The sequence below is a fragment of the Agelaius phoeniceus genome, chromosome 2 (genome assembly GCF_051311805.1).
Source record: "Agelaius phoeniceus isolate bAgePho1 chromosome 2, bAgePho1.hap1, whole genome shotgun sequence".
NCBI lineage: Eukaryota > Metazoa > Chordata > Aves > Passeriformes > Icteridae > Agelaius > Agelaius phoeniceus.
This window is the reverse complement of record NC_135266.1, coordinates 64,123,508-64,243,935: the sequence shown is the minus strand read 5'-3', so window position 1 is coordinate 64,243,935 and position 120,428 is coordinate 64,123,508. Positions and strand designations below refer to the sequence as shown.

At 38.6% G+C, this 120,428-nt stretch overlaps 4 protein-coding genes and 1 long non-coding RNA gene across 22 annotated transcripts; 2 read left to right on the top strand and 3 right to left on the bottom strand.

The window, feature by feature from the left end:
* Positions 1-14,905: 14,905 nt before the first annotated feature.
* On the bottom strand, positions 14,906-49,636 carry LOC129134785 (uncharacterized). 15 transcript variants are annotated; one of them, XR_013180924.1, is made up of 10 exons: positions 47,643-47,804; positions 46,175-46,307; positions 42,906-42,980; positions 40,263-40,333; positions 39,590-39,771; positions 37,380-37,606; positions 36,973-37,264; positions 26,356-34,164; positions 24,813-24,917; positions 14,906-23,601 (listed from the first exon to the last, which is right to left on the bottom strand). XR_013180924.1 is itself a non-coding variant. In XM_077173710.1 (9 exons), exons 1-4 carry the CDS (start codon positions 49,148-49,150, stop codon positions 40,268-40,270), a joined length of 432 nt encoding a protein of 143 aa, XP_077029825.1. In that variant the 5' UTR covers positions 49,151-49,633; the 3' UTR covers positions 14,906-23,601; positions 24,813-34,164; positions 36,973-37,264; positions 37,380-37,606; positions 39,590-39,771; positions 40,263-40,267. The 15 variants fall into 15 exon arrangements, 2 of the variants coding, with proteins under 2 accessions (XP_077029825.1, XP_077029826.1); XR_013180925.1 differs by having other exon boundaries at positions 27,004-34,164; XR_013180919.1 differs by having other exon boundaries at positions 24,813-34,164; positions 36,973-37,016; positions 37,183-37,264.
* Positions 48,062-75,417, top strand: LOC129134783 (uncharacterized). 3 transcript variants are annotated; one of them, XR_013180932.1, is made up of 7 exons: positions 48,062-48,230; positions 55,033-55,123; positions 57,343-57,412; positions 68,555-68,778; positions 69,729-69,820; positions 71,875-71,984; positions 75,219-75,417. It is a non-coding gene; the product is annotated as an uncharacterized LOC129134783 (long non-coding RNA). The 3 variants fall into 3 exon arrangements; XR_013180933.1 differs by lacking the exons at positions 57,343-57,412; positions 68,555-68,778; XR_013180931.1 differs by lacking the exons at positions 48,062-48,230; positions 55,033-55,123; positions 57,343-57,412; positions 68,555-68,778; positions 69,729-69,820 and having other exon boundaries at positions 71,562-71,984.
* A 9,604-nt stretch (positions 75,418-85,021) lies between these two features.
* Positions 85,022-94,216, bottom strand: KCNRG (potassium channel regulator). Its single transcript, XM_054654453.2, has 2 exons — positions 93,575-94,216; positions 85,022-91,727 (listed from the first exon to the last, which is right to left on the bottom strand). Exons 1-2 carry the CDS (start codon positions 94,150-94,152, stop codon positions 91,475-91,477), a joined length of 831 nt encoding a protein of 276 aa, XP_054510428.2. The 5' UTR covers positions 94,153-94,216; the 3' UTR covers positions 85,022-91,474.
* Positions 94,217-94,367: 151 nt separating this feature from the next.
* On the bottom strand, positions 94,368-102,285 carry TRIM13 (tripartite motif containing 13). 2 transcript variants are annotated; one of them, XM_054654452.2, is made up of 2 exons: positions 101,978-102,285; positions 94,368-96,989 (listed from the first exon to the last, which is right to left on the bottom strand). In XM_054654452.2, the coding sequence occupies exon 2, from the start codon at positions 96,984-96,986 to the stop codon at positions 95,757-95,759; it is 1,230 nt and encodes a 409-aa protein (XP_054510427.2). In that variant the 5' UTR covers positions 96,987-96,989; positions 101,978-102,285; the 3' UTR covers positions 94,368-95,756. The 2 variants fall into 2 exon arrangements, with proteins under 2 accessions (XP_054510427.2, XP_054510426.2); XM_054654451.2 differs by lacking the exon at positions 101,978-102,285 and adding an exon at positions 101,817-101,950.
* A 7,024-nt stretch (positions 102,286-109,309) lies between these two features.
* SPRYD7 (SPRY domain containing 7) lies at positions 109,310-119,364 on the top strand. The gene is made up of 5 exons (XM_054654551.2): positions 109,310-109,467; positions 110,689-110,805; positions 113,741-113,907; positions 115,522-115,624; positions 118,129-119,364. The coding sequence occupies exons 1-5, from the start codon at positions 109,362-109,364 to the stop codon at positions 118,224-118,226; spliced, it is 591 nt and encodes a 196-aa protein (XP_054510526.1). The 5' UTR covers positions 109,310-109,361; the 3' UTR covers positions 118,227-119,364.
* Positions 119,365-120,428: the final 1,064 nt, after the last annotated feature.

The following is a 120,428-nucleotide window of genomic DNA, read 5'->3' as shown; positions in this document are numbered from 1 at the left end:
ACACTAAAACCAACAAAAAATGCTTTACAAATTGATATTTGTCAAGAATTGTCTGCCAGAATGCAGCAGTGTAAAAATTACTACCAAAACACCAGCATCTACTTCGTGCAAAATTCAAGTAACCATGAAGCCTTGTTTAATAGTACACACGGTTTTTAATGTGTTAATGGTTTGGGGTTCTTCAAAGCATATTACTTTTTGAAGTCTGGGTGTTTCTATTTGTGCAGAAAAGAGACTGAGAAGCTTTGAGCTCCTACTGTTACAAAAGTTAAAAGGAAACAAAGTTGAGCTGCTAAGTCGGCAGTCTGGAATGAGTCAATAGTATCTCCTTTGTCCTGCTAGCTTTCTCTGCTGTGGTGTATCTTTGCTCTATTTCTTCTGCAAAAGCAAATGAGCATTTCTACCCTCAGCACATTAAATAGACTTAGTAGAACTCCTGGCTTCTAAATATTCTAAACTACCAGTAATATTCCAATGTGTCTGCCTTTCCCAGCTGTGTACAACAGTTGCGCTACCATCAATGACAGTATGCTCACTTCTTTAACCACAGAGATGCTGCCACATTTTCCATTATCTATAATTAATAGAGTAAATTATTATTGCTTTTTGTAGTATGCCTTCATAAGGGAACAAATATGCCTTTTTAAAGTACTCCATTATCTCTTGGGGTTTTGGTTGGTTTTGGTTTGTTTTGTTTTTAAGAAAAAAAAAAGATTGGTCTGGAGACATGAAGGAGATGTAAATAACTCCCCTCTTCATTTACTTGGGGATTCCCTGGGAGTCTCAGAGGGCAAGGAGGTAACATAGCTGGCTTTTACAACAGGATGACAGGTCCTGACACAGGGTCACAGAGAATCTATGCTTGGCTAGCCCTGTGCTCCAGTTTTGTTTAGCTGGTAGCTAGTCCCTTGAGGGATCAATGTCAACTTAAGCATGCTAACTTCTAACAAGCAATGGGCTGGCCAGTGACCGAGAGCTGTGACTGGCTCCTCCAGGGCTCCCTACTCCTGCTGCACTTGGAGCTCGAGTGCTGCTGCCAGCCTGCTCCTGTGGCTCTGCAGCTTGACACAGAGAGAATTAAAGTGGCAACAGTACAAAGCAAGCCCCAACACTGCCTGTTCTCTGAAAACAAAAGGTGGCTAGATGTATTAGGTGGATAGGAAAAGCAGCTTGGGTAGGGACATGGCTTCATGACTGAGGCACAGGAACTGGAGCCAACTCCCACCACCATGAGCTAAGTTTCTGTGTACCCCAAACCGACTTTCCCCTTAAATTCTGGCCTTGAATAGGTATTAGTTGTTCCACAGATCTGTCACACTCCCAGAGATAATAAACAAATGTCAATTCAATATCCCACACATAAAGGTACTAGGTATCAACCTACTTTCTCTTTTATCTTAAATTTATCGATTAGGTAACAAGGTATATGTGTGCATGTGTTTATGCACACACACATACACACTTCCTCACACTGTCAGTCCTTTCTGGTTTAACTTTCAAAACTCCTTGGAGATTAGAGTTGGGTTACTAGAGTTCAAAGAAGAGTGAATTTATATTAAGTCACTGGGGTTGAAATCTGTATTTTAATATGTACTGTATGTAGTTTTTATTCAGTTTAATGTTACAGTAGGAAGGCTTTTTTAAGTCTGCAAGATCAAGATAATTTTTTGTGTTTATAAAAATAAGGCTTGTTTGTTATTAATTTATCTAACTCTGCTTTTCTTTTGATACTTAAAGTACATGAGTACTTTAGCACATTATTAGCTGAATGACCCTTCCTTTCCTTTTTTCACACTTGAAAAAGATTATTGGTCAACTACTGCTGTATTACTGTATATGTGACCAGTCTGTCTGTACCATTTGATGTCTGATACTTTTAATTTTTTTTTTGTAGTTTTATTCTGCACATAGGATCCCAGGGTTTTTTTGTCTGTTTGTTTGTTTTTAATGCCCTATAATTCCTAATGATAACAAGCAGTTTTCTCTGATCACCATAAAGGCCTATGATATGGATTTCTACAGCTTTCGTTTAAAACTCTAGACACATTTCCATCTTTTCATTTGTAAATGGTGTTACTAACTTACATTTGGAAATTTGACTGATTCAGACAGCACAGTCTTCCTGGTTCTGCAAGCAGGCAGTTCCAGTGTTTCAGCTTTTGCACAGTAGCACTTTAACAAGCAGCAGCCATGCATAACTAACAAGATTGCAAGTCCAGTTACTGCTTTTTAGAAGCCTCTACCCAGCTCTTATGGTATCCAAAATGTCCATTTTATGTTGCTGCAGCCATATGACAGTACTACTTACAGCAGGAAAGTGTAGTGGTTATTTACAATGGATAAAATACAGGGGGAGAAAAAGAAGTTTTAAAAAATGGAGCCTGAGGTGCAGGAAGAAAGAAGAATAGATCCAACTATCCTTTTATAGTAACTGGTGTTTTGTGGAAAGTAGTTAAGAAAGGAAGACTCTTGCTTCCTTCCAGCAGTTGGCCAGTGATGGCATGATACTTCTAACTGAAGGCTGAGAGCATTCTTCAATAAACCCTTATGCAGGTTTCATATCTAGTATCTCATATTGCTCAGCTCCTTCTCTTGAACCTACTTCTAGATTCGGGGTCTTACCCTCTAACTATATTGATGGATGTCTAATAGAGCAGTTTTCAAATTTGGCATTAATGCTTCATAAAAAGTAACATTTTAAAGTACCATTTTAGTTCTCATTAGTATTTTTTTGCCTGTACAGTTAGCATTGTGAATACCACACATGTATAGATAATATTAGCTACACAGGGCATCATTTCAAATGTGTCCATAATGTGTTACACAAGATAACACCTAGCACAGACTCAAAAAAGTGTTCTTAGCATGGATTACAGGTACAAATGAATACTTTGATGAATGGAAACTAGGAAGTCAGTAGTAGTTCACCAGATGAGAAATATGCCTTTAGACTCCAGGAAGAAGTAAAAAATAAATATGCTGAAAACTAGTCAACACTAGCTAGAAAAACAGATTATTGAGATCACTGTACTTTTTAAGGACTCTAAGTATCCTCGTTTCTGTCTGCATGTATTATTTGCATGAACATAATTTTCCATAAAACAATGAAATTCACAAAGATTCCACTATACCACACTATTGGCTGTCACAACTACTGACTAAATATTAATTTTGGTAATCTTTCTAAGTTAAATCTATAAACTCCTATATTTGGATACTTTTAAAACCCTACACACAAGTGAAACACTCAACAAAACAATTTCCTGACTTACACATTGTCCATCCTTGTTTTTAAAGATTTGGTAGTAATTTAAATTAGTTTGTCAATTTTACTTTTATTAGTTAGATAGAGAAAAATTAGATGGCCTCTTTTGTTTTGAAGTGTGTTTCTTCTCAGTTTTATTACACTAAGGAGAGGGATAAACACTGCAGGCTAACTAGGAGTTCCACATTGGTGCAATCACTTTGGTTTCATAACTCCTACAGATTTTTATCCCTTACAAGCAATGATTTACATACCATTGAGGGAAAATAAAAATGAGGGGGAATCTCATTATGACACTGCAAAGTGTTCTTAGTTTCTCCTAACATGGATGAGATTAAACCTGGCCTATGTCACAAGAAATGTGAAGGGTGAGAGCAAAGGGTCCTTTCTCATAATAGTCAGGCACAATTAATGCTCTCTTCATTCAATAAAGAAAACCAGACCCAAAATGAGGAGGAGGAGAATATGGACTCCTTTTCTTTCACCTTCACTCCCCACCCCCATCCTCTGAGCTGTAAAGAAAGGATCAGGTTGCACTATTTTAAAAGCTGGTGCAGTACGCACACTTCCTCACTACACTGGCAAGCACTGGGAGAAAATATCTGTCAGAGCTCCCTGCAGGAGTTCCTACTGCTTTATAACACCCTTTACTCAGGATTGTGAGTCTTCTCAACAGAGCTGAGTCTTAATAAAGTGATGAGAACTTCTCCCATAAACATACAATATTTTTAGGGACATATACAAATATCAGTATTATTGAAATAACTTACCTTTGAAACATGGCTTTGAAAGCTTCACACTTGATGCAAATCATAAAAATCAAACTATCACAATAGCTCAGCACTACAGGCAAAGTAGACCTGCAAATAAATTAAAAGATAAGTTAAACAACTTATTATAATTTCCTGAATATGCTTAAATAAACAGGATTGATTAACACATTAAAGAATAGAATTGCTCTGACTTTCATCCTACTGTCTGAGCACCAGTTTCTGGTTACTGCTCCTATAGACACTTCCAGTTAAATCACACTGCTGATGTTAAATCTATATCAAGGTGGAAGATGGATGGTGCTTTGGCCAAAGTTTGGAATGGGAGGCTAAACAAGGGCCATAATCCTGTCCTTGACTCAGAATTTCACCAATGGCTTTTCCATTCTAAGATAGGGACAGTTAAAACTGTCCTACATCTCACTGAATCTAAGAGATAAAATAATGCTTACAGGATGTGCCCATGCTACACGTACCAGGGCTATAAAAGTCAAAAACATTCCAAGCTCTGAAATAAGTGTTAAGCAACATTTTGTTTACCTGTACATTTGTCTTTTTCAAAATATAAAACTCACAGTTCCCAAGGCAAGGTGCCTAGTTAGCAATGCCTAACAGATGTCAAGAGGCCAATCCAACTCTGAAGGTCTCTCTTAAGGGGAGTTCCCATGCCATATCATATCTCCACATAAAAAAAGAAACCCAAAATTACAGTGATTGAAATTCTCACCAGTCTTCCACTCTCTTCACATTAGAAATTAAGACCTGACTGGGAAAGGGCACTAAAAGCCTCATATCTCACCCAGGGATCCTCCTGCAGGAGCTGTGGAAGGAAGCCATAAGCCACCTCCTGTGGGAATAGGGCAATTCCTCCTGTGGGAATAGGGCAAGTTTCGCACTGGGAGAAGGAGTCTGCACAAAGCACTGCATAAATGCTGTGCTGAGCCTGTGGCACTCAGGGGCTAGAAGAGCTGTATCAATCTGTCAAATGGCCTAACAGTGAGAAGGAATAAATCCTGTTTAGTCTTGCCTCAGCCACTATTACCTGAGCTCTGAAAGTTTTAAAGGAACAAAATCTCTTTCCAGGCTTCAAAGAAGCTTGAGGTCTGCAGATAAAAAGTTGTATACTACATCTAGGTACTACAATTGTAGTTGCAAATAATACACAATTTCAACATACAGACTGGGAGATATTTCATTTGAAAGCAAGAAGGAAAATAATGACAAGTTGTGTCATATGACAACAAATTTACAAGTAATAGCAAAACTGTCTTTTTCTTATGCATAAGAGTCATCATTCTAGAGGGAGAGCCTGTTGGAAACAGGAAAGAGGCACACGAAAATGGAAGGAAAGATAAGAAGTTTAATGGAAGATGCAGATCTGAGTGACTGAAGTCTTCATCAAATAAGAAAGCAGCCTCCTATTTACTTTCTGATGCTGTGTAAATGAGTGAATCAAAGCCCACACATTCTCTTGCAAATCATGTCACAAGGATTCTACGTCTCTATGCCCCTGAGGTCATGAGTGACCATGTACTGACCCCTGACAGACTCCTGCTGCCTTTCTTTAATACACCTCCCTAACCACTTGAGCTCCTGTGAGTGCTATACATTGCATGCTTCCTACCCTTCCTTTCCTTTATTTTAGCAATCTATACCCCACAAAAATTTTCAATAATCTTGTGCATTTCTCTACACCTTTCTTGTACTTGTGAAGTTTCTCAATACTTAAGCAGACATGTTAAGGTGTAAGGAAAAACATAAAAAGATAAGATCATTTCAGGGAGAGACTCAGCAAGTTTTCAGAAAAAGGAATACTGTATTTCAAATAAAATAAGATTGTTTTCAACTGGAAGAGGCTCGCATTTATATTTCCAGTGAAACTTCTGCCAAAATGGGAGGAAACAGTAACTGTAGACAGTAGTTCAAAAGGAAGTTCCGTTACAGTACAGACCAAAAAAAAAAACTTCTTCTTATCAAGTATATTTCATTAATGCTGAAGTTCTGTATATGCCTTAAATACTGAGCCGTGAGTATAGGTTACTCTTTAATGTGTCCAACAGCCTTAATGCTGAAACCTATACAGGGAAATAACTATGACAATAGCATTCACCAAACACAAAACTGAGATATTCTTTCATTGAAACTCCTCCAGCTCTAACAAAGACAGCATTCAAAAACAACAACAACAACAAAAAAAGCAAACAAACCACAAAACAAAACAAAACAAAAAACCAAAAGAAAACAAAAAGGCAACCCAGCATTCAAAAGAACACTGTAGATGCTGGACATACTGGACATAGACTGATTCTTGAGTTAAAGACAGACATCCTCTAGCCAAAAGGAGTAACTCAAACAAAGAAGAGACCTTCAAGTTTAAGACTTTCAAGTTTCAGACCTCTAGTTTGAACTTATCTATGTTTTCACACATCAGTAGCTTCAGTGGAGTTAGAAATATCCAGTATGTGTAATGAAAACAATCTCTATCAGTAGATACAGCACGAACACGATAACGTATGTTTCCCAAGCCTAGAGCAATTGTCAAGCAATTACTGTTTGTCAAGACAACACACTTAATAGTCAGGGTCACCTAACCCCAGGTCATCTCCTTCTACCTTACTGTGAGGCAGCTCTCAGTAACTCAGCTGCCCAGCTTTCTTTCGTTTGCTCTGAAGCCAAGCTGCAGACGCAGGTTCCCCATCGCACGCAGCCAGAGAGCTGAGGCAGGCGCGGTGACAGGGGCTCAGCTCCGCACCGCGATGGCTCCAACAGGCAACAGATGCTGGGGTTTTGTTCCCTGGGAAGGAGGGCCCGCACGGGTCAGAGGCGACTCCTGACAACTGATTATTAACCAGGCCTTTCTAAAGCACTTGCAAGGCCCATATTGTGTTTGTTTAGGACCCAGAACTACAAGTGCATGTTATCGGCAGACTGGGTGAATTGCTTGGTGTCTCTGAGTTCAATTACCAATTCTAGCTACCTTTTAAAACAGAAAAGAGAATAGCCTTGTCTTACGCAGTCTATTTTGGCCCAGTTCTATATTTCCTTTTTTCCCCTTTCATTTTAAAGACCCTTATTCAATTAAATATATCCTCTTTATAAAGTGTTATTCTTTTTGCTATCTAGATTGTGATGTCATGCCGGCACAATTTTTATTTAATCATTTATATAAGGGAGTTCTTATTCTTAATTTTTACATCTTGTGATAGAAAATTTAATGGCTTCTCTTAACCATGACTTTGTCTTCCAATTATAATTTATAGAAGTGTGTATGTAGATGGAAAATTGAATTAAATTTAAATGTAGCAAAAGAGCCCTTAATTTTTTCATAGTTAAATTAAACAGCTATAACTGTACACAACATGTAAGAATAAAAAACTTATCAGAACATACTGTATTGAAAACTGATTTATTTAACAAGGATGAATCACTGCTAGTTGGGGAACTTAGGTGATTGTTGCTGGCTAGCATGACCTTCAAGACTGTACAACTAGTACATCTCATCCTCTTTCAGATTTCATTCACGCACCTAATAAGAAAAAATGAATTACCTGCTTTTTCATCTCCCAGTAGATTTTTCAATTTTGAACATACTAGTCATTAATATAAAGTAGATGAGTACATTAAAAGAGAAAAAGAAAAGCCATCAGAAGCTGGTTCCACATTCTGCAGGTTATAATTCCAAATGCTCTGCCAGTGACTTCCACCCCTTCAGTGGTTTGACTTTATCTAAAACTTTGGCATAAAAAATGTGTGGCACAGTATTTTTATTTTGTTATTTTAAAATACTATAGTAAATTTAACCTTAATACTGGCTGCCCTAATTTCATAATTAATTTTAAGTGATCTTGTTAAAGAAATAAACTTTTAATTTAAAGAAAGCATACATATAGAACTCATTAAACACATATTAATCATTCCAGAAGACCACACAAGTAACAGAAAACATGATTTCCCTCCTTTCTCTTATAGCCATTTATACTATAATATGTTGAAACCAGCATGGGTCCCTACTGTGCCTGCTGGTGCACATACAAAGTTAAAGAGACACAGCCCTGGCACAGAGGTTTGCCTTCATCTCCTCAATACCTGAGGCACTAGAAGTAAGAAGCCAAAGAGGAAAGGCTGTTTCTTTAATGCACTGGCTGTTCAGGGGCAGATTTACCAGCAGCAGGCGGGAAAGGGTGAAAGGATGCATTGAAGAGCTCTAGATCCTTCCCTGTTCCTCCACCCATTCTTCTCCTCAAGTTATAGCTGCACCTATGCCTATCTACTGAAAACTGAACAGGCTTCGGGTTAACCAGGGAACTGAACATAAGAATTCACCATCTTAATCTCTGCTAAAAATAGAGACTTATCATAAAACTTCCTTGTCCTTGCAGAGTGACTTAGAAGGATAAACCTACTGTCAGGACACCTTCCCAAGTTTAAAGGGGAAGGAAAGTTATTTCTGAGAATTTCCTATAGTTGTGATTCTGGCTTGCTGCATTTTGGAATATGACTTATAGATTTGGTATTGCAGATCTGTGGATTTGATATATTCACTTAAGATGGATGAGAACGAAATTCCTCCTCCTCCCAAATTACTGTGATGGAAAAAACACTATCCCATGGATTTTCTATTATTTTTTTTTGCTCTTTTCATTGCCAGGCTCAAAGATTTCTGTAATAAAGAGAACCTGAAAGCTAGTATAAGGAACAAGAAAAGTCACTACTTAGAATTACAACGGTAGCAACAAGACTCGAGAGAGAAAGATGAGTAAAGTTTGATTTAAGGAAGAGCAAGATTAGGTGAGGAAAAAAAAGAGGTAGAGGCATTTCATCAACATATGTCAAAAAATCTTTGAAATACTACAGATTGGGAAGTTGAGGGCGCAGTAAAAGGAATAAGAATGACTAAGGTTGACTCTTGTTGATTGAATTCAAAGAAGGGACAGTCCTGAAAGTATTTTGTTTCATTTTTGCAAAGACTGGGAGTAGGTCATGATTCCTAAACAAACTTTGTTTTAAGAATACTAGAGAGGTCAGACTGGTTCAGGCCAGGCATACACTTGGCCCATTTACCCATGTCCAACAGCTGACAAAAGCCACTTCTTATCCAAATATTCCCTCAGTGAACAGCAGGACCAGGACAAGCACATTTGATAATGCCCATACATTCCAGCATCCAACTTTGTTTTAGCTTGGAAGGTTTCCTGTACCTGATGTGGTTTGTCCAGTCAGTGACTTTCACTAGATCTCTCTTCAAGGGCCTTATGCAGTCTCTCCTTAGATTGTTGTGAACTTTGTTTATCTACACTGGCTTTATTAAAGGAATGCTGTGAGTATAATACCCATGAGCATATAAAGTAATATAATTTATTGTATTATTTACTTTGAACAGACCTACTGCTGTCCTCTGATGCACCCTTATTTTTTCATTGATAGAGAAGGTGGAAAGTTAATCTCTGTCCATCCTTTCTGTTTGTGACTTTAAAACATTTACTGCTGTTTTGAAAACGCAAATTTTGCTGTTTGTTAGAGGGGTGCTGTAGTTACAGTGTCTGAAGAGGACTGCATTGCCCCGGGGCTGGATATCTATTTCTTCTTAGCTCTGCCAATCCACCACCAGTCTGCCTGCTATCTGTGGCAGATGCTGAAGCTGCTATTGCAAAGAAGTCCTTCCAAGATCCTGGGGAACTGGAAGCCTAGATGAGCAAATTCTGAGAGAGCCATTCTTTTCCACTGTTAGGAAAGATGCATTAGAGGAAAAGATGCAGTCATGCATATTGTGCTCTTAAAACCCTGCTGGTCTTTCTGCAAGCAGAATCTAAAAGAATCATGGGGAGTGGAAATAAAAGGAAGAAAATTTGCCACTGTACAGAAATCAGCCCCATTCCAAGAAAATTACTTGCTAATAACTAAAGCTCCAGGAATAAATGTAAACTTTATCTAAAATTGGAAGCAGAAAACTGAAGCTAAAGTAATTCAAGCCTCCTCTAAAGGAGGAGGACATTGTTTCTAGAGTAGACCTTAAGTGGGCACAGTTAACATCATAATGAAAAACGCAGAAGCTTGTGAGAGTTTCCTATTATTTCACTAGGAGATTCTTAACTCATGCAGTATTCTCCCATTTTCCCTGCCATGTGTTTTACAAGACACAAAAATATTTCTCAGGCAGACAGGAAAACACAGTTTCTATTAGTAAAAAATTATACAGACAGGTAAGACAGGTCTCCATTGTTAGGTAAAAATATAAACAAAAGCTTTTCCTAAATCTTACTACAAGTTAAGGTATATTGTATCATTGAACAGAAGAAGATAAGCAGCTATTACTGAAAAATGCACTTTAGAGAAATTACATAAACTCCACTTAGTGTTAAAATTATTTAACAGTCCTGTACTATTGAAGTCAAAGAGGCTAAGGGAGACTGACCATGCCAGGATACTCAAACAGAAAGTCTTTTCATTCAGGTTTGTGAGTAACTCTAGTTAAAGTGACTCTATTTGACACAAAATGATCTGCACTGTTGCAAAATAGTTTCTGTCAGCAGATTTCACTTAGGCAACGCCCTGTCTATCAGCTATAATCAAACCAGATTTGGCTGCAGGATCTGATTATTATTTCAGAAGGGGATGTCTGGCTAAGCAGGCAAAGAGAACGTACTGAAAGTTTCACAAGACACAAAGAAAGATTAAAAAAAGGCAAAAAGCCCATGTTATAAACAAGTAAACAAAACATTTTGTCAGGAGTTCTCAGCATCCCTCCAGTTAGAACAGGACGCCTATTTGTATCTGTTATGAACAAGCACACATTTCGAAGTCCTCATTTGAAAAATGTGACTCTGGAAGAGAGGTCAGTGCCACTGACTCCCGGCTATGATGGCTAGATATGCTGAAGGTTAGAAAGGCTCAAGGCTCTGACATTTTCAGCTCTAATCCCAAATGTTTCCTCATTCTGACTGCCTTAACTTAGAGCTGTATGTCACATAAAAGCTCCTGAGGATGGTCTTGCCCCTTACTGGCTTGTTGACAAAAATATGTGATTATCATGTCGACTATTGGCACTTGTTTGGGAAGTCCCTGAAAAACAACCCCAAATTTATTTATTGTTCAAGGCAGAGAGTACTGACTGAAATATTTATATGGAGAGCAGGCATCTCCTGAACATCACAAAGATTTTGAATGTGAGCAAATCCCTGTCTCTGAATAGATCTGTCTGTCCCCCAGACCCTTGGTACTTCAAGGTAAGAAGGCAACACTGTAATGAGTATAATTCATTCAAAGTTTAACGAGGAGAGGACTCCTTTGTGTACCCCAGACACCTGATGCAGCAAGTACCAGATCATTGCAAGGCTGTGCTTTCAGAATGTAGCTCAAGTACAAAATGTTTTGGGAGAGACTATAAATGCTGAGAGGTTTTTACTGATCTTGAAAGATGACCTAGAGGCTGATTTAATTGACCTGTTGCTGTCTACAACCTCTCCTCTGGGAAGTAAAACCTCTTGATAATATGATGTCTAACAGTAAAACCATAACAAAATGTTTTAAATTGATGTTGTTTCTGTAAGTCTGAGAATTGTTGATGATATAGTTTTAGACTTGTGTGAACTGAATCAATGATCTGTTGTGGTACTGCACCTCAATGCTTTATCTTCTGAAGCAGGCTGTGGTGATAGCTACTTTTTCTGGGAGGAGGCAGGGTGAACACCAAGTCAGCAGAAAATTCCTGTTTGGTTCACAAGAAAGACTCAAGGGTAGCACTCTGTAATGTAATCCAGAGTTCCTATGAGGAATCTAATGTCTTTTCTCTGCTGCATGCATCCCTATGTAAAAATAGACATCTTGCAGGCTGGCAGTTCAAAATCCCTGAGGATTAGTGATTGGTTAGGAGATTATGGATACTACTCCAATTGGAATTTGAAATAGCAAGTGAAATTGCTGAGGCACTGATAGTTGACACTGAACTGTTAGCCCCCTCACCCTTCCTGTAGAGACAGAAGGTTCTGTCACTGATTTGGAATGGTATATTTGCTTCTGCAATCAGTTATAGAAGACACCATGTTTCTGGTGTTAGTTGTTTCTAATAAGCTGGACAGCTTGTTAGAGAATGAGAGAGGAAAGCTACGAGGCCAACAAGTCACTCAGCACTATGTATGACACCACAGGCTGAAATACTAAGACAATCACTGCTATTGGGGCTATAAATACATAAGGCACTTAACACAAAGCCAGCCACTATCAAGGTCCCTGGAGAGAGTATGGAAGTAATAAAATTAGTCTTTTCAGGACCTGAACTTTAAAATACATGAACCAAAGACACGTCATATTGCTGAGGAGTATTTTATCCCTTCTACATGCATGGGCAGCAGCTTGTACTGAGATTCACATTCCTCTTGCCTCCATCAGACTTCCCTGCCAATACAAGTGGATCCTGATAATGGATGTGCCCCAGAAGATCAGAATCCCAGCTCTTAGGGCACTGACCAAGAGACAATATCTTTAATCATAACTGTAGCTTTACTTGTAGAATTTAGAAATAAATTGATCTCTATTCAAGGGAAGTCTTCCTCACTCTCTCCCTCCCTTCCCTGCTCTCTGTTTCATCTCAGAAAGAGGAAATGTTACTATGGGATATGTTGCTCCCTGAAGAATCATGCTAGAGAAAATGTTAAACACCAGTAACCTATGACTCCATTATCCATATACAAAGAGGTATATCTAGTATGTTAACTCAAACTGTATTTCCCTAAAGGTCATTAGAGGACTTAATTTATAGTATGAAATTAATTATACTATTACAACTAAAGTTAAGTAAATCACACAGTACATGTACTGCATGATTTCCATCTCTGTGGTATGATGGAAATAATTAAATCATCCACATTTGTATTCACATGGCTATTTAATGCCCTGAGGTCAGTGGACATGAGGGTGCTTCAAGTATCTGCTGATACCATTTAATGGACCTTTTTGTTCAAATAACTTGTCCTTACACTCATGGGGCACATGCACACCAGCAATGAAACTCTTCTACACAACCACTCAAAGAGGCATCCAAGGGCATCCCAGAAAAGTTATTCATGTTCTTTATAAAAACTGGGCAATTAAAGTACCTGTCTGTGTTTTGGCCAACTTAGATGGAAAACTGGGTTATATAAATTAACACACACAGAAACTGAATTAATAAAGTAATTATCTCTTTATGCTGTTGCTGTACCTCACACTATTAGTCTGGAGAGCCCAAAACTGCATAGAAATGCAATTTCTAGTTCTTCAAATAAAATATTTTTATTAATTCTGACATTTTCTTATTTATTTCTCAAAACTGGCCAAAAAACCTTAACACTCCTAAATATTAACACTTTCCAACCTATATCTTTCTGATGTGCAGTTTGTGCTACTTCATTCAGTCCAACTGCACTTATGTTAAAAAAGGTGATTACATTACATAATTAAATCTGCTAAAATAGAATAACTCAGAATAACTGCACACCATGTTCTACCAATTCTACTCCAATCATATATTCTTCTGCCAACTTAAATAAATATTATATCATTCCAGTTTCCTTGCATGTGGCTGTTTACCTCACTTCATATATTTTTTTCTTCCTAACCACTTTTTAATTATTCTGGTTTTGGATGTCCATATTTAATCTATAAGTAATATTTTCAAAATTATTTAATGATAATTTCATTAACACCCTTCAAAAGGGGGGTCATATCCATATTAACTGTATGTTTCTGAGTACCATACTACTCAAAATAGATACAGTCATCTTGCTGGGAATTGATTTCTGTAGTAGTTGCGCTGGACCTCATGCAGGAAAACTAAATTTCTCATCCTAATAAAACCCCTCTGGTTACAGAAATACTTTCTTTAGTCAGCATTTTTTTAACTGTTCAATAAAATATTACATGGGAAAGCTTAAAAAATATAGTTTGCATTTGCAACTTCAAACTGTAAAAGTGAATGTCCCATTACAAAAATTCTTAAATTAATATACATGTTGAGAAGCAAGTTCTTACAAGTAAAATCAGACAACTGTAGTTTTCAATTGTAAGTAAAAGAAGCTTCAGTATTTTTTCTCAATTTGTTTAACTGATTAAGGCATCTTGCAATTTAAAACCATTATTCTCTCTTCAGGAAACACCTTGGATCAGAAATTACATTTCTGACTTACATGAGAAGTCAAGTCACACAACTTTCAGAAGCCTCTCAAAAGCAGTATTCACTTCTATCCAGGAATTATATTTTCCCATCCTTGTAAAAAACTACAACTTAAGCATTCTAAAGTTATTTGCTAGACATTTTCCTCTAAAAACTTCTCTGACCTACACTGATTTCCTTCTAAATAGACTGAACTAATATAAAGATGCAGTGTTATGTGAGTCATATTTTTGAATAATTCTATTCAAGCTGACAACAATCTTTCTTCAAACAGGCTTGCATCTTAAAGGTTTTAAGACTTTGGTGGTCTCTTTCTAAGTTAATTCTCAAATAACATAAGAAGATGCCTCCTACTTCAAAAAGAAACAACAAAGAAACCAACCAACAAACCATAAACTAAAGCCAGGTAAATCTAAATGGTTCAGGTGCAGTATCAAACAAAAAAGTAGTACTGGAACCCCTTGGTTCCTTATCAAGATAACAAGATAAAATGAGCCATGAAGGTGAAGGGGTGCTACTTTTCTTTTTTCCTCTCTGAGGTATTAGCTGAGTGAAAGCTATTCGATTCTCTTTACAATACTCACATTTTTAATACAGCTGCATCTAATAATTGGAACTTTTCAAACACAATTGGAGGGAAGAAGGTAGAATAAAATGTCCATTTGCAAATGTTCACAGCCTTTCCTGTTGCAGAACCAATATAAGAAAAACCACTGGAAGATGAACACTTTAATTTGAAGACTTTAATTACTGTTTGATATAAACACATAAGTCCTCAAACATCTAACAGAGTACAACAGATACTTTATACTTAAACTTTATACTTTAAACTTAATACTTTTCTCATCAGAAACAGAATACAACAGCAACAATAATTATTAATACTTTTCTCATCATCCTTCAAGTTGAATTTCTAAGAGAGAGCAGACATGATAGCCAGTTTTTTGAATAGACTGAAGTCTGTCGGTATTCTGAATAGTCAAATGATCTTTACTTCTTCAATATTCTTGTTCTTATGTTATATATTTTATGCTCTAACAAAAGCATATACATGGATTATTCCCATTTTAATCAAGGCTATGAATGTTGGTAACATGAACCATACATTTTCTTTAATATTGTTTTTGAGTACAGGAAAATAAAATAACTTGAGGTTTGGAGCAGAAATAGAAGTGATTCTTTCTAATATCACTAACTAATTTCACTTTAGGGTTCCATTATCACAGCATAGATACTAGGTTTCATTTTTATTACTAACAGACTTTATTTGTCACTGTAAAAATAGCCTGTTAACCACAGAAAGTAAAATTCACCATCAAAGTTCTGGTTTTGTTTAGGAATCAGACTTTTTCAGATATTCTGTCAAGTAGCAAACCCTACTTATCTATATGTGACTTAAAAGAAACTACATGTGTTTTGAATTCAGAGTATTTCCCTGTAATACCTACAAAGCCATACATACCTGAAGAGCATGTGCTAGAGAGAATTAGAATTCAAGAAAAAAGTGCATTGGCAATGCTGAAATTAGCTTCCTGACCAGAAAACCAAGCAGTTCAAGCAGAATAATAGCACTGCTTGCATGAACAGGTAGCATGCTTTATTCTTACTGATGATCTGTAAATAGAAATTATACATAAATAAACTTTAAATTTAAATAAGTGAAAATTAAAATACACAAAGGCATGCAAAATTCAAGAATACATCTATTAGAAGAAAAAGAAACCTGCATTTATGATGATTGGTCATGTGTTCAGACTATGCAAATTTATGTCCACATTCCAAATTTATTTTTCAAGTTACAACTTAATATTTTGGGTTATCTATTGTGTGGAGCCAACAATTATGGAAGAAAATAGATATAAGAGCATTATTATAACAGAAACATTTTGTCTAATCTGTTCTAAATTGTCAATGAGGAAGATGCTGCAGCATCACCAGATAACTTCGTTGCAGTCTTTAACTGTCCTTGTACTTAAAAGGACTTTACAAATATGTAGCCTATTGTTTTCAGCTGTAAATTAAGATATTTTTTCTTGTCCTTCTGCAATTGGGTACAAAAGACCATTGGTGACCATCTTCTTCACAATAATCTTCAGATATCCTATTATTTTCCCCAGTCTTCTCTTCTCTAGACTAAACGAATACAACTTTTTTGAAATATGCCTTATAAATATTGCTTTCCAAAAACATTTTCACTCATATGTTCTCCTATGGATTCCCCTTCACTTGAAAATTGAAATAATTTTCCTTTTGTAGACTTTATGACACAGAGATCAAATAATTTTATTCACTGATTTTTATTCTGGCAATTTTGCATGGATGTTCCTTGATTTTGCTTCATCTGTAAAACTAGGTAGTATCCATACTACTTGAAATTTTATGGAACTGTAGAGCAGTAGGTCCCACAGACCCTTGAAACAAAATACACCTCCACATCTCTTCAGTAACTTTTTTTGGAAATCAGTAGTGACAATTTTCTTTGCATACAAAGTAAGTCACTTTTTCTTTTTTTTTTTCCTTTACTTCAAAAAACTGGACACACCAAGGATTTTGTCTATCATCTTAGTTTTACATTTAACAGCTGAAACAAGAACTTTAATATTCTTAATAAATAAGCAGACAGAAAGATGGACAGACAGACGGATGGACAGACAGACAGGCATAAATCCAGTTTTTCTTTGAGAATCAAGTATAATAGAAAGGAGATTTGACTCTCAGGCCATATTTCTACTGTCTCAATATAGGTAATGTCTGCTGAAACACAGAAGGATGTTGGTAGTTGAAGTACACTAGGAATCTCTTTTTGATGATTACACAACTACTAGTTTGTGGTAAAAATATGTCCTATTTTGCATTATTTTCAATGAGTTTTGCATGAATGAAGAAGAAATATTGTGGACCAAGAAAAGTAAAATAGAGGATTTAAGATAATAACAGATCAATTCTGCAGCAACTATCTGTATTCATATTTACTCCCAAATGTCTGCCATTAGAGACCCCGGTCTCTTTACTTTTTTTCTAACCACAGATGATTTATTCCAGGAATCTTTGAATTATTTCCTTGAAAAGAAGGTGGCAGGGGTGGTGGGGGAGGTGACGGGGAGAAGTGATAAACTGCAGAGCAGTTTATGACATTTAGCCCAGATTTTCCATTTCTTTGCTCTACTTCTCTTGCTAAGACTATACCATAATCACATATGAAAGTTCTCAGAAGTGGTTTCTACAGTTTGGTTTGGTTTTTTATTATTCATATAGTTTATTCATAGAGTACTTTCATAATGAATTTCTGAAATGCAGTAGTTGTTCTTTGTAATCTAGTTAATCTATCAATGGGCAAAATATCCCTAAGTGTGCTTTGAACAGGCTAAATAAGTAAAGAGGCTGAAGGACTCCTCCCAGCACTACACTCCTGCTCAGAGCCACCCGATCTCAATCTCCAGAAAAGCCTCTACCCTTCAGCCAAACTTAATGCAGTTATCTCCTCCCTCCCATACTTCCAGCAGCTCCTAAAAACTATGTCCCCCCACTTCCTCAGGAAACATAGACAGGCAATCCTTCAACAAGTGATTATTTAAGCAGGAGTGATGGGCACCAAATGCAATCACAATGAACAGAGAAGCAGTCTATGAAGACTTATTTAGCACACTCATCCTATTTGCTGTAAGATTTTTCAGAATCTCTTTTTGCAGAAGTCTTGAAGCAACTCTTTACCTCAAAACAGGAACTACCAGTTCTGGCAGTTCAGACATTAGGTTTAGCATATATAATGTACTCCAGAGAGAAGTGGGTAACTTCAAATATTTTGTTTGGCTGTTTCATATAATTTTCTAAAACTATACTTAAGGGCATCACAGTATTGTAATTTTATATAATTCACCTGCTTTTTCAAAATACAAGGTCATTATAAGAAAGAAAATTTCTTTATATGCAGCTAGGTATGTAATATGTGTGACAGATTTGCTTTATGTTATTCTCTATCTATGTGCCTCTAATTCCAGTTCCTTATATTATTCATTGATACTCTCTTCCTTCTTTTAAAGTAGTTTCTAGTATTGGCAAAAGCATAATCCTACTGATGTAAAGCAAGCCGAATGTACAGATTCGTACATTCATACTACAAAAGGGATTTTTCATAATGCAGTTCCCTACTGTGTTGCACATCTGGTCCATGGCAATATGGTAAAACCAGATCAGCCCGTTTGTTCCTCCAGAAAAGCTGCCTGCATTTCTGCAGAACAGCTTCTCCAAATGCTAAATCTACAGGCAAATTTATGCTGAATCGTTGTTATGATGGTCTATTTTCTTACCAGTATTTCATTAAGAATAATTTAATATGAAGAACTGTTTCCAAATCCCTACTCCTAATCTTACATCTCAAACTCTTGGCTATTTTCCTTTGATCTATAGTATCCTACAATTTTGCCCAATTTCTTTCATTTATTTACTTTATGACCTCAGCACACACCAGAGTAGCTGACTGCTTTCAGAATATGTATTTGTTTTTATTTGAGCAGTTTATTTCCTGTCTTTACCTCTAAGTGACTTAAAAGACAATACTCAACTGAATGCTAATTGATCATGGTCCAGCATTGTCTGATGTGCCACATTTTCATTTCCTTTTTTATTTTCTGTCTTCAGACTTAAGCGCTTAATCCCAGGTCACAAAGAAATCTATGAAAGTAATTGCATTTTCCCTTTTTGTGCAGTTTTTCCTGCACATAGTTTTCTACAACCTGTAAAATTAGAAATTACTATGGAAATAACTGGTGACCTCACAGGTCAAAAGGTGACCTGGAACCTAATGGTAATTATATCACATACTGAACACCTGTCCAAGTAATACAGAGATTGCACTCATTCCAAGACATTACTGCATATCGGTTTGTTTGAAAGATGTATAAATATTCAGTAGAGCCCTTATCCCATCTTGTGCATGATGAGGTAACTATTTTATATTGAAGCATGCCCACTTCAGCACCAGCTCCTTCTCAAATGTCTCAGAATAAAATACTACAAGCATATTTCAGGCTTTTATCCTACAAGGTAGATGGGACCCAAACTGCATTTTAATAGTGAACAAAATCTATTTACCCAAATGGTCCTGTGCTGAGTTCTTTATTGTAACCTTGCTTATCTTGAAAAGAATATTCAGTCATCTGACTGGCTTTCAAGTTTCCATGTTAAAATACTTCCACATCAGATAAGTACTGTTTTCCCTTCTATTGTCCTCTGACTTTCTTAAATTACCAATTTTTCAGATTTCTGGTCAAGAAACAGTAGTCTGTAAGATTACTGGTTTTCATGCCATTGCATTTTTGATTTAAAACAAGCTAGTACAGCTGTAATTATTGCCAAGTGGATGTAGTTCCTAAGGTTACATCCATGTTACTGAGCTGAAGAGGGCTCAGGCACATACTTGAGCTCTACCATGTGATAATCCACACACTTTAACTGTTAGCCTGCTCTTTGGTGTGCTTTTGGCTGAGGCCAACAACCACTCAGGTAAAACACTACAGGATTTGAGGAATAGCATGGGTTAGGGATTCTTGTAATAGGGAGTACAAATGAGGCTACCCTGGCTCAGGAGAGCAGGTGGGTTAGCCAGGCACACGTGAGCTGTAGTTTGCTACTGGCTCTTGACTGGGCTGTGGTGCATTTTCTTTTTTATGTGACCTAAGAAATTAAATGCAGCCAAAAACTGGTAGAGAGACACCTTCATATGATGCCAATCTCAAACCTTCACAGAGGACTGAGCTGTTGGTATGGGTGAAGGAGCGACCAGTGTTAGGCTGACTGTGACTTCCCCAGAGCAGGCAAATTCTCAGACTGTGAGTAGGAAAGGATCTTAGCTATCTTGTGCTACCTCCATTGAGCAGAACAAGGGTACAGAATCTGGAACCCTTCATATTATCAGACACTTTTCTACATTCTCAATTACCATTACTGTTCACTGTTTCTTCAACTATCTTTTCAAATAAATGATCCAATTCATAGACAGTGGTCTTAAGGCTGCCTTTTATTCAGTATTATTCTGTGGGGGAAAAAAAAAGAAAAAATTAACTGCTCAAGAAACTTGAAAAAAATCTGCTTTCTTGTATTCTTTTAAGATTTTCACATACTTTCAGACTATATTAGCAAAATTATACTAATTAAGTGGATAATTAGGCTTTCTTAGATAGCATCACATGGTCTGAGCTCTCTTTCTGTTCTTCCTTTGCATGATGGCAAGTTTAAAGTTCTCCTTTCTAGTTCCACTTCCTTTTCTCCAACTTTATACTTCACTAAACATTTTTTACAGTGGATTCTCTCTTATTCTATTGTAATGTTACTCTGAACCAGCTTTTTGCTATTACTCTTCAAAATCATTCTGTCAGTCTTTCTGTCAGTGATTTTCACAGTATGTTTACACTTTTTCTGGTCTTTTTATTTTATTGTACAGTCATAAGGTCTTAATGTTAGATCTAGTATCTCCTTTTTTCCTGATCACTATCAGATTCAGTACTGAATTAACTCTCATTATTTCTTCCAGTTGTTTTAAGTACTGTACAAAAATCCTGTAACCTGTTTTGAAGCACCTCTTGCACAGAATTCTTTTTTTACAGCTTTTTATACATTTCCATATATATAGCAATATATGTATGTATAACATGAATATAATACATCTGTATATATATATATATATATATGATAATCATGGAGACCCTCATAGGCCTAGAGAAAGTCAAACGAATCAAACCTTCAATACAATCTTCATGGATTTTGCTTCTTCCATTTTCCTTTGTGAAATTATTTCTGTGTCTGCCAGCCATGTGATCTGCAGAATCTGCAAGCAGGGTGATTGTTTTATAAATGCTATTTATGTTTCCCTCACCTTATATTCTTTATATAACTTCAGATAGTTATATTCTATTTATGTCTTAGCCAGGCCTGTTTCTAATGCAATCAAAGAACAATTCTTGGAATTTGTAATGGTATTACATCTCTCAAGACCATCAGTACCTAAGCTGTATTTATGAACAGAAAGACCTATTTTTTCATTATTATTTTCTGCAGGACTTTATAGATTATGTTTTCACATCTTGATGTAGCAATTCACTCAAATTTATTCTCCTCTGGCAAATATTTCCCTAAAGTTACACTTACTCACTTGCTGAAATATCTTTCCTGTTGTGTTAGTATTTTCAGCTATGTTTTCCTTGCTGTTCCTAATAGATTTAAAAACAATGACATTTTAACTGATTTTTAAAGTGAGATTTTATCACTCAAAAATCTCAAATCAAAAATACACAAAGTTGAGTGTAGAAATAATCTTATCATCAAACTACAAGTCTGAATTTTAGATTAGCAGTATTATCAAAAAAGCAATAGTTTTGTGACTTATGCTACACCAATACAGTACTCTCAAAACCAGTTTTCTAAAACTGTGCTAAGTCAGTTTGATGTACTTCCTTCTAACAATAACATGCCATTGTTAAAATTGTATTATTTTTCATGATGAGCAAGGCCTTAGTCCATAGTAACTCTGCTGTAAAATGAATAGTATTAAGTCACAGATTATTTCAGGATCTGTGTTGCCTTATATTGTTAATAGAAAGGACAGATCTTCAGCAACCAGTAGTGACTTAAATGTATGCTGCCAATGTGCATCATTTGAGGGTATACTGCAGAAAGCCCCATCAGGTTTTACATGGGTTTTAATATTCTTTTGCTTTCTATGGATAATTTTCATATAGTTTTTCTTTATAAACTTAGTTGCAGTCAATGCAACTTAATTTTAGCAAAAACTTACTGCTTCTACTGTTCAACACAAACTCCTCATTGGTGTAACTATTTTAGAGATTCTGAATTCCCTCTGCTTTCTAATCATTGTCTGTAATGTCATGCTCATGCTCAGTACACACATCTGGCAAAGGTGTTTTGTTAATGGCCTCCAAATTATGCAAAGTCCTGCAGGTAACTACACTAGTTAAAAACTTCTGGGCACCATAATGACTCTCACTCACACCTCCAATAATTTTCTAGTGTATTGCTATTTTTAGTGCCATTATTTTTGCCTATATTTTACACATATAAAGTGTATATGTGGACATATACATAAACAAAGTTCTGAACATCGTTTTTTATGTTTTATCATGGCATTCATTTTACTGCAATCCAAATAATTTAGATTATCTAAAGAACATTTAGTATACCTAGTAAAATAGGTAGGTATCTATCCCATAAAAACATTAACTATTATTCAGTATTTCTGCTACAGCAGAGCATGATTTTCAAAAATTCTTCTGATTTTATGCATGTATACATTTTAGTTGTCTTTTTAAAAAAATTCTATCTCCTTACATTGCTATCAGTACAAAGCACTCTTTTCCAAGTGCATTTTTCTTTATATGCAAACAAAACTGAAAACGTTTGCCATACCATTTATGAACACAGCATGGTTTCATTCATGCTCTTTTTAAGTTAGCATTCCTATATTGAACAAGTACCATAAGTCTTTATTTTTACAGGAATGTTTATCTCTGTCTATAGTTACTATTCCATTGATGTTGGAAGCAAGGTACTTTGATCCTCTGAAGGCATATGTATCATAAAAAAACCCTAAAACACTGTCATGAACTGTTAAATTTCTTTTCTGCTTTACTGGAAGTCCTAAAATAGCAGATCCATCCAGCATTTAGAAGTAAATATATTCTTAGGTATATATGATCATGCTCAAGGCAATATTCTAGGCAAATGGATGCAAACATATGAGAAAAAAGGGATCAGTATTGGACCAAAGAGTTAGGAGAGACCAAGGTAGAAAGGAACCACAAACTTAGGTTAACAAAAGAAACAAAAAAAAAAGAGAGAAGACAGAACTCACGAGAAGGAGAGATCTTTAACAGGTATAACAAGAAAATATTACCAGAGGGAGAAAGAAAATAAGTTGACCTTTTAAAAATTACTAAACAGAAAAAGAAATTTCACCTTTTAGTAAGTCAGACTTTACCAGTACGCAACTTTGTAAGTCTACCCCACATTTTGCAAGTGAGCCATGTAGGACTCAGTTGTTAAAATAAAGACTAATGCTGTATTTTATTAAATTTTTATGTCTTTAATATGGATTTTATACTCTTCACATTTAATTTTACATTTCTACAAACATTTTTAAGTTACAATTACATTGGGAAACCAACACATTGTATATGAAGGCAGAAGAACAATATTTTTTGACTACTCAAACCATAAAAAAATCAGTGAGTGCCATAGTCTTCTTTTTCTATGTCTTCATTACAATATTATCAGTCAAGAAAATACTGGTATCAGCATCAAAGGAAGAGCCAGCAATCTTCCACATCACAAGTTAGGACAATATTTTCAACATGGAAAGTAGGATTGTCAGAGAGGTAGCAAGTGAAAAGCTTCAGAAAGGGTGGCAGCTGTAAAGAGTCAGAAAAAAAATAAAAAAAACAGGAAAGATAAGATAACAAGATGAAAAGGACAGGAAAAAACAATACATAGGAAATGGCAACAGCAACAATTGTGTTTATTCATATTAGAAACAGTAAAAGAACACTGACAGAAAAGTTGAGGAATAAGGCAGCCATTCTTAGAGAGGTCTAATGACAAGATCTACTGTGGTATGCCATGCTCAGTTATTTCTCAATGAAGGTGACAGGCCAGTCACTTAACTTTTAGTTTGAACTAGTCATTTCAGAGCAGGATTACTGTGAATTCAGCAAACTAAAATGGGCACCTCCAGAGGGCGATTCATCCCATCCTAAGATCTGAATCTTAGACTCTGAATCACATATTTGAAATGTAATCAATGTTCACTAGGTATTTATGAAGCTAGCATTTTATCTCCAAGATGAATATTTATGGATAATAACATCTGGATTAAAATAATAAGTGATTCAGCATATTTTCAACTTCCTTTAATGTGAACAAAGAAAATTTACTAATGACTTTCATCTGCACAGAACATGTAATAGGTTTGTGCTGCAAAATATTTTTTACGACTGAACAATACTTGTGTGAACTACACTGAGCACAAAAATGAAATCTGAACTACACTGAGCACAAAAATGAAATCTGACCCCATAAAAGAAAGTTTACTTTTCTGTTAGAACTAATTATATACTACTGGGCTTTAAGTTTATCTGCTGTAAATAAAAAATTAGGCTTAATATCACTGGGATTCTCTATTCCAAAATTTAAGACACAATTAATTAAATATCACATTTAACTGATACTTAAAATAGCATAGCTGATATTTCAGTAATTTGTTACTAAAGACAGTAAATACTGCTGTGAAAAAATGCTAAAATCCAATGTCATGGTAATGGTGACATATTATAATGGTTATTTTAAACTAACTATAATTAAATAAAAGAGTCATGGGTGAAGGGCTGGTTTTAAAGTTGGTATACAGCCCAGTCTGTGGAGAAAACTTCATTGTGGAACTGGTCTGTGGAAACAACCTCTTCATACCACCTTCACCAGCTTGCCAGGCCAGATGCAAAGCCAAGACTGTGTGCTTACAGAACAGCAGTACCAAAGCATAAATAATCAGAGAATGGGATGGGAAAGTGAGCTTTCCTCCTGGGCAGTGATCTGGGGGCTGGAAGACACCAAAGGGACAGCTCACCGTTGGCACTTCCTTGTCCATATGGAAAGTCTGAGAGACATAGTCCTGGGACTGGAGTGGTCTTCCACTAATAACTATTTCAGAATACAGTCATCTTGATACTGCCTATTACATGAAGACAACACAGAGTTGCCAGTTACAATGCAATTAAAAGACATCTTTAGAATCTAAATATACTTGAAATGGGATTTTGTACTGAACAATTTATATGACCTAAACCATTTTAGAATCACAAAACATTAAATAATGTAACATCAATGCAAAACAATATAACAGCAAGGGCTTAACCATAAAACAGACCAAAAAGTCTCTTATTTAGAACTTCTAAAATTTTATCTGCATTTAATTTCATTTTTTTTTAGAACGAAGAGTACAGTTATGTTAGTTTTTCTGTATTCATATCTTTACTTGGTGCCCTTAAAAAGTGCTGCCCAGTGACACAGACATGGCATAGGAATGGGAACCCTATCACACAGCAATTTATAGCATAGTTCTGATGCTGACCTATCTCTATCAGCAGAAATTAATACACTACATTCCAAAAAGTAGATGTTACCATTCCAAAATAAATTGTGAAGTGGCACCATAAGGCCTCTCCCTGCCCCACCCATTTTCACTCTCTGTCCCCCTTTAGAGGGGGTGTTATTCTGCCATATATCAGCTCAGGGCTCAGTTACACTGAAGTGTTGCTCAGGTGAACAGTTAAAATGTTTTATGCTTACCATTGAGTGAATGCACAAAAATGGGAGATCCTTATCCCTGTCATTAAATGGTTCTTTGCATGGTAATTATGAAGACCAGTTACAGTCACTATGAATATTTGTTAATTGCTGAGTTTTAAAAGTATAAGATTTCCCTAAACATATACTCTTGGTATAGTACTATATATACTTATGTGAATCATGCAGAAACCAAGTACATCCATAAACAGATTACTGAATGAAACTTTTTTTTGCAATTTCCTAATTTATTTTATTTTATTACAGCTTACAGATGAAATCCACACTGGTGTCTAACCTGTAATGAGTGCCAATGTAAGTAACCCATTGTTCTACAGCTACATTTGGTTATGAATTGATTGACTTTGCTTAATCCTACTGAGTAACAGCTAATAAGCAGGTTTTATTTTCAATTTCAGTATTATTACAATTAGGTTTTACACAGAAATTCTGACACTCTTTACTGTTACTGCATGCCTGCTTTTGCCTTTTCCCAAATGCTAGTGACTAGAATTAACAGAAACATATATTTTAAAAATGGTTTTGATTTTCTTCATGTCTACAAGTGGGGTTTTTAAGACTAACTTGGGAAGACAAACATTGGGGTAGTCATCATTTCAGCATGAATTTTCTGATTCAGGTTGGCCCTGAAAGTCAATTTAAAGCCTTCCTTAGAAGTGACTGTGCTAAAATTAAAATGCACAGGTAGTAAAGTACAGCTCAGAACAGCAGTTAGAAAGCTGAACTCTCACTCTGTTTTCCATGTAAGCACAAAGCATAACATATCTGAGCACTATATAAAAAATATTACTGGAAATACTCACCTGACTCCTCTCTTTCATCCTATTATTTCTCCTACGCTTATTAAGTTTTTTTCATCTTTCCTTTTGTAAAGGAGAATAAGTTCCTTCTCCCCGTTTCAGTTTCTTCCTTTGCTTTTTCCTGCTCACCTTCACAGTTTCTGGAATTCCAGAATTTAAAAGAGCTATGGATCCAATCCTGGGGTTAAATACCAAATTCTGAAAGTTGTAGCATGGATGAAGATCAATAACTTAAATTTCAAGTGTTTGTGTTCTCTTACTTCCAGCAAAGATATAAAAGCACTGGAATAAAGTTCAGCAATGAATCTATTTAGATAACTGTAACCTTTGGATGAGATCATTCTGTAAAGAGCTATGCTCATACAGCAAAACATAACGATTTCTATAAATTTGAATAATATCATTATCTCTGCTACCTTCTTCTCATGTTTAGCTGTTATGAGAAGGGCATGTCCATTTCTCTCCTTTAGTGCCATTCTAAATGATGCACACAATGCTTCAACAAATTAAATGATTAATATCTTTAAATATTTATAACCACCTTATTATTAGATATTTAGGAGATAAAAATAGCGAGAGCTAAGACTACCATCTTGTACACAAATATAAGTATTTTCTATCCTGTAACAATTAATAAACAACATTTATTACCTGCATCCATGACATAGATTTTTAAATGCCAGGTCTTGTAAACACAAAATCCATCTGTATAGTATTTTTTCAAAAAGCTTAAAGCCATAATATCAAATGTTGTTTCACACACAGTATCAACATTTGATGTTTCATTGACACAGTAACAGGAAGCCAGCTCAGTGTAAGTTACTTTGTAGAAGATAGTGCCAGAACTTCAAGGTGTAACTTCTCAGGAACCATGAACTCCGGCAGTCTTTAAAGATAAAATGACATATGACAAACAGTAAAAGTAAAGCAAATTTTAGGGACCAATGTTGACTAACTAAAAGAATGATCTCTATATCCAGTATCCGATCAAGAGAGAAACACAAAAATAGTTTCCTTTTAAAATAACATACCCTCTTAGAAAAAAAAAACAAACCAACCAACACCCCCCACCCCAAAAGTGCTTTTTTTTTTTACTATTGTTATGGTGATCTTGGTACATAATCTATTTGTATAGTCATGTGCTGACAGGATTATTAATTACTGAGTTCCAAGCTTGAGCAGAAATCATGTATTTTGTTAGCTAAGTTTAGTCATAGATGTAAGTGTGCAATCATAATCAATATTGAGAAGGAAAACTTTTAAATAAAAGCTGAAGGCTTATGAAAAGATCAGTGCCAAAAAAACCCCACTCCATTTAAAAAACCCTTTTCATTTAAGGGGGTGTTCTATGACATTACTTTCAGTCTTTCTGCAGACTCTTTAGTCTTCATAAACAACTTTTTAGGGATTTGTGAAAAATAATTATGAAAAGCAATCCCACTGTCCATAAACTTCAATTTAACACCAGTAGGTGTAATAATCCAGTGGATTAATTTATTGTTAGAAAGATCATAGATCTCAGAAAAATGCAAATCAAAGAGACCAGGCTTTAGAAATCCAAGACTTTTTTCCTGACATTTAGTAAGACAAACATTATCTAAAAGTCATAACTCATCATGTGGAAAAACTCCATCACGTTCTTATGAGTTACATAGGAAGGGAGAAAAGGAATAAATGAATCAGCAGATTTCGAATGATGGGACATATCCCACTTGGAGAAGATGCCAGCTGTACATTGTAAAGGAGAGAAGAATTACCATTGTGCAGCCAGCTTTCCACAGCAGCTCATTTGAATCCTTTTGTATTCACTGGTGAGACCATGCTGCCAGTACTGTGCTCCTTGCTACAAGGACATGGATGTGCTGGAGCATCAGAGAAGGGCAATGGAGCTGGGGAAGGGTCTGGGTCTCAAGTCCTATGGGGAGCAGCTGAGGGAGCTGAGGTTGTTTAGTCTGGAGAAAAGGAGGTTCAGGGGAGACATTATCACTCTGTACAACTGCCTGAAAGAAGAGTGGAGCCAGGTGGGGGTCAGTCTCTTCTCCCAGGTAGTAAGCAGTGACAGGATAAGAGGAAATGGCCTCAAGTTGTTCCAGAGAAGGTTTAGATTGGATATTAGGAAACATTTCTTCACTGAGAGGGTTGTTAAGCACCAGAGCATTTAAAAGACACGTGAATACAGACAGCACTTAGGGACACAGTTTAGTGGTGGACTTTTACTGTTAGATTTATAGTTGACTTGATGATCTTAAGGGCCTTTTCCAATCTAAATAATTCTATTTTGTGATTCCTTTGTCCATCTACATCTGCAGTGCAGAACTCCGCAGATAGGAGGCTGAAGAAAGTATAGTGGGACAGAAGACTAGCTTTAGATGTAAAAGATTTACAGGACCATTTGTACCTTTGCATGTAATTGTTCCTGGTGTAAGCAGGAAAGTAGGTTTTCCACTTAAAAGGGTCATGAGCAGAAACTGGAGAAGAAGCTGAGATTCCAGAAGACAGGTAAGGGTGTAGCTAGGACAAGTGTGGCATGAGCTAGAGTCAGACAGAGAGCTGTAGCCATGTTCTCTAGTAATGTGGCTTTCAACTGACCCCAGTGTATTTATCCAACTGTGATCTTTCCAACTCTTATTGAAACCCCTTCTCTGATACCTATTCCAAATTCTTCATTCTTATGCACTTATCCTCAGACCTAACAATACACCCCATCACTGCTTCTATGCCCATATGCCTTGCCGTCATAAATTCCTCTCTCCTGTTGCTCACAGGTAAATTCAGGAAACCACCTTTTCCCACAGTATAGCAGAAGTCACTCTCTCCTTCCTTACAAGTTGCTTTCTCAAACAAGGCAAAGATTCCCCTCAATCTCATATTCAGCTTGTAGCTCAAGCCTGACCAAAGACAACAGCAGAATCATGTAAGCTAGCAACAGGTATTTAGCGAGATAATATAAAAACAAGCACAGCCCTCCTTATTTCCACATTTATATCAAAAGACATGAGTAAGAAAAACAGAACATAAAAAGGTTAAACAGAGCACCTGTCAACTTGCTTTATCCTTTTAAAAAAGTTATTGGCAGTATTTGTTTCTAGTATCTTGTTTAAATTTCACATAATGCATTACAGTGATTTTAGATCAGACAAATTATTTCTTTAAGATATTTTTTTAAGATATTTATATGACTTGAATACAGCTTATAGTTTAGTGTGCCTCAAATTTGACACCACCACAATTCCTAACAAAAATACGCACAGAAGGTTGGAAAAGCTAACATCTCTGCAAATTACTTATGGATGTGCTTGTATGGTACTCAGGACAATGGGAAGAAAACTCTGTCAAGGGCAACTAAAAGCACTGATAATATAAATATTTTATGATGCTGGAAAATTTTCAATAGTAAGAAAAAAGTAATAAGACACATGACATGAGGTCAAAGAAGCTTTTTACAACGTAAAATTATCATTCAGGGAAATAAAAGAAGTTGGTCAAATACAATTGGGATTTTGAAAAAGTAACAAATGGGTAATAAGACACGCTAATAATTGTAAGGAAAGTTTATGCCCATTAATAATGACAGAATGGAAAATTCTAAAATCTGTTTTTCTGGCAATGAGAAATTAGGCTTTAATTCAAAGAAAGATATATATTGTAGTAGAGGAGTTGACAAGTTTGTTTTTGTCAGATAAGGACCCAAGACTTGAAAAATCATACTTACTTACCAGAAAACGAAATCTACTAGTTGGGAATATATATGAAAAGCAGGACCATTGAAGAATTTCAGGGATACTCAAGGACAATACAATGATTCAGAACCCTATACTTCTGTTACTGGGGAAGGCATGATGGGACAGAAGGATTAATGCTGCCAGACTACTTTTCCTGGCTCCTTTCTGGGCACCTTTTACTTCTTGTGAAGAGAACAAAACATACCTAAAACTGAGAAGGTAGGGAGTGCTCTCTCCTTTTTCATACACTCCAGAACATCAGTTCCCACTTTGTTTTGAGCAACAGATCATTATCAGCCCTCAGCAATTTTCAAAAGCCACCACGCACCCATCTTATCAAACTTTTAATTGGAAACACTATTTAAAGCACAGTTATGGTTTAGCCAAACAGATGTTCAATTCACCATAGCCTTGGAGTCCACTAGGGATTTGCAGACAACAGCTTGGAAACCATTCCAGCTGTTGCAAAGGTACAATATCTTCTATTCCATTCCTCCCCCAGACCTTCTGGTTGCTGCATGAAATATTTCTGCTTTTTTATCTGATTTCCCCTGGAATTAATTTTAGGGCCTGCAACTGCATTTAGCTTCTGAAGTAGCAGCAAACTGGTATTTGCCATTGCCCACAGGTTAGTGAATGGTAGAAGTAAAACTGATCTGCACATCCATAATATTGGTACAGCTAGAAAAAGGAACAGTAAAAAAACATCTACAGATTTAAGAAAATGGGAATAGTATACGCTTGATTCATGTGTAAAAATTTATCATCAATCAATGAGGACAACAAACTTATTTACAGATCCAGATCAATTTTAAGAAATTAATAGAAGCTGCTAAAAATCCATGCAAACACCAGTAAAATATCTTGAGAGCCCTGGCTTCTCAGAGCAGCAGCAAGACATTACCTATCACTTTAACAGTGATATTCCAGCCCTGTAGCAGGCAGGAACTCCAAGTTCAAATCACATACTTTAAGCTTGCTGGAGTTATAAAACTCTGAGAAAACAGGGAGAAAGAATCTTCTCTTCATTTTGCAGCCCCTGCTGTTAAAAAGAACAGCTACAAGTCCCTGCCTTCCTAAGTGGCAGGACTGGCCACAGCCTCCTGAGCTCATGGTTTATGGGCTGATGGCTGCTGTAATCCAACAGCCACTGCCTCTCTCTGATGATGGATTCAGCTGAACAGTGGGGTCAGCGATATCTGGCCACTGTGACAGACACAGCTCCTGGATCACCACAGGTCCTGCTGTGAGATCCTTCTGCAGCTCTTCAGGGTCAGCATTAGGTCTGCCTCCAACTGTGAATATTTTCCTTTTATCATCTGCAATATTTACAATTGCACCTTTCCAGACTGTTTAAGAACAGATGGACCAGCAAAGGTACCAGTACAAATCTCCATGAGGGCGTAGTGTTAAAACTGCCCATTAGTCTCTATACTGTTCCTTATCTTCTAACCCTTTACTAATCCACAAAGAATTTTAAGCGATTCCCTACTTCTTTTTGTTAACAGTCTTCAGTTACAGAACTTCTAAAAACTTTTGGGTCACTTTTTCCTGTGCATCTGGAAATGACTCTTTCAAATAACTGGCAAAACTCTAAGACAAAACTACTTGTACAAAAGGCATGATGGTTGCTATTACACCTATCCATGTTCCTATAAACAGTATGCTACATCACAATCACTGGCATTTTGTCTGTCATGGTAGCCTGACTTTTTAGTCCATTTGTCCATGACCATCCCTAAAACCCTTTTCAAAACTAGGGTCACATTTGTTACTTTCCATTCGTCTGTTATCAAGGCTAATTTAAATACCAGATTATACAAAACAGTTCATGATTTGCTCACCAATTTAATTTCTGAATTGTTCTAGGCCTACTGAATGAACAGCATGTTATTGGGTAATTTATTAATGTGTATTCAATCAATTTCTTAAAAAACCTTTTATTGAGATATCAAATCTGAACTACTCCCTATAAAAACAACTCCTATTTGGGGATGTCCCTAATCATCCTGTCATAAACCTTGCCAGCACAATGAGTTCAATTTCTTTCAATTTCTTTTTGTAATGGCTTTGTCTTTCTCCTTAACCACAACTATCTATTAACCTCACCTCTCATCTAGCAAAATTTACACTGGAAAAATGTGGGGTTTGGCTTTTAGAATTTTAGCCCATTGCATTTCAAAATCTTTTTGTTCTGCCTGATACTAGGTCTACACTTGCTAGAATTGTGCTCTTTTCTGCTTTGCTTGCTTGGATTTTGCTTTTTTTAAAAATCTCTATTTATTTCTAGTAGCTTCTTTTACTGCTGAATTATGTTGGAAAAGGCTTATTTAATTGGGTTAGAATCAGAAAACAAAGCCCCTGTGTATTTTGAATATTTATTTAAACTGTGTCTTCATTAGTATACAATTTTTTTTTTAAACAAGACTGGACTTTTAAAAATTTTATCTTAAGCTTTTTTTTCTCCGACAAGTACAACAAACTTGAGTATGATGTCTCACTACTGAATGGTTCTTCCACAGTCACTTGTTGCATGTCGATCTAGACTAAATCAAGGGCAGTCTTTCTCCTTCTGGATTCTCTATCTTGTTTGCTCAAAAATTAGTGCTCAATGGTATCTAAATAGCAGCCTGTGCATGATGGCCTAATGAGGCCTAACATTCAGTTTATCCAGTCTATACATATATAACCAAGAACTGTTGCTAGGATCAAGCTTTTGCGTTGTACAGACTCCCCAGGCTCCCACAGTATTTCACAGCAATTTCACCTCCATCCCTCCAGCTAGCTGAGCTCTTACTAAAGTTCTCCTACTCAGCCATAGAACCATACAGAACTACAATTTGTGGTTTATTCTGATAAAATTAGACTATTGGGCTATATTTTCTTTGGTACATACTGCACCATTTGTCTGCACAGTCCAATCTACCATCTCTGTAATCAGCCAGGCACTCAACATTCCATCATCTCTGTACAATCTAAACACTGACATTTCAGGGTGCCTTTAAAAGAAAGGCTTACGTGCAGACCCACTTACAGAAAGAGGGTGACATGCCTGGGGAATTCCCAATTGCATTAATCCTTACCACTTCTCTGAAGGCTCATTACTTTTGAAGCACAATGGAAGCAGAGCATTATGAGATAGGGACATACCAAGATACCCAAGATCCCAACAGAGACCAAATGGCACTTGAAAAAAGGACTGATGAATGGCACAATTATGGTTATTAAAGATTTCTGTACCATAAGATGCTGTGTTAGGAATTAAATGAAGTTTGCTACAAAAGTAAGAAGACCTTCTGCATACACTGCAGACCATTGTGATATTTGCATTTACTTCCTTATACGGGAAGGGGAGGGGAGGGAGAGGGAGAGGGAGAGAGAGAGAGGGAGAGGGAGAGGGAGAGGGAGAGGGAGAGGAGAGCATTCAGGACACAATGGCAGTAGCTATAGACTTGAGTTTGACAGCTGAGAAGGCCTCTGGGGCTAGCATTTTTTTCTATTGGCTGCAACTCACTCATTTTCCTTTTGTGAGGCCTCTGGTTGGAGCACCTTCTTTCTGCATTAAATTATGATGTGGCATTAGGGACAACAGAATCCAACAGCTATGCTGCAGCATCCAGTGTATATTCATTATTATTTATCTGTAATACCATAAATCTTGGAAGGCCTCACCATGGGCCACTTTGTATTACACTGGGCCATGAATAAACACACAACAAAATATAGATATGCTTAAATTCTACATAAAGAGGCAACAGAAGGGTTATGGCAGAGTCCAAATGCAATGACACAGTACTACTGTGATAGCCATTGGCACCTATATACCCGCAGTATAACTGTTGTCTAGTTGGACTGCTTAAAGCTTCACAGTGCATAAAACTTTCAAGAAAAAATTAGAGGGAAGATAACGAACACTTCTGTTTATGAAGAATTCAACCAGTACATGAGAGGCAGCTGAGGAGAAAATATTCAGTGTGGTCTGAAAATTCAATGATTGAATGAAGGAAGTTGGCATCATATGTTGATCAAAACCAGACTCAACCTCTTGGTACTGAAGGAGAGGTATCAGGTAGAAGTAGTCCTGATGAGCCTTGAAAATAAAGACAGATAGCTTATATTTATTGCTTTAAAATGAAGCAGGAAATTGAAAATAGCAAAGGAGTAGGTTTGGAAAATGGTATTTACAGTAGAGCAGCACTTTGACAGCTAATGAGCAAGGCAAGGCTGCATTTTGTCAAGGCAAAGTAAAAGATTTTCTAATAAAGACTTGATCGATGAAAAACCTGCTGACAGAGAATAATGATCATCCTTTATGGATTGGGAAAAGATTCCTAAAATGCAAGTTTACACTAGATTTTATGATAAAACAAATGACAGCATGATGGTGTCATTCATGAAGGGTTCAGAGAAGTTTTGTGAAGGCATCAACCTAGACTAAAAAAAACTAACTAACTAAAGAGTAATAGTTCTAACTGCAAATAAGGAACTGAGGGCATTGCTGAAGAAAATTTTTATGCATTAATTCTGCTTAGGATTGGAAAAGAAAAGGTATTTGAAACACATAAAACATTGTTTTTCCTATAAATACTGTGAAATAAGAAAATTCTTTCATGTCACTTTTATTCCTAACTTGTTACAGCTATCTATGCTACCATGTTTTGACTTTCAAGGGTTGAAGAAAAACAATGTTCCTGATGTTACAATGTGAGGAGTGCCTCATTCGATACAAATAAAGACATGCTACATTTAGGACAGTCACCATACAAGCAGAGTGCAAACAGCAGTAGGGGAAGAGATCTCAAAGACTTACAATTAACATGCTGAATGTTCAGGCACATTCCTTTGCTCTTCCTTCTCAGTGCACAGAAGGAAGCTTACTCTGTTGCTGTAGTTTGGCATCCCAGCTCTTGAGGTATTCTCAAGAGCTGACAAAGTGTAGCTGTGCAGCAAAAGCCCACCCCCTACATTCCAAAACATCATCTCCTTCTCTTGATATCTGTTTCCTTGCTTTGGTCCTTGTTTCAGTCATTTATAGCATCATGGCATGAGTTAAATGAAAGGGACCATCAGATCAGGTACTTAACAGCAGGGCTAAGCAGCAGTGAGTATTGGAGAGCTGGTTACAGCAGGAGATAATTCAGAGTTTCTTCTCTTCCAAACATTAGTAGCAGTGCTGCTGCAGGCAGAACAGAGCTATGTCCCACCATTATCTCCCTCAAAGTACTGGAAAGTTGCAATCACAGGAAGGGGAAGCAGTCACACCCAGGTGATCTGCCTCTCAGTGGTGATGAGAGAAAAAATCAGACAGAGATGAAAGATGCAGAGGATTCCCCATACCCACTCACTGGCATGTCACTTTCCTTCCTTTCCTCCTCTGAAATTAGATCTGTTCTGAGGCCCTTCTGATGTAGAGGCTCAGCTAGAAGGCTGTGTTTAGGGGTTTTTTGCAATCACCTAATCTAATTCTGCTTTCCTTTCTTTCACCCAACTTACTGCAAGTAAAATATATATATGGCCAGTAGGATTAAAGGTGAAAATGGCAAACATTTAGGTCTACACATTTTAAAAAGAAAATACACTCATCAGGATTCTTTATGCAAAATGAAACATTCACTGTTCTGAAACATTTCAGTTTCTGAAATGAAATCATGATTTCGTTTCATACTGAAAAATCTCAATTTCATTTTATATTGCAAAATCTCAAAAGAATAAATGTTCAGGTTTTTAAATGAGAACTCTGAAAATACCCATCCTGTAATTAACATAATAAAATTGTGGTTTGAGTGCTGTTGAAGGTGATACATTTCAAAATCATTAAGTTTTGTGTTTGAACATGAAATTATGGCTTCTGCTTGGCACTAATTTTATATAGCAACCCATTGTCTTCTCTTCTTAATTGTAACTGTCATCTTGAATCCCCAACTCATACTGTAATTCACAAGTAGTCACTGAGTCTTCTTTAACACTTCGAAGTTCTTCTACTCCTCTCCAGCAGAAGAAAACCAAAAACTTTAAGAAAAGCATTTACTGAAAATCTTAAACTTAAATCTATCATATATTCAGTGCAATGAAAAATATCGGTAGCTATTTTTCTTTGGTCTTGCTCTTTCTTCAAATTACTTTCATTTCATGCTGCTCTTGTGCCAAGCAATAAAAATAATCCTGTGCTCCTTAACCTTTATTCATCAATTATTATCTGTGTCCTTGCTTCATAAGAAAGAATCTCTAATTGTCCCTACACACAATTCCTCCAGACCTTTACAGCCCCTTGGTAATTATCCACAAATTCAGTAACATTTCCAGTTCTTCCTTTTTTTTTTTTTTTTGGATTAAGACACAGCTGAAAACATCCTTGAATTTAAATACCAGAAAGGAAATACAGCATCATAAAAAAGGGCACAGAGTTTACAATGCCCCTTTTGTTATACAGGGAAAGCACCTACATGTAGTTTTTGCTCATTTGTATATAAAAACAGGAGTCAAAGCAATGACTGTACCCATAACTACAGGAAAAGAACTTCCTCCTTAACCCAAGCATAGATATTTATAGCTATTTTTGGGTGAATCCACTGACATATGATATGGGTAATATGTAGTCCCTGCTTAAGACTATAGCTAATCAGCATGTACGATCAAATTCACTCATAATGCCAGCTCAGTTTAATTTAACCAAGGTACACTGACACAAATATAAGTGTATATTTATTAACATTTCAGTATTCAACCCAGCAAGACAATTACGTTAGTAAATCAGTTTGCAATATCTGTACAAATATTAGTGGTATAAACAGGTTTTATAGATCTATAAATTTCAAAAAGTTTATCCATCAAAACACAGAGCAAGTCAGAGACACACCATTCTGAAAATAAAGAAAACAAACAACTCTCAACTCCCTACCTAATTGCAGTAGGGAAGAACTTCAGGGTCCCATGGTGAATTACCTAAGAATAATAAGATCCTTAATGGGTATACTCTATATATTTTCTAAAAAGAATTGAAGTAATTTGACATAAGTCAAACCTCTTGATTCACATTTTTATCACTATTAGTTTGCCAACATCAGTAAAGACTAACTATTGAAAAAGTCAATCATTTTAATGTACTTACAGCTGAATTTTCTCATCATGTGACCAACTATCCACAAAGCCTCAGTGCCATTAAGAAGTTTTGAGGAATATAGTATTTGGTACTGCCAAAAAAAACATAATTAAAAGAATGTATGTAAATTATACTAATTTTCTAATTAGAAATGTTTTATGGTTAATTCACATCTAAAGTACAAGAGGGGGAAAAGCAGGACTTACATTATCCCAACAGGCAGGTTCCAGTACAATCAATGAGACAGTGACAGAATGCACAGTAAGGAGTCACAGTAGGGTCCTGATCTTGCAACTGAACTCTCACAAAAAGAACCCCGCACTACTGCAGAATCTCCTGAATTTCAATAGGGCCCTACCCACACATAATCAATTACAGAGTCTGCCTATGTGGGAGTAACAACAGCGAGAACAGGACCTGTTCTTCCACACACCTGCAAAAATACCAAGATTAAAAAAAAAATAAAATTAGTAACATGCAGCAAAACCTACTGATAGCCTGTTTTATTACAGCATTTAGCACATAATAAAGGAGTTCCATACATCTTTAAGTTGCATATTTTTAATAGGAATTTTTAGCTCCTTCTTTAAAGAATGTTGGCTTAAAATTGCTTATGAATTTTACATGTAGTGACAGCACATTATGGAAGCTTTTACTGATATTAATTGAAATATAATTTTTTAATTATCACTTTCTAAAAATTAATTATGCTAGTTTCCTTGGTCTATTGTGCAAGTCACTTTTTAGTGCTTCAACCCTCTTAAAGTCTGTCCCACAACATCCACTTTAGGGATGCAGCATAGGTCTGTGAATTTATTGAGGTCTTCATGACTGTGAAAGTATCTGACCACATACAGTAGCATCCATGACTGAAGTCTTCAAAAATACATAATGAAAAGCAGTTTAGAATTAGTAATTTTTAGACCAAAAAGTGGTATCTTTTTAAAACAAACAATCCTTATGAAAACCTTTATTAAGTTTAGGGACTTTGTGAACACCATTTAAAACACAGGAAGCACACAACATAGTTAAACAACACACCACCACTTTGCTGTTCACACAAAACTTAACATCCGTTATTTGACCTTACTCTTCTTATTAAAAACACATCTAGATTGATCTTTAAAAGGAAAATGTTATAAATTACAATATGTTTATATGTTATAACCATTTCAAAAACAGATAGCCATAGGTTCCATTAAGTAATATTTAACTGGTGATACTAGGCAAGACTACTAGTGATAAAGGTTTTAAGAACAAACAGGTCCTAGAAACATGCAAAAAAACATTTCTTCATTCCTTTAATACAGATAGCTCTGCAGAAGAAACAACAATACTTAAAAACAAATAAACAAAAAAGCTGGGACCAAATGAAAGGATTTGAGAATCTGACAACCCAAAAGTTACATAAAATTGAATGCAGTTTGTTCAAGGGTTTTTTTTGTAATGACTAATTGTTCTCTTCTTAGCTTTGATTTTGTGAAAAAAACCCCATGAAAATTAGCAGAAAATGGAAAAGAGTATCACAAGCTTTTGTTCCTTGTTGCGAGGTTGATGGTTTTCAACTGGGCAAACAAAATTTGACATTTGAAGACAGTTACCTTATGATACTGAACTGGAAGTGTTTCTTCTCATGTTACTTCTTTCAAATTTTACATTTCATATGCATGACTCTTGGGCTTGTTATTCTGAGAAATTCAACTGCTTTTAAATATGCTACACTAAATTTTGTTTAAAGAGTGTTGTATCTTGACCCCCGTCTAACACAACACAGAAAATTTTTAAATATCAGGCATATGCCAAGTTAGTGTGCCTACCTGAGCCTGTACAGTGAGTGACCCAGCACCTCTGGCAATTGTAATCTGCCCATTTCTCACTGACTCAGATGAATGGGCAGACAAGACCTTTCAGAATGATTTTGGTGACGAAATCACACAGCTGTGATTTTGCATTTCTCAAGTTGCAATGCAGTGTGGTAACTTGATGAAGCCTGACCCTAATACTGTTTTCTCTCTCTGTATCTAGCTCCACATCTTTCTTCACAAATGAAGTATATTGGAATACAATGCATATTTTCTGCACTGTTCCAAAAGAGTAGGTTGTAGGATGGGTCAGGGACACGTAGCTGCAGTCTAAATTACAGTCAGTTTCTGGAGAGACCTGAAAACACAGTTTTACAATTTTGACAGCCTAAGAAATAGCTCAGAGCTAACATACAAACAGCCAAAGAAATTAAATACTGAAGCTGTCTCAACAGTTCCCTTCTCTGACATGGACAAGAAAAACATTTTTCTAATTCAGGTATAGAAAACACCATATCATGGAATGATTCACAAGTGTTTTGGAAGACTAGAAGGCCCTGGCAAAACCAAGGCTTTTTCATGACTCGCAGAAATAATGAAGTGTAGTTACCTACCTACATGCTTACAGATGCCACCAACACACTTGTACCAAGCTAGCCTGGCTGTTTACCCAGTCTCTTCTAAACAGATTTCTCTAGATTTCAGCTTCTGATGTTTAGAGGAACAGGAAGCAGCTCACATTGTGGCCAGGTCTGAGCTACACGTGTTGAGTGGCAGACCAACCAAGCATGCTGACCTGCAAGGCAACAGGTTGAAGAGAATAGAAAATTTCTGAGTCCATGCTGCAGCTTTTTCTACCCCAGGGGCACTAACTTGAGTCCCTTCTCCACTCACAGCTGCTAAATTTCATTCAAATTGCAGAAACTTGACTTTGTGACCTCTACCTCTATATCAAATGCAGCTGAAATTAAGCAGTGGATTTCAAAGTTATTAGGAGATAACACAATCCTATAATATATCTTGTTTTGCTCAGAACCTAGGCATGAAAACACTGTAGCATAATCACTGTGATAATAATGATTTTTATGTCACTTACTGTTTTCATTCAGGAGTTACACCACAAAGTCAGATACAACAGAACACAATTGTTACACAGTGATAGCATAAATGAATGTAGAGGCTTTCAATAAAACTAGATTCATTTTGCAATGTGAACAGGGTCCTGAATACAGGTTGCTTCATAAAGGTAATAATTTAACAGAAATACAGTAGGTTTTTTTAACTTACCATGACTACAACTGATTGCCCTTCATGGAGATCCATGCTTCTCTTCCAACTCCATACTGTCTTTCCTTAGGCTTAAAAAAATTTCAATGACAGACAGTTCAATAAAAGAGCCACATCAAGTCTAATCAGTCCATTCAGTATAATTGTACTTTTGTGTTTGTTGTTTTGTTTTTGGGTTTTTTTGTGTTAGGTTGGTTATTTTTTGGTTTTTAGGGTTTTTTTTAGAATAAGCATAGTGATTTTTAAAGCATCATTTTAAGGCGATCTTACTGCATCACTTTAAGGTGATCCTGATCTTACTGCCTAGATCCTGGTATCCAAAATTAGGTAATAGTTTTTAATAATATGCAAAACCCAGTTCCTTTTCTAGAAATGGCATCGACAATTCTCTGTTTACCCTTTCTATTGATATAGCACTACATTTTTAACTTGTGTATTTCTCACTGAAAAGGCAAACTTGAAATCAGAGGGGTTTATATGTTGCTGGATTACAGAAGAAGGAAGGAAAGAAATTGAAGAAGTATAATGACCTCTCTAAAACTCCAGTAAAAAAAAGAAGAGAGACAAAGAATAATCAGTGTGGAAAAGTTAATAGAAAACTGAACATTAGAGGAAAGGTTAGCAGGATGCAACAGGTATTAGAAGAGTCAGGGAAGTGAAAGTGATTCAGCCAAATGGGGATGGAACAAAAGAAACAAAGTTACATTCTAAGCAGGGTAATGAAAACAAGCCTTTCAAAACAGTTTGACATTGGCCTACCTCTTCTTCCGTCAAAGTGAAAGAGTTATATCAATTCAAAAAATGCCTCATGAAAACCTTAAAACCATTTAACTTTAAGCATTTGGAGTTACTAAACTCTGCTCAGCTAAGCAACTAAAGAAGGCCTTAAAGCTGGAAATCAATTTACATCCTATTGTTATTTTTCACTAGGTCTGTAGTATCAAAAACACATCCAAAACTGAGCCTCAGCTCCTTACCCTATAAACAGACTCACACTTTGGTGCTATTTGGGATCCAGCCCATTGATTACCAGATAGGCTAAGTCAATACAAGATGCAAGGGACTAATGTGGGTTCAGACTCTTCTCTCCCACACTCATGCAAGTATTTTTACTTAAGTGCAAGATTAACTGATGAAGAGAATGCAGATAGTTAAATGCTCAAAATTAATTCAAGAATCAGCTCTCTAAAAGAAAACCAAAGAAAAAATGGCTGAGAAGGAACAAAGAAACCGATTGTTGAATCTGTATTAAAAATAAATGACCTCTGGGTTACATATCAATGCACTGTGCCTGAAAACTGCTGCTTCTTTCTGGTTTAAGTATTAAACCTTGTTTTTAAAACATGAAATGGTAAAGAACCTTGGCAGAGGTCAAGCAAGTTTAGTGGTTGATAACAGTACAAAAGTAATTCTTAACACAGGGTGTAGCTCAGATGTTGGCAAAAAGGGCTCAGCATCTCTCTTGGCCATTTAAACACATTTGTGCTTCCAAACCCAGTTTGGAAAACAGCTGAAACAGGGTAAATATCCCATATTCCAAGAGGATAAACTGTGGAAATCATAAGCTGCTAATAGGGTTCTGTCCCTTTTACTCCTTACTCTACAATACAGTTACTAAAGGAAAACAAAAATTGATTTGTTGAGATACCAAAAATGTCTGGGGCATCTCTCAGCATTCTTTGAACTTCTGGTCACTGTGATCCATCTCCTGAGCTATGGATCATTCTGTGCACCATTATTTTAAACTGTCACCTACCTGAATTATCAGGAAGTCAACAACAACAGTTAAGAACTATATTCTTACACAAGCAAGCCCCTGCTACCATCCTTTATTTATATCTCTAAAAGAAAGGAAACTCCTCATTTTAAGATCCATGCTTAATAAACCCATACATATAAAAATGATTACCGAGTGATTCTTATGACTAGGCTTAAAGACCTGATTAAGGAGAAAGAGAAATAGTTCCTCTATATTCAGTCACCTTTTCACAAAATGGCTAAACAAAATAATGTTTTGTTCTTCCCAGAATTATGAACACTACTAAAATTTTATAAATGTTGTGAAGTTCAGAGTTCAAAACTTCCTAGAAACTGGGAAAATAGAGAAGCAAATTAACATCTTGCATCTTTCAGTCTTAAAAGAAACAAATTGTATGCAAAAGAGCAAACAAACTAATACTAGCTAAAAGCACTTTCAGATTCCCCACTCCTGCAGTCATTTCAGCAGCATTTCATTTAGTTGCAGGCACTCACATCTGTAAAATTTAAACTTCAGTCTTTCAAACAGCTTCATATATTCTGAACTTTACTCTTCTGAGTAGTGCTATTGAGTATTCATTTGAGTGCTAAAAGTATTCATTTGAACAGGACTAAGGCTAAAGAAAGTAATAAAGAAATTAACTAATGAATTCAGTGTATCACTAACAATTATTTTTGAAGTTAAGGACAGCAAGGAATAAAGCAAAGCTTGAAAAATTAACAGCTGAAATATGGGGTGTGGAGGAAAAATTATGTTATGGTCCCAGAAATTACCCCACAAAAACTAACTTCAATACCTATTAAATAAAAGAATCAGTGCTAAACAGGAAAAAATAATAGAGCCTCCCTAACTTAAAAGTCATGACAACCACACTCTTTTCTCACCATTTGATGAGTCTTCTTCGGTTCAAGATTGAAGTTCATGGCTGCTGTGGAGAAGATCACTTGGCCACTGTTCTGCTGTAAATAATCCATCAATAAAAGAGTGGGCTTCAGTTTTCACAGATACCAAGACAGAACTTTTCATAACCATTAAATTCACAAAAATATTAAAATGTTTAGAAGTTACAGTTAGACCATTTAAGCAAAACTTTACCACAGAACCTAAGTTTAATACCAACTCCTTATTAAATCCTCAGGAATAGGTTTGTTATTATGAGTCAGGCCTATAGATATGTAGGAGTCAATACTATAAGATGCTAACAAAACATAGAAATCCAACCTTTTGATGACTACACCACTAGTGTTTATGCCATATTGAGTATTTTAGTGGTTTAAAAAAATATAAATTGAAGGTTTGCTCTTGAAAGATCAGGAGGTAAAAAAAAAAAGCTACTTTTATTTTTCACATGGAAGTATATAGGAAATCTAATAAAGCATATGCATGTCCTAAGCCAGCACATACTTCTTGCAGTCCTTACAGTCTATAGAAGTATCCTTAGACCAGATTTATTCTGGCAAATTCAAAACTCTGTTTTCATTGTACTGCGGTAAATGCTGTCCACTTCAGTCCTTTCTAGATTATAACTGCTATCATTGCAAGCAGACTAAAATTGCAAAGCAATGAATTCCAAATTTCAGGGTATTTATCAGGGTAAAATAGAGACTGAATGGCTACAGCAGAAAGCAAAATACACATGAAGGAGGATGCCCAACTACAGTTACTAGGTTATTAAACTGAAACTTTAAACTTCAAGTGATACGAAATGTACAGGGGAGGCCTGAAGGGAGGCTTAGATGAACCTATAACAAGGATCTAGAAGGCTGGATGAGCATCAGGGGCAAGGCAGGGCTCAAATTAGAAAAATAAGTAGGAAAAAAAATTCAAATTTCCACTGGCTATATGTCCAGATACAGTACAAACACTGAATACCAAAACAATATGTAGGTGTGCAATTATTATAATCATGTGGGTGTACCTTAGTGCCCCCCAATTGGTCTAAATTACCTAGGAACTTTCCAGATGAAATAGAAAAACATGCAAGAACCCAGGCAAGCCAAATGATCTAACTAAAAAGTTACAGAGTAATGACACAATGCCAGTTTTCATTACAACAAATTCCTCTAATCCTCACAGTTGTAAAATAAATCTTAAAAACACATAGCAAGGTAATTTGTAAAGTAATGCATGCCTGAGCCAGAAGACAGCCTCCAGCTTTCTAACCATCCCTAGCTATGAGTTTCTGTGTCATTTCAGCAGACAAGTGCCTTGCTTTGGTTTTGCCACCTCTCAACTGGATCTAAGCAATCCAGTATATCCAAGCACAAAGCCTGTGCATATAGGAAACTCCAAGTACAGGAAGCTGGGGGGGATGTCATCTTAGCAATGTAGGTTATTATAAGCCCTTATTTACACTGATTTTCTCTAGACTTTTAATTTACAAATTTGGAGGCTCAGGATTCTCCAGGGCATAAAACCAGGATTCCTAAAGAAGAGCTTTCTAGGTCTCTAGACTGGATCCAGTTGGCAACAGTTTCCCACTCCTGACATAAGAGCATCTAGGCAAGAAGTGGGAAAAAATGCTGAAAGTTCTACAGACAGAACTTTCAGTCTAATGAATGAAACTGCCCAAGAACTAAGGGCCATCAGAAATCTAACTGCACCTTGCTTGAAGAACAAAACATATTACTTCAGCCTTATCTCACTAACATAAAGACATAATGTGTATGGAAGAAAAGGCAGATACAATAAACTGAACACATTCAATTGCACATGCTCCTTCCCTTGGCAAGAAAAGAGCAGATAATATGACAAATGCTGGTCATGTCACTTCTTACTGTATGAGGAGATTCTCTGACAATTTAATGGCACTCTCTGAGGAGAAGGACCTGTAATGCAGGACAGGCACTATGAGGAGGTGTTCAGAATGAGAACTGCATGAAGAAATGATTATAGAAACTGCAGCTTATCTGCAGTTTCTATATCTCCTTCTACAGCAGATAAGACAACCACCACTCTGATGAGTCCAATTTGTTTGGGATGGAAATTTGATCTAAAAGATTTACATTATTTTTGGTGAGGCTCAAAATCCCTTTCTTTCCTTCTGTCCTCAGCTGTGTTCCTGCTGTGACTTTTTGGCTTGGCTAGTCACTGAGGAAACACACTGATGATCTTCTCCCAGACGCTACAGCTAAAGAATGCAATAGCCACCTCCTCTTACATGGATTTTTACACTACAGCAATTGCTTTTCTAAATTGTTCTGATATTCTTCTAAATATTCTCAGTTAAATATTTACCCATTCTGATCCACAAATTATTGCAATTGTGCATTATTTAAGAGATATGGATGGAAGGTGTAAACTAAGACTATCACATTAGGTTTAAGCTTTATGCAGTCTTAAGTAATTCTGAGAATAATGATTGTGTAATGTCACTGTTAGCTTTGTAAGTCCGAAACACAAGAGCATAATAATAAAGAGAACTTCTCAGTGTGCTTACACATAATAATATACATTTCAGTCTGTGCAGAACAGGGCCTGTGTGCATTACGAATGGAACCTGAGAGCAAGTACTAGATATTAGGGGATGTAAAAATTTCACTTTCATTAAAAATCTTAATGAAATCTTAGGAATGATATCTGAAAGTAGCATCCTGTTCATATAAAAGAATACCATGCATCACAGAAACAGTATATCACAGAATATTGACACACTATTTTCTACATCTTATTTTTATATTAGGGTTGGAAAAATGGGTGGAAAATAATAACTAGAATTATTTTAGGGCAAAACTATACAAAATATAAGTACAGATAAGTGGTATCAGCAAGACCATAATTTTATATTTTTCTTTACTCTTTTCACTGCTATTTCTACTGCAAAGTTTTTTTTTTCACAGGCACATAACCTTCAGGGAAAAAAAAATTAGAAAATATGTACTACCATTCTTTTCAGTTGAAAGGCATACTTTTCAAAAATTTTGCTCAGAGTAATTTTAATAAAAGAGCAAAGAAGTAAAGATACTGCAAATAATTTATATTTCCTCCTTCTTAATAGAATGGCTTTACGATCTGAAGTTTTGTCATCTGGCTCATTTTCATTGAGAACTTGGTTTTAGAAAATTAGGAATCAGTTTCTTTAGCAGCACCAAACTTCAGTTCAGAGGAAAATATAATAATATAAATGCATAATATTTGCTATGTGATTACTTACATGTTGCATCACACTACTTTTTTCCTTAAGGAGCTCCAGAATTACATACTCTCTGAGCAGCAGCAGTTTTTGTAGCCATGATGGTCTAGGCTTTTTGAGCCCAAAAGCTTGGTGTTTTGTACTGTAGCGGTGGCTAAAAAAAAAAAAAAAGAGAGCGAGAGAAATTACCTCTCCCTTTCAAAACTTGTTCTGCTTATATTTTGTCAGTGCAGCTCTAGCAGGGAGCAGTGGAATCATGAAAAGCATTAGGCCCTGAGCCTTCTAGCGCTCGTCTGCCAGCAGTCCAACCGAGTTCAAGAGGACTTGCTCACAGACGTGAAGGGAAGATTTTGAAAGTCAGTGGGAGCAGAGCTCCCAGACGCCCATTATGTACTTTTGAAAAATCTTCCCCTAAGTCATGAGAACAACAGTTTGCAGGTCTGAGGCCCCTGCTTTCCTTTCCCTTTCTAAAAAGTGCATCAGATTAGTAAAAAAACCCCGAAACCCTGAAGGCAGAAAGCTCGAGGAGCGGCTGGCAGGGATGCGCTGGGTCTCCCAGCCGAGGCAGGGTCTGCGGAACTCCCAGGGAAGGACCCTTCATGAGGCACAAGTCAAGTGCAGGCAGAGAGTGGCTCGGGTAGCACTGTAGCCTGCCTTCCCCCCGCGGCTTTCGGCAGCTCGCTAACCTCCATCTCGGCTTCCCCATCCCTGAAACGCGGGTGGGAGCACTAACCCGGCCATCAGGTATGTTACGATCAGTCACAGCTTGGGAGGGGAGGATGCGGCGTGAAAATGAAAGTTCGCCTTCTCTCCGAGCGCTCGCGCGCAACCGAGGCGGGAGCGCTGCCCGAGTTGAACCTCGCTGTGTGAAGTTCCTCCGAGAGGGCTTTTTGCCTTTTTTTTTTCTTTTTTTTTTTTTTTTTTGTGTGTGTGGGGGGTATTTTAGTTGGTTTGGGGTTTGTTTTGGTTTGGTTTTCTTTTTGGTTTTTTTTTTGGTTTTTTTTTTTTTTTTTGCAATGACCAGTGTAGTCCGCTCCGGGCCCGCTCTGCCCTGGGATGAGCCCACACAGCTCCGCTCCGCCGCTCAGGGGCTGCTCGCAAGCCCGGCCGGGGGGCGCCCCGGGGCGCTGCCGCCCGGAGCCGGTGCGGCGGCAGGAGGGGGATGGGGAGCGGCGGCTGCCAGTCGGGATCGGGATCGGGCCCGCGCGCTGCGGGCAAGAGCCGAGCGCTCCGAACGCTCCTCTGGCTGCGGCGGGGTGCGCGGCCATGGTGGGGGACAAGGGGGGTCAGGCTGCAACCTGAGCGCAGCGGGAGCCGCGGGGGTCCTTGGAGGCGCGGGGGGGCGCGGGGGGGGAGGCGCTGTTCATATTTTCCTCAGGTCCTCTTGGCGCACATCCCCCTCCCCCAGCCAGGCTTCCTTTCCCTACCTTCCCAAAATCCGCTGTCGTGCCCCCCTATCCACCCCCCTCCCTTCCACCGGCGCCTTTACCTTGACAAGTTCGCGGGGCCAGCGGAGGTCTCGCTCCCCCTCTCTCTCTCTCTCTCGCTCCCTCTCTCCCACACACATCTCTAACGCGCCACCTCTCCCCCGCGGGCCCGGGCTCCGGGTGACATTTCCCTCTCTCTTTCTCTCTCCCTCCCTCCTTCCCTCTCTTCCCCCCCCACCCCCCCCTTTCCCCATTAGCGGCGGTTGGGTCGGGAGCGCGCGGTGAGCGGGGAGGGCGTGGAGCGCGCGCGCGGGCGGCGGGAGCGGGGGGGGAGGGGCGGCATTGACAGCGAGCGCCGTGTCCGTGCGGCGCTGCCGCCTCAGCCCCCGCGCGCCCCCCCCCGTTCCCGGCATGCCCCGGGGCGGCGGGGCTGGCGCTAACGAATTTGAATGAAGAGCCCTCCGCTCTTTCGGCGCCATTTTCGAGTGATGCCCGATCGCATCGCTGCTACCGCCGCCGCGGGGGAGGCGCGGGGGCCGCCCGCCCTCCCGCCCCGCGAAACTCACCTCCCTTCCCCTCCGCTACCCCGCTTCCACCCTCGCCGTTGCGCTTCGGAGCGGGTGCCGCCGCTGCCGCCGCCGGCACAGGCGGTAAGAGCCGGAGGGACCGGGCGCGGCTGGGGCAGAGGGAGCTGGGCGGGCGGGCGGGCGGGGGAAGAGCGTCTTTGGAAAACGGGGGCGACCTGCACCCCGCTGCCGGGAAAAGTGACCCCGGGAGCCCGGCGGGCAGCGGGCCGGGAGGCTCCGGGAGGCGGCGGCAGGTCCTGGGTGGATCTGTCACTCGCTTGCCTCAGCGGTCGGGAGCGGCCGTCTCCTCCGGCAGGTAACCCTGCTTGCTCCCCGGGGCGGCACCGCGCCCCGGCGGCGATCCCGGGAGCGCCGCTTACACCCGGCCCGGGAGAGCGGTGCGGGGGGGCGGGCGGGAGCCGCGGGACAGCCGGAGCTCCAGAGGGTCCCGGTGCCCCGCGCTCCCGGGACATGATAGGACAGGCTTCCCCTCATCTCCCCTCCGGTCCCTACCACCCCCCGCCAGCGGATCCCTCCCTCCCGCGTTCTCCCCCCACCCCCCCCCACCTCCCCGCTCTCCGCCGTGGAAATTTCGGGGCAGCGCCCGGGACACGGAGGCTCCTGCTTCCCGGCTCTGCAGCAGCAGCCGCCAGGATGACTTCCACACTTACATGCACATCTCCCTTTCTCGCCCGCCGCCCCCAACCCCCCCCCACCCCCCCCGCCTCCTCCTTCCTCTCTCCCCATGTTTTCGTAAGCTGGATTAATGCCCCTTCGTTCTTTCTCTTCCCTTTCCCTTCTCCCCCCGCACCCCCACCCTCCCAAAAAAAATATATAGAGGACAACCTTCGGGTTTTTTTTCTCCGTTTGTTTCCTCTCCATGTTAGCAGATTAACTTCTCCGTTTAAGCGCTTTCTCCACCTCCCACTCAATCGCTTAATTTCCCGTGTCGCGATACGGAGCCGCCTTTTGCAGGAGCCCGGGTGACGGTCGTGCTGCCACATGCTGTCACATTTATCATCTCTGCCCCTTTGGGTATTAACGAATGACCAAAATGCTCTTCATCCCCTATTGCACAGAGCTATTTTTTCCCCCTCGTAGCGTTAAAACGCGAGTTTCCTTCCTGGACTGGAGGGGGGGAAACATAATCCGAGACCATTTGAATCGTGCCAGCTATTTGTAGGTGTTTTTCCTCTCCTCCCACACACCCCGAAACCGAGTAAATACCCTCCCCATAGATAGCCCAGCCTAATACTGTGATCAGAGCTGGCCATTCACCTCCTCTTCTCCGCCTACAAAATTCTCTGTCTCTGTCACCCGGGTCGCTATTTGTCATTGGCTTAGCTATTTTTTGGTGGTTGTTTCTATGTCATTTCTCGGTGGCCAGCAGCTCTCGCTCTCTCGTAGCTGGATGAACGCGATCGTGCTTATTGTGATAGGCGCCGAGATCTCTCGCAGCCTGTGCGCTGGGCGATTCCCCCTCCGCGCACACACACACACACATACACACATAATATGTGACACGGTGCCTTTTTCTCCACGACGCCGTTTAACCCCCTCGGGGCCGGCTCTGGCGTGGGCGCTCGCGTTTCGGAGTGGCGCACACAGGCTCAACAAGGCATCTTTTTGTGGCGGGAGCGCCGGCGGGGACAGCACCGTGCGGCGGGGCCGGGAGGGAGCTCGGGCGCTGCCAGGCCAGCGGGCTCCTTCCCAACCACAATTTCTAAGCCTTACTTTTTATTCTTCTTCCTACTTCCCTTTTGACTTTCGGCCGCCCGACCTTTTTTTTTTTTTTAATCGTTATTATTTCAATATTTTTTTTCTGGAGGCAGGAAGGCGTATGGATATTTTCCCCGATGCCGTGTGAGCGGCGGGCGCCCGGGGCTGCCGTCGAGCTGGCGGGCGCGCAGGATGCGCAGCGAATGCAGCATCGGGCCCCCCGTTAAGGCGCCCGTTCAGCCGAGGCTGGACCGGCTGCTGCCCCCCCTGGTTGCCCGCAGGGACGCGGGGCTGGGAGGTTGGACCGGGTCACAGCCTTTCCCCGCTCCTCTTCCTCCCCCCACGCTGCCCCCCCGCGCATCCCTCCGCCGCGTTCAAAGCCAGAAGCGGCCGCCTTGCGCTTAAGCACCCCGGGCACCGAAAATAACGAGTTAACCGAGGGACGTAGGAGGGACGTAGAGAAGAGTTGGGGTGCAGAAGTGCTGTACAAAAGATTTCTGTGTACATGGCTGAGAGCGTGTAGTCTTAAAGTGAAATGCAAAACTTAGCGTTTCCAGCATGGCAACTGGATTGTGATTCAAGGTATTTTCTGTGTAATGCAGAAATCCAACAGTTCAAGGAGATTTTTCTGTCTCAAATCCCTAGTTTCCCTGGATTCTTTTAATCCAGTACATAAATTACACTTTTTCAGTTATTTTTTTCCTGGGAATAGCTGCTTAGTTTGTCTCCGCAATTCATACCTTTGTGCCCTGATAAGAAAATTCCACTTAATCCTTGAAATTGAGATACTAGTAAGATCCTATTGAGGTTTAGTACTCATTTCTTTAGCTCTGCATCATTACTTTCAGAGTGTTTTCAGAAATGTTTTTGACAGTCAGTATGGGAATGTGCACAAAGCTGTTTCACTGTAGCTGTGTATACTTTGAAATATCAGAATTTGAAGAGATTTACACTACTCCGCTGTGGAAGTGCACTCACAAATACTGACTTTCACTTTCAATGAAATAACTGTCCTGACTCATAGCTAATTTACAAAAAAAAACCCCTATAAATCAGTATTGTACAGGTGCGTGTGCATTTTTCCCCACTAGTCGTGTTCAATAGCATGCAATTTATACCTGTTTTTCATTTTAATTAAAATCTGTGCTTAGCACATATTTGACTACATGAAACAACTGTTCTTTTAAGCTTTCTTATTTCTCAGCTGCACTGTTCTCATATTTTACAATTACATAAAGGTGGGTGTGGCTAAAATGAAAGCAGTAAGCAATCTAATATGAATATATAGCATATTTTAAGTTACTTTTCCTTTCTTATATTTGATGTACTCCTTATTTTGAGATATTTAGGGGGGAAAAATCACGTAGTTTAAATAGACCCTTGTAGTGCTGCTTGCATTTTTTACCTCAGTTAAAATGTCAAACATTAACAGGGATTACTTGGCCCTGGAAAAGTTGCATTTGGAGGAAATATCAATTGAACTTGAATATCTAAATGTATATATTTATATTTTATCAATAAGTGAAAGCTAAAGTTCTATGCTCAATTAAACCTTGCTTAGGTATAACATGTAGCATAGTGTGTGGGGGTTTTTTTAAATTTTTTTTTTTTCCTTAGTTTCTTTTGAGTTTAGTCCTTTATCTTGATTCTTAGGAAAAACATCCAAATAAGCTTCATTTGGTTCGGGATTGTTTTTTTTTTTTTTTCTTTTTCTCCTCTAAAGTTTTACTGAAAGTTTTGAAGAGGTACCCTGTAGATATAAATCTACTGAAGATGAAAGTGGCTCTTGAGAATTTTTAATTTTCAGAAATAACAGTAATTTGAAAGTATGACTGTGTATCTGTGTGACCTTTTAATGTGTTAGGCTAATAGTTCATAGCAAGCTTATTGTAGTAACATTTTAAAGGCAGACTACGTATACGATACCAAGGTATCATGGGGTTCTTTTTCTGTTTAGTTCATTGTCTGGGGTTTTTTTATCCTTAGCTTCTGGAATTCTGAACCTGTTACTATTCCATCAAAAATGTAATGTCATGGAAAGAAAAATAAATTGGAGTCTTTAATTCCTTAATTATTTTATGACTAATAAGTCAAATTCTGCAGTGAATTACAACTGGAACTGCATACAAACTACCTGGCTCTGTATACCCTGCCTGTGAACACTGTGTGAAGATGCACATCTCACCTATCTTGACTGTCAGAAGCATCCTAACAGGTGTATCACTGCTTTTCTGATACACTTTTACACGTGTAAAAGCAGATGAGCTTTCTTTACAGGAAAAGTCACCACAGATCAGCTAGTGGTCCTCTTATAGGGCCTTGCTGAGCTCTGTTATTTGCTCTGGGGAGCAATTAACTCCTGAATATGTAAGGGAGAACCAAGAAGCTTATCACTGTATTCTACAAATATGCTGCAGGTATTCTGCTTTGTAGATGCAGTCATCCACCCACACCCAAAGGCCCATTGCAAGCTATTTAAGTAATTCACATTCATTACAAACTGTCAAGGGTGTAGAGCGCATCTTGGACTAGTTTTGACTGTCTGGGAAAGAAATAGAGGATGAAATTGTAGGCTTTTGTGTAGAAATAAAAATATTTTTGTCAGAAAGTTTTTAAAACTAAAAATAACTTCATGTACACCAGTAAGTGTTCTCCATGTTGGTTTTTTCTTTTCACCTATATATTATTATAAGTTCTAAACACTTAATATCTAACACTGGAACCTGATCTCAAAAAATTGTGTTTTCTATTATCAGTAGTACTTGAAAGATTTTGTTTGAACAGGCTGCCCAAATTGTTTTTGAACTTAGTCCCTTGTGACTCTTCTCACAGCCATCTATTTTTTTAATAGCACTAGTAATGTATTTTAAAGATAGGGAAAAAAGTTGATATGCCCCTCAAATAGAAAGGGGACATCAGGCAGAGTAGAGAGGTGTAGCCACAGATTTCCAGTAACCTCTTTTAGTCAGTGAAAATGTTGCTTTGCAGGGGTTTTTTGTGCATTATTGGCAGGAGTTATGTCGAATTTTTAGGTTACTGGTGTATTAATACATAAGTTGGATTTCAAAAGGAATCTCTTTTTTTAAAAATGTCTTCATTGTGGATACTGGACAATTTCAGAAATATTCAGAGTAAGCTAGGTATAAAAATTTCTGCCCATAAGGGTGTAAGGCAATTTCTATACTGATTATTTTTTTAACCCTTTCCTGTAAGTTTTAAAAATACTTATTCTAATAACAGAACTTTGGGATACAGTTGATATTACCACAATTGAGGAATAGTTCTCATCTTAGCTTTGAATGCTGTGTGAGAACTTTAGGATATTTGGATGAGTGTTAAAGGAGGGAGGACAACTTGAGCTCTAGTCCAGCTAACACTTAAAGTTGGTTAATTTTTTCTTCTAATATTTGCATGTAATAATATTTTTAGTGTACCATTAAAAACAAAAAAAAGTTCTTTTTACAGAGAATATTAAATTTTTAAAGCTTATCTAATTCTTAACACTTTTCCAGAGCTCGATAATAAACAGTTGCTAGTGTGTAAGGATGACATCACATACACACATTTATTACCATATGCACACAACAGTAGCAAATGTAAATTATGTACATTTAGCTTTTATTTTGTTAAAGGTTTCCCAAGATGTCTTCTAAAACTGAAGGCGATATTGTTATATTGCTTAAAACTGAAAGATAGGAGTGACTTTCAGTGCTCGTTATTAATGTCTAAAGGAAACCACTGTTAGAAATAGGACCCCCCCACCCCGTGACTATTTAGTTTGTTTTCAGACACTGTAGTGAGTGAATCTGCTGTAAATAGATTATTAATAAACTTTTCAGCATTGAATATTGTTACAACTAATTATTTTATTTAGCATGAACTGAAATTTTCTTGAAGATTTGGTCTGAGAAAAAGATAATTACACATCGTATAGGGCTTAGGCATGTATTTTCATTTTAAATAGCTTTATGTAAGTCCAGTTTCAATATAATCTTCAAGTATGTTAAATCTCAATATAAGCACAGAGGGGAACTACAACTTTGGTGTGTTTGGTTAAAGAACAAAAACTTTTTTTTAAAAGGTGAAATACATGATGTGTGGAATACACGAAAATACAAACTCCTTTTTCTTGTTAAAGCAGGGTGATTATTATAAGTCCATAGCTGTGAGAGGGGTTGTAGTATTTTCTGGAATACTCTTAAAGAATAAAGAACAAATTTATGGAAGTATTTATGAGCAGGTGACGTGATCTAGGCATCAGCTATTCATTTATTAGACATAGGATGTGTCTTGTTATGGCGTCTACAATGAAAAGTTCAAATAAAGTCAAAACAGATTTAAGATTTTGTCTCTGTGAATGCAGTATTTCCTCCAGTAGCTATTTGGCTATTTTTACTGCATCTGTCAAGTTATACTTTGTTCTTACCTGATCAGGGCTGCTGCTTTTCTTGTAATTTTTTTCTCTTTTTTTTTTAATTTTTTTCTTTTTTTTTAATTCTTAAAATTTTATTTCCTCTCTCAGAAAGTATTATATGACTGTAGTTTTTCCATTATATGCTTTAAAGTAGCTAATATTTGTAGGCCAAATTTTAATAAAGGCAATAATGGTACTGCCTTGAAGAGCAAAAAAAAAAAATTCAAATTCCTTAAAGTGAAACACTAGAATTTAAATACTTAACAGTCAATAGCATATCTTAGGAAATATGACAGCAGTAATCACACATTCATTAAGTACTTTGCTCACTAAAAAAACTTACCAGTTTGCTTGTTTGAGGGTGGAGAGAGGGATTGGTAGTGGGTAGGAAGGGAGAACAACACCCCTTACTCCTTTTTTTTCTTTTTTCTCTTTTTTTCCTTTTTTTTTTCTCTTTTTTTTTTTTTTTCTTCCTCCTTCCTCTTACTTTCATCTTAAAATGCTGTGGGTAGAATGAAAGCAGAAACATGCTAATCTGATTTGTTTCAGGAGGCTTCTGATAATAAAGAGGCATATCACAGGTGTTCCTAATCAAGTCAGTTTGGTTTAAAAAAAAAGTATTTTTAAAATTAGGATTTCCTGTAACACAGACAATGCGAGGGTCAAGCTGATGACCTACATCTATGTTTGGGGATCAACCATGAAACTGTGGGTGTTGGAAATATGTTATAATACATGACATTTTTATTGCAGGTTTTGACCTTTCAATAGAGAGCTGATTTTGGAGAATGGCTTACTCCTGTGATTGAAAAACTCTCTGGAAGGTTGATGGAGCATGAGCATGGTATATATTATATTAACATTTCTCTTATTACATATGTTCTTTATTTTAAAAAATGTGCACAGTAGTATAACTTATTCAGAGTATTCAAAATAGGCCGGTTCTAATGGGATTGTTCAAGAATTTATTATTTGTTAAAATAATTCTTCTTTACACTCCTGTAAAATTATAAACACTAAGTAAAAGTATTAACACAGGCTGTGCTCAGAAGGAAATGAAGTGGCCAAAAATATATATAAAAAGCTGAGTTTGCAACAGCCTTGATCCATTTGAGCTATATGAATTCTCTATATAGTATTGTTCTCATATTCCTGTCTTGGGAATTACTCCAACTGAAATGTTGCTAATCCAAAAACAAAGTATGGATGATATAAAAAAATTATTTTTCAATAACTTTATTTTTTTTTGTTGGGAGGGTGTGTTAAGAATAGAACAGAATAGAGAGCTAGCTGAGTGTATTTCCATGTAGTGTGTAAAATTTGGTTTTAAAGGCATTAATAAACTAGCTACCTGACAAGCAAAGAAGCAGAAAACAGAAAAAAAGAACAAGTTTTCAGAGCCTTGCATCTGTACCAGAATATTCAGAAATTTTATTTATTTTATTTGTTGGCAAACAGATATTATATAGCAAAACACTGAACAATTTAGAGGAATTTATATGGACTGTGCTACACTCATATTGCAAGTCCTGCTTTGCACTAAAAGTACTCATTTGGCTGAAACTGAGAAATCCATTCAGAGTAATCATAACCTATCTACTCATATACGAACAGTCCTAACTAACCATTTACACAGACAATTGAAATTAAAATAGTAACTGGTCTTGGGTTGAGTAAATTTGTTTAAATACAAAATGGAATAGTAAAATCTGCAAGACTTTATCTTCAGCAGAACATATTGCTGTACAACAAATTTTATGAACATGTTGTGACTTTAGCAATTCCAACTTTCAGCTGGAATTCAGTTTTTATCCTTAATCAAATCTGTCTGTCTTCAAGAGCACTTCTTCTTTGTAGGAAGTAATTGTACCTTAAAATCAGAGGAGTTTTAAAAACCCAAAATTTCAGTTTATCCCAGTAACTCCTAATTTCTACCAAGCAAATCCAGTGAGGTGTAAATTTCATATTTCCTCATTGTTGTAAGTAATGGCTGGTAGAACTGAAGAATTACTGGAATTTACCAGCAGTACACCTCCTGTTACAGAAATATTTGAGGCAGATGGGTTCTGAATATATTTTTTATACAATAATATGATTTTAGGGTGGTTAAGGCCTCCTAGAGAAAATTCTTAATTGAGTAAGAAAATTTTGAATACAGAAAGTATAGGAAGTAAACCTTAACTTTATATAAGCTTTGAAGTTTGTGATTAGTGAGTAGGTAATTCTTTCAATTTTAATCCTTTCTTTATGTGATTAAACACACAGTGAAAGTACTTCTATTAATGCTGTAACTGTGTTTGGGTAACATGCCTAATATGCTCCCAAATAAATAAATATTTCGGTCTGTCCAGAAACTGCTTTGGAGGTACTACAGTGCTGTTTTTTCTTTCTTATTTTCTTTTTTTCCTTTTTTTTTTTTTTCCTTTTTTTCTACTGGCTTTCCTAGGAAAATAAGGATTTTAGGATTTCACTGAACGGTTTGAGTTTGTTCATTTTTTTTTTCCTGTACAAAAGCAGTTACATTCTTGTTAATGAAAATCAGGATTATATTGCAAGGCAAAGGTATCTAAGGCTCCCTTGTGAGATATTTAAAAGGTGAAAGTTTGATGGAGTGTTCCTTGGTCTGACACAGGTTCAGAGTATTTCTCATAGATTCTTATTCAGCAAAAAAGGTGGTTTCTGGTTCACAACTGTAAATCAAAGGGATTTTACATTTAGGGTCTAATCCTACAAACTTTAATATACACAAGTAGTTCTAATGACTCACAACCATGAATAAGGATTTGCAGAATGGTATTCTCATTAGATGCACACTTTCTTTCCTTTTACAAATTTAGTATATATTGAAGTATTTAAAACTTTAAGACAAGTCTAAATGTTTTTTTAGAAAGTGCAAAGAGTTTTGCAGTAATGTAGTAATTGAGTCCCATTTACAAGCTCTAGTATCTTTTAAGAGTGCTGCAGTTGTCAGTTATGATTAGAGTGCACTTAAGGTGTTGATTTGCTCTAGAATATTTTTGTGCTGAATTTTGGCCCATATTAATTTTTAATTTTTTTTTCTAGAGCAATTTTGTACTCGGTAGTCAACATGAATGTTTCTTGACCTGAAGAGTAGATGAAACTTGCAAAAAAGGTGGTGGGGTGTGTTTGTTTTATTTTCCTACTCTTAGCTTCTCCTATTGTAGTTCTTATTTAGCAAAACAACTACTGATTTTGTTGCAAGTTCAGCCTGAATTAAGGGTCTGCAGTGCTTGCCCCTTAAAAATTGCTGGTGTGGCTATTGCAAGCTGTGTGCTTGACTTTGTAAACTGTTTTGCAATATCTGATTGTAATGAGGTTGAAAAGATAAAAATGTGCAGACTTCTTTACTGAAGTGCTTCAGATGTGGGACTTTTCATGGCCACTTCTGCTGTTCCTACTATAGGTAGAACACTTGAGGCTCTACAAGTCTTGTTAACTAAATCATAATTTGAAAGCTGACAATGCAAGCTTATTACTCATCCACAAGGAGCTGTTGCAGATTACTTTTACAATTCGTTTATGATTTCTTTAAGGACTTCTCTTGCTTTGCAAAGGCAACTGAAATAATTTTCCTGAAAGAGATCTGTAGCTATAAATGCAACCCATTTCTAGTTACTTCAATACATGTAAAATCAACCATTGTTTGATATCTTAGGCATGACTATTTTAAGTTTTAAATCTGAAGCAATTGAATGTTCTGGATTTTCTTAGTTTAAACTAAATCCAGCCCTACATTATTTTAAAGTGGAGTTTTGTAGACTATTAGATTTAAATAGACATTAATTTTTATTGTTACTTCAGACAGTGAATGAAACATGTATATAGGAAGAATTTAAGACTGGCATACTTACACATCATTTTTCCTTGTCTGTTGATAAAATGATCTTGCTAGGCAATAGGAAAAGAAAAGCAAATGGCATGAAAATTCTTTAGGAAAAATAGTTAAAATATGCTAACTGGGATATTTAAACACTCTTCTCACTCAAATGTAAATATATATAAGTAACACATTGCCCCCTTTTTATTGTTATTTTTGTTTATTTTCAACAGAAGTCTAAGGAAGAATTTATGTAGACCCATACATTGAAGGTTTCAGTGGGGAAATGAAAAATGTAATCAAAATTGTTAAGTGTTCATATGGTGTATTGATGGCTTCTTAATACACCTTGGTTTAGACTGCTGTTTGCACAATAAAAACAGGGCATATATGGAGATGCAATTGCTAATTGAGTAGTGTATTTGAATAAACAATTGCTTCTAGCTTTGTTAATTTTGTATTTCTTTCAAACACATGGATATTCATGGTAATTTTTTTTTCTGCATTTGTTTGGGGCAGGACTTTTTTTTATTCTAAATTTTTAGACCAGTATTATAAGAGAATTAGTTCTTTTTATTGAAATACATTATCAAGACAATCTAGTCAAAGCAAGATTATCAGCAATATCTGTTTTTAATTTGTGAGGTACTTAAAAATCTTAGTAATGTTCAAATACCTCTGAAGTATTTATACCTTTTCTTTAACCCACTAAACTTTAAGAGCTTCGTTTTTACTTCCTGTAAGTGTCCTATAGGTTTGTTTGTTTTTTTTTTAATTTTGTGGATGGTTTGGTTTGTTGGTGTGGTTTTTTTTAAAGCCTTTAGTCAAAGATTTTTATGATTTTATATTTCCACTTCCTAGTTGACATGAAGAACAATTTAAATATTTTTTAATTTTTTTTAACTGTCCCTTCTCCCCACAGAAGGAAATGCATTTTCATATTCATATGGAAATTAACTTAAAAATTTAGAAAGTATTGTAATTATGAACATGATTATGATCTTCCCAAATTTAACTGATCATTTCCTGCTTCAAAATAGATATCTAAGTCACTTCTAGACATGCAAGTCACTTCTAGATTTAGCAGGACTTCCAGTGGGTGAAGACATTTGCTTTATAATTTCTGTATTCTTTTGGAGCACAATTTTCTCTTGGTAGAATGGGTAGATCCTGTGGTCTTATGAATGTTATTACTTTATTCTGAAAATGCCTTGCTTTCTCTTGTTGCAAGTTAGTCCATATTTTAGACAAGCTCAGAAATTAGACAAAGAAGATGCTCCATCTGTTGTGAAACATTGCAATGGCTCTTATAAGAAAGTCCTTCTCTAAGTGAAAATATATTGAAAAGTTTTTTGTGGAACAGAGTTCCCTTTCGATACTGTAACACTTATTGTCAGCATTTTCCACAGGCAAAAAGAACTCCTGATCAACAAGAATGATTATGTACTGGTTACCCTGTCCCTCTCCTCCCTAAAACCAAAAGATTTTTTCCAGGTTCTCAGGAGAAGGGAAAATGCTGCTTTTAATGCCAAGCACAGGAGTTACAAAAGCAGTACTCAAATCTGTACTTTTCTTCATTGAGTTAACACCTAATTCTAAAAATATTTTTTCAACTCTGTCAGAGTGAAGGATTGTAGTTCTGTAGGACCAGAGTATTTTTTAAACAAAGGGTCATAAGCTCATCTTTAATTCTATGTGTGTGGAAATCCATAGCTTGTATGACATGCAAGTGTTACTAATATATTCTCCATACTTTTTTAAGTCCTAGATTCATGACCTCTCTAAACAATTTGAGGGCAGATAAAACATGGTTTGAAATAAAATCAGGGAAAAATGCTTGCCTTCTCTTCCTAGTATTACCAGGTTTAAAATCTGGATCTTCATGGTGCCTATTTTGCCTGTGGGTTTAGGGTGGTAACAGGGAGACTCTTGAATTAGCAGGGAGACAATAATTCCTTCCAGGGCATTGGTACTGCTAAACTCTGTTCTGTTGACACCAGCAACTCCTCTGTTTTTTTGGTGTTTTGATCCCACCATCATGACAATGATTTTGGCTGTGAATATTGAGTATTTGCTCCAGAAATTGATATTTTTGTGAAACTGCATAAGAAACTCACTGAAATGCAAAATACAGTGTTCATAAGTTCTTTAATAAATCTGTTGTCCTTGATTTTTTTTTTTGGGGGGGGGGCTATTTAGGTATATAGACTTCTTGTATTTTTGGTTTTTGGTGTGTAGTACTTATTTGTCAACCTCACAGTCTTCTGACCTGAAAATGAGTTTGGAACACCGTTCAAATTTTTTGTTTAATTTTTTTAGCTTAACATAACTTATGTTGCTGACCCACTTTCTGTTATTAAAAACCTGAACAGCATTTGTCATCGAGGTAGGAATTAATGAAGGCTAACACTAGAGGGCAATTCAAAGCAACAGCCTACCCCAGAACAGTTATGGGTGCCTGTGGCCCTGAGATGAAAAAGAGGGAGCCAATGGCGACTTTCCCAGGGTCTCCCCAGACAAAAGCTGCTCTTTGTGATTACTCTCCTAAATGGTTTGTTTAACTCACTTTTCATATCTTGGAGTGCTCCACTGAATGAGAAAGAAGTTAAGACAGTTGTTATGCTTTGCTGAATTACAAGTTAAGAAACATCTTCCACAGTGTCTTAACGCGTTCACTCTTGCTATTGTCAAAAAGGCACAACTTTCTCGGTGGTGGGTTTTGTTTGGTTTTTATTTGCTGTCATGTGCTGCATGAAGCTCTTGGAAAGATACTGGGTTTTGGGGGGGTAAGGTAACATTGCAGAAAAGCTTAAATGTCTTTTGTTAAGTAGCAAGGAAAATGGAATATATGGTGAGTAAAATATTTTCTTACAAAATACTATAAAGTTTGTCAAATTAAGATGACAGTATGAATAATTAATTTCATATTAAAAAATACACACAAAGCAAACTACAGAATAAGGCATTAGAGAGGTATTTTGTGTCTCTAATTTTATCAAGTAAAATATATAGAATGGGAGAAAAATTTAGTTGAAGATGAGCAATAAAGTGCTGTATTTAATATTTAACCAAGTAGAAGCGATCGTCTGTGTATATTGTACACAATTTAAACAATTTATATAACAACGCATTACATAATAAATTACAGTTTTCACTGTTGCAATGTTCATTATAGATTTACAGAACATCTTAAATACTTGTAAATAATAACCTGTAATGCAAATGATGGTGTCGTGGTTCTTGAAAAGCACTCTAGTATTCTTATTTTAGCAATGCAAATTTTCTCATTATATTGAAATGTATGCACCCAGCCGTGTAAATGCTAGTGGCACAGTACAAATTTGAAAACAAAGGGCATTTTATATAAGAGTGTATGTGTGAGTTTATACCTGTCTTTCTATCTAACTTTATGTGCATATATATATAATCTCTTACATATTTTGTGTATTTGTATATAAAAAAGCTGATCTATTATTAAAGTGGCATGTTTGTTTCTACACTCTGGACCAGTTAGTCAAGTTGTATTTTCTTTGAATTCTTTTGCACAACTTACTATTAATGTCTAAAATTTGCTTTAGCTGCAGCAGCTTTTCAAGTTGTTTTTCTATAGAGAATATTTACTTGCAATCACTCTGGCAGTGCCACAGATCAATATAAATACTGCAGTGCATTGTTGCAGTAAACATTTACACCTGTTTTCAGCAGGTCTGATCAGCAACTGTAATGCCATTTGAAAATATGTAATCTGCTGGCAGTGATGTGCCCAACCTTAACTGGTGCCTGTGAAAGAGAGCTATTGTGTCATAACACAGTATATATAGTCCAACAATGACCGGCCTTGATCAGTCTGTCCAAGAAGAAAATAGTTTTCTTGCTTCTTAATTTGCAAAATGCACAACAGGGGAAAAAAGGAGCATGTGAAATTTAACCTACAGAAATTGATAGGTTCTCTGGGATTTAGGGGGGATTTTTGGTTTAACTGGGGTAGTGGGTTTGAGGAATTAGTTAGCAGCCATGTACAGTGATAAGAGGTCTTAATCACACACATGAACTCTTGGTTTTGGAATGTATTTCTGTGAAACCTGTCTGATTCTAGGTGATTGAACCAAGCATGCATGTAAGCTTTTAAGGAACTGAACCTTTAGTCTTATGCAGGTAAGACACTACCATTTTAAGAATAAGCACTTTCATGCCAATATGACTTTTCTTTTTTTTTTTCTTTTTTTTTTTTTTTTTTCCCTTTACCAGCTTGATTTTTGGCCCTAAATCAAAGAGATAAGTTCGGTCATTAACATTAAAGCTGTCTTCAGTATTTTGTTTATTTGAACAAAGCAAGAACAAATGTTTAAGTACCAGCAATGTGCAGACCAGTATTGCAATATTGGTCTGTTCTGCCTTTAAGCAGGTGGTTTCATGTGGCAGGCTGGAAGAGAGACTCTTTTTCTTCCCAGCTTTTGACAAAAAGATGACGCATATGACTCAGAATTAGAAGGGGAAATCTGCCAGTTTGCATCAGTTCCTTAACTTGTGGGCTGCTATTCACCACAAGAAAAATCAGTATACTCGCACCAGTGCTGCTTAAGAGATGAAGAGTAATCATTTCCCTCAGAAAGTGTAGGATGATTGGAGTAGGCCTTTCTTACGTTACACTAAGCTTTTCCTATATTAAGGTATTTTTCAATTATATTAAATTTTTAGAAATAAAAAAATTATGAAATGCTACATTTAATAATTAATATAGGAATCAGATATTATGGCTTAAAGGTAGATCAAAAGCAAAGTGATTTGTTTCATGAAATTTCTGTTTTGTTGGCACTGAAACTCAGCTGTTATAGATCTCCAGAGTCAAAAGGTAAGGGATTTTTTTTTTGTATATTTTTTAACCTAATTCCACATATCTGAATCTCCAGTTCCAGCTTTTAAGTTAGTAGGACTGAAAAAAAATAAAAATAATAACTTTGAAGACAGAAGCCATCTATTTTGAAGGGGAAGATAATTACTTGAAGTATGGAAGATCTGTGTTTTCAAAATGTCTTGCCTTTGACCTGCTATAAAAGATAATGCAGATAATTCTGGTTCTTTCATATGGGTTTGGATTATGATGGAGAAACACTTCTTGCAGTACTGATATTGCTCAAGGAGCATACTGTCAAGTAACTTTTTATTTTAAAAAATTCAGATGCTAGTTTTGAGAAATTTAACATTTTTCAGGTTTGTGGGTATTTATTAGTTTGAGAGTACAATTCTGATTTTTTCTTTAACTACTTGTGTACTTTAAGTTATAAATCCTTTTTCTTAATATATTAACATCTAGTTAATTCAGCATGGTTTTACTTTAAGCTTGTTAGTAAAATATTGAAAATCTAGCTTAGTATAAAGCTGTAAGAAGCACCCAGCATCCTTATCACTTGTCTTTTTTTTTTTTTTTTTTTGTGGATAAAGTTCCTTTCATTTGTCAAAACCGTTGTTATTATTTTGGAAAAGCATGTTCTAAGTGAAGTTTGTTTTCTAGCTGGAAAAATGAAATTTACTGCTTACTGATCTGTGTCAGCCTTAGAAAGCACTGTTTTATTTTGTATTAGCTCAGTTCTGTGAGTAGTGGATCTCATTGATGGAAAGTGGGGAACCAAACATGTTTTTGAAAGGGAGTACACAGATCTGTGTGTTAGATGGTATCTATTAAGATTAGTAGGATTCTATTAATATTTCATGGAGAGGTGGGGAAAAGATTGCTGCACCAGCTACCACTTAATAAACAATAAGATAATATGACCAGGAATCTGCACCCCAAAGGTGTTATGGACACCTGAAACTTCTGCTGAAGTGACTAATTAAATAATGAAGTTGTAGAAATACAGCTAAGGGCTGGAAAAGTATAAGTAGCAGTTACTAGGAGGTGTTCCTCTGCTATTAACTAGTGGATTCCCTTAACAGTTGAGTTGATTTCTTCAAACAGGTCAGTCTCACCTTTCATAAGTCATGCTGTTGTCTGGCATTTTATAGAAGTCATGTAGTGATGATGTTAAGAAAAAGACAAATTTACTGCCTGAGCCAGAAGGCAGGCTTACAAAAAGCAACTTCTTTCAGGACACGAAAAGCTCTTTGTTCTGTGGCCTTGGTCTTTTTGTGCTTTGACCCTTATTTTATAGCATTGTCACTCTGACCTTAAATCTTTGAAAGCAGACAAGCAGCAAATTTAGCCCTTTACAAGTGGGGTTTCATTCTGAGCTATGGGCCTGGTTTTTATCTTTAGGCATTATAGTCCCATACAATACTGAGATGTAACAAAATCTCAATTTAAGATTGTGGTTTGGCATACTGTAAATAGTTATTATTTCTATATAAGGCAATTAAAAAAAATGTTGCTTTGTTGCTGGCCTATGGTTTGTAATTATTCACCAATTTGAGGTAAGACAACAACTAGGAAGGCAGTCTGGCTAATACTGACCAATATATTTTTCACTTTCCTAGAAATACTTTGGAAATGGGTGCTGTGCACAGACCACCAGGGTTTCTGCACAAATGACTTGAATATTCTATTGAGGACAAGAAATGCTTTGCTATACATTCTAGAGTTAGAAGATTTAAACAGCAGTACTTGCATGGCCTTCTTTCATAAAAGGCTGTGCCAGCTTAGGGGAGCACAAAATTTTACACGAGGCCTGTGACTGTTACAAGAGCAAGTCTTCTGAGAACTTCATAAAACTAATTTTTTTTTTTTTTTTGTAAAAAAGCCAGCAAATTAATTGAGAGAACCAATACTTGATAGATTTTAAAGTTTTGGGTTTTTTTTATTTAATGTGTTTAAAAGGAGAACCTGTTTTTCCCTGTCTTAATAACTTTACATTATGTACATGGTTTGTATTGAACAGGTATTGTTGTTTAGAGAGGGATTGTCACTTTTTCTTTTATCACTAATGATTCTATATATTTCAGGTTTTGGAAACTTTAGCTATAATAATAGGGTAATCTTTTCTGAATGTAATAGTGTAATAATCTAAGTTTACATTTATTGGAGAGCTTGAAAATATTTATCTTTTTTAATAATTTTTTTTAATCTGAAAGGGTGCCAGAAAATTTTTTAATAGTCATACAGAAACTAAAGATTATATTCTAAGACAGATCTGGCTTTCTTTTTGATGGATCCACTATATTTAGTTATAATATTTTTTGTAATAAAATTGGGGGAAGGAACATTTTAGTTACTACTATAATGAAATATAGAACTTATTTTGTAGAACTTAGAAAATAGCTTCTTAGTTTTTCTTAATTTTGTATGTGTCCTTTCAAGCAGAAAGAATGCTGGTACAGATTGAAAGTGTTCACACAGTTTTTCTTCCTGTGTGCTTGCCAAAGGTGCAGAGAAGACAGATTTTTAAAAGTTGTGTGCAAGCTATACCAGTGCAGTAAAGAGGGGTCTGGAAAACTTTTCTGAAATACAACTTTTACAAACTCTGCTAGAACTTGGAGCTTGTTATTTTACAAGTTCCCTGTAAAATGTTTCATATAGCAATCTAGTTAATGCATCAACTTCTGACAAAAAAACTTTTTAGAAGCTGGGAAAAGAGGTGAGAGGGGTTAGTCTTATTCAGTTTTATTTTTAAGCTGCAGTTGATTCTAAGATACAATTATGATATACCAGACAGTACACTGATAAATTTTTGAGTGCTATATCAGCTTCCCGTAGTTATGCTTTTTTTAGCTAGCAAGCTATAAAAATGGACATACTGTACTTGTTCAAGTCAGAACTGTCTACCTTTCGTTTTTTGCCGTTCACAGAAATCCATTGCATTCTGTTTGCTATTCATCACTCCAATAGAAGCATCAATATTGCAGAACCAAGTAACAGTCTTCACTTTGGTTTGTCTTCCTGAGTGCAAACAAGGGCGGGGGGATGCACCTCATACAAATTAATACATTAATCAAGCAGTAGATGCAGTAGTTGAAGTCTTAGATTTAGTAAAAAGGATTTAAACAGAATTTGATGCTGAGAGTCCTTAACTGCACTTCTAAATTTCTAGGTATTTTTATACTTCTGAATTTCTCAATGGTTTTACTTCCTGGTTTTTATTTTTAGCTGGCTTTGTTATTTCATGTTTATCTTATGCAGTAGTTCTCCAGCTAGTCTAAATCTGTTTGTTCATGATCCTTGGAGAGATGGCTGGACACATGATATAGATTCTCCAAATTTAGTAGCAGTAAATTTCAGTAATCAGCAGTCATCTGCTTTACTTTAGTTATTAATACTTCACATTGCAAAAAGTGTAGTTCTCCCAGTCTTTTGCCATGATTATATGGGGAGTGTTGTTGACATAATCAGGAAATAGTGAACACGCAATTTTTTTTTTATATCAATGTTTGTGCTACCAAAACTCTAAATTAGTGCTAGGTATCTCTGCTCAAATATTCATCTTTTTGTTCAGAAAATTACTTAAAGCATTATTTTTGAATTTTTTTTTTACACAACTTTATAATAGTCTTAGAAATATTCAGCTGCTTACTAGAAGGTATGGGTGGACCTATTATACATGGAGAGGGTGTATAAGCTTGGTCCTGGATTACTGCACCTCTTTGAGGGGAAGTGAGGCAGATTTATTGCTGTGTTAGAGTTATTTAATTTTTAAAAAATCAAACACATGCAATTAAATTGCTATTTTAGAGATAGATTTTTTTTAATTATTTAATTTTATTTTTTCTTTTTAGAACATAGAAACTTTAGAACTTTTTAGAACTGAAATTAAAAATCTCACTGCTACTGCAGGAGAATAGCAATCAAGGTATATAGTTTATTCTCCTAATTCTTCTTCCTCTAACCTCAAATAAGTTGAGTGAATTAACTGAGTATTGCAGGTTATGCCTGAACCAAATAATAATGGAATAGTAGCCAAAAGTACACAGATATCTTTAATGTTCTGAAATATTTCAGTGGAATCTTTTCTTCTTTTTAAAAATACATGCATATCACTTTAAAGGCTGCTGACACCACAAATTAGATGGAAAGACAGTTCCTTAACAAAGAAGCAAGAATGCAGGAGTAAAATAATATACTTCTAAATCTTAGATTTGAGAAGGAACAAGAGTAATAAATTCTAGTATGATTGCAGTATAAATACTGCAGTGTTGAGTAAGCATATGACAAAAATAAAATGAAACTATTGTTTTAACTTGGAGAGAGGGGTGTAAACAGTGTATGAGAAAGATGCAGCTACATACACTTTTAGATCTGAGAATCTTAGAGAATGGAAATGTTCAGATTTCTTGGTAGTGAACAGTGAAATTTTCTCTTTTTCCCAGATTAATTCAATAAAACCCTAAAAGTATTTTCCAGTGTTGAACTGCCATTGTGTGCACTCATAGTTAGTGGTATGTTGGTAGCACTGAACTGTTAGAGGAGAGCTTGGCAAATTTACCAGCAGTTGTCCAAAAAGCTACACTGCAAAATGTCCTGTCTAACATAGAAGTAACTTACTCCATTAATGGAATGCACAGAGCAGGACACACTTGTCAAAAATGCCCCACTTCATGCTGATGTTTGCCATCTCAGTGCAAACCTTGTCTCATTTCTGGTTCATCTAAGCTAACCTTGGGAAACTGAGATATGGACATTTATAATTGCTGATATCAGGGCTGTAGAGGATGGGCAGAGGATGCACTAGTGGACAAATGTAATGCTTTTACACTGTGGAACACTTCAGTCTTTCAGGTTCATCTTCAGTTTCCTAATTTTAATCTGAAATAAAGTTGGGAAAGGGTCACAATGAACAGTGAAGCAATAGCCTTGCTTTCATATTGGATCTGTTTTGTATTAATGAGTAAGGATGTGTTTTGTATTAATGAGTAAGGAACTAAAGCAATGGAATATGGTTGTGAGCAATGGTGTATAACACTATTGATGAGGAAGAGCTTCTGGCCAAGAAGTATCAAGGGAGTGCTTTTTTTGTATGACCAAAAGGCACAAGGTAAATGTTTGATTTTATATCATGTTCTTGGGTATTAGAGACAACATACAATGTTTAATACAAAGTCCTCGGTGTCTCTTACTCCAAGTCACTGGCCTGTCAGTCAGATTGCAGGCCTAGTGGTACCTTCTGGATATAATATGTTACATAGAGGTTTAAGGAGCTTATTAGTAGTTATAGTAGCATTTAAGGAGCTTATTAGTATGTATAGTAGCCAGAATTGACTTGTAGCTGGTTTTCATAGGGTCAGAAAAGATTGAGTTTGGCTTGGTGTTGTCATAAACTCTGAACTATAAACAATAAAAACCGGAAATTATATTTTATATTGGTCTTGGTCTTTGATAATCAACTAAAAAATACTGAAATCAAGGAAAGGCTCCTTCATTGCTTGGGAACACTCCAATTGCTAAAACAAGGGCAAATACATATACACATACACTTCTCTCTTTTTTTCCTTTTTTTTTTTTTTTTTTAACAGTTCCAGTGCATTTTTTTCAAAGAGCATTCCTGACTTGTGTGCATGAGCTGCTTCTGAGGAATTTCAGTTTTGCATCTTCAGGATCCTTCTTCCTCAGCAGAGCTCTTGCTTATAGGGACTTGGGAAATGTAATGGATCTTCTTGCATACATGACTCCCAGCTTTTATTGAGGTCTTCTTTGTCAATCTGTCTCTCATCCACAGACTTAAAACACGAGGATGGAGGTAGGAGAAGCACTCATGGTAACAACTATATTGACTTTATGACCAAAGCATAACGGTACACAGCTTTGTGCAGACATTCCTGGATTTCAATAGATTCCCAGCTCAGCTATTAGTACACTTCTTATCTTAGACTTCCTCTTTTCATTCTTTTCCTGCTCCACAACCCCTTCTCTCACATAGACTGCCTTCAATTTTATGTGATAATTTACTTATTCTTCTTGCAGGTTAGATCTATTTTAATAGCAGTGTAGACAATATGCAGTCACATTGTGTTGAATTTTGGGTTGGTTGGTTTCTTTTGGGAAATTTTGTAGTAAAGTTAAAAAATAAACCAAACAACAAAACACCTTCCAAAATCATTAAAAAAATTAAAAAGGAAAACTCAAACAGTCTGGAATTCTGTAATTCATGCAAGGTTTTGTGTTCATGTTTTGTATGGGTGGGTGGAATTACCTGCAAGTTTTCTTACTAATGTACTTGCTGTAGAAAATAGCATAATAGTTCTGCCAAGTCTTCATTTCATGTTGTGGATAGTTTAATTTTAAAGGGATTTAGTTATGCAACAGGAAAAAACCTTTCCATACTTAAGCTAGAACCTGAAATCAACCAGGCAATTGAAAGAATAGTATCTGTTAAACACATGGAGTTTTAAATTAAGAATTTGGCCTGAATGTAAAAATGAGAATTGCACTTCCAAAGGTATTAAATGTTGCAGCTGTCTTATTTAAGTAATTTTCTTTGAATCTTCTAAAGTAAATCTATAAGTACAAAACAATATTTTTTCTTGCTAGAGAATATTTTTCATAATCTTTTTCCAGAAAAGTTGAATTAAATCTTTTACTGTTGACTAGCATTTCTGCTCACATCTATCTTTATCTATGCCTTCCACATTACACGTATATATGGTGGAGATTTTGTCTTTACTTTTTCTTTTCTTGGTTTATGCCTAGCACAGTTTCTTCAGGGGAGAGACCAACTGTCAGAGCATATGTTTACAGTATAGGTTTATTTTGACTTTGCACTCCTGCTTTAATTCACCATGGTAAGTTGGGTAAGTTCTGCCTATTTAATTTAGTTTGCCTATTTTAGCTGTCTGATTTTAAAAATAAACATAGGTAGTAAGAGGTGGGGTGGGGATAAGTGTAAATAGAGCTGTGCATGTATAAAATATACTGGAAATGGCTCTTTGATGCAGTTCCTAAAGTTAGCATTCCTATCTGTATAAATGATATAAAAAATATTGCTGCTGTTACCTGTAAATTTACACTGGCAATCTCACTTTAATTGGCACATTTGTGGCAAAGGACTCTTCTAGCAGATATTGCCCTGCTGTACTACTGTAGGAACAAAACTAGGAAGGGAGAAAATTCCCAAATCTTTCCCCCACATGGCCTGCCAAATCTCTTTTTGGGCTTCCAGATAGCCCTGTTAATTTGCAGAAGTTGTCTGTCATGACCTTACTAGAAGACTTATTGCAATGGAGGGGCGTGCTTGGGTCCATGCTGTGTAAGTAGCTTTTGTCTTAACAGTTTAGTATAAAAACATTAAAGAAAGCATAATTCATGTTATCTAAGGAACCAGTAAAAAAAACTGCACAGACTTAAATCTCTGGCATTCTTTAGTCTAAGAAAATGATACCTAGCAGCGCCATGAACTCCACATCTCTGGCCTACATCAAGTAGCATGGTCAATTCTAGGCTGGGGGCAGATGAACTCCTGCCCATAATAACAGATAAGTTACTATTCTTGCTAACAATTGTTTTGGGTTATAATTTTTTTCCCCTCTGAAGTTAATTAAGGCTCTTTTGAATCTGTCTGCCCAAAAGTTGCAGTAAGGGTAAGCTGCAGAGCTAACAAATGGCTTGAGGACTGATAGAATAGTTCACAAAAGCTTATTTTGAAATTAGCTCTTATTCTCTTATATATGAAAGTTTTGGGGTTTTCTTTTCACATCCAAGTTTCCAGATGACAAAAAGTCAAATTAGAAAATAATCCAGAGTTTTTTGCTTTCTTTTGAAATAAACATCTGCATAATCTTTAGTTCCTCTAACTAGAAACACAGTCGTCCAGTTTGTGGTTCGTGTCTCATTAAGGTATTATGCACACATGACAATAAAGTCTAGATCTTCACCGTAAATAGTCAGCTTGGCAATGGACAGATGTTTTCTAAATATTTTGTAGCTCATTAACACAACTGATGTTACTACATGAAAGCTAAAGTTCAATAAGAAAATTCTGCATTCAGCTCAGAGTATGTTTGTGTTTCCCTGAAGCATGGTAGACACCTTGGCATAACGTAGCAGCACATAATGGTTTGTGGGTTTTGAAAAGGTGCAGGCCATATTGTGCTGCCTCAAAAATACAAGGATTTCATCACCCTGAAGAGACATACCACTTATGAATTAGTCAATCTTATGATGCTGATGTCTGTCATACTTTAGCAGCACGTAAATATTGGTGTTAAGACTGTAAATATCTCCAGTATTAACTGTGCTGCTGAAGTAAGGCTAGCCACTTCTGCACGTGAGTCGTGGAACAGGACATTGCATGTATTCCCTGTGCCTTTTTGTTGCTGTAAACTTATCTATTGTTTGTTTGTATATGAACACTTTCTTAGCCTTTTTTGTGTTTTCATTTATTCAGAAACTATATTTAGAGCTTCATAGTATCTGATGGTAAATAAAATAGACATATATATATAATTTTGTATTGGTTTATGTGAAAACTGAACTTTTTTAAGGAGCCATCTCAAGCTACACCTGTCTAACAATGCTTTGGTAAGTGTGTTTGTTTATATATTTAAAAACTATAAAAATTAACTTACTTTAATTCTCAAGACATTTCTTTATTAAAACTCATAAAACTGTTAATTTTTACAATCTTTTCTAAATTAGTGGAACTGGGAAGTATTTGGTCATGCTTTTAACAAAGAAAGCTCATAAAGAAAAAGTGTCTTCCAATTTTTTTAACAAAACTTATTAACCACTTCATTTCTTAAACCACTGGGCTATAGACAGGTAACAGTTTTATGGTTAGAAGTTTAAACTGCGTATCTGACTGTGAATTTACTAATTTTTTTTCTCATCTTCCACTAAGATTTTTCTCTTGCAGGAGAATCTTTCATTGAGATGATTGAAATTGCTGCAGTGAGAATGGAAATTACTTGGGCTCCTTTCCTTTTAAAAGCTGCATGCAAGAACTGTGTGGTGAGTCAAATGTAGACTAATGGTTATGTAAATGTCACTAATTTTAGATACAGATCTGAAAGTGTGTTTCCTTTTAAGATTTTATTTTCTTCACTATCATGACTCAGTATCACTTGCTAATCTAATTTTATTAGCCCTGTTGTATTTTACCATTTAAAATACACATACCTTATTCAAATAGGTCTTCACAGAGTCAAGTTAATACATCATATAGATGTTTTAAAAGGAGGAAAAAAGGCTTATCTGCACTCAAGAGTTGTTTTGATTTTAGCCTTCACAGAACTGCTACTGGTGCAGTTGCACAGGTACAGACATGATGTAGATGAATATGAATCCAAATTGTTATAATTCATTAGTTTGCATTATTTGACCATATTTCATAATTTCCTACTGGTAAAATCACATTCTCATTTTCTACTACTGCTATTAATTAGAACTGACAAAATTACTAACAGCTAAAATTTCCGATTTAGTTCAGACCTGAGCAGTTCTCAATAGCACAGCTATGCAGAATTAGATAGCCTACAGCTTTTCATAAAGAACATTTGTGTGCACATTTACCTACTACATTTCTCTTAAGACACATGACCAAAATGAAGTTGACTACTTAGAAAAAATATCCTATCTGGCTCAAAGTTGGATAGCTTTCTCATTGAGTTTCTTTAGGTGAGTTTCTTTAGGGAGTTTCTTTTCTTTCTTTCAACCTATGTAACTGCTAAATATTAAAGATCTGCACATATACTTCAGCCATTTGAGAACTTAGAAATGCTTGGAAAGACCTTAAAGGTCTCTGCTTTTTTTCATCATGCTGCAGACTGGTGCTTGCAGCAGGCCCATCCATCCAGTTGCTCTTGTAGATCTAGTATTTTAATGTACCCAGGATTTTTCCCAGAGACTTCCATGAGTAGATGTGAATCTAAAGAGCTGATCAGAGACTTGAGAGCATACAACAAATAAGTCTATTTGCCTGGCTTTGTCAAAGTCCAGTGGCCAAACTGTTTGTTCCTGACTACTACATTGTACATTCGTGTTGGCCTTTGTGAGAAGAGTGAAGCAGCCTGTGCTTCCTTCTGGTTCACCATGCAAACTCCTATCACTGGCACAAGGGCAGGAAATAGCAGGGAGCAGGAAGAAGCAGAAGGGCAAAGGTTGGAGTGCCTTGTTCGGTGGCCCTAGCAGCATAGAATAGTTCAGTGACATGGTGAAAACACAGTTTGAGCATTTGCAGAACCAGAGTTCAACTGAGGAACCAAAGTTCCTGTCTGGATAAGAAAACTACTTCAAATGCTTATGAAGGCCTACTCAAATGATTCACTTCCTAAACCTTTGCAAAGGATGTTACATTTCTCACATGGTACTCAGGTGGCTTAATATTAGCAGTTATATTTTCCAGAGGTTTTCTTGTATGGGTGGTGCCAGAGACTGTGGCTGGATCAAACTCACTTCATGTTGCAGCTCTGGGGTCCTAAGGACTGTGCCTGATGTAAGAAAGGAAGGCTCACTGTTTTCAGTTCAGGTGTTTATTTTCTGCTAGGCTTAGGAGCTGTATGGGAAAAAGATGCTTAATTCACATTTAAAGGCAAGAAAATATAGGCCTGCTTGAAAATAAACTGAGGCTAATAGCTGTATATGAGTGAAGACAACTAGTTTTAGGAGCATGTCTAAAAGTGCGATGTTAAAAGGTTGGAGCTGAGAACAGATTCAGGAAGATCTGATGAACTGGAAAATCAGAAGGATTGAAATATGTTGGGCAAAGATTTGGGGGTTTGTTTGTTTATTGAAATTGGAGAAGCAGCAGCCTGACAGAGGGCATCTGGCTTGAGGCAAAGAGAGCAAGTCAGGTTTAGGGAAAGAGGCTTGCACTCCTTAGATGATTGCTAACATTCACTGGAATGCTCTGCACTTCACATCCAGAAGGGAATACAGACTGTTAAGTAGTAGCTTTTGCTGTCACATGGGAAATCACTGTCAATTTCACCCCCTCTTCCACAGAGAAGAGGGCAAACCTATTAGTACCCTCAGCTGCTTCATGGATTTTGGTTCTGAAAAGAAATCTCAAAGTAAGAGTAGTTGAGGTTGTAAGGGAGATCTCTAGTTCAAACAGGGTAGTTTTTTTAAGGCTATGTCCAGTCAAGTTTGAATATATTCAAGGATGGAGACTCTGCAGCCTGTCCTATTCAACTAGAATTTCATGCACTTAATTTCTTACCTGTGGCCTCTTGTCCTATCTCTGGACAGAGAAGATCCTGGCTGTGTCTTCTTTACTCTGCTGTACCCCCACCAGCAGGCATTTAGAAACATTGCTGAGATCACACAAACACAAGCCCTTTCTTCTCCAGGCTGGAGTCTCAGCTCACTCAGCTTTCTTCATGTGAAAGATTCTTCAGTTCTCTCATCGTCTTTGTGGAAGTAAATAAAATGCTTCATCTAATAAGGGGAATTAGAATTCAAAGGAGGAAATGGTTTTTTTTGGGGGGGGGGGAGAATAAAACACAAGCTAATAACTGTAAAAAGAACAGAAAGATCAGAAAATGAAACATTAAGAAGTTAGATAACTCCTGCTTTAAGATTCTGCAATCTTCATTTGCCCCCTTGTGTCAGTATACTATGAAGCAACCTTTGTGATCACACAGAATGTTTAATCTATTGATAGGGTCAGCCTGTGGTGCTGAGCTGGGGAGGGTGCTTGTGGGCTGCAAGCAAGAAGCCTGACATTGCTATAGGTGCTGCAGACATTAGTAAAAAATTCTCTAGGCAATGGAACAAATGGCTGCAAGTAGAGAAAACCATGTCTTCATGGTTATGTCAAGTGAGAATTCCTAAGAATTGGATGTGATGTTTATTTTTCTGCCTTTATTCTTGTGTGATGCTGGACAAGTAACCAGGCTATTGTTTCTGTAGTGTGTATATTGTGCTTTACTTTAGAGGTGTCTGATTTAAAACTCACATCTGAAAGAAACACTGGTGGTTCACATTGGTAGCTGAGCTTCTTAGGAGTTGTTATTTGAATTATAATACTTTGTAAAGTTATGTCTGCTGACAGTCTCCTATCTTCTTAAAAAGAGCTTCAAACTGTTGCATACTCTAATAGTTTCTACACCTCCATGTCATGTTAAAGTAGGGGTAATGGACACAAACCTTGAAGGGCTGGTAGCTACTTTTGTTTAGTAGCTGCACTACAGTAATGCATTGCCTTATGGAATTTTATATGGCATTTAATAATTCTGATTTCAGAGGAAGAGGTGAGTACTGTGCATCTTTTGAAGACCAGATCTGCAATCAACTTTCCTTGGTACCAGCTCAGGCTGGGAAGCAGAGTTTCTGTGCTGTTTATTCATGGTCTATTTCTGCTGTCCTGTGAACTCCAAAATACTCTGATTTGTGTCCTGTCTTGGCACGGATTCATTTTGCAAATATAACTCATTATTAAACACCTGTGTGGGCCATTTTTTCTTGTCATTTTTGTAAGTAACATCGTCAACATTGTGCAAAATCTTCTGTACAGTAAAGGTAATGTACATGTTTGAACTTCAGCATATTTGACAAAAAATTTACCTGAAGATCTTTTTTCAGAAAGAATGAGCTATTTAAATTGCCACAGTTTCTTAATGTACAGTTGTAAGCACTGCATCTCTAAAAATATGAAGTTACTTATACCTAAGTATTTAGGACTTCTGCCATTTTCCTCAAATTTCAAAGGCAGTTTTCTTGGTACTGCCTATGGCATACTTTGGTGAATGAGAGTGGTCTGTACTAGAAATTTGGATACAGTGATCTGAAAATGTTTCAGCCTTTCCTTTAGTCATGGTATCTTAAGTATTGGGGAAAATCTCTTCTAATCAGGTAGCTACATTAGCAGCTATGTGTTTAGATTCCCTTTATCTGCATCGCAACCTATTGTCACAGAAGTCACAAGAAATTATAGAAATGTGCCCAAAGTGGTCAGCTGCTATTGTACCAGTTTAACAGTAGCAGCAATTCTTCATATAAAAAACAAACAAAACATTTAAAATTTATTTGAATGAAAACTTATGTCTGAGGTATATGCAAATCTCCTTTCTGAGGTAGCAGTTGTAAGTGTATCACAATAAAATATTTCACTAGAAAGAGAAATAAGAAAAAATGATGGAAAAATACAATGGCATGAGTGACATTGCTCATCTTTCTGTGATGGGGATAATAATCATCAGAGTACTTATTTTTCACTCTAAATAGTTTATTTCTGTTAGAAGCTTTTTAATGGTTGTCAGGTGCAACTCTTTTTTTCCCCATGTTTTATTAACTTATAATTAATAGCTCTGTATTTGTTAATAAATAAAATTTCTTATATTGCTTCTGCCTCTTAATGTAAAATTTGAACTTTTATGTTCAAAAGTTCTGAAATTACATATTAATTATAGCAGCATTTATCTAGTTTGTATCTTCAGTCTAAAGTATACAGTGCATAGTAGGTGAAGGCTTAGTTTCTCTTGAGAGATAGGAATAATATATCCATAGTGTTTTCTTCTGCTGTTTATAGCCATAAGAGTCAGACATGGATAGAAAGCTTCTCATTTCCCTATGTTTCTGCATGGCAAGTATGTGGCTTTATTGCCCATAAAAGAACCTTCTGTTAGCAGGTTTTATACTTTTAAGTAATTTTAAAAGTAAAACATTTTGGAATCTCTCAAGAAATACTCAAAAAAACCTTAAGTATTATAAAACTTGAAGTATATAAGGCATAAATTATAGCAAAGAAAGTCTCAAATGTATAAATTCTTAATGTTTTATTGAAATAAAGGCAAAGGAAGAGCTTCAGGGGTTATATTTTTTGACCAGCTAGAATAGTCAACAATAATATAAGACTGTGGTTCTACAGCCTCGTGATTCTTGAGCCAGACAAGTTTGGGAATGAGTTTTCTTGTTTCCTTGCTATTACCCTGGCTCTCATATGTCTTTGGTGGTTTCACTATATGACTTTAGGTTAGTTTTTGGTAAGCTCAGCCAGCTGAATGTGCTTGCTGCAAGCAACACTGAGGAAAACACCCTTCACTCCTGAGACTGGCAATCCAATATTGAAGTCCATTTACATTGCTTAAATCAGTGTAAGGAATATTCAGGGCCTAGTTCTTCCTTTCTTGACACTACTACATACAGACTTTGCCTATCTGCTCTTTAAATCAATATCAAAGGGTCTAAAAAAATTTTGGTCTCTCTCTTTTCTTGTACTGAAGATTAGTATCAACATACGAAGCCAGCACAAAAAATGCTCATATAGATATAGCTTCTTAGCATCTGGAAGCAGCTGTGATATGCTTTTCCTATTATCAAAACAACGTGAGAGTCTCCCCCTTTTCCAACAAGCAATATCTTGTTGCAGACACATCAATAAATACATTAAAGCTATATTATCTATCTATAATGGAACTTCCAGATCAAAAATATGAAATTTCCAGTAGTATGAGACAAAGATGCACAAGAACTCAAATGTTTTGGAGGTATGAAATGTGTTAAATCACTTGTTCTTCAACCAATTTTAGGAAATGTGCATGAATGGTAGGTTGTACAGTCAGGAAAAGGATTTCACTGCAGATTTGATAACATCGTGTAACCAGACAGCCCCCTGTTGGTTGTATTGCTGTGGAGGTTCTAGAAAGGAATTGTGCTTGAATTCAGCTGTTCATTGCACTCAGCAAGCAATTTTTTCAATTCCATATCACAAATTGAGAAAGTGGAGGGAGAAGAAAAATGTGTGTGCTAGTTAAAACTGCCTTTGAATCAAGTTTTATCTCATACATAAGAAATGTAAAGCTCAGTTAAATAGAGTGCCTGCACACAGTTTCTTAATGCCTTTATAGAAATTTTTTTGCTGTAGTAAAAATGTAGAACAGTACTTTGTCCTTGTGATAAAACTTAAGACTAGCATGCTTTAATATCACATTCACAGCCTGACTAAGGCAAAGTATTTAAATCAAGTTCTGTCAAGAATGCAGGGGTTTAAAACACAGAAGTTTGTAAGCTGGCAGTGGACTAACCAGGTACAGCCTTATTTAATGACTGAGACTCTCTTGCAGGAAAATCTATGAGAGCTTCTATTTAACAAGGTACAGTTTTACCAAGAGTGTTGGGTGCTTTTTAATCACATTTGCTTTGCTTTAAGATATTTTTGTATGTGTTTTAAGTTGCTACCAATGCAACTAGCAGCATACTTCCAGTTTGTGTTTTCTCATATATTGAGAAACTGAAGAAATTCTTATTCAAAATGAAACTACTGTTTCATGCTGAAAACTGCAGGACACTTATTAGGCATTTTTGGCATTTTGGCTTTTTTTTTTTTCCCAAAGAGTTTGTAAAGAGAACCTAAAATCTGCCTTGTAATGGTCACTGTATATCTCTGTAGTGATGGAATGCTGTAGGTACTCTATAAAATATAGTACTGGGTGACACAAGGATTCTAGAAAGAACTCTGTCACAGAGATACAGAATTTTCTGCTCTAAGATAAACAATACAGAAGTTCTCTCTGTACCAGGTATGGTCAAGGTTATAATGGCTCATCTTCATTTAAGGAATTGGATTTTTGGCTGAAAATCCATAACTGCAACAGTGCTAGAGAAACTGATGTGACAATTAGTTTTCTACTACAGCACAGAAGACTAGCATGATGCCAAGAAAGCCAGAGTGCTGGAGGACTTTTTCTCACTCTTGGAACACATTAAAAATATCAGTGATCAGATGTCTTGGAACAGCTGGCAGAGACAAGAGGGTAAGGCTACATGCTCTGATTGAAACAGGGGAATGGGAAAGAATGGGGACAGAACAAAGAACTGGTTTAAAATTGTCACAACTTGCTAAAATCCCTCAGAAGAGTTTTAAGAAACTAGCTGAAACAATCTCAAGGTAAGGGGACGCTTCCACAGAACAGAAAACGTGGGTTTCAGAAGCCTGAGGAGAGTCAAGTTCATATCTCCTGCTTCGGAAAAAATACCCAGTGGAAGTTGCCCACAGATGTTCCCCATCTTTCCTGTTAAATCAAGGATATGTGCAAAAAAGTCACAAAACTATTTTGTTCAAAGGTTGTTGGCAGTGGTAACTATTGCTGTTAGCGGATGAAAGCAAGCTGCAGGTTGGATTTCAAAGGGTAGTGGAATTTGCTTTTATTGGACTAACTGTGCAGTTCCTTGCATGTTCCATATTCTTTTCCTAAGATGTTTCCTGAAGTAGTGGTAAAGTCAGCATACTTTATAAATAATAATAATGTACTAATACATTAAATATGTATTAGTATGTACAGTAAATATAATGTACATACTTTATAGATAATAATAAATGTAAGTACCCATTAAAGCATACTAAAGGAATACCTTATGTTTCCAGTAGATGAACATTGAGATAATGAAGTATTTGTGAATCGCATCACAGTCTTCTATTATGCTAAATTCTGGATTTTATTGCTGAAGAGAGCAGCAGTAAAGGTGGCATTAAACTGCTTTATTCTCCTGCATTCTCTAAATCTGAAGATGGAAAGCGGGGAGAAGCATTAAAGAACTTCATGGCTGTTCAGCAACCAGCAAGGGGACTCACCTTCTCTCCTGCAATCTACCCTCAAACTGCTTTCTTTCTGTGTTTGAAGCAGCTTTTTGAGTCTTTGGGTTTCAGAGGTTTTTTGTTTTAGTTTGGGTTTCCTTTACAGGAGAGTTTACATTCCCCCTGATAAATTAGCAGCATAGGTAAGAGCCTGTTCTCGGTTGAAGAAGATTCAAATAACTTACCCTGTTCAGAAAAATTAAACTATTCTTCCTCTTCTGAGGAGTGGTTACTCCATTCCCAAATTAGGATTGAACCTCAGGACTTCCTCATTGCTCTTGGAGTACCTTTAATTTTTAGTTTATTTAAGTAATTCTAGTCTCCTAGAACATACAGATAACTTACAGAGCTGTTACATTGTGATCCCATTATTTTATGCTTTTTCAGGCATAAATTAAGTAGTCTGAGAAAAGCACTACCTTTTTCTATGAATGTATCTCAGTTTCCTCTAAAATTGCAGGGTTTTTTTCTCTTTAGCTGTGAGCAATTGTCCAGAGCAGTGGACATTTTCAATCGTAGCTGACAGAATCCTAATTTTATCTCTAGTTTTTTCCATGTGTACTGCAGGATTCTTTTAAAAACAGCACCTGGTCCTAGTGATTTATGATTTGAGTTTCTCAGGCTTTCAATAGGCTCTTCTTTTGAGACATCTAGGCCTGGGGAAACTACTGTGAATTCCCATAAGGCACATCCTTGAGATAGGAATTTCTCTGTCACCCTTTATGTTAAAACCAAATGATTTATATTCAACTTCTTTACCTGTGACACCTTCTTTCATCTGGCTCTGGATATTACATAGACAAAACTAAAAAAATATCCTCCTGAATTCTAACACCTTTAAGAATACTTGTAGTTCTTTTCTGTGTGTGTGTTGTGCATTGATACAGGGGCGCTGCAGGAAGCCATCGGTACCCATGAATACCAAGAGAGCAGAACATTTTTCAGCAGCACCTGTAAAAGCAATAACTGCATTTCTTTGTGCAAGAGTAGTGTTAAACCAGCCCCTCATTCTTCAGACTGCCAGTGGCTACAGAAAGCTTTTCATTAGCCAATGATAGTAGTAATTTTATTTTTCACTAATCTTCATTAATTTTTTCTTACTTTACTTTCTTACTTGTTTATATTAACACTTCAATAACTGTTAAGATGTGGTTTAGTTAAGAAACTGTAGCATCTCTGGTTTGTTGGGTTTGGGTTTTTTCCACTTTGGTTGGAGAAATTGCTTCAGCCTAGGAAGAATTCCATGTCTGCACATACCCCATGAATGAGCATGACCTCCCTAGCATTCAGACATTTGCTGTGTAATGTTGTGGTGTCATTAAAGACTGTCTACATAAGATACACTTTACTTGAGTTGATGAGCATCACATGTATCTTCTAAGGAGGCTGAGCAAGTGAAACATCTTGCCTCAAGATGTCACAAGTGATACAGGCACCTGGCCTCTGGTTCTAGTTTGCCTGAGCAGAAACACTTGAGAAAGACCAGAGCTCTTTTGCTTTTCTAACTCCTTGTCCTAGGCTGTCAGCAAGTCTCCTAACATGGCTAGACCTTGATTAGATGGAGACAAGGAACAGAACATTTGCAAAACAGATCCTGATGTTATCCTACATAAATTCTTCTGAAGTACAGTTCAGACCTGGGAACACCAGGCAGTCCAATCATACAGAGCTGGAATTTTCATGATACAGTGGTCTACAGTACTTTGATTCCTTGGCCATAATTCTAGAGAAATTATCAGTAGCAATGTAGCACCAAAATTATAGCAAGGTTGAATCACTTTTGAATACTTGAGCTTCATCAGAGAAATCAGGCTCAGAATCACCCCTCAAACTTCAATGGGTGTCTGGCCTTCAGTATTGATTCAAACATTCTCTACTCTGCTGGTAGTCAGAGATCATTTTTATAAGCTTCCAGCATCCTGTAGGACTAGTTCCATATAAAACACTCCTGTGTTTAGTCAGAACCAGAAGACTGAAATGTTCTGTACAGTTCTGTTAGCTGGACATCCTACACCAGTAGATGTAGGTGTGGCTCGCACTAGGGCAGCTTATAGAGATGGGAACTTCCTGTGTTTTTTAGCATCTCACAGATTCAGAAGTGTTAAGGTTGGAAAAGACCTCCAAGATCTCAAGTCCAACCATTAACCCAGCACCACCATGCTTGCCACTAAACCATATCCCCAAGTGCCACACCCACATGCCTTTTGAGCTTTCCAAGGGATGGTGATTTCACCACCTCCCTGGGCAACCTGTTCCAGTGCCTAACTGCCCTTTCAGTGAAGAAAGTTTTCCTGCTATCCAATCTAAACCTACACTATCACAACTTGAGGCCATTTCCTCTCATCTTGTCACTTGTTATCTGGGAAAAAAGACTGACACCCTGGGTGACTGACTGACACCTTGCTGCAACATCATTTTAGGTAATTGCAGAGAACTTGTTTGTTCTTCCAGGTAACAAGCAACAGGATGAGAGGAAATGGCCTCAAACTGTACCAGGGGAGATTTAGATTGGACATTAGGAGGAATTTCTTGTCAGAAAGGGTGGTTAGATATTGGAATGGGCTGCTCAGGGCAGTGGTGCAGTCACCATCCCTGGAGGTGTTTAAGAAAAGATTGGATGTGGCACTTGGTGCCATGGTCCAGTTGCAAGGTGGTGTTCAGTTGGTCATAGATTGTATTTGATCTCAGAGGTCTTTCCCAAGCTAAGTGATTCTGTGAAAACTGCCTCCAGTGACAGCAAATATTGACACTTATAGCAAAAAGGTGCTGAAGTTTTATCTCTGCTGCAGAAATAATTACCTTTTGAAAATGAGGGTCTCTAGACTATTATTAGTTAGTATTGCAAATGCTAATTTGAAATGGTAAGCATTGCCACAGACATCTAGAAAGGAATTTAGATATGGTGCAATAGAGAGCCTTTATGGCAGCGGTAACATTTCCAGAGACAGACATCTTGAGAAGAAGTATTTCTTTATGGGTTTTCTGAAGCACAATGACCTATTCAATGCTTTGCATTCTCTTTGTATAGACAGGGTTGTACACACTCTTAGATCCCCAAGACAAGTTGCCAGCTACAGGCATCACAAGACCATAGGCTTTCCAACCCTGCAGGCCTGCATGCCCTCCAACAAAGCAGCACAAGACTTAAAGAGAAAAAAACAAAAAAAAGACAACTTCCTTGTGTGTTGCAGTTCATCTGCTTATTTCATCCATATGGCAGTATCTGACTGTTTGCACCAGAACATTTGGAATGTTTTTAAAGTTGTACCTCTTCCTTTCAAGCACTGAAATGGTTTTATAATATGTTAAAGCCTACCAACTGTCACAGAGATTTGTGTATTCTATTTTAGTCACTCATTGACTCCTTTTGGTCTCAAGGTGTTTTATGAGAGTATGGTAGATCATTGGTAGCACTGCTTCTTTTCCTATGGAAAAGAGATTCCCTTTTTCTCTCTTAAAAAGGGATGGGGAAAGGTGGTAGTGAGCCAATTCCAATTCCAGTACAATATTCAATTAGGCTGTCCCAGATCTCAAGAAGTGTAAATACGTACAGCTGAAAGATCAGATACAGAGAAATGTTTTCAGCCAGCAGTTTATCACTACCAAGTTAGAAAGCCCTGAGAGTTCTGAGCTTTCAAAAGTTATTTCCACACTGTTACCCACCCTGCCTGAAGGAACTGTGTCATCTTTCTAGCAGGTGTCATTGCCTCCAGTATAAGACCTGTGTGCTTGTCACTGCCTGTTTCAGAAGAACAAAAACCCACATACGCTTGCATGTCCTGAACACTGCGTAAGTGATCTAAGAACTGTCATTACATCCTTCACTCATGGCTTTTCTTGGTCCTGAGGGCAGGCAAGAAGTCAGCATAGATCCCTGCACAAAACAGAGATGATCCAAACTGTTAGCCTTCTGTGACTTGACATAACATTCAGCTTTTCTATTCAATCTCAGATCCTACCTCAGAAGCTCACTGAGAGCATGGATCATGGGTCAGGGGGTGGTGAGGCACTGGCACAGGTTGCCCAGAGAAGCTGTGGAGGCCCCATTCCTAGAATTGTTCAAGAGCAGGTTGAATGGGGCTTGAAGCAACCTGGTGTAGTGGAAGGTGTCCCTGCCCATGGCAGAGGGGTTGGAACCAGATAATCTTTAAGGTTCCTTCCAACCCAAACGATTCTGTGATACCAGGGGTCAGACTTTCAATAGCTTAGCACAAGACACTCTTATAGCACAGCTTATGAGGGCAAACTATAGCCAAAAGAGGAGTTGTTCAAGTGTTCCTGTGCCTGCCTGGAACTGCCTTTTTCAGCAGGGAGTCTCCAAAAAAAGAATCTTGCAAAAAGACAAAAAGATTATAGTTTTCCACAAACATGTATTTGTGGAGATTTGGAGACTGTATATGGACAGTGAAGTCTAGATTGCACTATCACACTTCAATTGTCAAATCTTATAAAATAGGAGCAGAAAGCAGTTTTAGCCTAACCAATGGTGGAAGAAGCTTCTGTTACATCAGGGACCACAGAGATACAATGTTTCCCCTACATTCTTGACATGTCCATATTTAAGCTATTAATGTGTTCTGGAAATCCATGGTTTACTGAGCCATCTTCAGAAGATAATGTTTTGAACAACTGTAGGTAGCAATTGAATATCATATGGCTTAAGGATAGATTTGCAAATGGAGAAAAGGTAAACCAGTCTGTTCCAGGAAATACCTTTCCAGTTTATGGAAAACTAGGAACTTACTGACAGGGTTAGTGCTCACCATAGTGCAACTGGCATTGAAACAAAGGCCACCAACAAGACATATCCAGGAAGTATTCAGTAGGCTTATCACCCCAGAACTACCAAAACAGTGATGTTATTCTGATCTTCGAAGTTTATCTATTTGATCTCCAAAAGCTTAGCTTCTCTTTCCAGGTGTGAGGTATCAACATGACTAATCCATCTGATGTCTGGATCCTGCAATGTTTCACTTCACAGCACATATGCAGAAATTACTTCCTAAAGAGAAATTTTCTTCTTCAGGTATGTGAATTATTACTGGAAGATATTCTATAGATGCATTAACCTAACACATTGGAAAAAAATAAAACATCCCTATAGTTTCATGAACGTTTAAGTCTCCTGTCCATGTTATTCTGTGCCATTTCCAGGTTTGTATAGCAGGTATTACCCACCTATTTGTTCACCACTGTGAGATCTGCTTTTCCTTGTCCTGTGGCATTGACATTTCTGGCAGCTCTGTCCTCCCCTCAATAGAGTAAGTTGTGTCTCTTTGGTTCCACAAAGGCTATGACTCTTTCCAGCCTAATTTTATTCCTTTAGTTCCTCTCTGTAAGGGGAAGGAAGTGAGTTTGCCTCCTTCTGTGGATCTCTGCCTGCCCCTTACCACGTAGCCCCTTCCTCTGTTCTACCAGGACCCAGCTGAGGAGCAAGCTGAAGACATAGTAAAACCACAAAGATTAAAGGATGGAAGGATCAGCATGCATTCTGTTTATTGTTGAATACAACATTGTAAATAAACCGGTTTGTCAGCAATTATTTTATTACTCAGTTTAGATATCACTGGGGAACAAAAACAAAAACCATAAACCAGCCTTTTCAGAAGGCCCTCAATAAAAGCTACAAACTGCCTTTGAAATTCAAAGAAAACTCAGTTCCTGACTCCAAATACCAGTAAAACCCCAGACTTGATGTTTCCAATCTATTGCCTTTTTTTTTTTCCAGTGGAGAATCAGGATGGAACAATGTTGCAATGTTTAATTCTTCACAGTTTCAGCAAGCACTCAGCTGACTGCTGTAACAGTAACTTGCTTAGAAAGCAAAGCCCAAAATTAATTTTCTACAGCAGACTTGTACACATTACAGTTTCCAACCTTTAGGGCTACAATCATCATCCTTCTGACCAGAAAAAAGACACCAATTATTGAACCATTCCATTAGATTGAAAACAAAGTAGAAATGGAGGAAGGATTCTTGGAAAAATTTACACATCAGATCACACTTCAGGAGGTTATTTCAGCAGAAACTACATGATGGTCTAAAACTGACCTTTTTTTATAGAAGTCAGATTTATTTGAATTTTATATGATGACTTGTGATTTACTTCTCACCCACCCATTTGAGAATATTCAGGACTCCAGGCATATCTTCTGCCAGAACCAGACTATTCAAATCGTTGGTCCATCCATGTACTAGTTACAACAAGGCCTCCTGTGACTAATTATGGTCTGACTGCAGCAGGAAAGGCAGCTTCAAAGAATGGGAATCTTCAGACACACCAGCAGTTCCCTTGGTTCCCAAATTCGTTATTTATGTGGATTACATTGAGCTGACAGATTTAACCGGGCTGTTGAAGATATGGTCAAAGAAGCAGAGTCACTCCCTTCCCTTTTATTGTCTTCTGAAGACATAACAGTCATATGCATCTGTCACTAGAGAGAGGAAGTTCTCCATCATTGGACTTCATTTGGGGTTTTATAGGCTGTTTCAGTAGCATTTGGGAATAGATCAATATACTACGTGGTAGGGAGTTGTATTTCTTCACTGCACTGTAAATCTTTTATTGAAGATACTCCCACTGTTTATTGTTGAAAATCGATAAAAATAAACCTTGTAAAGTTAAAGCCTGGCAATGGTTCAGCACAAATCAGAGAGGAGGAGTAAGAAGCACTGAGCCTCCCTCCTCTTCTTGGATAATTCCCAGCTTGTTTCTCAATGAATATTTAGTAACACTTTTCAGCAATCTAGGAACAAATTTTAAAAATAAGAAATTATTCAAAGTTATGAACTCTTTGTGGTGAACTCAAACAGAACTTTTGATCCGCCCTGGTGGCTTTCTGGTACTGAATTCAGCTGTGGGTCAAAACAAAATATCACCCAGGTTATGTTGGATGTACCTGAGACTTACCAACTCAAGAGACTGAAAAGCACATCAGACTTGCTCAGGTCAGATTAAGGGAGTTATTTATGAGCACTGGAAAGCTGGAAACCAACCAAAATAGGTAGAAACTGGGAAGAGTTCACTGGGCAGAAAAGTTTCTCCAAAGTTGACAGAAGTTTCTATCATTGGGCATGATGCAGTTACTGCAGCATCATTGTTTTGCCCTATGGCTATTAATTCCTCATATACAGCATTGTAGGGAGGATCTTCTACTACTTCCATGAAATTCAGTTTTGAAGGTAAGTGGAAAATGGTTTGGAATTATTTAGCAAAGGGGAAAACTTCCTAGTACTATGGCCAGCACAGAGAGATCAGTCTTTGTATCTAAGATCCTACCTAATAGTATCTTAGTCTATTATATCTATTTATAGAGCTTTATTTAAACACCTTAATCATTTATACAATCACATGAGTGCTGACTGCAGAACCTATAAGAATGCAGTGACTGCACTTCCCAAAGAAACAAAAACCCTCATGAAGTGTCATTGAAATCAATACCCAAGGAACAAGAAAGTATTTCACAACAGACTCTGTCCTTCCTGGTATCAGCAGGATACTGAACAATTCAAGTGGTAAATAAATGACATGTCCCTGAAAGGGATAAGTACAACACAAGAGAGACTTCTCAGTGTGTAAAGAAGGAGACAAAAAGTTACTTAAAAGCACAAAAAATGTTACCCATTACTAGAAAAGGAAGCCAACACAGTTACATGGTGCAAGAACAGGGGGATGGAAAAAGTGTGTGGTACCTCTGTCCTTTTGGGACATCCAACCTGCATCACAAGATTGTACTGGCAAAGCCCTTGACAGTCTTGAATATAGAAACACAGGATGACACCCAATTTTAAAGGAGGGAAAAGTGATTAAGATGAGGAAGTGTAAAGCAAATTGAGGCGTTGTTTTTCTGAATCATCTGCCTTTTGCAAATCCCACAAGCTATCACCTCATTTTGGATGATCTCCTTCTACCATGTAAACTGCAGTCCCCGTGAGTGGGACAGGATGATGGTGCTGCCTCACCATTCAGTTTCTTTTTCCCCTATGGCTCTGTGGCTCTGTCTGTTTGCCTGTTACAAAGCCACAGAGAGCTCATTGTGAGTGAGCATGGGGGCTGCCTGCCCCAGCACTGTGACAGTTCCTTTCTAGCATTTACAGGCAGTGGAACAGTTTGCAAATTTCTGCTGAATCCAGGGAAGAATAAAAAGGCAAATATAGCAGTGAAGTTTACTGAAATCAGCAAATTTTGCACCTTCATAGGAAAGAAAGGAATTCTCTTGAGAAAGTTGGCAATGACTTAAAGAAGTGGATTATGTCAAGGATAACAAATTACTTTTATTGGAAAATAAAGGTCTAAATTACTCAAAATCCCATTCCCATTTAATCAAAAAGAGAGCTAGATGTGAGCAATCAGAGCTTCTGGTTCTGTCACATGTAAAAGCACAACCAAGTCACCTACAGCACACTGCTAGTCTAGCAAAGATTGTGTTGTGAGATACCAGAGTTGAATTGCCTGCCAAGGTTTGGGTGGAAGTACTCAGTTTAGCACATAATCTGGTTTTGAGAAGCAGCTTCTAAAATCACTCAGACTCATAGTTCCTACCAGCCAAATTCACTTGTACAGCTGTTCCCTTCTGTGAGAATAACTGCTGAGCACACACCACACAGACTGCTCTCTACTGCATCCCTGCTTGTTTGGGGCTTCAGAAGGGAAGGAGCAGTAAAAACATTGGCCACTATTTCTAAATTCCTGCCTTGGTGCCTGCAGGTTACACTGCATACCACTTCAAAGAGGGCACAGAAAATTTGCCATCCTGACTCAACAACACTTTACAGTAGCATAAATAACCTCGCAAGGTGGAGGCCAGCTGAAGATCCTCCTAGTAAATCAGTGCTATTTTTATAATAATTTGTCTGCAAATAAACATAATTTCACCTGTTCCTCCATAATTACTGCTATTTAGTTGTAGCTTGAAACTACACAACACCTGTAGCTCTACCATCACTGTTTCCTTTTTCTGTATAAGGAAACCCAGTAAGGAGTTTTCCTTGAAGAAGCAGCTTAAATTCAATTAATTTATTCCATCAATCTTTCATTGAAGTCATGGGTATCCTACTGGTATCAGTCAGAAGCTTTCAACAGATTTCTATCAGGTTGTTCACACACATGCTGTCAAACTTATTTAAGGACTATCAGTTAAAAAAAACAAACAAAAAAATCCCAACAAAGTGAAAGCATTGTGTAAGAGCCTAATCACGTTCTCTGCAGGAATACAAAATGACAGAAGGTGATACTTCTCAGTTCAGAGCTAAGTAAGAATAAATGCTGGAAGAACTCTGGGAGCATAAGCTTGTTGATGGTCATGTGTTTTGCTTCCAAAAGAAGCACAGAGCCACAGCACACTGTTACCCAAGGGTAAAGCACATATGGTTCTTTAAATGACAGCAACTTGCACTGGTATATTTTCCAGAGCCAAATATTGCATTCATAGAATGATGCTGTGCTAAATAAAAATTAACCCATGTGTTCAGCCCATCATAAAGTGTTACCAAAATGGTTGTATCAAACATTCATTTTCCCAAAGACATGGAACATGGATGATTGCATAGGTAAAAATTTTGGGGCTCTTTAAAAATTGAAGTATTTGTCTTTTCTTTCACTTTATTAAAAAAAATTGGAATCCAAACTTCAATTTTCAAAGTGGCTGCTGCAGCATGGAAAACAAAGTCCCTACTTTTGTGGTAGGTGAAACAGTGTAATTGTTACTGTGAGGTGTTCTGAAACTTGTCTCAGCTTACATCACTGCTATTGGTGATCATCTAGGGCATAATGTCTAAATACAGCCTCAAGTCTAATTTTTTAACTTTCCTTGTAAGAATTTGCTTTTTTTTTGTCTCGTGCTTCACACTGGCTAGTCTCTTCACCTACAATATCCACAACCAGTAACTCACCCAATAATCAACATTGTTTCCAAACATGGAGCGTTGTATGCAGCACAGCAATTTGTGGGGACAGGCATCCCACACAGCCTGTCTGCTCTGTCACCCAACAGTGGTCTGACCTCAAAGCCCACCATGATAGGCTTTCTGGCACAGACCTTCACAGAAGGGCTCCACAGAATCATGGAACAGACCAGGCTGGAAGGGAACTCAAAAGATCATCTGGTGTAGCCTTTCATGTGACACAGAGCCTCCATGAAATCATTTAGCATCCTCTTCAAAATTTCTAACAAGGGAGACTCCACCACATCTGTGGGGAGGTTGTTCTGTGAATGATGGTTCTCACTGTAAGAAATATCTTACTTCAAGACAAATATGAATACACTGACATAACTGACCAAAAAAATCCCATTTGAAGTGGAAGCATTCACTCTTACATTCATTACATAACCTGTAAGCAGCTTGGGAGATGTAGTCCCATAATCATATTATTCTCAACTCAAACAGCTCTAGAACAAGCAAAGAAGACCTCACTGGGCTTCTGAACTTGGGTCAAGCAGAAATGCCTCAGAGCAGTAGCCAAAGAAAAGAGGTGTCCAATAGTGGCACTTCTTTCCAGTCTGGAAAGATCCATTTCACTGAAACTCCTTAAGGCAAGAAACAGATGGCTGAGTCCCACCCCCATTATCAAGTGCTGCAAATAAAGTAATGCATTCACATTTTAAAACTAATGAAAAGCCAGATCTGACTGGTCAGCCAAGAAAGCCCAAAGTGGTTCTCCTGGGCTATTCTAAGCCTTGGGAAGATGGTGCTGTCTCAAGATGCATCAAAGGAAATATAGGTTGGATAGTAGGAAAAAGTTTTTCACGGAGACTCAACGTTCTGGAATGGTCTGCCTGGGGAGGTGGTGGAATCACCATCCCTGGATGTGTTTAAAACCAGACTAGATGTGACACTTGATGCCATGGTTTAGTTGAGGTGTAGGGGCATGGGTTGGACTCAATGATCTTTAAGGTCTCTTACAACATAGTCATTCTGTGAATTCTGTGTTTTACCAGCAACAAAACTGAGATGCAACTAATGAATCCCTGAAGTTATTGCTATCTTCTTTCTCTGCCTTGATGGAAGGACAAAAGATTCTTAATTTATAAAATTTCATTAACTTACCTCTCTCAGTACCTGAGCTAATTTTGGCATCTCTACAAAGCTTTGCACAGGACTAACAAGGCTCTTAAAGCCACTTCTGCTAAGCCTTCCAACAGTGTTGTACTTAACAAGTGCTAAAAAATCCTTTGCACTACTTTGTTTGAAACTGTACAAACTCTTTCATCTGAAGGGCTGTTCATCACATTTCATCCTTTTTGTGGTGAAAGCACTAAAAATTAACTGACCTTCTGTTCACAAAGATCTTTATAATTTAATTCTCAGAACCAAAGAGCATCTTAATACCACTAGAGTGGGAGGAGAGGACAAGAGACAGTCACACATTATTTCACAGACTTCAGTGATGGCTTTCACAAAGCCACACAGCAGCACAGCTCGGGATGTTCCCCTCCCACTGCCCTCAGCCAACTGCAAGAGAGTCAGTGAGTGGAAGCACTAATCAGCACTAATGGAGTTTGCATTCCTCCCCCAGCCACTTCTCCTAACTGTTGGGATGAAAGTTGCATCATCTTCATGTATTACCCTGTTTTTAAAATCTACTAGCAGATTAGTACAGAACATAAAAACAGTTTTCTGGAAGGAATGGCTGATGCTTTGTGAGTCTTCATGTAAATTTTAGCCACAGAGAAAAAACAAAAACAACTCTTGGAATTTCTGAAATCTGGTCCACAAACCCAGTATTGAATCTGGGCTTCTTTTACTTAAAGAGGGTAGAGTGGTAAAAAGCAAGAAAGCAATTTTTCCCCCTTAATACTTGAAAGAAAATGTGTTTGTTACTTCCCTCAATAGCGGCAGTTTCAAACATGCCAAAACAACAAAAAGAAAAGGTCACTAGTGCTGACACATCCCTCTTCTATATTTAAAAGATGGAAGGAAAAGCCCTTATTTCCCTTTCTGTACTTGGCTTCTCCTTGCCTGTGCTACCCCAGAGCTCCCTGGGGTTTGGTTCACCATGATGGCAAGGCCTGCTGCCCTCTTCATCCTTTCAAAAGTGTAGCATTCAGCCTTCTCTTCACTGGGGACTGTCCTGGTGCTTATGAGGCGAAATCCATCTTTGAGCAAAGTGTCAAGCAGCAGGCCCAGCACGTTAGTACCATTAATCAGCTTTCTCTTATCAGGCTTTATGGAAACATACCTAAAATCAGAGGGAAAAAAAAAAAAAGGAAAAAGCAGTTACAACACACTTTAACTACTTTACAGCACAGATCAGCCCAGCTGCACCGTGCTTACAGCAACCAAGGCTCCAGATATTTTTTTCTTCTTTTAAGGATGACTGGACTCTTTCCTTCATTAAGAGTAATTCTCAGTTCATCCAGTTATGTGCTGGGGAATAAGCACTTCCCTTTCACACCCTCCTCCACCACAAAATTTACTTTCTTAAGAAATATCTGTGACAACCGCCATCTTGTCTCAACAGAGAAGAAGTAAGCGGCAGGCTCTGAAATGCTGCAAGTTTTTCAGGTAAGAGTAAACAATGGACAGCAGAGTCACATTCACCCCAAGAGCATCACTCTCCAACACACAGGATCTCTCTCTACAAACAGTGACATTTATTGCAAAGTTACCTTGTACAGCAGGTCGTGTGGTAACGAATATGAAAATCATTTTCACATGGCCTCAAATGATTTTATTTGATATAAAGTACAGTGTAAGAATCTATCCAGACATTTTGAGGAGCAGAAGTCAGGTAAAAATACTATTACAAAATGTATAAACTGACAGGTGAAACTGTTCCACAGTTCACAGCCAAGTACACCAAACATTCATGGAAAGCACAAGAAAGGCAAAAAAGTCCATGTCACCACAAAGACTAAGGAGATAGAAATTCAGCAAGGCAACATAATCAAATTTTACTTATTTCATTACTCAAGATCAGCTTTTCTATTGATCTGCAAAGGGAAATTTTTACCAATTCTGAAGAAATAAATGAAAAAATCAGAAATATTTTCCCCACTACTTAAGTTGCCATAACCTACTCAACCAATTGCTAGTCCATTAAAATTAGTAATATGTTACAAAGTTAAGGTTTGGCACACAAACATATATATTGCTTCACAAATGCAAAGTAGTTTTTATTCTAATTGTTTAGCCAGAGAAAGCTGGAAGAAAGACAAACTTTATTTTCTTTAAAAAACAATCAAAAGACTGCTGTGTTGGTTCATATATTCAAATAGAATATTTTTGGAAATATTTCAATGAAATTTCCATAAAATTCCAGATGTTCTAATAGCCACAGAGGACAAATTAGGTTAACATTTTCTTATACAGTAAGAACATGTCTCTATACAATAGAGACATCCAGCAAAAGATAGTTTAAAAAAACCTAAGTAGTCATTAGAATACAATACGGCTATCACAAAAATTACTGATACACAGTTATCTTAATAAAAACAGAACCTGGGTCTGAATTCAAAGAAAATCCACTGTGAAGCATATAGTTAATAATCTATCTTTTCTCCCTCCCCCTAATAAAAAGTTCTACAAAAGCTTTCCAGCCCCCAAAATGCTGTCTCAGTTTCAATGAAGTTTTTAACCCTTCTTGCCATTCTCTGTTTCCTGTTTTCCATATGAAAGCCTTTTGCACCATAAGCTAGTGGAGATTTTAGGCTTCCACCCAGTAATTTACTTTACTTTGTTTCCTTTGCTTCATTTGACTGTGTTTTTCATGTTCTGTGGAAGGCGATACTGTGAAATCCTAGAGTGAGTGAGGAGGAAATTGCAGAGAGAGAGAAAAACCCAAGAGCACTCATAAACAAACATCAAGAACAGTACTTTAGGAAGCTGAAGAACAGGCAAATCAGTGTAACAAATTAAACTGGCTGTTTCAGAACTAGAAAAAGATAACATTGAACAGAAAGAAGGAAACATATTTCTTTTCTTTCAGTTTCTTTAAAATGAGCTTTGCTAGCACATAGTGTGCACTTCATGAACGGCAAGTCACAAAGACACGTCTGTAATGAGAAGTCACTCTCGGGACAGTACCTGGCCATGAACTGGTCACCAGCAGAATACTCAGTCCCACACAGAAAAACCATATCATGATGAGAGGGTCTTTCCAAAGGAAGTGGAACGAGTGGTTTCTGGGAAGGAAAAGGGCTGTTCCAGCCCTGTCCTGACTGCTGCCCTGTAAACACAGTGATCTGCTCAGCTAGTGCCTCAATGGTGGTACTGCAGGAACCAAAGATCCGGAAAAAGGCCTGCATTTTTTGGAGAGAAAAACGCACTTCCAAGATCTCCAGCCTAGGCTTCAGCAAATGTTCTTGGCTCAGGAGGTTGGCCAGGGAGTAGAGTCCATAGAATTCTGCTTCTCTCTGCAGCCTCTGATAGTCTGAGAAATCAGTTGGTAAGGACACCTGGAGAGTCCTCAAGAAGTCCATGATGTAACTAAACAAAGCTCCATCTCTGTCCACAAAAAACTCTCCATTCACCAGTTTAAATTCCCGGTCATCGTCACTCACCATGCGTGCCAGCCTGGACTCAGGGAACTGCTGCAAGGTGGAAGCCCGGGTTACAAACCTCACACCTCCCACAATCAGAACGACCACCTCCCGACTACTCATGGCTGCCTCAGCCACTCAGGAACCACAGCTCTCTGATCCACACCTCTGTGACTTGATCCTTCCTAAACTGCAAGGCAGCTGCAAAAACCATTGCATGCTTTTAGCAAGTGTTTGGACTGAGGTGTGGAGCAGCAACAGGATTCCCAGGCAACAAAGACGTAAATATCATGTACAATAGTTTTGTTTGCTGGGTTTGGTTGCTTGGAGACTTTGAATTCTTGGAATTTAATGTTTTATTTTTGAAATTAACAGCTTGCAAGGACTACCAGAATACAGTGAATTGACTGTCACAATTTATGAAACCTTGAGAGAGGCCAACGAATATTCCTGAAGGATGGCACACATTGTATTTGTTTTCTAGAAATGTCAGTTCAACGTTTTCATTCCATACACTGCTGTTCACACAACCACTGCAAAAAGAGGTTAAATGTGCTTCAGGCAAGACATTTCAGTACCATATGCTCTGGAAGAAGGGCACTTCAGAGAACTCAAGCTTAAGGTTCCCTTTAAATCACTGTATCTAAGGCCAAGTCAACACAACCAGAAAATTCAATTAGCTCCTCAAACGAGATACACAAAAACACAGCAACAGCACAAGAACCTATACAAGGTTCTTCAAACACCACCAACATCCATACACCTGCTGCATCACACAACCTGTTCCAGGAATCATCTAGTCATTTTTCCTGGCTTTTGGAATTGCAATCTGGAGAGGCAGAGAGGGACAGGAGAGCAGCTGTTTTACTCGCCACCTCTGCAGGGCTAGAGCCCAGGCTGCCTTCCTGTGGCAGACCCCTGCGTGCCTTTCACTGCACTAAGTTCTTTATGTTAAGGCCAGTTTTTGAGAAAGTGTGGCTTCAGAGAAACATGGATCTAACAAAACAGCCCAGCTACCCCAACAATTTGATGTTGGGAAAGTAAACTGCAAAGTATGAACTATCTGCAAAGCACATACTATCCTGTAGCTTGGTCTTATCATTACCTCTAGAATTTATGCTTGCCCTGAAGATACATTTTTGTATAGAACATGTAATCTGAATGCACAGGGTAATTACAATATTTGGTTATACAAAAAGATACCCCACAAAACCAAACCAAAACATATAGCTATTTCAGAGAGAAGTAACATTGTCAGATAGAAGCTGGTTCCAGAATATCAATGATGCATGCTGCATTTTGCAGTGGAAGGGCAGTCCTCAGCAAACCTGTCAGCACAGTGCTCACCTCAGTTACAACTCTTTTTTCTCTTTCCAAACAATCTCCCAGTTAGAATTTTTTTAAAACTACAATCTTTTACCTTATTCTACAATTACATTAACATCAAACTAAAGATACAGTTTGGCCCTATATTTTGGTAAGGAAAATGATTTACAGTGAGTAAAATTCCCATAATCACCACTGAAAGAAGAATCCACAAAATGTTTTTCAAAGCTCCATTACATTTTCTGGTTTAGCAGTACTCAAACTATTGTGAACATTATGAATGTTTTGGAATAATTTTGAATCTTAGAATGTGTTCATTGGAAGTCTGAAAAGACCAATTAATTTAAGTTCCATGTTTTCTCCCCCAGATCTCTCTTAATTCTTATATTCCAGCAGACACTTCACAACAGTTTATATTTGCACACAAACTGTGCGACGTTATCCAGTACAACCAACGTATAGTTTTTACACTTTTCTCTTAACAGTGAAGCTCCATCTGTCATCTGTTCCCAGTAAAAGACTGCATGATCTGCTATCTCCACGGTATCTGCCAAATAGGACAAGCAAATTGTAAGGAACTGAGATTTCCAGCACTGGAGATTGTCAATGACTGACTCCACAAAGGACATTCTGGTGACAGCAAGAATGAGCAAGAAAATAAGAGAGTTCACTATAAATCTGCGTGAAAAGACTGAGGGAATCTTGAATTTGAAAGTGTTGCTTTCCTGAGGCAAGGAAAGTTTGTCCACATCAACAAGCTTTATTCCATTCCACTGGCTGGTATCAAAGCTCTTCATTGTGGGACTGATGTCCACAGTGGAACAAGGTAAAGGGGTTTCTTTGAGCACCTTGATTTTTTCCCTGAACTCCTGCATCTGCTGCAGAAATATAATGGGTTCGGACACATCTTTGAAGGCCTCTGCAATGTTAAAAGCCATCCGCTGCTCTTGCAGAATGGTGTTCAGTTTATTGATTTCCGGATCGTAGGCCTGCATCACCGCAAGCTTCATGGTCTCAAAGTCAGACAGAATCTCATTTCGCTTCTGCTCCAGCGTGTGCTGCAGCTTCTCAAAAAACTCCTTCACTTTGTCAGAATCTTTCGTCAGCATCTGCAGAGCTTTCCTCTTGCTGGTCTCTAAGGTATCCAGCCGTGAGAGGGCATCTCCACAACGCCAAGTTTCAAAGCCCTGAAACAAGGTTTCAAAAGCCCGCTTCTCCTGGGAATAAGCTTCTTCAATGGAACAGAAAACATGCTTTGTGTGGTCACCACGGGTGGCACAAACCCCACAGATCAGCTGCATGTCTGTCCTGCAAAAAATGTTAAGGGGTTGCCCGCTGTGCACTTTGCACACAGGCATTTTTGGAGTTACTTTGATTTTGTTGTACTTCTCCACGATACCTTTCAGGGAATAGTTGACCTGCAAGCTGTTGACTCCAGTGACAGGAGTCTCCTTTCTGCATGTGGGGCACTTGAAAGGGGATGGCCTCCAAAGCACATTCCGCACATTTCCCTCAAGAATTCCTTCCAGACACTTTCTGCAGAAATTGTGTGAACATGGCAGGACACGAGGATCGTCAAACAGGCTACAGCAAATGGGACAGGTCAGATCTTCCTCTAAGAGCTCCATCATGTCCTAGGAAAGAGAAAAAAGATAGTAACAGAACTTAAAAAACTTATTTCTCCCTCAAGGAGACCATACAAAAAACAATTTCCATCTGAGACACGTTTCAGTGAGAAAAGGATGTATTTTTTCCTCCAGAATCCTTAAGACAGAGCCTCAGCTGTGGTTTTGCAGCCAGTCCCCCTTAGCTGTGGTACCTGGCCAGCAAATGGCAGGCACAAGAATGGTGCAATGCTCAGGCAGAACCATTTTTTGGACTCTCAACTAGAAATGCTGGAAAAGAACACTTGCCAATCCCACCAAGGATTCTTAAAGAACATACCTCATGTACTCACAGTAACAGTGCATCCTTGCTGATGCAATACACAGAAATGGGATTTGCACAGAAGATACACAACCAATATAGTCTGCTAAGATTTGATTGCTTTCTACTTGCTCCACTTATCCAAAGCTTCCAGTTTCAACCCCTCGCACTGGTACTGTAGACAATACTAAAAGTGACTGAAAGAGCCCTGTTGCAGTGTTTCTTCTGCTACAGAATACATAATGTGTCTTTTTGCTCTACTTGCAAGGCCAAAGGAGAGTCACCACTCACTTTAAGAATTACCTTTTCTCTTGCTCCTGCAGTATTTTTAAATAACCAACTGAATGTGCTACTATTGAGCCATTCAGCACCAAGTCAAAATACTTCAAATAACTTCAAATAACAGCCGCCCATAATCCTTGATAATTCATCATGAAACAAAACTGTGAAACATTTTTGCTCATCTGCAATCTCTATTTCCAATTCCATTCTCACAGCATTCGTACCCCAGTAATTTCTTTCTGTGGAGAGAACCTACAGGAAGAATATTTATCATGTAATCCTTCCTACTGGAAAGTCTCAGTGAAAGGATCCAGCGCACTGCCCTCCCCCCATCTCTAACTAAAGCCAAGTTCTCAGATGCAGACACCTTGTAACTTACAGCATGCTCTAAGAAAACAAGTAGACAATAAAGACCAAAGTAGGTGATAGTCTGTATGATCCAAAGCTCTCATACACTTTGTTTTGAGCTATAATTAGAAAGATGCTTCCCTTGCATAAATTCCTTCCGTATTATACAACATTTATTCATATATATGTAATAAAATTCCTCTTATAAATTGAAAGACATCACAGAAAAGTGCATCAAAGTACTTCACGTACTGCTGTGACATCAAGGCATGTGAATGAGCTCTTAATTAGTTTTTATGTAATTTCTAAGGTTTCTGTCCCCCCAAAGAAATATGAAGTGGAAAACATGGGAGCCAAGAACAGAGCTGCAAGGGAAGATCCACGCTGCATAGGAGACAAGAAGAGTAATAAAAACAATACTACTGACCCAAGGAAAGCAAAGTTTACTATCAGGAAGAAAAGAGAGGTCAGTCCTCACTTTCCTTCACAAAAGGACCAGTAAGACTTCACAGTAAAAGCTATTCCTGGGAAGTGTAAGCAAACCTCCCATGCTTTCCAAGTGAGGAGGAGGGATTGTCACAACCTGAAAATTCAGTAGAACGTCTCAGTGGGCTGAATAAAGACAGCAGCCCAGTGTCAGGGAACTCTTATCCTTTACTATATAGCCACCTTAACTCCCACAGCCATCCTGCTATTTAGTTGTAGAAGTGTTGGCTGACAAGCTCTTGACTTTTACAATGAACTTTACCAAGCTCCTGACTCTCCCAGCAAACTTCAGCACAGAGCAAGGGGTAAAGTCCAAATGCTGGGATAGAATAAGAGAGGAGAGAGTAAAGAGGGAAAATGGAGAAAGTGAAGGAAAAAGACAACCAGTCCTTAGATCCTGCATTGGTCCTGCCACTTTGTACGGTCCAGATCTGGGATCAACAAAAGCCTGGGACCAATCCCTCCCTTTTACAGTTTCCCTAGGGCACATCCCTTCATTTTTTGTGCCATTTGCTGCTGCTGGCACATGCACAGTGAGCCCTTAGAGCCCTTCGGGAAATGAGTGGGGGGGCTGGGGGCCTGTGGTGCTCTGGGACCCCCCTTTAGTGAGGTGCCCAGGACTTGGCCCTTTCTCTTGCTGCAGGCACACTAACCATGAGCCTCCAGGATGACTAACAAGCCCAGCAATGAAAGGGAAGCTGGCTCACAACAGCTCTTCCCTGCCTCAGCAGGACCCTCCTCCCAATCCCAACTTTCCTGTGACAGCACGACAGTCAGAATGCTTGAGACAACCATGCTTATGTGCTTATGCCCCTCCACATATTTTCTGTGCTTGCTGGAAAAAAGAGACTTTGGAAAAGTTGCCAGCTTTTTTACTCAGAACTAAAGTCAGGAGGCAGAAGAAGCCACCACTACAACTGAGGAAAAAGTCCTAGAGAAAAGGTCTAATAACTCTAACTAATGGGTTTCCTGTAAGCCCACAGATCCCATTCAGAAACCTCATTTTCTGTGAGGAGAATGTAGTTTTGAAGCACCTCTCACGCTCTCAAAGCAACGTTTCTCTTCCATCTTTTTCCTAGTGGTAAAAATAATGGGATGACAGGAAGATGGTAATTTCATCCCTCCACTCATGAATCTTCCTTTTTGTGAGCAGCTCTCTCTTTCCAGCTTGTACTCATAGCTTTTAGCCACAGTAGCAACACAAGATCAGTTCTGCTCATGTGCTAGGAGGATAATAACTACAAAACTAAAATGACAGTTTTCCATCTCTTAGTAAATGGAAATGCACAGGGCAGAAAATATTTGCTCTGGTCCATCTCCTTTACCAGGGAAGTTTTTACTTCCCAGTTAGGGAGCTGGAAAAGCAACTTTGCATGCCTGACAGCAAGAACTGCAAACCAATGCAGAAAATGCTTACTGTAAGACTTTCCATCAAAATTGCAGGACAAACACTGAAGATTTTCACACTCCTAAAAATACAAAAAAATACACAAAAAGTCTTCATGATCCAACTAAAACTGTCCTGTTGCATTTCAACCCCACTTACTGAATTACATAATTATGCTTCATAAATCTAACCATTTCAAAACCTTTATACAACATCATTAAAAACACTGGATTTTTAAAAAATAAATGGCCAGGTCTACAAACTTCCCCCCCTCCCCCTCTTACAACACCAGAAATGCCAAACCAAAAATACTGAAGACCTGTACGACTGGTTGGACAGATTAACTTCTGTCTTCTTTAATTTCAGACAGTAAATTGTCTGTGGATTGAAACATCCCTTAGCAACCTGGTATTTGTGTGATGATTTCAACTTTTCCACTGGGAATTTCTCTGTGTAACGTCTGACCCGGGTTTGGGTGGCCCTGGAATTCCCCACTCGTAGCACACGGACCAAAAGCATCTCTGGGTACAAACCCAACAGATGTCACCCATCAGAAATAGCAACTTGCACAGTTTTATCATTAGGAAGAAGAATGACAAGCAACATCAAACCATAAAAGCAAAAACAACCACACTCCAGACAAAAATTCATTTAGCATCCTTCTCAGCACAGAAGTTGGGTTTATCAGCCAGCAGCATGCTGAAAGTGAAACCAGAATTTCACCAGGCTTCAAAACAACCAAAAAAATAACCCCTGAATTAAAAGTTTCCTGCAATGGCATGTAACTGTTCTAAATGAGACTTGACTAAGTGAAGCTACATTTCTACAAGCAGTTGAGCTAGTCAGGAGAGGTCACATCTCCCTTCCTTGGCAAGGACCCTGGTCTGTGTTAGGACCCCTATGAGCAATTTCACCAGCCTTCTGTCAGAATGGTGTGTTGAATCAGCCCTATAAAGAGTCACACATAGAGGGGAAGGGAGATGGAAGATCCTCCTTCCAGCAGCTATGATCTTAACCCTGTTCACTGCACTGAGAGAAGCTGCAATCTAATGGAGGGTCATAGTATACATTTTATTGGGGAACACCTGATGTCTATGAGCAGTAGGTAACATAGGATCATAGAATGTTAAGGAACTGAAAAGGACTTTGAAGATTATCTAGTCCCAACTCCCCCTGCCATGGGCAGGGACACCAACCACTAGACCACGTTGCCAAAGGCCTTACCCAACCTGGCCTTGAACACTGCCAGGACTGGGGCATCCACAACCTCCCTGGGCAACCTGTTCCAGTGTCACTGCTCCCACAGTAAAGAATTTCTTCCCAATATCTAAACAAAATTTCCCCTCTTTCAGTTTGTACACATCACTCCTTGTTCTGTCACTATAGTTCCTGATGAAGAGTCCCTCTCTGCCTTCCCTGTAGACCCCTTTCAGCTATTGGAAGGCTGCTATCCAGACAGCCAAAAAGACCTGGGTAAATTGCCCATGCTTCAAACCTGGTATTTCATGGCTAAAGGTTTTTCCAGGAGCACCAGACGGATGCAACATGTCCAGACTCTCCAAAGGCAGGAAGGCCGGAAGAAATAAGCGATCTGCGCTCAGTGCATTCACAGCCCCATGAACACCGTTTCACCCCCAGGGCTGGCCGGTCTGTCGAGCGCAGGGGCTGCCCCAACGCTGGCCCCGCGCTCACCCCCATTGTCCCTCGACCTGGCAGAGGTTCCCTTGCTGCTCCTGGTTACAGCCCCCTCTCCAATTCCAGCGGGGAATCGCCCCTAGATGACGGCACTGCAGCCAGCCGCCGGCCCTGGTTTCCGCGGGGGTCTCAGCGCTCTGCCGCGCAGCGCAGCCCGGGGCAGGGAGGCCCTGCCGCTCCGCCCGCGCCCCGCCAAGCACAGCGGGGATGGCGGCTGCCCGCGCCACCGGCGCTCCGGCCGCGGCCGCAGCGTCCCCCGCCGCCTCTCACAAAGCCGCGGCCTGCGCTGGCCCGGCCGCGCCCGCCCGTCCTGCCGCCCCCGGGCCCCGCTACTCACCATGGCAGGCGGGGGCCCGGCCGCCTCGGTCACTCGCACGGCTCGCCGCGCTCCCGCCCCGGCCGCCGCCCGCCTTCCGGGCCCGCCGCTCCCGCCCCGCCGCCCGGCCCCGGCCCGCCGGAGCGACCGGCCGGGAGCTGCTGCCCCGCCGTCCCACCCACCTTGGCCCGCGGCCGCCGATCCAGCCCCAGGGCAGGAGCTTCTGCGGCTCTTCCCTTCCTCCGTTTGCCTGCGAGTGGCCGGGAAGGCCTCCGGAGCTGCCGGGAGAGGGCCGGCGGTGGATGCTGCTTGCCTAAGGCGACGGCCGAGGCTGCAGCCTGTGCCTCCGCCGAGATATATACGGGTTTCTGTTGTTTGTTAACTCTGTTAAATTACACTTGAGCCTGCAGCTCACAGGCGCACGTTGCACAGCCTAAGGAGGGGCGCTGCTGGGTGACAATCCTGCTGGGGATCTGCCACCTTCCGAAAGCACTTATTAAAAGAAAACATAATTTGAGACAGATAGCCTTATGTGCTTCATAAAAGGAGAGTGACTCATTCTTATTTGCTTGAACACACTGGTTATACCGTTTCCAGCTGGTGAATCTCTTGGAGATTTAACGTGGCCTGTAAAACCAGTACAGCTTTTCCACAAAACACTGACTAGTCCCAGGGAAATGGAGCAGAAGAGATCCCATATCCACTTGAAAGAGCATTCTAGTTACTGAAACTGAATCTGGAAGTGCTGAGATGTCAGAGGACCTTTGTCTGGGTATCTCTTTTGCAGTTCTGATAGTTCTCAGTTAACAGAACAGGTCTCACATCAAAGTAAACTGAACTTATTTTCAAGCTAGACTTTGTGAAATACTCCATCAAAAGCTGTTCTCAAATGTACATACTCTGCCTCTCCCCTACTCTGCACCCACTGCAGTCCTGTCACTCATCAGCACAGGGGAGACTCTTCACCTCCAGGACTATCCACTCAAGGAACATCACAAATTGGACTGTATTTCTATCAAATGAAGCTCCCTTGCACATCTGACATATTTCTTCTCATTATTTAGGAATCTGGATCTTAAACGCCATTCAATAACGTTACTGAATTATAAGGTTATGCTTCCCCAATTCACTGCAGTCAAGTACTCCTCACCTTCTCTCCTTGCTGCCCCACCCAAGCTGGCCTGCCTGCTCAGCTGAACTCAATGGGAACAGTTTGACCAGGGACAAGCATTTTTGAAAATCCCTTTCAGAATGCTTACACACTGAGGCATTTCTTCCACTATCCACTGGAGAACAGCCCCAGCAGGTAGAGTTGCAGCACAAAAGCAACTGAGACCTTCAGATGTATTTCAACATCCTGCTTGTTTCTAATTGTCCAGCATCTTGTTTGCTGTTTATTAAAAACAAGTAATTCCAGGTAGTTTCCCTCAGCCACCTAAGCTGCTTACAACTGATATCCCAATGCTTGTGCATTTACATTTGCTGAGTACTCCTTGTCTACGCTTACCCAACAGCTCTTTTATATCAAAAATTTCTGGGTCCTATTAATCTTCTCTGTAATTTTATGGTTAAAGATTAACAACAACATGGCATTTTAGATTTCTCACTCATTATTTTCATATATTTTCATATAACATTTTCCCCCAATATATTTTTAGAGTATGTTTTATTTTCTATTTGTTCTTTGGACTGGTCTCCTTATGGATGAAGAAGGAGCTGAATGGGTGGAAGAGTGGTTGCCTGCCCACCTGGGATAATGCCTCTTCATTAGGCCCACTTGAAAATGTTCTTGTCCCTCCTTGCCTTTGATTTCTTCTGTCAAAGAGGAAAGCATAAACTTCTGGGCAAACATAGAGCAGGGTTTCTGTGCTTGGTGCACAGAAACACTGCCTAGCCAGCACCCTGCTTAAGTGTCTCATGGCTGTCCTGAGCATAATCAAATAGAATTTGGTCACTCTTCTATTTCTTATCTGAGTCACACACAACCATTTTGCACACTTACAAGTCCATCTTTCTATACTTTTTAACTCTGCTTCAATAGCAGCACTTTCAGTAGCAGTTTGTTTGTGAGCTTGCATTCCTGCATCCAAGAGCACAGTGTCTTCCCAGGACAGCATCAAAGGCTAGTTGTGGAAGCTTCAGAGAAAAGCTCTGGCTGATGGAAAAGAACATTTGTAGATCTGTGGAGTAATACATAAACAAAGCCAAGGGAAATCTAGGCTCAAAGGAGAGGCGCAGCTTGAAAGGAGGTGTTAGGATAAATGCCACTTAGTTATGGGAGGGTTGAAAATACAGGGGTAGAAATTTGGAAGGAACTATACAATAGTGGTAATTTCCAGATTTTCAAGACAAGCACCATATTTTTTGTAAGACAAAGGGCATTCATCTACTGTCATCTTTAAACTTCAGAGAGAACCCAGATCATGGCTCTTCTAATAAACACTATGCCAGGAAATTTCTGAGACTGAAGCTCTGAGTTGTGGTTCAGTCAGCGACCTCAGAGCTGACAGCTACTACTCCTCTTGTCTGTCCCAGCTCTGCCAGCCTCTGCAGATGCTCTACTGAGCTGATTCCACCCACTCAGTCAGCAGAAAGCTATTCTCTTTTCTTTGTTGAGGTGAGTTTTGTGCTGATTCAACAAGTTAAATCAGCCCAATGCAAGATCAGACAATCACCAGGTCTAACGTCAGAAGAGCGAGGAAAAGAGGAGTAAGATTTTCCTCATCCAGTGGCAGCAAGCCATTAACGTGACTCAGGTTGTAACAGGTAACTCTACCCTGACAGGCGGATTCTCGGGGGGGGTTAAGCCAAGACAAGACTGTGCTGCTGGCAAAAGTCATCATTCCATCCTTTCCCCTTTCCTTAGTCATGCTTTCCTGATGCCTCCTCTCTGCTGGCTACGACACTCATGCAGCCACATGTTAAGCCAGATCAGCTTGCCAACAGAGCTGAAAGCTAATCCAGTTTACAAAAAAAAAAAAAAAAAAGAAAGAGAGAAAAAAAAAAGAAAAATAAAAGAAATTTCCAGCAGGATCAATTTTGGCAGCCAGCTGATCGTGCAGCCGAACAAACACCAGTGCCAGGATGAGCCAGTGAGAGGGCCTGTTTTGGTGGCAGCCTGCACACACGTCAGCATAAACCAGAAGTGCCCCCACAGGCCGTAATTTCACAAATGCTTCCAGCCAGCTATTGCCAGCACTGCTGCCAAAAGTAACACAGCCTTGCCCTCGGCCACACCAGCTGCTCATTCCAGGCTCCAGGCACCCGCTGTGCTTTGCTGGAGGAGAACTGATTGATAAATATAGCTGGAGTTAAAAGCAGTATTTTTTTCCCTCCCAAATTTGTTTTCCACATCAGTAAAGCACCTCTGAAGCAAAGACCTGTTGGATTTTAATTGTCTCCTGGGGTGAAGCTCCAGGAAAAGAGGTGAGTTGAGGGCATTTTACAGTCTTATCCTTGGCTGCAAACCTGCCTTCCCACTAAGGCTTCACGTCCCATTACAGAGGTGTCAGACACACAGAATACACTCCAGCTTCAGGACAGAGACTTCTTGAAGGACTCTCCCTTATTCAGCTGTGCTGAGGTAAGCATACTCTCAATCTGAGGTGGATAATGTAGTCACTGTGGGTACCTAAATATGGACATGAATCTGCAAGAGCTTAGAGCAGCTTGATAAGAAGCTACCGCAAGATAACACAAATAAATAAATTATTCAAAACAGCTCCACATATCAAACACCTTACTAATGTATAAATGTTTCACAACTATATTATATCTAACTACATTTCTTTTCAACAGATACATCTGGACTATATAAAACATTCCAAACAAGGGATCAGAGAAAGCAGTTCCTTGTTATTGTTCCATAAAAGCTACTTTTAATATGGATTGTAGAAATACCAGGCATTAAAAATCCATGAAGGATCATCAGCAACTGAAATGATCAACTGCTGTTTTGAGGTCTGAATTTCAGAGTCTGCCTTGATATCTGCAGGGTCTCTGCTGACCCTGAAAAGCTCTGTAGTTCTGCATACAGAACTTTGACCTACAGAGTTAACTAATATTCAGCACTTTGCCAGATTTTTCTGCAGAGGGACGTGGGGGGGAATCGATGATGAATTCAGTCAGCTCCTTAGCGAAATCCTATTTATTTACAAAGAATGTACAGCCACGTCCCATTTCCTTGCACGCAGAGGAAGCAAATGGGAGGGAGAACTGTACAGCAATCCAAGTGTGCTGCTCCAGCCAGGATGCTTGCCCAGAAGAAGCTGTCCATTGGCTTTTTCTCAGGGCCATACACCACTGCTTCTCCCACTGTCTGCTGGCTCTTGCGTGGTGTTTCCGGTCCCGGACATGCACACAGGCAAACACAGCTGCAACCAATCTGTGCTCTTGCTGCTGCACTCACAAGCAGTCCCTAGAAAAGTCTCCCTCACTTTCCCCAAATTAGTGCTTGCTCATTCAAGTTAGCTCATCTTAGCACCACTTGGCCATGCACCCCTGTGCCCTGGGCAGCAGTTTCTCGTTTTTAGCTATCTTATGTCATAAAAGAACTCAATTGCTCCTTCCTGAACAAAGCATGGCCAGCGTCCCTGTCAGTTTTAATGAGGTTTGGGATTGCCTATAGATCAAAGCTCTGCTCCAGTGGGTTTTGCTTGTATTGCATAAAGAGGAAAGGAGAAATGACCTCCAAAACAAAGAGAACAACAAGGAACAAAATTAATTTCCATATGTAATTTCTTCTATGATTTGGCAAGCGTCAGATTAACTGTGTAAAACAGAGGCGTTCCTACAGAAAGTTAATCCTCACAAGAACTACATTATGGTGAAGATTTCAAAAGTACAAGCACAACCTGTTTTTCATCTGAGACCTTGTCTGTATCATCTTCCAAACCACAGACCTGACCCTGGGAGTGGAAGGACTGCTTTCAATAAACAAACCTTGATTTTCCAGTCCTGCACCATCATTTACTTCTGTGCAAGTTGCATGGAGACATTACTAAATCCATTCCAACATACATAATAACTACTTTTTTACATTGGTTTTCACAGGTGTAAATGCCTCCACAAAGCATGTGGCAGCGGAGAAGCAAGTCCGATTGGTTTCTACTTGCAGGACAAAGAGGAATTATTTCTCTGAGAACAGATTAGTCATGTATTACACTGTTGTAATGTGTGCTGCCACAATGGGAGAGAGCTGCCCTCTCCTGCAAATTTGGCATATCAGGGAACCTTTCTGAAACACACTTGTCTGAAGCCAGTAGATGTACTTTGCAGGGCTAATGAGAGACAGTTGTATTTTGTGAATGAAGCTCTAAGCCAGAGAATGAAACAAATAAATGACCATCATTTTCCTTCAGCAGGTCCTCCAAATAAGTCTGCATTTGTGAAATGGATGGGAGTGGTTGTGTTCTACTAGCATGGTTCCCAGACAAAATGTTTCTGCTGCTACTGTTCAAGGAAATAAAGTTAAAACACTGAAAGCAGCAAACATGTCTAGGCATGCTGAGCATAATTTTGCATCCAGTGTGGGAGGGTCCAAAATACTTGGCCACCCCAAGTGAAAGAAATGAACATTCAAGTAAGGCAGAAGCTGAATTAACCCTTGATTACCAAGCGCAATTATACTTCTAAATATTAAAGGCAAGATCTTCATTTCTTTGGGGCAGTTCTTTGTGCACTGTAAAGCTTTTGGTGCTCACGCACTCTATAAACAGCCTGACAAGCACATTTACAAATACAGTGCTATCCTGCTGCAACTGTTCACCTCATCCTTCAAGAAAGTAATTTAGAGCTTAAATCTCTAGCTAAGTTTTGTTTTTCTTTTTTTTTCTTTTTAAAACTATATTAATGTTTATCTTTTAGCATTTACTGTAACAAACGCACAGGCAATAAAAATCCCACAGAGACTTAAATGAGACTAAATTTGTGAACAACAAGCTACCAGTAAGAATCCTGATGCCCTCCATATGAAATAAATAAACATCAGTTTCCACCTAATATTTACTTCTTGGAAGTTCAGGACTAATCCCATTTGGCATATTTTAAGGAAGTGAGCTTTTGACCCCAAATGTTTATGGGCTGTAACAGTAAGTCCAATAAAAAAAAAGGAAGAACATTTTAGAGCTGCTCCTAAAATCAGATTGGTTTTACGCATGATTTTGAGAAAGACAGCACTTCACCTCATGTTTCAAGTAAAAGGGGGTAAGTGTGACTGATACAGCCCATCCAGACCAGTAAGAGATTTGTGGCTATGAAAGTTTATTTTAACAAGGATTTCTGAATTAACCCCCTGGCCCCCACAAGACAGATAACATAGTACCACATGGGTTACATTACTTACATCATACTTTATACTGTAATAAAATGTTAAGGGAGCCTTCTAGGTGAAATGCCACATAATAATACATTGAAATAATGAGATAAAGAAGCCTTCAGATGAAAATAATCAAATTACCTGCTATCTGCAAAACATTCTACGTCAGCAGCTCATGGCACATTTATTTGATATTTTTCTGTAGATAAATAAAAATGTGAAGTGGGCACAGGTAAGCTTCTATAGCCATGTTATCAATATTTACTGTGTTTGTTGGAGCCCAGTTTGTGGGTCCTGCTCTGGATGCTGTGGGTACTGTAGGAATGCAGAAATAGACATGGAAATGCTCGTGTAACCCAAAGACCACAAGTGATGTTACAGCTTTTTTATTAGGTGGTATGTATTCTACCTCTGTGAGAGGGACACAAAGCTGGCCTCAAACTGTGCTTTGCAAAACAAAATAGTAAGTGCAGTGATAGCACAGTGTAGCACCCATGGCAGTTGAATTTGAGTAAATTTAGGAGAGGTTTTGAGCACATGAAGAAGTACTCTAGGAGCAAAGTGTACTTCTTCAAACACTTGGGGTTAAGACTCAAAGATGGAAGGGCAGAGGTCTGAAAAAGAAGGAGAGAGTGCAACTCACAGGTGCACCTGCAGGCCCAGTTGTGTGTGAACCTTTCATTTCGGTGAGCCACGTCTGAGTTTTCCAAAAATTAAAAAAGAGAAAGGTGGAGAGGGGAAAAAATGAAAAAAGGACATAAAATAAACGGGGTTCTTTTTACTTGGTGCCAGGAATAACTGAGCAGTAAATTTCCATGAAGGAGTCCCTTCCCACGTGAGAGGTTCGTTGACGCCATACGTACCACCTGCCCATCATAATCAGTGTCCTCTTTTTTTATATGTGCATATATGCATAGATACATTAATTATCCTTTATATGCATGTACATACGTACAATACGTCCTTTAGGAGGCTGCGCCGGTCGCCTCACGCCACGGCGACAGCTGCGGAAAAAAAAGATCAGCAGGGGCTGCACTCGTTGTCCCCTAGATTTTAATTTCCAGAGGGACGACGGGGCGCAATAAAAAACCGTGCCCGATTTTTAATTTTTTTTTTTCCTAATTTAATTTAATTTCACTTTAGCCCGCGCTCAGCGCGGCGCTCCCCGCCGGCCATGTCGCGGCGGGGCGGAGGGGGGGCCGTGTGGCGGCGGCCGTTGCGCCTGCGCGGTGCGGGGGGTGCGGCCGGCCATGGCCGCCTCCGTGTTCTGCTGCTTCTCCTGGTGCCGGGATGGCGGCGCCGGCCACATCCCGCTCAAGGAGATGCCGGCCGTGCACCTGGACACGCAGCGCATGGGTGAGCGGGCCAGGGCCGCTGCCGCCGCCGGGCGGCTCCCTGGCGGGCAGGGCCGCAGCTCCGGGGCGCGGCACAGGGGGTAACCGCTGGGAAAGTCGCCTTGGGGCTACTTCTTTAGCAGGAATTGGCAGGTTTTTAAACCAAGGAAGCTTGGTTTGGAAGTGCTTTAAAGCAGTTTGTGTTTAACTGAAGCTGGTGGGTGCAGTGAGTGTGTGAGGAGGCCGAGGGCGGCAGGCTGCTCGGCGGGGGCTGCCGTGGGCAGGGTGGGCACGGGTGGTTCAGAGCCGAGGGGCTGAGCTCGCAGAACCGCGGAATCTGTGAGGTTGGAAAAGAGTTCTGAGGTCAAAGAGTCCAACCTGTGCCCCAACGCCACCACGTCAGCCGGACCAGGGCACTCAATGCCACACCAGCCTTTCCTTAAACATCTCCAGGGACGGCGACTCCACCTCCAGTTACGGCAGTGGAGATGGAGAAGGAGCCAGGCCGTGCAGAGTCTTATCCTGCTGCTCTTTTGAGGATTACCCTTAGCATGAGCTGTCCACAGAACCGTGCCCGGGCTTTGTTGAGGACAGAGGGGATCTGGGCCAGCAGCAGCAGAGCCGGGAGAGAGCTGGGGAGGAATAGGTACGGTCCAGTGCTCGGACACAATTGTTAGCCACAGCATTCCATGTGCTTGGCCATGAAGTGGTCCAATGGAGAAGGAAAGCTTATCAGAGAATGTTTTCCTCTCTGTATTGGCAGGCACATTTCTAATATTTCAGAGACTAACTAAACACCTTGCAATTCCATCATCAATCATTTCTACCCGATATGCTTTTCCTTCTTGTTGCAGAATGCTTTATGTCGGATGTTAGACAACAGAGTACAGGGCTTTGGTCTCACAGTGAACCCTTTCTGACTAAATTGTAAGTTATGCTTCTGATGTGGCTAAAGCAAAGGTGGTAATCAGCATGGTGCCATAAAGCCCGAGAGGTGAAAATTAGATCAGTTTATAGATTTTAAATAAATAAACCCTAGTGGAAAGATGAACTAGCCTGTAAACAACCTTCCTTCTCTTGCTTCAAAGCACGGCCCATCATCATATTTCTCACAGACTAATAAAGCTTTTACTTGGGGCAGAAGTAACAAAACCTGGTTTCAATATTTAGAGCTTTTGAGGGCTGCTTTCAGGTTTCTAAAAATGTTTTGAAGTTCTGTGGGTTTCTTTTTTTCTACTTGCAGGAACAGATGTCGTCATTGTTAAAAATGGCAGAAGAATATGTGGCACGGGAGGATGCTTAGCCAATGCACCTTTGCATCAGAACAAGAGTTATTTCGAGTTTAAAATCCAGTCCACAGGTTAGTCAGCAAAAAATACACAACTTTAAACTTGGGAGGTATGTTACATTGCCTGCTGGTGGCAGTATCTCAAAGGCTCAGCACATGCATCTTTCTAATTGCATCCTTGAACTTGTGAACGTTAGAGAGATTTATAAGTTACTGTGTGAAAGGAAATTTCTTTTTTTTCTTTTTTAATTCTGACTCTAAAATATTAAAAATAATAGTAAGTGTATTACTAAAGGAGTGCAGATACTAAGCCCCCACATTGTTCTGTATGCTGTTATAGGCATGTTTTTCAGGTGGCATATTTTAGAAATTATTTTTCCTCAATAAATGCTTATGTATTTACGTATTATGTAGCTATGGTGTACTTTTTAAGGAGTGCAGTTTATCCAGTGATATTTGTATCTATTTGTCTACCCTCATTTGCACTTAGCAGGCACTGTTCACCCAAGCAAGGGTAAGACTCCTTGTGCTACCCTTTGCTCTTCAGATCAAGTGTGTAGCACTTACTCTGACACTGCCTTATCCAGAGGAGCCTTTCAGCACCTTGTTCCTTTATTTGCTCCTACAAATACGGTCAGCTTCACTACTACAGAGAGCACTCCTGGCTTGCCTGTATTCTGGCATGAAAAGTCAGCCTGTATTTTTAAAAACTGCTAGCAGACACTCTGAAAATGAAGCTGTGCTTTCCTGAAGTGTGTGTGGGGAGGGAAGAAGAGGGGAAGTGTTAGTCCTGAGGCAGGCCTTATGTACCAGCTGGAGCTTGATGCTGAAACATTTTGGATAAGAATTGTTTGCCTTCAGATGGGTCAGAGTGCAGGCAGCATGTACACAGATCTGCCCACAACACCTTGCAGTCCAGCTAGCTGGTTAGTTTTGAGCTACATGTAAGCCCATATCCAATTTAACTTGGCAATTTTATTATCCTTTTTTTGGGAAGAATCCATTGCAGGTGTTGTTCATCTATGGTCATTATTCAGACAGATAGTCTATCCATGTTCTTAACACTTGAGAAACATGGGAGATAAACTCTCCTGGTTCCTGTGAGCCTTTTTTCCTCTATTCCTGTGCCCCAAGGCAGGAAAACTGTGGAAGACTTAAAGTAAATCTTAGATTTCCAGAAGTATCCCTGCACAGTTAATTAGAGGTTACCTATGGGGTCACCGTGATTATTGTAAAGTTTTTTGAAGTCGAATCACACTCTTACCTTTTCATTCTTGCTGTTAGAATAAATTATTCTACAGTTTCATCTTTTGAAAATAAGTTTCTTACATATTTGCCTCATTTTAGTCTTCTCTAGACTAAAAAGTCCCAGTTTGTTGGGGTTTTTTTTCATTATCTCCTTATAGATAAAATTTTTACACTTTTGATTGGTTTTGTTGTTTCTTCTACAATATCTTTAGTCAGCCTAATTTATCTTGAGGTATAGTGGTTAAAATGGATGTTCTGCTTCAGCTGCAGCAGCAGTAGATTACCTCATCTGTTTTATACATTCCACACATCCAGAAGTTTTCCACATCAGTAGAGCACACTCACACTCAGCAAGTGGTCTGTGAACTGGTTACCAAGCCACTACTGTATTTGTGCCACTTACTGTTCCTACTTACCTGCTCTTCTTCATATTTAAATAAAAACAGATGCACTTTCTTTATTTCTAACTAGTTAGTCAGGATCACTTTAAACCTCTCAAGAGCTTGCAGTCTTGTCAGGCTGGGATTGGCAGCATGTTTAATCAACACATTGTCATGTTATGCAAGTAATTGATGGTAATACAGAGCAGTATCTGACCTTGTGCATTCAATGCAAAACCTCAAACCCCACTTGAGTCATCTTTTTTGATTTGACAGGGTGCTACTGATGAGTAATCCTGGAATAGTTTTCTAACCACTGTGCCTTCATATTGCTGTAACTGTCTAGATCATGTTTTCATCATTTGACTATTTCAGTGTTGTATGAGTTTCAAAATTATTACCAAATCTAGGTCTGTAATATTAACACTTTCTTTTTTTTCCATAAGACTAGTCTAGCTAGCTGAAAAAAGAAAATTTGGTGTTTATAGATCCATGCTAGTTGGATTTAATTTTTTTATCCACATACAGCCTCAGAGTTTGTATCCAATATTTTTCTGGGGGTGAAAGTTCAACTGAGTGGTTACAATTCTCTTTCTCAGAGATCCTTCTTTTTCAAGATAGATGCTGTTTGTCTTCAGTCTCCTGTGGCTACTTGTGCTGGGTCTGGTCAGGATGGGGTTAATTATCTTCATAGCAGCCCCTGTGGTTGTCTGTTTTAGATTTGTGACCAAAGCAATACTGATAACAAAACAATACTGATAACACACCAATACTTTAGCAATTGCTGAGCAGGGCTTGCACAGCATCAAAACCTTGTCTGTTTCTCACTCTGCCCCTCCAGTGAATACAATTAGGGTTGCATAAGAGCTTGTGAGGGGACAGAACCGGGTGGATGACCCAAAATAGCCAACAAGATATTCCATACCACATAGCACCTGTCTTGTTCAGGAATAAATGGGAGAGGAGGGGGATTTAGGGAGATTAGCCATCTTTTACTTGGGAATTGGCTGGGCATCAGTCTATCCCTGGGAGGTGGTGAGTGATTGCCATTGCATCACTTTTGTCTTATTGTCTCTTTCACTTCTGCTTTACTTACTAAACAATTTTTATCTTTAGCCACAAGCTTTCTTGGTTTTACTCTTCCTTTTCTCTTCCTCCATTCCATGAGGGCCTGAGTGGGCTGGGGGAAGAGAATGACTGGCTGGATGGTGCTTAGCTGCCAGAGCTAACCCACAATAGTTCTGGTATTTCCAGGAGATATTTACTGGTAGTACCATCATGGCATTAGTTAAAAAACAAAGTCTTTATGCTATCCTGCTTCAGTCAGTCTTCAAAGTAACATGTTTTTTTTTTCTTACTGTGTTAATATCACATTTTAGGGATTTGGGGTATAGGAGTTGCAACCCAGAAAGCAAACTTGAATCAAATTCCACTTGGTCGAGATGTCCACAGCCTGGTGATAAGAAATGATGGAGCTCTCTACTATAACAATGAGGAGAAAAATAGGCTACCAGCAAACAGCCTGCCTCAGGAGGGCGATGTGGTGGTGAGTTTCTTAAGGCTTTCTTACTTCCTCACCTCAATGCCTCTTATTTACAGCTCTGTTTTAAGTCAAATTGTTCAGTTTGCATCTCCCAGTTTGGAAAGTGCTGGGATATAAATTCCTGTTATCTATGAATGAATCAGCAGCCTGGACATGGATGGACTTCATTCTTGGTATTGATAGGTTCCTAATGAGGGATGGACTTGACCAGAGTTTGAGAAATAGTTTCTGGTGCTCTATTTCAGTATCTACCTGACTGATAATTCCCATCACGAGGATCTTATGTTGTTTGAGATGGGATCTGCCTGAACAAATAATGTGCTGGAATGCATTACATGTCTATGCACCATGCCCAGCTGAACTCAAGAACCCTTAGCTAACTGGTTAATGATTAGAAGGACAAAGCAGGGCAGAGATGGGTCCTGGGTGATAAATTAATTGTATTTTTAGCCAAACTTTTGTAGTTTGTGGGGGATATAGAGTGGGGAGGGGGGTAATGTTCACTGGAAAAATGATTAAGAAAAAATTTTTTGTACCTTACTATTTCAGGTTTCTCAAAACATCCTTAAGTGACTTTGTTCAAAGTGTTGGTTTTTTAGTACTGTCATTTTCTCCATGTCCTCTTAGGTATTTTCAAAAATACATGAGAGCAATGCAATGAAATTGAGACCATTTATCCCCCCTACTTTTTCACACTGGGTAACTTGTCTCTCTATAGCCATGGTTAGAAATGCCATCTTTAGAAGCTGCAAACAGCTAGGGGTGATATCTCCACCCTTAACCCTCAGATACAATACTGTTCTTTTAATCCCCTTCTGAAATTGTTTTTTGAAGGGTTGCTGATTGTTTCAGGCTTTAGTGAACTAGTGTGATCTGAACAGCTTCAGCTAATCACAAAAAATATAACTGATGTGTTACTGCTAACTTCCTCATTTCCAAAGTATCAAGTTATTTTGTTCTGTCATGAAAACAAATTTTTGAAGTCCTGCATGAGCACACAAATTGTCACTCTCAGACAATACCAAAGCAGTGAGGAAAGTCCTTTAGCTGACAGATAAGTAAGTTACTATTTTGTTAGTGTTTGCTTTCTGCCCTGTGGTCAGCATATTTATAGCGTTGTGTGTGAAACCACAGTCTGTTGCTGCCAGCAGAGTAAATGAACTGAGAGAGGTTTCCATATGGAGGTATGGAAGCATGAACTTGGTTCCTAGCATCATTATTTATTAAAGTTATTTCAGTGAGAAGATACAAACAAGAAGATTGCAATACTCCTTCTCGTACTCAAAATCATTGAATATCTTGTGTTTCTTTAACGTGGTGAAGTTTGGAAATTTGTTCTGTTAACTCAGTAAGATGTGGAGTGTATTATGCAGTATTGTGCTGCATCCCAGTTGGAATGGGGATTAAGGAATCCTGAGTATTTGAAAATAAAGATGTTATTACTGGTCATTTATTAACTTCTAGTCCTTGGCAGGAATATGTCAAGTGAGATTTTCTAGGATGCTGGGGTTTGCATAATGGTATTAAAATCTGCCTATGGCTAAGAAAGCTAAGTAGCAGTATTATGTGTATAAATTTGTTGATGCTTTTTTTTTTTTAATTTTCTGTACTTTGTAGGGCATTACATATGACCATGTAGAATTAAATGTATATTTAAATGGCAAGAACATGCATTGCCCAGCTTCAGGAATCAGGGGGACTGTCTATCCAGTGGTCTATGGTAAGTCAGAGATTTTCAAACTGTTTCACATTATGGAAAATATTTTCATTCCAGTTCTGTTTTGTGAGCTGTGTATTCTTCTGACTTAAATGTAACACACATCAATCATCTATTCTTGGCAACTACAACAATTAATTACATGAAAATTTAAACCTAGGAAATGACAAAAGAATATTTTTGACTCATTTTTAATGCTGCTTAATAGGAAAAAGAGCACTGCTTACTGACTGCTTATAGTGTCCACATCCAGCAAGCTGGGGAGCTGCTGCACTCAGTCTAAAAGTTGCCAGGTAAAAAAAATGAAGCAGATGGCAGACTTGTGGGTTAATCTGATTTATCTGTGAAGCTTGATATTTATGCCTTTTAATTTCCCATACTTCATAAATGCCACCAGTGTTCCATAGCAATAGAATGGTTGTTTGTGTTTTCTTGAACTTCCTGTGCAGTTTCTGCTCTTTGCTGCTTGTCCTATTGCTCTGCACCACCAAGCAGTACCTGGATCCACCCTTTTGGCACCCTCCCTTCAGATACTCGTAGATATTGGTGAGGTCCCTTCTCAGTCATCTCCTATTGAGACTGTGCAGACCCAGCTCCCTCAGCCTTTTCTCATGAGAGATGTGCTCCAGTCCCTTCATCATCTTCATCACCATCCTCTGGACCTGCTCCAGGAGCTCCATCTTCAGTTTATCTGAGCCTCATTTAAATAGTAGCCAAAATAATTTTGGTTGTAAGGATAACCCTTAGCTGCTTGATAGGGATAATTTTTAATTCATGGTGGGTTCCTAACGAACTGTAGGCATGTTCCCATTTATATCTTGATACATTTTGATTGATACGGAATTTTATGAACAGGAAGAAAACACACCAGTTGATTGTAGTGTTTTTGAAGTCTATGAATGTAGCTGGTGAATCACTTGCTTCCAAGCCCTGAGGGTGGAATGGTTTTACATGGTCAGGCTGTGATGTGTCCTTCAGCCACGTGATGGCGCCGCTAAAATGCTGTGGCGGCACCTCCTCGTGCAAAACCTTCCTCAGCAGCAGAGTTACTGTGTGGCTGCATCCTCCTGTCTTCTGGTAGGGGTCTTACACAGCATGAAGAATGAAGGTTGCTTTCAGAAAATACTCGGTGGCATGTTAGCCTACTGTTAATCTTTTTTCTCTGACTCAAGAAGTTCCATGCCTGGAGAATGCAGTGACCTTTTATTGCCAGGCTCTTTGGGTCTTCTTCCACAAGTGGGCATAATTTCATTATAATTATCATGTCTCCTACATGTAGCTATAACTTGAAGCCTGCAGGTTGTTTTTGTACTCTACTTACTTGGTATAAACTTCTAGTCCTTAATTTAATGTGAACTTCTAATCCTGTGGAAGGATTTGGCTATACAGAAGAGAGTTTCTCAAACATTTACTCTATTCAGACTAGAACTACAGATATCTTTTTAAGAGGAAGGTGATAGATCAGGCAAACACAGTGTCAAGCTTGAGAAGATAAAACAAAAAAATGGACTTAAAGGTTATTCCCTACAGCAGCTGTACCTCAGGCAGCAAGACATAAACACTGTATAAGCAAGTGTTTATGTCTTGCTTTAATGGAAGCAAGACATAAACACTGTGTAAGTACTAGAGAACTGTACAAACACACTGATAGGAGTTTTCACAAAGCCTAGGGGGGAAGAATTCCAGCCTTGTCTCTGAGATAGAGAAGTTCCAAAATATGGAGATGAACCTTTTCTTGTTTGAACTAATGTTGATGTTCTGCCAGCTTCATCTCAGAAGCTGTCTTTGAAACAGACCTTGTTTTCTGACTAGGTGGGTGTTTCAGTTTGCTAGTGAAGTACACAAAAGTGTTGCTCTGAAAATACTCACCAGCTTCTTTTTTATATTCTACATTGAAAGTACTGTTGTAGGTGGGTAGATTATGCAGGGGGTCAAAACCAGGGAGAAGTTCTGTAAAAAAACCACATTAACTTCCAATTTCAAGAAGCAGTCAAAGAAGCTCTCTTTGGATCATATGCTAAAACTGATGGTTTGATACCACTGCTGCAGACATGTGAAACCTTGTGGACCTCCAGAAAGCCACTATAGACAGGTGAAACTCCAACAGAATTAGGAACAGAAAAATATGCACATGAAGAGGTGACATCTCTGCAAGGTTTATCTGGTAGCAGCCTTAGTCTGTAGATTTCTGGAGAAATGGAGTGGAAGATTTGGAATCAATAGCCTGAAGCTCTGCTAACACTCCTAGTGAAATTAGACATTCTCATTGACTTCATTGAGGAACCATTACTGAGTAAACAGCAGAAAAGAGAGATGGTTTCCTCTCCTGGCTTAAGGCCTTACCAAATTCATTGAAGAGATTTATTTTAATTGTGTATATGTAATGGGCGTATTGAAGAAATTCTTTGTGGTTTGAGCACAGTCTACAGTTTATTAAGATGGTATAAAAGAGGATCAAACTGTTAGTGTTCCTTCTCTAATTCCTTCTTTTTGGTTCTCTTCTGCAGTTGATGACAGTGCCATTCTGGATTGTCAGTTCAGTGAATTTTATCATACACCTCCACCTGGGTTCGAAAAGATCCTCTTTGAGCAACAAATCTTCTGAATGTCTTCATACTGAGAATTTGCACCCTGCACTGTTACAAAAGCTTTGTCATCTTGAAGCCTCACTTTACTTTTAGGAAACATATCTGTATTTTTAGTAAGTATTTGTGACTGTTGTCTGCAGAATAAATACGTTAACTGCAAGACCAGGTAACTGTGTTGCTGTCCAAATAAGAGTTTTCTGGCATTGTTTTGTGGTTAAAAATGAGCGTTTTGAGGCAGTGTTTTTCTCTGATTTGTACTTGATGCATAAGGAGACTAGGGATATTGCTAGGGATATTGCTGTATTCAGTATTTTGGATAAACTGGAGCTCTGTAAGGCAAATAGTTCTTAGACATATGATAGCTATGGAGATGGATAGTTGTCATGATTTTTTTTCCCCCAGCTGTTTTCTCACAGAAATTATGTAATTTCTTTAAAGGATGCACTGTGTTTGTAGTCTGTGATTTGGAATTGTGGTGTCCTCCCAGTTGTGCAAATGACTAACAATACAATGGCATAACTAGCAGCTAGATACTTGCTAGATACTTGTTTTTTGGCAAGGTGTAGGTTAATCCATTCCCGCAATCTTAGAGCAGCAAATACAACTTATCTGTTTCTTTTAGCTTTTAATTTGCTTTTATTGTGACTAAAAAAAAAAAAAAAGAATATTTTCTAGTAATACTTTTTTGTTGAACCTTAAAAAGTAAACCTGAACACTACCTGTGTGTTTGAGGACCACCATGCTCTGGTAAGAGAGTAAGTACAGGTCACTCAGCTTGGGTAAGCAAAGACCCCGGTGAAGGGTATGAGATGTTATGGTGAAGCCTTGCATCTAAACTGTAAATTAGATTATTCTCTTATGGAATAGCATATTTAATTTCTTCATGAATCATTTATAAATGGCTAAGACATTGTTCTAAAATGTAATGCCCTTGAATATACATTGTGAGATGCTATTTTTTCCCCCTCTTGTCATATTTAATATACTTCCTAGAAGAATTTTTATTGTAAAAAAAAATCTTCATACTGAATGTTTGTTGTTTTGGTTTTGGCTTTTCCTGGGTTAATGTGTTTGCATAAATGATTTTATTTAAATATTTTTAGAAATTAACCTTATGAAATTTTCAAATACAAACAGCTTTCTCAAAGTCTTTCATCTTAGAATTTACTACATTTGTCTTAACTCTGTGGCCCATGTTTTCCTTCCTTTTAGCCTTGCTGTCACGTGACAGTATCGGGTAGAAATTTTCAACCTTGTCAGCTTATGGTGTAAACCTCAGGAAATTAGAGTGCAATTTTATCATTTCCCTTTGAAGTCTCCTCAAATCAGAGTAGGATAATGAGAAATAAAGTCTAAATCCTAAAACACCTTCCCCCCACCCCTCCCTTCTTTCTGGGCTTAAATTTTTTTCCCAATTTGCTCTACCTCCGGCAGCACAGAGGGACAAGGAATGGGAGCTGTGGTCAGTTCATCACATGTTGTCTCTGCTGCACCTTTTTCCTTAGGGGAAGGACTCCTCACATTCTTTCCCTGCTCCAGTGTGGTTCCTTCCCTTGGGAGACAGTTCTCCAGAACTTCTCCACTGTGAGTCCTTTCCATAGGATGCAGTTCTTCATGGGCTGCTCCAGCATGGATCCCTTACACTGGGTGCAGTCCTTCAGGAACAGACAGCTCCAGCGTGGGTCCCCTTGGGACAGGTTGTGGGTCACAGCCTCCTTGGGGTATCCATGTGCTCTGGATGGGGTCCTTCACAGCCTGCAGGGAGATCTCTGCTCCCCCATGGATCCCCACAGGCTGCAGTGGCACAGCTGCCTCACCATGGGCTGCACCAGGGACTGCAGGAGAATCTCTGCTCCAGTGCTAGGAGGACCTCCTGCCCCTCCACTGACCTTGGTGTCTGTGGGGCTGTTTCTCTCATGTTCTCACCCCTCTCTCTGGCTGAGATGGTGCAGTTTTCCCCTCCACCCCTTTTTAATCTGTTATTCTGGGGCTCTGCCACTGTCTCTGCTGGGCTTGATCTTGGCCAGCTGTAAGTCCATCTTGGACCCAGCTGGATCTGTCAGAAATGAGGGAAGCTTCTGGCATCTTCCCACGGAAGCCAGTCCTGTAGCCCCCTGCTACCAGAACCTTGCCATGCCATCCCAATACAGTTTCCACACAGCCTGGCTTCAAATGTCTGATGCAGCTCACCAAGTCCCAGGTTCCAGGGATTGCCTGTG

Excerpts from the sequence above, each read along its gene's own strand:
- KCNRG (XM_054654453.2), bottom strand. The coding sequence starts at position 94,152 with ATGAGTAGTCGGGAGGTGGTCGTTCTGATTGTGGGAGGTGTGAGGTTT. Across the intron at positions 91,728-93,574 it reads GGTGACCAGTTCATGGCCAG|GTATGTTTCCATAAAGCCTG; the intron begins GTACTGTCCCGA and ends CTCTGATTTTAG.
- LOC129134785 (XM_077173711.1), bottom strand. The coding sequence starts at position 49,150 with ATGTGGCAGCACGACCGTCACCCGGGCTCCTGCAAAAGGCGGCTCCGT. Across the intron at positions 42,981-46,174 it reads AAAGTAGTGTGATGCAACAT|CAGAACAGTGGCCAAGTGAT; the intron begins GTAAGTAATCAC and ends GATTATTTACAG. Across the intron at positions 40,334-42,905 it reads CGAAGAAGACTCATCAAATG|CCTAAGGAAAGACAGTATGG; the intron begins GTGAGAAAAGAG and ends AATTTTTTTAAG.
- SPRYD7 (XM_054654551.2), top strand. The coding sequence starts at position 109,362 with ATGGCCGCCTCCGTGTTCTGCTGCTTCTCCTGGTGCCGGGATGGCGGC. Across the intron at positions 109,468-110,688 it reads CCTGGACACGCAGCGCATGG|GAACAGATGTCGTCATTGTT; the intron begins GTGAGCGGGCCA and ends TTCTACTTGCAG. Across the intron at positions 110,806-113,740 it reads GTTTAAAATCCAGTCCACAG|GGATTTGGGGTATAGGAGTT; the intron begins GTTAGTCAGCAA and ends ATCACATTTTAG.